The sequence below is a fragment of the Poecilia formosa genome, unplaced genomic scaffold (genome assembly GCF_000485575.1).
Source record: "Poecilia formosa unplaced genomic scaffold, Poecilia_formosa-5.1.2 Scaffold287, whole genome shotgun sequence".
Taxonomy (NCBI): domain Eukaryota; kingdom Metazoa; phylum Chordata; class Actinopteri; order Cyprinodontiformes; family Poeciliidae; genus Poecilia; species Poecilia formosa.
In genome coordinates, this window is record NW_006800226.1 from 496,158 (window position 1) to 622,106 (window position 125,949).

Sequence of the window (125,949 nt, forward strand, 5' to 3'; positions counted from 1 at the left end):
GCTCAAGCAGAAATCCGAACTTGTGGTGACAGCAATTACATGATTTGCTTGTGAAACAGAATCGTGGAGACACCTTATGCTCGCGAGAAGGAAAAAGGAACAAAAGATCCATCGAGGCATGCAGAAAATGTTAGAACACAGTAACATTAAATGATTGGACACGCTGTTCTGAAGTGCCAGGTGCTATTTGGAGCAGCATGTGTGGAAAATATGGTTTAGAGTCTCATCGTATTCATAATAGCTTTCATGTCAGCTAGAAATATCAAAAACAAAGACAAAAAGGGAAAGAAGTGTATGATTGCAAAATATATGCGGGTTTAAGAAAGTTCCTCCATTTTCTAAAACTTTCCAAAGTTTTCAGGTTACACTGCACATCATTAATCTACGAACTGACGGTGAAAGACGATAAGGTTAAGAAATGATTTCACATCATTACATAAGGATTGACCTGCAGCTAAAAAGTAAGGGGGCCTGAAGGAAGCGTGAGAGAATGTGTCCCTCTGTGCTAATACGTATGCAAGTAAGTGATTGCGAAAGAAAAAGCAAGAGACACCGAATGAAAACTGGTTTTCTCAAGCCTCAGGCTTCCTCCTTTCCTTCAATATATAAGAATCTAAGTCAAGAAAAGCGAGAAAACTGAAAGAAGTCAAAGTGATGAAACAACCATTAAAGAACAAATGACTTCTTACTTTTCAGTGATGCTCCTGCTGTGGTTTTCTTGATTGTATCAGTTTCTTTAAATCTGCCAATTTCTCAGTAAAAAAATAAAAGGTTATATTTATCCAAAATATGTTCCTAATCTGTCAGCTTGAAAAAAAACATGCTTTTGAATCACATTGAAAAGATTTTGTTTTTTAAAAAGACGGTTGAACAATGTGTGGAAACGTAACCCCATATTTCTAAATGCCAATTAGACAATTAGCTTATAATGTTTCATTGACCAGATAAAATGCAACAAAAACCTTGCTACTTCCAATCAGTAGATAAGTAACTGGTGCATCCCCATAACCATTTGTATCAATGGTGAAGAATGAAATGGCCACTTTGTGAATTATGCATGCAAGTCTACATCTAACCGACCAACATTAAATTTAATTTCACCATTTGCCACTGATTTATGGTTCTATTAAAAATCTTCTAAATGCCTCTGCCTAAAAGAAAGTAACTGTCGCACTCTCCCACACCAAATATAAGCAACCTGAGCAATTTATAAATATTAGTGTCTGAATTTTGTTGCATCATGTTGAGCTCAAAGCAGCCCATGCCTACTCGCAAGTAAAAACAACACTGATGTTTTCAGACTGACTTCTTGACAAACTAAAATATTCCCAAGACCTGCAATGCATGTCTTTTCCTAAAGAGTGATATTGCAGCTTCAACTATAAGCACATCTGCCTCTCAGTGCTTTAAAAGAAAAGGTGTGGGAGGGGCAACATACTACAAATTTATATATGTGCCACAATAACAAGTCACTGTTACTGTAGTGACAATGACTTGTTACTACAATAACAAGAGTGAAAGGTTAAAAATAACCTCACACCTAATGTGTTCTTCATTATTTGTCAAGTTGATAAAACTAGTAAGAACAAGAATGGAAAAATTGGGAGGGGCTGGGATGGTGACTTAGTGAATGAGTGTGTATGTCAGTGCAGCGTTATGTGCAGACATGTGCATGTGTATCGCTAGCTGCAGAATGCACAGAGTTCAAGGTCAGTTTACCAACACCACTGCTGCTGATCTTCCTCTTAGGGAACTTAATCACCATTACAAATAATTCAGGTTAAATACATTCCTAAATACCCTTGGGACTTTATAATGAAATTAGAGGAGCTGGCATTTATGATTGATCAAACAGGAAAGCCTAGAGTCACTGATCCAGCTAATCTTTATCGAGGTTTATCAAACAAGGCATTTGCAGCCTAACTCAAATAATGTGATGAAAAACTAGCACTAATTTCCATGGAAAGTGATCACGTGACGCAACCAGCGTAAACAGAATCGGCTTGGAGACACTGAATATTTCAGCATGATAACACTCAGATGTACGCACAGAGCATAAAACAGGTTGCAGGTCAACTGCATCAATGTCCAGAGTGATAAATCCCATAAATTCAATGTGGGAATTTATCAAAGGAATGCAGTTAAGCTGTGAACTGAAGCGACGGCTTCAGTTATCAACAGGGACACTTGGTGTTTGGGGATCTGTGATTAAGTTCGACTGTCACCAGAAACACCAAGCTATTGTTTGTCATGTGTTGAATGTAACTGATGTGACAATAGGGAGGTGACATTTTAAGGTGCAACATGCGAGTGGTTTACAGTATTATCAGCTGGGAGAACCTGGATAAATGCATAATTTGAAGGGCAAAGCCAGGGAACAGATTAACAATAACAATAGAGGATGGGGGACAAAACAAGAAAGGACCGCAACAGGAACAAACAAAAATAGGGACAATGAGGGATAGACAATGGGATAATAAGAGATCAAAATGGAGATGGCCGTCATAAAGAATTCAAAAACAAAACGACAGCTTAAGATTTTTTTTTTTCTAAAAAGAAAAAAGCAACGCTGAGCTCCTGCTTTTGTCAATCTAGATTCTAAAACTGTTAAACCCTAACAACAAGAAGAAACGGTCAAAAACGCCATTTCCCCCAACGCCTGCTAATGTGTTTGGATGGAGGTTTTATTAATGTTATTGTTGCTGTTGCACTGCCAGCTGGTTTACTGTGCGCTTTGTCTGTTCTAATAAAAGCCAAGCGATTGTGTTTGAGTGCCTTTTGCAGTTCCAAAGCCTGCACACAATTTAAAGAGGAAAACACATTCCAACAACATAAACACAAATCTGAACCTAATAGAACCCTTCCTCCCCCAAAACAGCAACAACAACAACAAAAACGATACCACGACTACCTTCATCCTATTCAGTCCATTTCAGCTGGTAGATTGGGACAAAGCAGGTCAGCACAGAAAGGACTGCACACAAAACAGACTGCCGCCCATCCCGGCACAATCATGACTGAACTCTTGCAAATACAGCATTTTTCTCAGGGTCAATGAGTCCATTATCATTCAAATCTGGCTGAAGAGTTCTAATTTTAAAAACGGACAGTTTTTACAAACAAAAACTCACAAAAAAAGCCCACACATGTTTGTATGGAGACTTTTATAAATCTCTCTCACACACAAGTGTTCTTTTGCTCCAGCCACCAACTAATGTTCTCAACATTTGGGCACCCTCAAAGCAAATTCAAATCATCAGCTCCCCTAAATACCCCTCACCCCATTCTGCAACACAGCTGCCCCTATGAAGCAGCAAGTCAGACCACCCCCCATCCTTCTTCAGCTTTACTGGGACTTCAAGGGCGCAGCCATACAAAAGACTCAGACATTCACACTCGTGTTTCCTGGAAATCTCAGTACCAAGCATTGACAGATTGACTAGCCATGGAGCTGAAACTGACCTCTCATCACCCACACACTCAAGCCCATCCCTCCACTACTGTCACAACTGTTCAGGTCTGTCCATCACCCTTTGCAATGCCATACCTCTGGGTCAGCCCAGTCTCTACGCTGAGTCGATTACAGAAAGTTGCTGTAAGTTGTTGTCAAAATGGCAAAACATCCACCTGAATGGAATAAATAGACGCTTGGTCAGTAGAAATGTCTTGTGGTGTACCCAAAAAGAATGTCAAATGTGGCAAAAAAGGTGACTGGACAAAATGTCCATCCATCATGAGTTTATTTTCTACAGTCCTATTTAAATGATTTGCGTCAATAGTTTGAAATTGTGATATTTTACCCTGAAGTAAACATGAGGATCACATCAGCCGATGCCTGCTCATGACTGATAGACTTCTGATGATTGTAGACTATTTTCTTGATGGAGTAAAATATCCTCAATATACTATTGAATGCATTTTCTAAAACAAACAAAAAAAAAAAAACAAGAGTGTTTTTAGTTATCCTTATGCGTTGCGGCCGTGAGAGAAAGAAAAAGTGTGGCAAAGTTGTATTTCTACTTCTGTCTCAAAATGCACTGCATAAAAGATCAGTCATTCATGGAAAGGCCCAAAAGACTCATTCATCCTCGCATTTCCCCAACATGGACAGATTGACAGACCATGGAGCTCAAACTGACCCTCCCATCACACACACAGTCACACTCATTCCTCCACAACTGTCACTACTCTTCAGGCTTATCCATCACCACCAGTGTTACCGGACAGCGTTTTCTGGGGGTGTTGCTGTAGGGAAATGGCAACATGAAGCATTGAGGAAAGTTAAATTGGAGTGAATTCAACTAAAATTCAATACGCCAGCAAAAATGTTCAACTAGATTAGATAAGAGGCTTACTGTGAAGGGCTGGAAATTAATCTAATTAACATATTCTTGAGGATTCAACTTTAAACATTTATGGGCTTACATTTAGCTCACATTAAATCTGCAGTGCAACCTCTTGACACTAGGTATGAACCACTTAAGAGCTTAAAGGCTTACCAAGATTTTTAAAAGTTACATTTCCAAACCACTAAAATTTGCAGTAGAACTGTTCCGAAAGAATAAAGTTATTTTAAGAAAGTCCAAGAAAAAGTGCCCCAGTGACTGGAGTTATTTTTTTTTTCTTTTTTAATTTCAGCTGAGTGCAGCAAAGAGTAATACACAGAATTATAAAAATGTACAAGTCTATGAAATAAGAATCAAATATTCAGAGACATTCTATATTTGTTAATGTCCATGTATCAAAAATAATAAATGCATGTTACATAAAATTAACATACCAAAATAATTAGATTTTTTAGCTATAGTAAGAATAACATTTTATGAGTTAAATTATCGCAAACATGACATTATTATACCACAAGAAACCCCATATTACGGAGTCCTTCTCAACACTAAAATCTACATTAAATGGGTGTACAACAACCAATAAATAAACAGTTTACTCCTAAAACAATTGGAAGATGTGTAAGTGTGAAGCAAAGAGTTCCACTTATTACTTTAATGCATTTCCAAGACCCATCGCACTCCACTCTGTAAAAATCCACCACTTCTTTTCAAACAAGCCCTTGTCTTTAATGTCAGTAATCCTAGACTTCCAAAGACTTTTGACCTCTACACTGGCAACCTCTCTCTCAATTTTCCAGTTCTGCATCGACTCACTCACTCACTCCATCACACACATACACACACAAACACATCTCACCGAGTGACACTTCCACTCAGCCCGTACCAGCGGGAAATCCTGGAGCAGCGTTTAAACGCTTGGTCAAACCCTGTCTTGAGTATGGTGCTATTGGCCTGACAGGAATCAACTTCACTGGAGCTCCATACTTTGGCAGCACACACAAACACCACTAACACCACCTTTAACTCCTACCATCCCCCCCTCCCTTACACAGGACATCGAGTGAGCACAAATTAAGGCCAAATTAAAATACAAAAACTGCACAGAAAAACACAAGAACATCTACTGTATGCCATTTAACAGATGTCACAATAAAACACCTCGCACGTCCGAAAAATATTAATGATATGATAAGAACCGGAACCTTGTCACACTTCAAAAAAAAAAAAAAAAAAAAACTGCTTTGATTACTGCGATTATTGCGACGCTCAGATCACTGATCAGTACGTGTCTTCAGTAATCCACTGTGGCGAGTTCAGAGCTTTTGCAGCCATGACCTAAACTGATACTCTGCAGCTCTGAGTTGTATTCACCGAGCCCTCACCCTTATCTCAGCCTTCCTAAGCACCACACTGATCCCTACTGCCTGGGGCCAAACTGTCCAAGTCTGTCTGTTGTGTGCATGTGTGTACACGCATGTGTATTTTTTTTGTCCATGTAACAGCCTCACGCATACATGTGTGTGTATCGCATGTGTATGCATATGTCAATCCCTTGGTGGGCTTGTACAACTGCTTAAGTGTGTGCCTGTGCATTAGCATTATGTCAGTTTGAGCAGCACTGAGGGACCACTCAGGACGAAGGGCCCAAGGCATGCTTGCCGGCCAACCTTAAAGAGGTGAGCTGCTCAGTCTGCAAGACTGAATCCAGCATCCACCAATCCAGAAGCCCTGGTTTACGCGCACACCGAGGTCATGCCTACGGTGCAATCAGCATGCTGATCAAAGCATTTAACTCTGGCTGAACCTTGCTCTGTCAGTGATGTATTAAACATAAATCCTTCTCGAAGTAGGGGGGAGGGAGGTGATGAATCTGGGGCCTCTGTCTTTTTGTACTTTAATCTTTTTTGCTTAACCCACTTATTCAAGATGAAACGTTACACTGACAAACCAGTTTTTTTGTTGTCGTTTTGTTTATTTTTTTTCCACAATTTACTTTTTGGGGTTAAATTATTAAAACATTAAGTTATTCATGTATTACAACATATGCAATATGCAATAAATGGATCAGATAGGTGTGATCCAAATAAAAATAATTAAATAGTATGTATTAAAATTCTACCATTCAATAAAACTAAATATTCTCTAGTAGAGTTAAACATGCATATTGATCTCTTTCCAAACTGTATTCAGAGGTAAAGAATTAAACAAGTATAAAATTAAAATAAAAAGGTTAATTTCAAGACATAAAATGGTGAATCATTGTCTCGCAGACATAACTTGTCATGATTTATTGTATATTTTTAGTAACTCAATTTTTGTGTTTTTTTCTCGTCATTTTTGATGCTTTAAGAAGGAGCAATTTCTGTAGGTGTAATAAAATTTGTCTGCCTTCATTTTTTAGTCAATTTGTGGAATTATGGAATGTAAAATCTGTTTACAGTACTCCTGATCTATACAGTCAGCTTTTAAACCAAACTTCCACACCTCAACAGCTTCCTCCTTTAACACACCCAAAAAGACACACGCACGCGCGCGCACACACACACACACACACACACACACACAGGTGAAGGGGAAGAAGTGAAAGGAAGCTTTCTTAGAAAGGCAAATGTATCCAGGTCCTTGTCGCCTCCAGACTGACAGAGCACCATGGGGGGCCAAATGAGGAAAGTGGGGGATGTGTCAGGGATTCACTAGCATCAGGAGAAGTGCACGGGGAAAAAAAAAAAAGAAATATAGGAGCACAGGTTGTGATGGTAGAGAACATAAAAAATGTGTATGAGAGAGTGCATGCTCTGACAGTAAGTGATTCAGAGGAACAGTGATGACAGTAATGACGGCTCTCAGAGAAAACGAGGGGATGCTACACCATTATCTCTGTCACAGAGGAAGCTCTGATGTGCTTGTGTCTGTAGTATGCAAGTATTTGTGGAAGACAGGTGTATGAAGGACAATGACTTCACTCAAACCTCAAACTCACAGCTGAGGTTTGACGACACCCACACTTCTCTCCATGGTTCCACAATGACCAACACAAGCGCCGATTAAAGGCTCAATTTGAAATGAATGTTGTCCTGTTGGCGCATCCAATTGCCACCAAAGTTTCAATCAACTTGGGTATGAAAGCCACTTTATGTGCCTTAGTTAGTGCTGAACTATCCAAATAACCATAGCGCTTAACCATAGCGTTGATACTTCCACAGCCATACTTGATCTGGAGAAATATTCTTGATTTGAAAATAAAAAGAAAGTGACAAAGAAAATACTAATAACTCTCCAAATACATTTCACGTCATTGTAGCTGAATACAGATGACCCTCGCAATATATACTGACCATATATTAAAGTATATTAGGGTATATTTTTGTTGCGTGAACTATTAAAATAGGGAGTTCCAGGTGTTTTTTGTGTCCCAATGACACATTTTTAAATGGATTAACTGGAGAGTGACTTTAGTTCCTTTGTGTTATGTTTGTGAAAATATTTAAATGAGTATGAAGTCATCCAGACCAAGTGGGCGTGGTTAAATAATCCCCAACCGTCTGCTTCCGTGATGTATTTAATGTATAATGAAATCCATTAAATTACTGCGGCTAATTAGATTCCTATGCTGTCTGCAGTTTTATTGAGGCAACAGACGGACTGAAAAATATAAGGAGGCAGTGTTTATTAGACTCTTAACTTACTTGCTGTTAATAATGACACACACACACACACACACACACAAAAGCAAAGTGACAGCAAGACAAAGGGAGACCAAGGGGATTCAACTAAGAATTTTATGAGGGAATAAGTCCTTATAAAGATATATTTAAGTGATTAAGGAAAGGACTATTTTGAATGTACTACAGAATACGTGTCATAAAACATTTCAGGACAACTGGAGATTCAGCCAAGGATGCTTCAAACTTGCAAATATGGAAGGAGAAATTGATAAGACTATTAGGGCTGACGATGTGAAATAGACTTCGAGACTTCTCTTTGCCCTTGAAAAATCTTTCAGTTGTCAAATTGGAATATTTACGTCAGGTAGGCATTGCAATCTTCTACTCACATCTCTTCCTTGACTCATTCATGGGAAAAAATAAAAATAAAACAGTTGTACCTCATTTTACTAAATAAAGCAAAACAAAACAAAAAAATCCTGAAGGGTAGGTTCTCACCTAATGGCCAATGAAATGTCAAATTAAACCGCCACACTGTTTTGAAAGCCTGTTTAAAGATGCATTAAGTTGAGCCAAGGTAAAAATAATTTATACAAATTACTAGGTCTAGTCTTTTTTTTTTATGGTAAATGTCACAGAAAAATACAGTGCCTATCTTTAAATAAAAGGGACTTATTTTACAGCCTGATTTGCACATTTCGGTCAGTCAAAGGGCAGCAGGTGGGACACTTCCTGGACAGGCTGCCAGCCAGCTCATAGGGCCAAAATATAAATGCACGAGTCAAACAATGTATGCTCACATTTACCCCAGGAAGCAATAATGCTCAGGAAAAAATAAATAAATAAAACATGCCAATGAACAGAATATGGAAACAGCACACAGATAGGGCTGCACGGTCACAATCCAGACCTTCTTGAGTTGAGCTGATAGATTTAACATCTACCCCACAATGTAGATCAATTAACAAACACTGGTGGAAGCATGTTTTATAAAGTCATCTGAAAAGTTTCTATGGTGACAATGCTTAATCGTGGATGACATCAACTCACTCACTCACTCACTTGGTTGCCTAGCAACAACCTGTTGAGTAACTTGCCCAGCAGTAGTTTCAGGTTTTGCCACCGAGCCTCATAATGGGTTAAAAACAAAAAACAGCATGGAGGGAAAACTGTGGATAAAACAGGTAAGGGCATGTACCCAGTATTTCAAACACCTAAAAACAAATAAAATCATCAATATTTCTCAATACTGACCGATACTAAATCCTTATAATTTCAGATATATTGTCCAGTACCAATTTAAAGTATCTTTAAAGCCTGTAATTAACACCTATGATTAAAAATGTACATGTAAATCTACTAAATAAAATTTCAAGTTCTAAATGAAATCGTATTGTGGTCGCTAAATTTTTGGACGTAATCCTTTCAGACTCTATATTGACAAAACACTCCCTGCAGTAACTTTATTAATGATGCAAACATGAATTCTAGAAGATTCAGTCCAACTAGCAAAATGAATTAAGATTTTACTGTGTATTCATCTGAATTAAACATGCATTATTACATAAACAATGTATTTTTATTTATTTATATGTTTATTTGATAAGTTTATTGGACACATACAGAATGACAAACTGTGTGAAACATGCCTGCATTATTACTAAAATCTGATATAATGAACTTGTTAAAATACTACAGTGATGAAATCAGATTAGCTTATGATGTAGTACCTTCAATAATTGTATTTGTATGATCAGCTATGTTTTTGGCATCTCAATTGAGATTTTTTTGGGGGGAGAGGGTTTAATTTAGAAGCAACCAGAGGAACCAAGACTGCATTTTTAAGATTACAACTTGCACTGCATTAATTCATGATTCACTGATCTCCCAAAACCTTTGTGTATTCTCTGCAAGAGCCATCAGATGTCCTTGTACATCTGTTTCAGAGAAGGCACACTTAATGGGTTTCTTGCCCTACAACCACCCCATATTGTACCATACAGACTTTCTCAATGTCAGCTTGTCAGCAAATACTCTGAGGGACAGACTCCATCTGACTTTCCAACACACTCAAGTCGTGCCATAACCAGCAGCACAAACACACGCAAACACACAGAAGCCTCAGGCCTTTCAGACTTGTCCCGCTAGTCCAGCGCCCTCCGACACTGATTGCTACGGTCACATCAGTCAGGTCCCCGTTGGCACTTTGACCCTCCTTTTGACCCTCCTATCACACATAGGCAGGTTACACCAAGCATCCTGTGTTTTGTGTGCATCAAATTTGCATGTGTATGTGAGCCTGTGTAACTGGCACTACACCAAACCTCTTGGCGCTCTGCCAGTAACCCGTTTCTACCTGATGCTCCATCTGTCTTGCTCCTTCTATATCCTTTTGGTCTAAATCAGAATTTTTTAAGGATTCCTTGCAGTTTTGATGGTGATACTTCGCAGAAAATATTGCATTTAACAGGAAGCCATAGAAGGTTGTGTCAGCACTATGTATGGGATGGTAACATATACTCTGTGTGCACAGTGTTTCTCAGTCAACTTACATAATAGCACAAAGACAAGCCATCTGCTCCACCTTAGTCCGTGGGTTAGCAACAAGACCTAATCCATTACACAGTGTATTTATGAGCATGCACAAGGTGTAGGTGGTGTGCATGAGCAAATGTGTGTATCTGTGTGGGCCTAATCTGCTTGTGTTTTCATAGCAATCAAGAGGGGAAGTTGGTAATCTCACTTGGCCAGAGAGAGATTTAATCCTTGCAGCATGACTCCATCTCCTTTAGAAATGCACCAATCTGGATTTCTCTGGCTTATATCTATTTGCAGTTTTATTTTAAAGGTCTGACCAACAAACTCGGAAATTGACCAGTTGAGATTCATTTTTCTTAACTGCAAAAAAAAAATAAACAAAAAGGGGAAAAACCTGAAATGTAGTGTATGTTGTGACACACTTTCAAATCCTACCGGAATTTAAGGAATTACAAGATTATCCATCCATCCATCCATTCATACACACATATATATAGCACATGTCCCTCGTCTTTAATGTATTTTTATTCAACTGAAAAAGTGCATCAACGCACATTTTGCCAAATAATATGCTCATAGACCAAAAATAGTGGATGATATTTGTTTTTATTGATTTAATGGAAGAAAAATTCTTCTTGGTATGGAAGAAAAATCCTGTTATTGATCTTGATCTCAGATCGATAGAAAAATGGCAGATTTTTCTATCGATAGGATATCCAATATCTTTCCTATAGGAAAATCTATCCTTCTACAGGCTGTGGGGCCTTTTTCCATAGCTTCTATTTTCCCCATTAATCTAAAAGTCTTTAGTCATTCAAGTTTTAGTTATGGAGTTTCCTTTTTGTGTTGAGACTTCTTGCCAGGCAGGCAGGAAACAATTGACTGCAGAAATATTAAAGAGGCTTGAACCACTTGGAATGGAACAGCTCTGATGGGAAGACAAAAACAAAAAAGAGAGAATTCTGACTGGTTGTCTCCAGTCAAGAGCATTTTAGCAATACTGGGACTTGCTAAATCTCAAACCTACTGGCTACAGTTTTTTGAAAAACACTGAATTGTAAAATCTTTACCCCCTAGAGAGTTCTTCTGTTTTACTTTTTTGTTATGCTAAAACATTTTAATGGTTTAGCTTCAAACAACTGGAGCTAAGCACCAGCAACCCTCGCAACCTCACAGAGGGTAAGTGTGTTGGATAATGGATGGATGGACAGCTTAAAGCATTTTTAATCAAAAAAAGATAACTCGAGTAAACATAAAACAGGAGCTTTAAAATGATTTCATGTCATTGGGTGAAAAGTCCTATCCAAACAAACTTGTCAGTATGAGGAAAATGCATCAGCTCCTCCTTAAAAACATGATTTAACTACAGTTAAGTGCTTCTGGAAAGCCAAGTACAATTTCACTAAGTACATCCAGGTCCTATTAACACCAAACTAGCAAAATAAAAAATGAGCACAATGGCCCATATCAAGCATTTTCTAAAACCATATCTTGATGAGTTTGGGGAAATTATTCTGTGTCCTATTGAGATAAAAGTGAATTTTGGTGGTGGGCACTCTTTTACATTTTGGGTAAAACTGATGATATTTCAGAAAAAGAAGACCATATCTATAAAACACGTTTGTGCTGATTTCTGGGACTGACACAGTCAAGCACACAAAGGTTATACAGGCAGCACAGTAAATTTCCACTGGTGCTTAGCTTCATTGCGTTGAACCAGTGCATTACACAGGTCACGGCCAAGCGTTACCAAATGGGTAAAATTTAAGACCTCAACAGACTCACTCCTCCAGGAAGTAATGGTTTCTCAATAGAGTCCAGACATTCTGTATGAAGCAAATAGCATAGGACAAGGGCATGGTCTTTACCAGGCAACAAGTGGACGAGTCAAAGTCTGGACTTTTGATCGATTGCTGTGGCATCTCTTTAAGCATGTTGTTCATAATAAAAAAAAAAAAAAAAAACTTTCTATTGTAGCCAAATTAAAAACAATTTTTTTCGGGAAGACAGTCACACAAATATAAGAGGCTCACTGCCAGTTATCACTAAACATTTTATGGCAGTTCTTACTGCGGCACAACTCATTAGATTTATGGCCAGGTTTAACCCCAATTTAAAAACTGCATTTCCCATTCATTTCCCTGAGGTTAATGGTCTTTTGATGATGTTAAACAATGAAGTTTGACAAAACCAGGAAAAAAGTTTAGAAAAACGCATACTTTTGAAAAAGCATTATATTGATAGGTGAAATAAATGTGAGGGGGAAAAAAGCACTGCAATTACATTTCATTTACATTAATGGCTACATGGGTAATACATATATATTTTAAAAAACAAGCTTTTTCTTCTAAAAAAAAAAAAAGCAGTAGGGGCATGGAAATAAAGTGTTTGGAGTAGAACAATGTGTGCCACTTTTTTAATCTGCGTGGTGATATACATATAAATATTTTCATCAGTTACCATGGTGAAAATCAAAACAACTATGTCCACCAATGAGGGTAGCCAGGTATCAAAGAAAAAATATGTGCATTTAATACATAAGAGATATGAGCAGTCGATACATAAAGAGATTCAACTTCCAATCTCAGTAGCATGAAGTGTTTTAATTATCAAAAGCGATCATTGCTCTATAGAAATGCAGATAATTTGAAGATGGGTTCGGTCACAGTAGAGCGACTGCACACAAGCAGCTGGGGGTCTGACTTTATATCTACAGACTCGATCATAACCAGTTGCATTGACATGCTGTCTGAACTCACCAGGTGCACCATTCCAGGTTCGCTGCTTTGGAGTTGAGGTGTGTGTGCGCGCGTGTGTGCGTGTGTGTGGGGAGGTGGTTGTGTGTCTATTCAGCATTAAAGTGTCTTCATGACATCATGTTTTATGCACGAATGAGTTTTACTTTTTGACACATAAGCAAAGCTGCAAGCAACATTTGCATATTGTAATGAGAAACCAGAAGCCACACAGTAAATGCTCTCACACACACACACACACACACACACTGCAAAACCCACCAACAAAGCTTCCTGCGTTGGTAACGTATGCAGGGCTTTTCTGACAGGTCTCCGACGACAGCCATATTCACACACAGAAATATAGACCTGTTTGCACTCTGTTCCTTACAACCTACGTATAAAAAACAGGCACCAATAAAAAACTTAATATTGCCTGAGAGAGGAAAAACAGAGCAAATAAAGCATCAAGACGGTCAGAAGACTGGGCAGGCAGTTGAAAACATATTTAGGAAGGATTTAAGAAGATAAAGGTGGCAAAAGGGAGGAAATGCATTTAAAATCTTGTTCATTGCATGTAAAGAATAAGATTAGATGTCCGAGACAGGGTACAGCCGTGTACAGAAAATATTTGGACGGACCTATGGCACATACTAGAGACACAAGGTCAGAAGAAAGAAATAAAGTTTTCAAGAACCATATTTTAGAAATGGAGGAGGCTGGTTTGAGAGGATAAGGAGGAAACTGCTCAAGAAAAGATGAAGAGGGTCATTCTTCCTCCCTATTTCATTAACTTCAGTGCAATAAGCGAGGTTATACTAGAGGCCAGAGCTAGAAAAGGAAACATGCTCACCGAAGATCCCATTAGGCTGAAAAAGGGTAATACAGAGAGACGGAGGAGGAAAGAAATGGCAGGGTGACGCTGAATGCCACGGGGAAAATGGTGAGGGGGTTTGAGGACAGGAAGGGAAAATTTGAAAGGCAGTAAAGATTGAAAGCTGAGGGAAAACGAAAGGAGGGGGAGGGGTGTTAGAAAGAAGTTGACAGAAAAAGTAAAGCCAAAGGGAGCAGATAAAAGCTCCCCGATTAAAAGAAAAAAAAGAGTCTTCACTCAGTTACTTGTTATTGTGGCTCAGAATGATAAAGCTTTAACTAATACTGCAAAGCTTGTGGAAATTTGAAGAAGCTCAGATGAGCGCAAAGCTGCAAGTGGTTTTTATATGTTGGGCGTCATTTGTGGCATGTTTGATTGGAAATTTGTGTGCAGTCAGGCATTTTTCAGGCTATTACATGTCCAAATAACATAATCATAGAGTAATGTGGCTTGACTTAATTAACTTGTTTCACTAAGTGCCTGTACCAATATAAATGTGGACCATTATTTGTGCTATTAAAATTGGATTAATCACTCATCCATAAGACTAATGTTCAAAATTCTTTAAAAGTATTCCTTTTGTCAAACAAAAGACAAGCATTGCCTTTCCCTTTACTGAACACTGTCTTCTTTTAGGTTTTCAGGGATTATGACATTTAAAATCCTATACACATAAAAAAAATTAAATAGGGCTTTCAATTTACCCAAGATTTATTTAAATAAGGATGAAAAAGACTAAGGCCAATCCAGCGCTTCCCACAAAGTACAGCTGAGCTAAATGAGACAATCAGTCACATAATACTTCTGCTAATAGAAAAAGATTCAACTCTTTGAATAACTGATGTCCAAGTTTAAAAATAATGAGCGCTATCCTTCAATAGAGCTGCAGGATCCCATCACAGAGTCCTACCAAACCTTCAAAACCCTAATGTGCGCACACGCGCACACACACCTTTCATTTTGGGTTTAACGTGGTTACATGTAGGTAATGTGGAACAAGCTCTAAAACAAATAAAATAAAATAAACTAAGCACTAGTTTACTTAGCCGTGCAGTCATAACAAACCATTCTTGATAATTATTCTGACACCTTTCCCAAATGAAAGACTTAAATTGGTTCTTCTCAGTACTGTTCTGCACTCATCATCTCTGCTAAGGTTACTGGTCTGGTTAGATGACAGCATGTTGAGGAGCAGAACTTGATGAAGGTTAAGCCCCCACCAACCCCAATCTTAATCACTGTCATTAGCTCCACAGGCACCTCCACTCTGACCCCAGAACCTCAGGCCCAAAGAGATTAATCACACTCACAATCCATCGCTGCTGTACACGTGCAAAGGCACCCACTCAAAAGAAACCATCTGGTATACGAGTGTATTTTTATGCAATGTACAGTCTGAAGTGACACTGAGTTATCCATTATTTGCTTGGCTGATCTGGGGACGAATAAACACCTTCTCATCCAATTTCTCAGGTCCCGTTTTAAATCAACTCAACTGCATTTATGCATTTCTTAAGCTGTCACTTTCCACAGTTTTCTCCAACAATTTGTAGATTTGAACAAAGTTCAAATATCACTTAAAACAAACTCTAGTAAGGCTTTTTGTTAATGATGGGCATTAAACCGCAGATGAAACTCCACAATACCTGTTGGTCTGCCTGATTTTGTCGAACAAGCCCCTAAGCTGTGTGGTTGCGTGCTGAACAGCTAAATTTTACATCAATCATCCTGTTTTCATTTTGCAAAGCTGTATTGGGTTGGGGTTGGCAGCAGACATCTGCACAGAGAACAAAAGCAGGCTTCACAAGGTCTGATTTTATTTCACTGCATTCAAAAAGGAAATTTTGGTGTTGCATAATTTTCTAAAAATAACACAATGTCAACCTAATAAAATGTCTGTCCTCTGGGTTTGATTACCTGTTCCTCTAATTAAAGCTGTAAACATTGAGGCAATGAACTTTAATGTCTGATATATGTCATTGCTGAGTCATGCTTTCATGCAGGGTTTAGCCTCAGTACAAAGCTTTAGTTTGCACAACACAAAAGAGGCTTTAATCTATCAAAGCCTCGGATTAAAACTCAAGACAAAAATTACACGTGACCAAGCACTCACTAAAGCTCTCCATCATCAGTTGATAGTTGTTTTCAGCAAACATTTACTCAGTTTTAGATACAGTACTAGGACATGTAATGTAATTTAACATATGTCCTTAATTGGCATCGTTTCCAGCGTTTCAATTTTATCGTTGTTTTAATGCTGTTCTGGTCAAGTTCACATTGTGCCACATCTTGGCTTGTATGTATGCAATTCTGTACACCTCACACTTTTCCTCAAAGAGTTGCAAAAAAATACAAAACCCCTCCAGAAGTCAATTGTGTTTAACTTGACTTCTTAGTGGAAAACTACACACAACAATGACTGAAAAACTGCAAATACAAACCTCCTTTTCAATTGATAAAATGCATTTAAAACCCAGTTAAGAAACATTAAAAATGTAACATGCCAGAAGCTATTTTGGAAGGAGCACCCTTCATTTGCATTGGCCAATAAACATTAAGAAGCCCCCCCACAGAGAGAACAACAACAGCAAGCGTGTTCAGACTTGCCTATGTTTCAACAAATAAAGAGGGCTCTCTAAACTGTCTTCTACCAATCAATATTAAATTCTTGAGGGATCAGCATGCGTGTAAGGGGTCATATCAAGCGAAGAGTCTCTCTGTGAACCAGAATAAGCTCGATGTGAGTTCTGGGACTTACTTAATGAAGCTCTCTGTAGTCTAGACACATTTCTAAGCCTCCAGAGAGGGTTCCAGTGAGCTCTTTGTGCTTGTCTTTCACCTCCTTGGCCTTATAGAAAGCACTCCACATACAAGACGCACAAACTGCGACAATATAATTCAACAAGAGAACGTCGTTAAAGTGATCCTCAAAGAGGAAGAGGGCAGTAGAGAGGGTCTTCTCCAAAAGTCCAGAGACTAGAGTGGGATGCCATCTATGTCCTTAAGACAAAAGAAAAAACTATGTAGGATAAGGTTTTGTTTGGTAAAACCTTTTCACAGTACTGATTTGAGATACCACTAGCAATCTATTATATGTGCTTATAAAGCACATATAAAGAGATGTCTATATTATATAAAGAGAAGGCAGTGGAGAGCTTTGTGATTGTATTGGTCTCGCAATGCATCCATCCATTCTCTTCCACTTATCTGAGGTTGTGTTGCAGGGTCAGCAGCCCAAGCAGAAAGGCCGAGACATCCTTTCCCCAGCCACTTGGGCCAGCTCCTCCAGGGGAATCTCAAAACGTTCACATGAGAAAACTCTTTTCGCCCACTTGTATCTGCAATCTCATTCTTTAGGTCACTACTCAGAGCTCATGACCATGAAAGATGGTACTAACGCAGATCAACTGGCTGAGCCAAGAGCCTCTGCTTTGGGTTTAGCTCTCTCTTCACTATAAAAGATCGGTACAGTGCCCATATCACTGCAGATCCACCTATCAATCTCCTGCTCCATTTCCCCCTCACTCGTGAACAAAACCCTGAGACACTAAAACTTAATTTGGGACAGGACTCCATTCCTGATGCAGAAAAGATACTCCACCTTTTTCCGGCTCATGGTCTCAAAGTTGGAGACACTGATCCTGTCCTCTTCACACTCCACTGCAGACTGGTGCAGCAAAAGCTGGAGATTATGATATGATGAAGCCAGTAGGACCACATTAACTGCAACCACCTTAGACATGATCCCAACACCACCACATATCCTCAACATCTTGGCTGCGCCTAGAAATTCTGTCCAGAAAGAATCGGTCACAAAGGGTAACCTTGGTGGAGTCCAACTCTAACTGGGAATGAGCCTGACTTCATGGCAGCGATGCAGACCAAGATCTTTCAGTGGTCATACAGGAATCTGTATCCATGGGCCTAGTACCAATACTCCCAAAGTAACACGCCACAGGACTTTAGGGATGTGATCAAACACCTTCCTCAAGTTCACAAAACGTATATATACTGTTTGGGTGAACTCCCATGCACCCTCCAGGACTCTGCTGAAAGTGTAGAGCCAGACCGGTGTTTCATGACCTGGACGAAAACCACACTGATCTTCCTGAATCTGACACTAGACTATCCGGCAGACCTTCCTCTCTAGAAACCCTGAACAGATCTAACCAAAGCGGTTTAGATGCATGACCCCACTGCAGTTGGAACTCACTCCGTGGTGCCCCTTTTTAAATATCGCGATCACCACCCCGGTCTGCCAATCCATGGAAAATGTTCCTAATGTTCCCGTAATATTGCAGAGTCAATTCAACTAACACATCCCCACAAAATCCAGAGCCTTAAGAACTCTGGGGAAATATCATCCACCCCCAGGGTCTTGCCACCCAGGAGCTTTTTTAATCACCTTGGCAACATCAGCACCAGATATTGGAAAGGTTCCTAGGATTTGCTTCCTCACTGGAAGACATGCTGATGAAAATGAGGAGGTCACTGTGGCATTCTGCCCACTGACCCACTACAGCCCAAATTGAGGTCATCAATTCACAGTCTCAGCATAAACAGTGTTGGTATTCCCGACAACCTTGTGCCCAGAGCTCCGGCAAGCCGCCTCCACAATGGAGCCATGGAACATGGCCCACTCAGACTCAATGTCCCCCACCTTTTACAGGATTTGTTAAAAGCTATACCAGAGGTGGGAGTTGAAGTTCAGTCTGACAGAAGATTCCACCACATGTTTCCAGCAGGCCGTCACAATACATTTGGGCTTCCCCAGCATTCAGTGGATACCTCCGACCCTCTCTTCAGCAGATGAGATATCCACATGCACCTCCCTTTTCATAGCATGTTTAAAGTCAAGTGATGTGCTTTTCAATTAAGAGGTCTGCCAGACTGCCAGGCTTGTGCGAGGAAAGACAGTCAAAGACAGAGAGAGCGAAAGCAGGAACCTAAAAGAGAAAAACCCAGAGTAAAGCCAACATGCTCCTAGCCAACAATCACGTGTCTTTAGGGTCTTAATAGGCATGATCAAGACTGGACCCCTTCAGCTAAAGCAGTAAATTTCGGAAAACCAAATCATGTACACAGACATGAATTTCACCGCTCTGCAGGTGCTCGGTAATGTCTGGCAGCATCTGTCTTTTGTCTTGTTGTATCTGTCTATGCTAAAAGAGCGATCAAAAAAAATGCAAATACCTGCTCAGGGGTGCGAATACGGGATAAAGAGCAGGGCACGTGTAGGAAGACAAATTCACAGGTACAATGAGCTCCCCCAGGTAAAGATCTGAATATTTCATAAAGCCTCATTAAGGCATGAAAATAAGAGGTTGAGATTTTTCACTGGAAGTGTCTTGGTAATAAATTCAGGTCACATGCCAGTCTTACAGAAACAGTTGTAAGCTTACAGGCATCAAACACTCTTCTTAATAACACCTAAAGTGTTCCTACTTATAGCACACAAGACATTCATTGAATCTGGTGTAAATCTTTAATTTTACTGTTCTGTTACCTAAAATAGAAACAAAATATCTACTTAGTCATGCCATACAATAGGATACTATTTGAGAACTTTGTCACACTCTAGTCCCGTCACTATCAATACCAAAATCTACATACTTTAAAAATAGCTAAATGTTTTTCCCTCTCTTTCATTTGTGTTATGGTAGATTTTTACTTCCTTACTGTGCAGAAGTCCTAAATTAAACCATTGACAAAAATCACAAAAAAACTATTCAATGAATAATTTTAGTAATGTCTATATTTCTCATTTAACTTATTTATGCACATAAATAAGGCATGAAATTTCCTATCCATTTATCCATTGCCTCACTCCTCCATTAATACAAGAAACATGCCAACTGCTTATGGCACCATAAACTCTTAGCATATGTTCTGAGTCTTAAAAAACCCCAGAGAGCCTTAATTACCGATAACAAAATGTTACACAGTAAAATTATGCACACATTTAAATCATTGTCCAATTACAATTACTGTACTCCCTTGTAGTTTGTTAAAATATGATGATATGTTCTGCTCAAAGCAATCTTTCCAAGCAATTACCAGTGTTAGCCCATGAAGCAACACAAAGTATAGCTCTTTCATTAAGATGTGCTATGTTTGTCGAATTAAAATATAAAAATGAAATATTAAGATAACAAAAGAGGAGGAGGCAATAATGAAAATTGTTTGCTATTCAGTGGTTTTACATGAAAACATGATTGGCTATAGATAAAGTGGTCAAATTAATATCTACTTTAGTGCATACATTTTTCCACACTTATCAGTAGTGAGTGTGATGACATTTATGTGCATCGTGTGTGTATGTGCAGAATGACAGGAATATACTGCAGCAGGAGTATATGTAAAGATTTAATTGAATTCCTTCAGCTAGGACGGCAGCCCACAGCACTCTGACTTATCCGGCCCCGAATTGCTTCCAGTGAGATCTAATCATGCTGCATGAAATGAGCCTTACCTGAGCAGAATAGCAGTGCGAGGTCTGGGGGCTGCAGGGGAATACCTCTATTAGGGACAAAGAGAGGAAACGATAGAGGAGAGGGAGAAAGGGGTCAAGAATGAAGGCAGAAGCAAGGCGTGAGAGAGAAGAGCTTAATGGAAATTTGAAAGAAATGGTTCGACTTCAATCTAAGTTAATTTGGCACGAGATGTACGCTATAATTTTCCATTAAGACCTACAGTAATCAGTTTAAATTGTTTATAGAAAGGAAGTTATTTCATCAATTTCATTCATTCACTGAAAAAAAATATCAATTAAATGCTGTTGCATTCATGTTTCAATATGGGTTTTGCAAAGTGGTACAACTTAAATATATTAGAGGATGGGTCAAGTAAAAAAAAAAAACAATTAAAAAGGGCACAAGAAAGCTATTATAGCATGAGATCTAAAGAGATTGAAATGACAATGTTTTCCTTCAGAGTTTCTCCATCGGGTAGCGCTAACCCCAACATCTGGTCAAGCAATTCCAAGTTATGAGCCATGGAAATGAACTTGAAATATGCATGATCTCAAGCTCAATATCTAAAATAGAGTCCCATCGCACTTCTACTGCATACCTTGCATTTCAATTATGGTGGAATATATGGCATCATACAAGCTTAGCGTTTTCACGTCTTTAACACTAACATACGCAATTTGATAACTAATTTGATAATATAAAGAAATGGATTTTTGGACATGTAAAAAAATAAAATAAAAATACGAGCAGTATGAGCACCCCAACTACATCTCATGCAACAGTATCCAAACACCGTTTGCCCTGACGAAGATCCAGGGCAAGCATCTATCATCTTCTCTCATGAGTTGAAAGTACTAGTAAACCCGTTTCGTTGGACCCGTTGATAAAGCAGCGAACCTGCTACTCTAACTCCAGCAAAGCAGACAGTCAAACATGCCACACAGACTGAAAGCCATAATGATCACCGTAATTCATGACTCATGCAGTGCTCCACAGATCTGCGTAGATGCATAGCCAAATGGACGAGTACTAATTTAAGCTCACTAGAATTATAATGTGTCAAAACAGCAGTGGGAGCAGACAGCCGACCAACCAAAATAACATGTTCAGAAACGGGCCACAGTACAATCCATACCTCATAAAAGCAGGTCACTGTGCTGATATTGCCACTCGTATGGAAGCACTGACAAGACAAAGTTCACCAATACATGTAACTTATACAGAATTAAAGGTAATTTAAAAAAAAAAAAACAAACTCACAATGTACCGTTAATGACAGGTAAGGCTTGACGATCTTTCCAAATGTCCCGCAAGGCATGAGGAATTATGTGTCAGTGTGTGTATGAGTGTGTGTCAAGCTTGCAGAGCTGCCTGGAGCAATTCTTCCTGCCATGGCTGAATCTCCTCCAGTGGCGATGTATGAGCTCCACAGCAGTCAGGCACAGACAGCACATTCACGTCTGTGTGTGTGTGTGTGTGTGTGTCTGTGTGTCTGTGTGTCAGTATGTGCATAATGTGCAACTGTGAATCAACATAGCTGGGTAAGCTGGCTTTGATTAATAGTAATAGCAGGCAATGACCCTGAGAGATGCCTTACTTCTGTGACTTATTTGTCTTCCCTCAGAAACACTTCTGAGGTGCGGTTGTCCCCCCTCACTCTGTTTCTTTTTTCGCCGTTTGCCTGTGTCTCAAGAGGTGCAGCTCTCAAATACAGCCTTTTGTTTCTACAGAGAGCCTGTTTAGCAACATGCAGCACAGACTTAAACCCTGACACTCAGCCACACGCACAAAGCAAAGCACCCAAAAATGCATTTTGAAAAAAAATAACTCTGTGAGGGGAAAAAAAAAAAATAGAGCATCCCTTACTTCAGCAATTTCTGATGCTTTACAAAATTAAACAAAAAATATATATATATGTTGCTGTATTGATAAAAGCCACAGAGTTACTGAACTAAAATTATTCCCACTTCTCTAAAGCCTTCATTACAGACTCTGATATCCAATAGTCAAATACTACATCTAGTAAGTCCAAATTTTGGGGGGTTATTTAGCAGAAAACAAAAATGTTCGTTTCCCATTGCAAAGGATTTAATAGTTTCCAGTGACATCAGAGCGCAGAGAGAAAGTTAAGTGCTGGCTGGTGGACTCTCAGCCAAAGTCAAATAAAAATCCAAATAGAGATTGTGCTTGATGCATTTAAAAAAAATAAATAAATAAAAAAGCACTCTGGACTCGCAGAATCAAAATGTCATTTCCAGTTATTACAATACGTGGACATGACAGCAGATGGGACTTGGCAGCATGCTCAAAGCACTTACCCTTTTTCTGATCAAGTGGCAGAAGACATTTTTATTTGCCACTCTGCTGCTCCATCAGCTATTATCTAGGTTGTCTGTGGTGGTCTTTCAATATAAGCTCCCAAATACTTATAAAAACTGAAAAATAAACATTTCACTGTTACCCTACGAAAACCAAAATACTCCCCAATTTTCAAATGTGCAATATAATAAGACCAGCTGGCCAACATGCTGAACACTGGCTTTATTATAGGCAAGTTTATCAGTCAGAGAGGATCATCCAGTTCACGTTTCTGGTTTGTGAAGAAGAGATAGCAAATTCTCTGAAAGACACACAGGCCCAATTTCTGCGGTGTTTCACGCAAAGGGCAATGTCAATTTTTTTTATCCACAAGAAGAGCCAAGACAAGTTGTTGCCATTGAAAACTTTGAAAGCATCACAATTGCCTAGCCCCAGCCATCCGTCATGCGCTGTACTCATTAAATGAGTTCACACAATTTCATTAATGTATGTTTTCCGGGAAAACAGCCCAAAGGGAGTTGCTGGTTCACTGGTTCATGCAATTTAGAAGTTATTCCATATGCATATTCACCCATATATACACAGGCGTCATAACTCACCTGACTTAACATTCAGAAGTGCGGTCTGAAACAACAACATGACCTAAAAAGTTTTTTAATTGAATTAATAACCTGTAAAACACAAAAGCATACAGTTTGGCATGCAGAATGTTAAAAATAATGAATAAATTATGCATGAAGGCGTCAGGTGTAACCCAGCTCAAAAAGATTTAATAATAGTGGTGCCTTAGCTAATTACAGCTTATACACACAGCACATCGAGCTTACAAACACTGGCACTTTGAAGGATCTCTCACTGTTGAACCTTGTTTATAGAGAGCTGATCCCCATAGATATGTAGCGGGGAAATAATGTATTGTGCCACCAGAAGGTAGTAGGCTAAGCTAATAAGCTTGTATTAATAGCTATGCATCCAAACACCTTAATGTCAATGAGCTGGAAAGTGATTAGCAACAGCACAACCAACTCGGGGTGATGTGAAAATTTCACAATATTTCTTGCCACACCAGCATGATTTCATCTAGTAAAAAATAAAATCAACTGTGTATTTATTTTTTACCAGATATAAAGGTGAATACTTTAGATTTGACACCATTCAGTATCAGTGTTTGAAATGCTTACTTTGAAGAGAGAAATGAAGTAGCTCTCAAGTTGCATCTGATTTAAACCTTTCTACCATGAGTAAGTTAAAAAGCGGTCACTGTTTTTTCAAAAATCTGGGCACCATTTGGTCAACTGGTCAAAAGTTGCTTTAACAAGTCAAACTGAAACTGGACAACTCTAGTAAATAAAGATTTAACAACATTTTGAGGTTTAGTATTGTGAAAAGAAATAATTTTCACATGGTGGCATTAAGACAACCATATTCAGAAAAACAAAGATCAAATCTCAACTTAATTATGATACACTGCTGACAGAGTCTCTCAGATTAAATTTAACGAGGTTCTTAGTTTTTTGGGGAAAAAAACTCATCCTCAAACCCAATATTCTGTATGGTCATGGGCCCATTTTTGGCATTAAGGTAGACCAATGTTTTAAGCAACCATTGTTTTTAAATTAAGAAGCAGAGAAACGAACCCTGCTTCTTATAGTTGGCTTTAAGAAGAAAAAACATATTTGATGGTTCAGAAACCTAAAAAAAAAAGAAAAATAATCAAATGTGAAAATATAACATCAGTAGTTAAGTTGAATTTTAGCAGTGCCAGGAATAATTGCTGTCTTTTTGTTTTAAATAAAAACAGCTAGATCATTTTTGTTTCATAGTTGTATGTGAATATTGAATGCCTTGTGACCATATCATTTTTACTTGGGGATGTAGCAATACACTGACAATATAAAGACTATGCAAATAGACTTTGGCCATGAGATAGTCTTTACAATAGTCTCATCACTCACAGTTGTAAAGAAGTTGTCTTCGTAAAATAAAATAAAAAGATTATAATTACAAAAATTGGAGGCTGAGCCTTACAATATTGGACCATTTTTTGTTTGTATTAATCCCCAGCAAATGACAAAGACGCCCTTATGACTTGCATGAATAAGAAATGGCAGAAAACTGCACCAAAGTCAAGGTCACCGGCCCACTCACATATCTGATGAAGGATAAGTTCAGAGGCACAGGCAGTGCTGGAGTGGTGGGGAGACTCATAAAGAACCCCCGCCCCTCATGCCTCCCCATTTCCGAGGAAAGCCTGCCAAGGCTAGCTGAGCTGATGGCAACTAACTCTGAGGCTCTCCACATGTGCTAATCTCCCAGATTTAAATGGGAACACAACACAGAGCACAGAGCAGGGCAAGCCGGTCTGATCCACCACCGTATGTCTGAGTACACACAGCCGCCATAGGCATGTGTACACATGCAGCGTGCATGTGAAAACAATTACACTCATATAATCGTCTATTATTATAATAAATCAAATACATAAATCCTGCAATCTGAATAAATGAAAAGCTTTAGGCACCCAAGATTGCTACGATGCAACCTTGAATGTCCACCCTTCAGATTTTTGTCTGAAGGGTGGACTGACAAAAATTGAGCCACAGATAGAGACGCTGTGATTTGACAGTAGTGAGAGCAGGAGGGAGTACCTCCTTTCTTCCTTCAGGGGGGAAGACTGGGAACCATCAAGAAGCAGGGAAACCATGACAACCAGGCAACCAACCTTGGCAACCAACCCAGCATTCTCACAGTCTGAGCCAGACAAGTGGCTAAGCAAGGGTTAATCTCAACTGGGTGAAAGAGGAGAGAGACAGTCTGATTAAGCCTACTGCTGTGTACATGCAACAGACATTTAATACTCTATGCTATATGTCTTAAATGCCAAACACATCCAGCTCGACTGGCTGAATAGCTGTCAGCAATAAACAAAAAAAAAAAAGACAACAAAAAAAACAAAACTGTGAAGCAACAGCTAAAATACATTCACTTAACCATGATGAGAATTTGCAGCAGCATGAAAAGCAAAATTGTGTTTTTCTGCTTGCATTCCCTTCTTTCCACTCTAGAAAACAAGTTGTGTGAAATTCTAAGTAACGCAAGAAAAATAAATCGCATTACAGAAATCAGGAGCCAAACAGAAGTGGGAACCTTGACAGATGGCAAAATGGACGAAGTGGAGTGTGCGAGTGTGGCGCGTTTCACTATGACATGGGGGAAATAGACCATAGCACTCTGATGTCCTAACCTCGTTCTCCATGGTACATAACATTGCAGAGAAGACACTGACTGCGCTGGGCTAGGTTAAGAATCAAATAGGAAGTGATGGAGTCTGTCCAAAAATAAAAAATAAAAAATGCACACAAAAACCCCTAAACGCACATCCATGATCACCCACTGAGATGTTTCTATTCACTGACCTCCCATCTAAAGATTGAGCTCCATCCCTTCCCCACCCAATATAAAGATGAAAAATCAGGGAGAAGCAGAGAGTCACGAAGATGATGATCAATACGTTTCCTTAATTAATAACCTCCAGAGTCAGAATGTTCAGGACCACTTCATCCTCTCAGACTTCAAGGCTTTTCTCGCCTCTATTCCCACTCCATTTCCCTCCCTTTGCCCCGCCTCGCTCCTCCCCCATTCTCCACCTCTTTCCTCATCATTAATCTCTGAAAATCATTGGCTACATACATTCCTCCAATCGATGCAATTCCACCGAGGTCTTGTCTGATTTACCACATGACTGAATTCCTGTATGAATCTGAACTGGCCAGAGGAAACGGAACTGAGAAAGAGAGACGGAGCACGGAGGACGAGGAAGACGAGCCTGCTTACATAACCTTCAGCAGAAGTCCCAAACGGCAACATTTGACACGAGAATCCAGATTTGATTTAAACAAAGGGGTGACCAGCCACCCCTGAAAATGACAATAACTGTGTGCACAGCATCCAAGCTTCACACACAGGAGTTGTTCATAAAAGTTTTTTTTTTTTTATTCAGTACAAAAACACCTAATTAGTCCCAAAAGGGGAGTTTAATGTTGTAAATCCTGTTGTGCAGCGCTCAAAACACAGAAGAAATAGACAGCATATGTAGCCAACACACAGGCACACCAGCATCCCACCATTTAGGATGCATTTCAGGGCTGAGGGAGTCGAGCTCTGGCTCTAACCAGACAGTGTAACAGCTGAGACCATGCTGGCTTGGCTTCCTGCTCTGCAGCTCTGATCCAGCCTGCTAACACAGTGAGCAACCCAGCTGGGAGTAACATGGAACAGCCTCTGGGTCAGGGCTTCTCTGACCTGAATGTTTGAACAAGCCCACGAACAACACAGGCCCATCATTGCAGATCTTTAGTTCTCCACTCCTCCCCCCCGCCCCAAGTTAGAGTAGCAACTTTTCACCTGCTTCACAATTATCTTAAACAGCACAAAAGCTAAGGGTCAACGAGAGCATGAGCACAGCCACAACTCATGCCTGACTGAAATGCAATACTTCACTGTAGATTTGCCGAGTAACTTTTTATTGACAGCATAAACTAAACGTTTCCTTCTCCCTCGTCCTCATGAGGAATACCCTGTGTCGAGTGTGAATTTCTTGCAACCGAGAAGAAATCTTTGAGAACAGCAACCGACCTAAACCTACCATACTGCTTTAACAGTTGTACAAATGCTGCACAATTTACCAGATAGCCAGACTCAAAATGAATGCATCCACTTGTTTGCATTAATGAACTAGGCCAAGTCAGAGGTTTTTCTACACCAATATACAAAAAACAAACAAACAAACAAACAAAAAATGCACAAGCAGACCCCAAAGCTGCAAAGAGTTAAGTCCAGTGAAGTCCACAGAAAGAGTTACAACTTGGCAAGTCTTTCTTCTGACATGAAGACAGCAAGAACAGCAGGATGCTGGTTTAAGTGCATTGTACCAGAGAACCCCCAAACAAAAAGTCCTCAGATCCCAACAGGGAGTGCTTAAGAGACAAAAAGATCAAAACAATGTCACAAACAGCTTTTTGTCAAATAAACGGTAAACTTGAAAGTCCCTGAAGCAGAAATGACTTTACTATCAAAACCTTCATGAAAAGTATAAAAAGATCCAGAACAATATTTTAAAAAAAGGGATTCACAAAGGATTAACATTTAATGTTTTTTTTTTTAAACAACAGGCTTTCTGTTCCTCTGTTAAACAACCCTCAGGAACAAAGTAATGGCAACTCAGCGTAGTATTTAACACTGAACAAAGCAGTTATTCAGCCAGTCTTAATGGTATTAAGCATTTTCCAGGCTCACAGTGCCCTTTCAAAGCATAATCAAGTAACTATGTTGCCTTCAGTCATTATAAAAATGATCTACTTTTCAAAAATAACTTAAAAAAATTTGACTTCAGAAGTTGATGCCTGGAAATTGGCCTCCATCTTTTTAGGGAGTTCCTGCTCTGGCACTCCATCAGCATGTTGCAAATTTTGAGATTTTTTTATTATTATTATTATTTTCACAAATGAAAATGTGTCTCTTTTTTTATAGATTAATAAGAAGCACAAAAATTAGCAATATATATAATCTAGTGTCTATTGAATTCTGCCTTGTTCTTAAAAATTTCCCCAAAAGCATTGCTACAATTTGGGCTCATCTTGTGCTCATGAGCCCAACATATGGGTTTATCATACGAGTCAAATTTAATCTTGCACTCCTACCAATAGATCTTTAAATCATGACCACCCACTTCATAATAACTAGTTCAAGCCCTTCACCAAAACAGCCCTGAATAGTCAGCTTTTACACAAACTCACAGATTCATAAAGTTTAGCATATATATAAGGTTTTTATACCACAATGCCAATAGATCTTCCCACTTACTTTTCTGGGACATTTGGAGAAAAATTCCTAAAGCCTAATTTTACAAGTTAGAGGTCATAAATGGTCTTTAAGAGTAGTCTGACACAAAGAAAGACAAAAAAAAAACAGGTCAAAGTTACATAATAAATAGCTAAATCCCCAACATGAAATTGTTCTACTCACAAAACTAAGCAATTGTTAAATCCTGGGCTTTAAATGTATTTATCAAAACAAATACACAGATTATTTTATGGACTACCAAATGTCTTCTCAATTTGAGGCGAGCACCACAGAGTAGAATGACGGCTTGAATGAGCTGGGTCAGATAGGTCAATAAAATGTTTAGGTCGGCAGCACATGTCAAGATAACATCCCTGTTCGCTTTGAATGTCAGTAGACAATATGTTTTGATGTTTGCCATATACAATAGAAAACCTGCACAACGTCCATCAAATGGAAACGCAGTATTGATCAGGTTCTACCAATCAAAAACAGAAACACAAGCCTTATTCTTTTATAGCTTAAGCGCCAATCAGCAGGCAGCCAGGCAGACACTCCATATCTGCAGACCTTTTCAGGGCTGAATGCACACCTGACAAAGGGGGAGTCATACAAACACTCTGCAGAAAACTAAAGGGTAATGGTGGTCTCCCCTTTAGAAAAAAAATACTTGCTCAAACCAGCAGGACAAGCATTTTGGAGAAGATCCTGGAATTCATACAATCCATTTATTAGTAATGAAACAATAGTAAATATCCGCTGTTGTATGCAGTGACAAAGAACTGCTAATGTGCTAAGCTAGGAGAGGACAGCCTATGCAACCTTTGTGCCACGTGAACGTTGTGAGAGAGAGCGCTGTGCGGATTTTAGCTGTGTAGGGGGATTAGATCAGGATCCAAATCAGAACCGCCATGGTGGCAGTGTGTGTGACTCAGGACATGCTCTAATCACTTAATGAAAAAAGGACCTGCACAACTCCTGAGTTGAAGAGCCAGATCAAGAAGACGTCTTCCGCTTTCCCTCCTGTGTCAACGCAAGCCAACCCTGGCCTGGGAACCCTCCCAAGGGGATTTAGCTCACTGGACAGTCCCTGCTGCCAGTCACAATCGAGCCAGGCCCATTGGGCACTATTAGTTGCCAGGCCAACCCTTTTCACGGAGGCCTGGGAAAAAGATCTGACAGATTAACAAATGGTTAACAGGCAAATGGATGTTCCACACCGACATTAATCTGAATAGATTTGGCATGGGTAAAAACCACAGCAGAAACAAAGAAGAAAGATTCAGATGCCATTGGCCAAATCATTTTTCCTCCCAACATAGTACAAGCAGACTTAGATAATGCTGTGTTTTCAGTTGGTTCAAAGGAGAAATGGAAAAATGTTACCAAAAAGCTCGTGAAAGTGAATTTTACCGTGTGTCCCTGAAACTCTTAATATGTTGAAGTCAAACATGTCTAGCTGACCTGTAGCTTGCATTCTTCCACCCACATGGAACCGACATCTGAAGTGAGCATGAAAAATCCATCAGAGTTGGCCCCGGCTCTCCCGTGAACAGAAACGATGATCTCAGTGACACCACATAATTAAACGTCTGTACCAAGCAGAAGATACCAGCTCGATACTAGCACAAACACCCATTAGGGAGGCTGCAGTGGGCAATGAGAAAGCAAGACGAGTCTGAGGAAAAGCTCCTCCTGCAAGCAAAATAAAATTGAGAGGGTTGCATTTATGGAAACAAAAAACAAAAAGCAACTTCAATACAGCCTGAAACATATCATAACCAGCGTTTTTGCTTTACTGACTTTTTTTTTTATTTGAAAAAGTATAATCAGAGCTAAAATAATTGTATTTTTTTAAATAAAACAGAAACTACTATTTCTACTGCCTATAAATTTTTTACTATTACCTTGATGTTAATGCAAACAAGCAGAACAAGACATAAAACTAAATGTTATATTAGCTCAGTCCTCCTTTGCATTTAAAATTAGCTCATTTTTTGATGGCATTGGTTCAACAAGGCATAAGGAATATTCTCTAAAGATTTTGATTAATGCTGCATGTCTGATTCCACTGCATATCAAACTTGCTCTACTGAGCTGAGATATGGTGAAGGCTATTAAAATACAGTGATTTTATTGTCATGTGGGGGAAAAAACAGCATGTCTATGGCAATATTTATAACAGCAAATGCATACAGTGTAGATGAGAACCACTGCTAAACAGCAAGTTGGTGGCCAGGTGAATTAAGAGACCAGGAGAATATTTGGAAGAAAGCATACTGTTTAGGAGTGCACAAAAAAAAAAACAAAAAAAAAAAACATTTACACACATGGCAACTCAGCGTGACCAGCTGGACTGAGCTGGAGAAAGTAACGCCTATTGTAGCCATTTTAGACAACAGATGGGAGGAAAATCTACCCATAGATAGACGCGCAGAGGAGAGGAAAAGTCCAACTCTCTCCCCTCATTTTAAAGGCTGGAGAGCTTTGAGAGAGGGAGCTGCAATCAGTCCTGCTATTTTCTGCCTACACACACACAGGCAGGCAGGGCTGTACCTGCCTCTCCTTTCACATGGCTCTGCTATTTGAGCCCACGGCGTTCTTGCTGTCCAGTCGCAAGCGCCGGGGCTGCACTGAAACACTCAAGCATCTCCTCAGGAGAGCATGAAACATCACCGGCTCCTGTTCCCAGGGCATCATCCTCTGACTGCACAGCACATGTGCTATATGCAACTTCAGAAAAATGCACCGTCACTGCTGTCCAGATCTAACAGAAAGCACGCGCTTCTCATTCGGGAAGCCCACACTTACATCCCCATGAGGGGTGCATGAATATAGATTAGTGTGGCTCTGCAAGCAGCTCGTGTTGTGTCAAGGTGGGATGTTCTGTTCCGAATTGCAGTCGCTGCCTGTAGGAGAAACGCCTGTCTCTCTTTCTCGCTCTCCGTGTGTGCCTGCGGACTAAGAATAGATCAATGTATCAGGCAAATCGGGATTAACCGCGTTGTGCTCCAATCACAGAACACTCAAAGGGTGCGCAAACAAGCAGGAGGAGCCGTCCCGGATAACAAACACGCACACATAACAAAAAAAAAAAAGTTGATTGTCACTGCCCTTCGCACTGTCATCATGTCTGTTGTTTGACGCTGTTCCACACGCAGATTCGATCCAACGCCAACGCACAAACGAGGAAAACCCATGTAAAGCGACACCAGACACAAATTCTTCCTCATCCTACTATGTGAACAATTATTATGTCAGACGACTGCTGACAAAATGACAAAACGCACCAGTGTCACACGAGGACTGGGCAGGTGTTTCGTAACTAAAGCATTTAGTTACCTCTCACCTGCGCACACCAAATTTCAACTCGCCTGCGGAGCGGCTTGAAAACAAATTGTGCAATTAAAGAGGGGGACTGAAAGGGGGGCGGGGGAGTGCGGACAGCAAGCTGTCCCAACTAACCTGTCTGTCCTTTCCCGAGCGTCTTCTCCAAACGATAAGGTCCCACGTAATTGGCGTGCTGGGCACCGCTGTTGTCTTTCCCGGACGATGACATGTCGAATCTCTTCAAATTAGACACTTTCTAATAAAGCGCACGCAATTAGACACTCCTCGCTGGAGCTCTGGAGCCGCCGCCGCCGCCGCCGCTGCCTCTCTTTTTTAACTCCACAGCCTCTTCTCTTCTCTTGCTCTCGCTTCTTCTGCCTCCTGGTCCCTACCTCACTCGTTGTTTGAGGAGGTGAGGTTCTCTCTTTTTTTCTGGGTGCTTTCCCCCCTCTCTACAGTCGCAGGCGAGTCGCAAGTGCCTTGAATATCATTGTGGGGGTTTAAAAAAAAGAAAAAAAGAAAAAAGAAAAGCAGCGCTGCCGCTGTGCGTCTGTGGGAGGTGCTGCCGAGCGGCCGTGAATGATCAGCAGTGGCTTCAGCCAATCGAAGAGGAGAAACCGTCTCCGCTGACCAGTTCCTCTGCCTCAGAACAGTTGTTTCTTTTCACATGACAGCTACAACTTGTGATTGTTAAAGTTTAATGTAATTAATGTCAATATACATCCGATAATACCTCTATAAAAGCGTTGTCCAGAGACCATTAGCTCTTGTTGGTTCAAACTTTGTGGAACTTGATAGCATGCTAGCAAGAAGGGACTCATCTAAAACACAAGGCACGTGAACGCGACAAAAACAAAAACAGGTTTTAATTTTATCGAAATTATCATAGAAAACATTTCATAATATTTTTAAGTTCCAAACAGTTATCTCTTTTTTTATTATTATTATCATTTAGACGCGACTCAATAACCTGACACTAACATGCTGTTTAGGAGAAGTGAATCCTGATAGCTGGGTTGTTTCAGAACAGCCATTGATACAGCTTTGTCTACTGTTGACTTTCTGTATTTCTTTTGTTTTTCTATAAAAAGTACACCTGTCCCAGAGCTGCATTGTTTAAATGTATCTCGTTCCAGAATTGAGCCACTCATTAATGCATTCCCACCATTATTTTTTGTATTCTCTTTTTGTTTTTATTTGACTACTACTTCTATCTTTAAAAGTATTTCCTTTGTCAAACCCTTTAATGGAGCTCTTGCTGCCATTTACTCTGCATTCCCTTCATTGTTCTGCCCCAAAGTCCTCTTGACTCGGTGCTGATGTGGTGTTCAGCCACTTCTGTTTGCTGGATAGAAAACGTTTATCATTATTCTTTTCACATCAAGTTTCTACAGTTCACATCACATCTGCATTTTAAGGTAGTTAATCCAGGACTTTAAGAAGGCTACAAAATGAGGCGTTTTTCCATGCTCAAATTAAAAACATTGTTAAACTGATTGTCGCATTTCTCACCCATTAGTTTTAAGCATCCTAGTGCAATGTTAATTTGGGTTGGAGCAAATATGTTAGGAATTAATGTTAGGGATCATTTAAAGTTGATGATGAATATGCATAATTAAATACTTTAGCGTGGGAGGTGATTTAGACAAATGTTTGGAGGTGAAAATGTCTGGATGAATAAATAATGCCAACAGTAACTGAAGCACAGCGAGCCTGCAGCTCTTAGGGCTGCGTTTGCTGTGGGCAGTGTTCTTCAGCTATGTGGCTCTTAAGGTCTTGAACCAAAGTGCATCCCTGAAACAAAACGACAATTACTCCAAACAGCACCGTGCCCAAGAAAGTGTTCCAGCCTTCATGAATATTTACACGAGCTCCATTTAGTGAAGGTGGTTTTAATGCTGCTGGAAAACCACAGTGCATGACAGTTTCTCATCCCTCCTCTTTCCTGTGTCCTTCCTCTGTGCTACCCTTTATTCCCCTCACTCTCACAGGGCCCACAAACATGGCCTTGCGGTGATTTCAAGTGTGTGCAGCAGGGGCAGAGTATGTTGGCTCTGCGATTCATTTCACACCCCACTGGTCTGAGACCTGTGACTGCAGCTCTGGCCTCTGTCTGTTCCTCACACCCTGAGAGAGTACAGGTGTCAGGGGGACACGTGCAGGAGAAACACGCACACACACACGAGCACACTAAGTGACCTCTAAAATATTCGCATTGAAGGGGGCTGCTGAAATATTAAACAGAGAAATATGTAGAAACAAAAGAGTAAGATACACACATATATACAAAAACCTATATGCGCGCCTGTGTATTCTTTCATATCGGAGTCAGTCTTTTTTAAGCTTTGATCTTGATCAGTGGTTTTGTGTTTGCATTTCTCTTTAGAATTGTGCTGCTTTTAAACTTATGTTCTTGTACTTAAAGCTGCAGTATGCAACTTTGATGAAAAATATACTTTTTACGAAAAATATACTTTCACATACTTGCTATGTTGAGGCTGTACGGTATGAGACAGATAATCTGTGAAAAAAATGTTCAGACAAGCTAGCATGAACGCCAATGACGGCGGATAAACAGTTTTTCTGTAGCAGTACGTTGTTTCTCCACCATTAGCACATTGAGCAACATCGATCGACAGCGCTAAGACCTTCCTCCTGGTTCTGGTCTGTTGTTTTTGGTTTCTTCAGACAGCAGTAGTAGCTCACGGAGGAGGTGGAGGAGATCAATCTTTTCACAGATTACCTGTCTCTTAGTATTCTGTTAGTTTTAACAAATATTTAAAAAATATATATATATATATTCTTTATAAAAGTTACATACTGCACCTTTAACAAGAAAAAGTGCATATTTTGCTAAAAAAGGAGAGAGGATGTCAATACTTTAAGAATCAGATATGTGCCAGATTAAATAAAATGTGTACGTCAAATTAAAAGTGTGTAAAAATAAATCAGATCTTTAAGAAAAACCTAATAAAAATATCCCTGGAGTTTGGGCATTGTTTTCATTCAGTTGATTTAAAAGTTTTAATAATGTGAAATGACCTTCAGAAAAATAAAACGACAGTAAAAAAATAAAACTCACAGAATCAACTTTTCAGATCAAATTAGAAATCTCTGTGTTGCATTTGATCGTAAGTGTTGCAGTTTATTCCGACTTTCTGATCTCACATTAAAAAACATTGCTAAGCGTATATTTTATCAACTGCAACACATTCCTATAAGGTTTGACTGTTTCTTTCTCAGCCCAGTGGAGAGACTTTAACATGCACTTTTTACACATGCAGAACATTTTAACACCAACACTTTCTTTTTCTCCTTTTCCTAAAAAGAAAGTACCGTACTGCAAAAGTCAAATACTGACAAAGAGCATACGAGAGTTTGCTCTACTTTTGAAGTCTGTTCATTTTAGAACTGAATTGACTTTTAAAAGTCATTTGAAGAGTGCCTCCAATGACTTTCAAAATCTTCCTTGATCCGCGTTCCACATACTTATCAGATTTACGTTTGTTGTACAAGCTATCCAGGTCAGATCTGGATCGGTCTCTTGTAAAGTCTTTGTATAATGTTCAAATAAAGAAGAAAGAATCACAAAAAGACAAACTTTTCCTATCTTGGCTCTTGCATGTGGAAAAGCTTCCTGAAGACCTTGAGGGCCATTGACATTTTAAAAAAGCAAACAAAGAATTTATCTCTTTTGCTTGCCTTTAATAAATTTTTAGTAAATAACATCATCAATTCCTAATTTAACTTTGATATCATTTTATTTGTAGTTTTATTGCATTTTCAGTTAGAATTAGTACAGATTTTGGATTATTTTACCATTTACACTTACTGGTAATTTTTTGTTGTTTTTTGTTTTTTGCTGTGGTTAATTAGCATTTATGGCAATTGTTCGACATAAATTATTCTTTTTAATTCTTCTTTTATTATTTTCCTCAGTCCTTAGCTTTTCCTTTGTTCTTACACATCTCTTTGTTTCCCAGGTTTAGCCCATATTTTGTTTTCTTTTCTGTTTTTCTTTGTCATATTTTACATTGCATCCTGTTTGTACATCATGTAAATAACTATTTGCTGACCTCTTCATGCATAAAATATGACGCATAAAGATTTTTTAAAGTCCTAATGTTTTTGATGCTAGGTTAAAAAGACAAAACAATAGAATACATAGTCTACAGAAATATTTTCTGCATAATTTTGAAGATTTCAGAGTTTAAATAAACGAGATACAATTCAAAACTTTCCCGTTTTGCTTTGTGCACTCATTAGACTTAATCTTCGTGATTCTTCCCCTATATATAAATATATATTCTGTCTATATTTAACTGAAACAAGCAAACACAACGCAAATAAAAAATTAAAACTCCATTTGTTTTATAAATAATGCACGCAAGCAAGAACATGTTCCCATCTAGCAAAGCTTTCCCCCCAACCCACACTCTTCACTTTCTTGCGTGACACCAAGTTTACATGCCCCAGTTTAGTGCCTTTGAGGTCTGCCCTAGGAATGTGCGCCGTATCCCCCAGATGCCCTTCATCGCGCCGAGAGCCAGCTTCCTGTAAAGTGTGACCCAAAATGCCACTCCTGTGCATGCCGCCGAGCCAGGTGGACAGGGCGTGTGATGTCAGAGCCAGGTGCCAGGTGGGCACCATCTCAATAATGCATCACGCTCAGCACTGGCGCTGGCAGGTGTTACACTTTGAAGTGTTCCAGAAACATCTGCAGCCTGAGCTTTTAATCACCTTCTCTGTTACCCCAAACCGCTTCTCATCAATCCGTCTCCTCTGCTCCGTGGCCTCCTGCATCCTACAGCCGCCTCCTAAGCAAACGAACGGGAAGACTAAGCTGTGTGCGCGGATTTGCTTTTTAAATATGTATTTATGCTTGTTGACCAACGTGGACATAAAACTGCTAAATTTAAACAGGAGTAAAATACAAAAATGCCTTTTGTCTTCAGGACGTTTATTAAACATTAAGCAGGGTAGAAATTACCGAGCAATTGCATTTTAGCGAGCAGTGCAGTGTCAGCGAAAGTGGAAGGTAAATGAATACTCATATTTTTCTACCAACCTATCAGATTCAACAATTGTGCAAGAAAAACATTGTGTAAATATTGAAAAGGGATTTCATCTGTGAGCGGTCTATACAATGAGTAATTGTTTGCATTTCAGATCATTTCACCTTTCTGTATTTGCTTGAAACAAAGAAATGAAAAGGAGACTTACCAGAGGGGGGTGGGGGGGAAAGACAGTCAGATGTTGACACAGTGAGGTTTACGTCAGCAAACACTGCTGCGAAAAAAAAAGTATTTTCACATTTCATGCGTCCCGTTTCCTGTCATAAATATTTCAGATCATTAATCAATAACAATAACAAACAAAGTAAACATAAAGTTGGGTTTTTAAATGATGGTTTTCTTTAATTAAGAAGAAAAACTCACCTGGCCCCATGAGAGAAAATATTTTCACCAAAATATTAGTAAAGTTTTACCACCATTGGTAAAGGAATTTTACCCCAATCATTTTTCCAAAATTGTTTCAATTAAAAGGCACTGGAAGGACTTCAGCATAAATGGCCCACTTAAGTTCCTATCCTGACAAAGCCACACCTAAGCCTTAACTTTGTTTTTATGAGCCGCTCCGAGGACCTGTGGCTATAATGTCGACCTAAGCTCTCAAAAAGAGAGATTTTTCATCACAATTTTCAGCTGTAGAGCAAAATTTAAGAGATGTCATCCAGACCCAGTAGCAGCATAGCAGACGCAGCCCATCACACCACCAGCATCGTTTTTGACTGTCTGTACGGTGTCCTTTTGCTGAAATGCTGTGCTAGCTTTACATCATAATACGACAGGATCGACACTTTCCAAAAAAGTTCCACTTTTGTCTAGTCAGCCTACAGAGTATTTCTGGATCATCGAGATGCTTTTGACATATGTAAGATGTGGCTTTGTGTTCTGTTTGGACAGCAATGTTTTTTTTGTTGTGTTTTGTTTTTTTACCAAGAAACTCTCATAGATTACGTTTGCCCAGTTGAATCATGAACATTGACCTCCACAGAGGCAAATGAGGCCAGCAGTGCTTTAGATATTGTTCAATGTTCTTCTGTGAGCTCCTGGATGAGTTACTGATATGGAATAATGTTTTGATAGGCTGTTCCAGGTCTCCCTCCATTTGTCAATAATACCTCTTGACTGCAATGGATTAAAGTCCCAAGCCCTTAGAAATGATATCTTTAGATTGGGGCATGATGTTCAGGTTTTTGAGAATTTTTATCCTACATCCTGTTGTCAGACAGGCTCTCTATAAGCAATTTTAACTGCACTTATTTACTCTGGGGGTTTTTATTATTATTATTCGTGTGTGTTTTTTTTTTGTTTGTTTGTTTGTTTTTTGTTTTGTTTTTTTGTCTTATATTGAAAATGCATTTGATGAAAACACAGACAACCCGTAAGAGAGCAAATACTTTTTCACTGGCTTGTATTTGGTAAGTGGCACAAAATTATGAGCTTAACCACTGCCAAGGGATGTAGAGCTTTATTTCACAGCCTAACCAGTTCAACAAAGAGTCAAAAACACATTCTTGCATTACATTTCTGCACATAAACCATTCATCTTGTAGTATTGCATTTTTTTTTTCTTTTCCTGAGCTGCAGCAAATGTTACACATACAGCAACATCCACCACAGGTGAACTCAAAGCCCTTCAGACTTGTACAAATGGGTTATTGCTGGCAAGCGGCTTGCTGGAAGCTGCTGGCTGAACTGGGCAGCTCCAGTGTTTGACAAATTAGCTTGTCATCGACATACAGAGGAGACTATCGGTGTTCATCTGCAAATATTTACAAATACAAGAGAGCAGCATAAGGGAGAACGAATGAAATGGGAATGAGTGTTTGTTTCAGGGGGGATTTGCGGTTTCAAATATGCAAAAACATTCTGCCGTACCATACCTGTGACTTAACCATCTCCCTTTAGATGCTTGAGAAAAAAAAAATGGTAGAGCGAAATTATTTTTCTACTCTATGCAAAGTTTTGCAGCTCCACCCTTTGCACCACATTAGATGACTTGTCAGCTGACTGGAAGCAGGCTGCTATACTTTTATTTCTACTACAAGGAAGAGAGCTGCAAATGTTTGGAAATATTTTCAGTTGAACAAATAAGCACCACTGCTTCTGAAGAAGGCTAGAAGAAGGTATTGTGGATTAATTTAAATGAACAGTCGTTCAAAAAAAATCCATCGTTTTACACTTACTAATTTTTAAGAAATCATCCTCAGGTAACACAAATGTTAACTATTACCTACAAACTTTTTGTCATAAGGCAACTTAACTACAATTTTGCAGTGTGTGTGTGTGTGTGTGTGTGTCTTTTTTGATGACAAGCTTCAAATGAAACATGTCCCACACTGCCCCCCCCCCCCATCCAGACTGTTACATGCAGTTTCTTGAAGGCAGTGTTGACTACTTGGATGATATCCTGCATCCAAGGAGTATGTGTATTCTGCTGCGCACCTCCCCTGCCTGTTCTCCATCTCACTCAGTGGAATTGTGAAAGAGGAGCTTGCATGCAAAGAAAAACTGCAAAGAAAAGAAACAGCTTGCAACTGTAATTCGGTTCCAATTATGTGTGCTAAAGAGCAGGACAGTAGATTCAGTTTGTTCATGAACATCACAACGCTATAGTTTACTATGAAGCTAAAGTTGACATTCTGTGAGACAGGTAAGAAATCCAACTACAGACTGGCTATAGCAGCAGATAGCCTGAGTAACTGATATCAACTTTTTCAAATACCAGTGTCACTCTAGGTCCAAACTGTTTTTTTCTCTTTTTTTTTTGCTGGCATATTTTATCACTTTTGCAAAAGAAGGTAAAACTGTTGCCATGCCATTTCCTTTTTAACTTAAATCAGTTAGTTCATATGTTAGCTATACTTTGGTTTGTTGTATTCGTACAACAAAAATTTGCAAATCAGGATATTATTACTTGTTGGCTTTTTCAGATTTACAACATCAGAAAGCAAAGGTTTTGAGAAACTAAAACAAAACAAAGACGTGCTTTCACTCTAAAATGTAACAGAAAATGTAGCAAAGCACCACGACCTACGCAGTCACAGTATGCCGTTGTGACATAGATAAGATGCCCTTTTATTGTAAACCAAAACATCTTGCAGGGGCCACGAGGTAAGAATGCAGGGTAGACAATATTTCAGGATTTTTGTTTTCTCACAAAACCCTTTCCCTCAGGCCATAACACATATGTATATGCTATCATGTTCATCCGTGATGTGCAGGATAATGCAGGAGTAAATACAGGTTTTCCTGCTGAGGTTCAGGTAGGATAAAAGGTGAAGGGTAACCAAACCTACGTAGTGTCAACAGATACCGCTCCAAAAGGTAAAACTGAAAGGAATAACACATGAAAACTTTAACTGAAACATTTACAAAGATGCTTATGAATTCATATATGTTTTGGAGGATGTTGAAAAATGGGACACTTGCTCTCTCATCATGCCACATGCATGTTAACGTGTAAGTTCTGGAACAAACTATCATCAAGACACAGAAGTGGACTTCACCCACCCGTGTTCATGTAGCATGATCAGTGGCCAGCTGGTGTTCATTTTAAATGTCACTACTGAATGGTAGCTGTACACTGACATGCCCATAAGTGAGGCTGTGGAAGAAAAATTCACTGCAGGGAGTAAGCCTCTCCCCCCCACCCCCTCCCTACCATGCACAGGGAGTGCACACTGGCACCCGCAGCTGCAGGGACACTCCTCTGCAGCTGCACTGCCCCCTGCTGACTGGTGAAAACCACATTCTCACACTCCTAAAAACTGCCAACAGGGACTTCTTTCACCCTTTCACAGCATTCATAAAAACAGTAAATTCTCTCTCATATTTAGGACGGCATGAACTATCATTCAGTCCTGTCAGACAGAACATCAGGGCAATGCCAGGGAAAAATAAATAAATAAAAATCTAGCTTCAGAATTTCTTGCATCACACAACTCCTCATTGTGAAATCCCAACCACAGTCATTTGACCCAGTTTGCTTCCGTTTCTCCTCTGCGCGCTGCAGCTTTTAAGTGTCGAAAAACCCCGGCAACAGCAAAACATGCTCAAGAACACCGGTGGAAATCCAATAACCTGGATTCTATTACGGCTAATGCTGGAAGAGGATTCACAAAGGTGCTATGAATTAGTGCTGATAAAAACACAAAACATGTTTATTGCTTAATATCCACAGACGCATCCACCAAGATTCTTCTACATCCACAATACGCACATACACACTCATTCAAATCAAGCATTTCCTCTTTAATCATAGCCTTTTTGCAATTACGAAGAACCTTAATTGCAGTATAAGGAGCAGACTGTTGGTAATCATGTAAAGGGTTTGGCTGAGGCACTGGATAATTAGGTTTGCTGTGTGCGCCTCACTAATCACATGGACATTTAATGGGAGCGTAGAGCGAAGGACTAAAACAACTGCATTTAGCCGTGATAAATTCACTGATCACTCAGTCAGCATGCACGGTCCCTATTGGCCTGATCACTCATTATCAAGTTTGAGCTCAGAGAAACACAACACATATGGACATCGAGAATATAACAATCCCTTCGCTGTGAGCGCGCCAGGGTTTATTAGGAGAAATCAGCGATAAAGGCTGCTGTGATTAGCAATAATCACCAGGTGTTCATTACATGTTTCTGCTTAGGCTTCCACAAATGTGCCATTTCTTCATTTGAAAGAATCTCAAGAGTATTTACCGATTTGTTCAGACCCCTTGACATTTACGGCACATAGTTTTCAACCACAGTCTTCAATGTATTAAATGAAGATCTTATGGGACGAACATATGGAAATATTATGGAAATTATCAATGTCTTTAATAAATGTTAAATGAGAAAAAAATATATATATATTGTGCATTTGTGACCTTCTCCCATTAATCTGATGTTCCTGATCAGCCTGTTTGATGCCGCAAAACCTAGACAAGGGTCTGCAGTTCCAGTCCTCGAGAGCTATGACCTGGGGCATTTAGACTCTCCCTGCCCCAACATACCTGGCTTGTTACCAGGCCTCTGCCAAACGCGATGGCATGCTGGGGATTCAGTCAACTGAATCAGCTGTGTGGGAGTCAGGATGTTCCTAAAAGTTGAAGGGCAGTGGCTCTCTAGAACTGGAGTTGGAGACCCCTGATTTAGATAAAGGTTCCAGTTAGACATCAACCCTAAACACACAGCCAGGGATTCAATGGGGGTTTCAAGCAGATTAATGTGCTAGGATGGCCCAGTCCATGTTCAGAACTAAACCCGATTAAGAATCAGTGGTAAGATTTGAAATGGATGGCTTGCATCCAGTTCTAATGAGCCTAGCATCTTTTGGGAAAAAAAGACTGGGCAAAATGTCATTTTATTGCTGTGCAGCAGGTAGAGACACAACTCAAAAGTGTTGCAGATGTAATCGCGCCAAAAGGTGGCGCCACATGATGTGGAGCGTTAAGAACATAACCTTTGGGATTTTTAATTCAAATAATTCTAAAGAACTATGCATGATTGTTCTTCCAATTCACAACTATCAACCATTTTGTGTTGGTTTATCAAATAAATTCCCAACAAAATACACCGAGGCGTGTGGCTGTAACGAAACAAAAAGCAAAAAGTGAAATGGGTATGAATACTTTTCACTTGTTATGCAGAATTGACTTCATTTTGTGCTATTAAGAGCATTTGTTTCAGAACTGGTTGCACAGGTGACCTTTTCCCTGTTGTACATTGCCGTTGTACCCTTGAAAAGGACTCAGTTACACACTGGAACAAGCTTTCGTCTCCTGCCAATTTGGAATCTGCTCCTGGCAATGTCACCACTGCTTTTAAAACCTGATTACAGCATATGTGCCAGCTACATGATCTAATGGGCTTATTTAAAGCGAACACATAAACTACATCATGTATCATGTACATTGTGGTGGCGTGACACCTGATTATTCATCACTCCCCAAGCGCAACCACTAACCTTTCCACAGTCAACTCCCTTCACGGTCCCCCATGAGTTTTCTGTCCTATTTTTGAGGAATAATTACCAGCAACGCACATATCAAAGAAGTGGGGTAATGTATGAGACAGTGAAGTGCTTTTTTTTGTTGCTACATTTAAATGTAATATTTTAAGATTACTTTTAAGTAGATAATTGGGGAAGAATTAGTCCAAAGATATTAAAAGAAAAATGGCAGAATTTGCAAGTATCACAAAAATGTTAACCAAAGAATGAACAGGAAAGTAGAGAAGAAAAATTTTGAGAGCTGATTCAAAATGTTTCCCAGGACCCATCTAGGAAAACAGCTTCAGGAAAAGGCAGCTGGTACTGGATTCTGATGAGCAGCCTGCTGACTACAGTGGTGCTACAACTTATTCCCCAGCAGTGTCACAATGTAATGATGTTGGCAGCGATTTCCATTCTGCTCTGCCAGGTTTAGCACCAATCTATTTGTTTTAAACCTCAAACTTTTACGCAGAAAGTTGCATTATGTTAGCTGAAGATAGAATACAAGGATTATAAGATGATCAGCTTTAAGTTTTCCATGGCACCTGAATGTTATAGTCGAACATTGTAAGAAAAAAAAAATATTTCAAGAAACAGTAAACGTCCTTATCTTTTTGTATAGATTGTTTAATAATTATTACAAAACAAAAATGGCTGTAAAATGTATTTTTGCGTAAACAAGCACATTTTTGAAGATCTGCAAGTTAGGTGTTAGTAGTAAGGGTCAAATAAAAATCCTGTTCATGGCCTAAGTCACATTGCTGTTTTATGGCATCAGCAGTAAAAAAAAAAAAAAAAGGTGATTACTAATATTGATCTCAATTGCCTGCTGAGTTTAAGATGTCAAATTCTACACAGACTTAAGAAATTCATCCATATACTGAGAGTGCATGCAGCAGAGGGGAATTTCCTATATGTCACGAGAGGCGAGGTGCACCCTTGACAAGGTTCCAGCTCATCTTCAAGGTTATGACACAAACATTTACTGTACATTCATACCTTGGGTTATTTTTGGGGTCTCTAATTAATCAAACTTACAAGTTTGTTGACAATGGGATAGAATCAGAGCACCTAGATAAATGCATCTAATGAGCTAGGAAACCCATCCATAAACTTAGCTAAGATTCTTTTCCAGAAAACTTCCTGTTGTGAAAAACTGTGCTCATCACCCCCACCAAATGTATCAGCAGGGCATCAAGGAATAAGAAGTGGAATTTATCAAACAACTCGCAGCTTCTTTAGTAACGATGTGCTAAAAAGCCTTTCAATAGATTTATTTGATGTTGCAGCACCACCAAAATGTCACACTGTAAAATGTTTTTTTTTTTTTTTTTAAATCCTGTCTTTAATTTATATACACGTTGAACACAAGTTCAGAGAAATTGTTTTCAAATGTGGCACAGATATTAATATAGCAGCTATTAATAGTTTGTACACCTCCCTTTTACCAACAGGACAGTGCACTGTTTAGTCATCTTCCATAGCTAGCCTAAGGCAAAGGCAAAGTAAGCTACTGCTAAGGCACACCAGGCCAGGGTGAGCCCCAAACAGCAATGAACTTCACATGGAAAGTAAATGTCTAAAGACGTTCATATTTGCAGTCGGATTCGTAAAGAATGAGTTTTTGCTTTTCCTTAATAGCAAGTTGAATCCAATTAATTTAAAACAAAAAAAAAAGGTTTTGAATTTAAAATTTATAGGTTCACTATTATGCTTCCTTGAAAAAACTACATAGGATAGATCTGTGGGCTACACAAAATATGGTCATTACATTTAATACACAAAATTATTCTGATATTGAGATTTCACCCGATCAGTTCTGCCAGTTTTGAGCTTATTAAAGAATACACAGTTTAGGGGCTACGTCACGATTATGCAAATGAGCTTAACATACATTGTGGAAGTTTTTTTTCTCTCAACAAGCAAAGAAAAAAGAAAGAAAGAAAGAAAGAAATCTGACAATGTCGGTGCCGTGCGAGTGTCGGGCGTGTTTTCACGAACACCCCATCTTCTCAATGCTACTTTCAGTTCCGAGTGTAAATGCGCTGATATTGTGAGTAATGTGACGTCAGACACAGGACTAGCAGAGGCTCTCGTTCAGCGTTAGCTGATGCTAACTGACAAACAAATCATGGTCATGCCGAAAAACACACAAGATATAAACATGTACTTACATCGTCATCATCTGCAGATTTGTGATGGACAGTAACAGAACCTTCCTTCAGTCCTAGTCTTTTGGTAAATCCTGCCGTGTGTTGCTAGTTTTCACATGACTCTTTCCAAAAATGATTTGTGCAAACTACAACTTTCTTCGGCAACATCGCAGGGACATCGCAAGCAAAAAGAAAATGAAGCCACGCAACTCTGTTCTATGTGACTGGGAGAAAATGAACGGACACATGCTCTGTACTGCAGCCGACAGCAAAATATTTTCAATTTCCAACAGTCATTACGCAGCAAATCCAGCGGAATAAATTTAGCGTCTCCTGTAATGGAGAGGGTGGAGCTCAACTTGGGTTGCCAGGTGAAGGTGCTGGGCTTGGCCTTCGGTTACTAGGTAAAATGAATAAATAAATGAATAAATAAATAAATTGCGACAACAATTTGGAAACAGAACATTTTGTAGACACCAGCAGAGCATTTACTTTTTCCCCAAAAAAATTGCTGGGTGTTTTTTTTTATTTTTTTATTTTATTTTATTTATTTTTTTACTTTTTATATAACCTAGATATGTTAATACTGAAACATGCAAAAAGTGAATTTTGCATAGTAGTGGATTTTTTTTAAGAGAATTTGCATTTTACAAAAAGGTTGAAGAGTAGCTTATCACAAGATATGCAACAGTTGTTGGCTTTGTCCAGAGAATGTCTCTGTGTGGAGATCCTTGAAGCACTATTGGAGCTTTGCAACAATACTCAAGGCTATCATTGTTCTTGTGTGCCCTTTTTTCTTCCACTCAACTTTCAATTACTATGCTTGCGTACAGCATCCTGTGAACAGCCAGCATGTTTGGGAATTACCTTTGTGGTTTACACTTCTTTTGAACAGTTTCAAAGATAGTCAGCAGAACATCTGTCAAGTCAGCATCATTGCTTGGCTCATTATAAAACAAACGATTTTAAGTTGACATATAGTCAAAAGCCGTAGTTATCAAAATGAATGTAAATAAAACTTAAAAATACCACTCGATGCGAATATAAGTGTGTTTCCCTTTTTGATTTTTTGATTTACTGAAATAAATGAACTTTATAAAAGCTAACCTACCTTCACAGTTTGAGTTTTAGGAGAAAAACCCCAACACAAAAATGCCCCAAACGTAACAAAAGGCTGGAGACAACTTGGAGAAAGTTTACAGTAACGACTACAGCTTCAAAATTGCACTTGTGTATGGTCACTCTTAGTGCTCTTTGTCTCTGTCTCCGTGGGAGGGATGGCGTGAGGTTGAGGGTCGTGGATGGAGGTGGGGAGCAGCGAGTGAGATGGATGGAGAAGAGGAGGGAGGCGACAGACGTGGACCGTGCAGGGGTGGCTCAAGCTGTTGGGAGCGGGCAGCACTGGCAGATGAATTACCGGCGACATCTCCATCCCTGCTGACAACGGACTCTCTCTGCCTCACACAGACACGCACACACACGCACGCACACACACACACACACACAAAATAACATGTGTCTCAGTTGATTGAAGCCAGCGGCTCGGCTCCACACCAGGCACAGCAAGAATTGACTGTCACCCTTTTTCTCCATCTCCCCCCTACCTTAAACCACACACACACACACACACACACACACACACACACACGCACACATTCATAGAGTTACATATATGTATGTATACACTCTAGGTTCTTTTCTCCTTCTGTGGCCTCCGCTCCTCTCTGAAATGTCAGGCTGGCAGGGGGTTGTATGAGGTTCCTCTGGAGAGCAATAAAAGCTGATTGGAGTTAAAACAGTTGGTCAGGCCTCCCCGCCCCGGCATCTGTTGGATTACAGTCAGCCAACCTGTCATCTGTGAAATGAAGGCCAGCACGGGAGCAGAGAAGAGAGACCACAGCAGGCTACGGGACAGACAGAACGAGAGATAGGAAGGTGATGAGGTAGAGAGTAAAAGGAGGGAAGGTGTGGATTTAGTTTAGTTTGCTGTGTAAACTTTTTAAGAAAAACCCGGTTTGCTCATATTTAACAGAGGAAAAAAAAAGAGAGAGAGAGACAAGGAGATTAAAGACAAAAGATGGAAGATCTTAGGGGTTCACATAGCGGGACAGACAGTCACATGTGACCTTTACATGAACCATTTCGTCTTTTTGCCCTCGTGTATCGCTACCTCTAAGCACAGGACAGCAGAAACAATCCCGTAGATCAACCTTCCACCCTTCGCTGTACGCTTCGCCGTCCTCGCTTCTCCCTTATCTCACTCTCTCTTTTCCTACACCCGTTGCTGCACCCCACACGCTGTCTCCACCTGCTACGTCCCCTGAGGGAATAATTTTCACTCTAACAATTTCAATTAACCTTACCCTTTCATACACACACATCCATGGGCACAGGTCGGCACACCGACACGCACATGTGCAATGTGCAGACGATGCGTTCATGGCCCACAACGCTCCTCCCATATCAATCACTGGCGTTAAGGTCACTGGGCTGGGAGACCGAAGCCTCTGGTTGCTCCTCTACTGACATGGGGGAAAAAATGGCGAGGCTACATACAGCAATGCAATATACATGAGCATGCAGTGCCCTTAAACAAATAGCCATGTTAGGGAGATAAATCCTCTAAAGTAATTAGAGCTGGGAGAGAAAAGGTGTTTAATTTTGTGGCCAATTGAAATGCTGAATTTGGGTTTTATTTTCTGCTGCAGGATTAATGTTTGGATGACGTGGGACGAGATACTGTATCTCCAGGCAGGGATAGATGGTCAGAAATTTACATCTGGTCGTTATGGCTATTAACATCGTTCTCGTTTTTTTTTTTTTTTTTTATGATTTATTTAAAAGTTTCGATTCCGAAAAATCTAATATATTTTGTCCTCCACTCAACAACACTCTTTAAAGAGCCAGATCAAAAATAAAGTTATACTAGTTTCACTGGGGAAATGACATAAATAAAAGTAACCCAATCAGTTCGTGAACCCTCTTGCTGCTCCAGCATGCATCCCAGAAGAAGCTGCTGGTTCCAGTGTTTTGTTGTGTTTTTGTATTGTCTATGCTCATGTGTGTATTCATCCATGTACACAAGACTTTGTGGATGCAAAAGCAACATGGGAGGGGAGAGGGTAAATTCATACAGCTGTTCTTGAAATCACACTTGGCTGGTGCGTGAATGCCTGCAGGCGGGAAAACTATGACTCCCCTCGTTTTCATTATCATGTAGCTGCACAGTAGGAATGCCAGCCAGTTGGCTGTTTTAGGTTTGATGTGCAACAATGTAGCAAACGCCAAGACTTCATGCATTTTTTTTATTTTTTATGTGCTGTAACGACGGGAAATTGGTCTTATACCAGATTTTGTTAATCTGGCTCACAGCCGTCGCAATCATGTTTACACTCAACTCAAAGTTTTCCTTCAGAGTATCTCAACTCATCTCACTTCAGAGCATGATAGCCTGCATTATGAGAAGATTAAGACTTTGGCACAAACGTAAGTAGGCCTAATTGAATGTACTTGTGTGACACATGTAAACGCATACACAAACACACATCACATCATTTTTTTTTTGTTTTTTTTTTGTTGCTGTACTAAAATGCTTCCAATCATCATACAAATGCAGGATCCTGTAGAGATCTCCCTGGGCTTATCAGTGTGTAATTGCTGTTGATTGGTGTATTATTGCTCTGGTTAATCTGCCTGTGGGTGGCTAATAAAGGAACTCCATCAGGGATGTTATCAGTCTTCAACAGAAGGTGTCCATGGAACGACGTTCCAAGAAAAGAGAGGACAAAAGGGAAAAAAAACCATGATCTTCAAGTGATTTTTATATGTTTTTTTTAAGATAGGAGAAGAAGGAAAATGTTTGTTAAGCGCTAAAAGAAAAACACAGATCAGAGCATAAGACGCGACAGAAATCTGGCACGATGCCAGCTAAGTTGCTCATGTTCAGGTTGTTTCTGTTTGAGCAGGAAAATGAGGACAGTTCAGCGAGCTGGATGTTGTTCTGTCAGAGTTGCGAGCATGATTTTCATCCCAGGAGAATCCCTCGGTGATTGATGAGGCCTTGTTCCTCTGCCACGGTTCTATTTCTAAACACGGGCTGCGGGAGGAAGAGGTGGCTGCAACAAGGTGATTAGATTGCTCTCTATTACCATGGCGGCTTGAAACAGGTATCACCCAAAGCAGGAAACCCCTCGGTCCCAATGCCCTGCGCAATAACAACATGTTGGAAACTGACCCCTGTGGTGTAAGAAGGTGAGCTAACATGGCAAACTGATGTTTCTTTATTCCACTGGGCTGTTCGCAGTGATTGTGTTGGCAGACGCTCCAGAGACTACACTGGAAGCAAACTGGAGACAAAGGCAAGCCAGACAACAGTAAGGACACCGAGAAGCTGTTTGGGTGAATCTCAGTGGGCTAAATGAGAACATTAAACAGCAGGACACAGAGTTTGATCCCAAACAGGTCTAATGAAACTTCATCTATCTTCTGCTGCACCTTATACTGACACACCACAGCGCCTAAGTCTTTCTTTATTGCAGAGGAGACTTTTAGGTCTTGCCGAAAAGGAACCCGATGAGGTTTAATCTAAGAGCATGCCCTGGAGATGTTCTTTCGACTGCAGAATCAGAACATTTCTCCTGAGTACTAAAGTACTACCTAATGTGTGAAATACATCTTGAGGGGGGTAAGTAGCCATTTTATTGAAACCGTAAACACATTAAAAAAAAAAAAATAAATAAAGTATAGTCCATGTGTTTGCTACATGATTTTGGCAATTACAAAATCTACTTTTGTAATTTTATCTTGAATTGTAAAAAAAAAAAAAAAAAAAAAAAAAAAGAAAAGAAAAAAGGATGCCGTTATCCTATACTGTCTGTTTCCACAATATTGGAGACTTCATGTTTCATGGTTCCTGGAAGCCATACAGTTTCCTGTATAACAGCACCCCCTGCTGGAGGACAGTGGGTAACGATGACTAAAAACAAGGACTTCTAAAAGGCAGCGTTTTTGTTATGGGGAAAGCAAATGTGGCAAAACCTGTAAAAAACTGGTTTGAAAGTGAAACAGATAAAAAACTTAACATCATGAGTACATGAGCCACTAACTTTTCATTTGGACTGAGCATTTTTTTTTATTATCTTTCAGAAATATATCTTCACATATGAAGACATATTTGTTTTCACATATATCTTTACATATGTGAAGACATATTTCTTCCATGTGAAGACCAATCTATTAATTGGTGCCATCATTTAATTGATTAATAACAAGAAGCAGGTTCCACCAATTAATCTAGGTGTATTTAATGCAAAAAAAACAAACAAAAAGACTAATAGATAAATCCTATATTCACCTTCCAGGGCAAACAGAAAAAAAGACTGATCACAAAAAGACTGATATATTGAAACGTCATAGGATGTGTTGTATTTTCAAGAAATAACATTTACTAGTGAACATGCTTTTTTTATATTAAATAATGAGCACCAGTTTAAATTTTTCTTTTTCAGCTTTGCTTTCATAGAACCAGACTTTCATGTAATCATTTTGAAGTGGCCTTTAATCTGCAACTCTTTGGGTATTTTTTAATAGTCTTCGAATTTCAAAGACCTGCCAATTAAAGTCTGGTATGTTATCTTTAGAAGAGAATGAAAAAGAATCTCAAGTCACATTCAAAATACTATAAAACTTTTTGTTAAGAAGAATAAATTTAAAAAGTCTAACTTTTGGGAATCCTACGATAAGTCCAGACAACAGAACAGTACATTATAATGTAGCTAGAATGTTTTTTTTGTTACATACATAAAAATTATACCAAATACACAAGGGGATACTATATTGTGCAGTATAATACAAATCAATACAGTACAAGCCTATTTGACATGACTAATCAATTAATAAATTAAATATTCAGAAAATTTAAACAGTATCAACATAATTTATAACTAACATACATAAAACTATTCCCAACAAACATAAAAGGGAACAACATTACACAACCCTAATTACAGTACGAGAAATATATTGTGCCATAAAACAATAAAACACAGTAGGGAGGAGCCAAACAGGTGAAAAAAACAAAATAGTTTACTTTTAAAAAAATTACAAAAACTGAACTCTGTAGTAGTCCAAACTAACACAGTATGAGAGAACCACAAGGACACAGGTTTGTGGCATTAAAGGAGAAAACCAACAGAATGGGAAAACCAAGTAGTACTTAGACTGGACAGATTGATTACTGGAATGCCACACAGATGGGAGAGCAAGCAGCTGAGACACTGAGGGAAGCTTTGAGATAGATCTGGAACACAGACGCTGACACAAGCAAACAATACTCAGAGACTTGAATGTCATAGAATATGAACCAAGAGCTAACAAAGAACAAACAGAAGAAAACATATTTATGTATTATAAAAACAAACAAACAACAACAACAACAAAAACCCTGCAAGGAATCTTAAACCTGAACTGAATATGAAAAGGCTGACAAATCACGAAGTAATGCAAAACACAAGACCAAAGTCCCAGCGTTCATGACATGTAACGCAGCCCAGACAGCCTCTGGATATGCTGTTCATTTGTTTTATTGAAGGAGGTAAATCGTTGAATCCAAAGGTGGATGTTTTATAATTTGCTGTTAAAAATCGCAACTGCATGTATTATAATCCCAACTTTAAAAATATGTGAAATTTGGAACAGTCTATTGTGGTCAGGCAACATTTTTTTTATTTATTTATTTTTTTTATTTTATTTTATCTTTGTTGAGTGTTGAGCTGAATTGTGTGAAATCACAAATCACTATCCTCTTACTCTCTCTCTCTCTCTCTCTCTCTCTCTCTCTCTCTCATATATATATATATTACAATTATATATAATATATATTACAATGATTTTGTAATTACAAATTACAAAATCAAATGTGGTATTACTCGGGCTGACTTTCTTTTGAGACGTAAAGTTGAATGTATACTGAAGAGGTTGAATAAAGCTCTTCTTGGCTACAAAAAAAATTAAACATGGTCTTGCATTAATTTCGAATGGACACAAGATGGCGCAAAAATGCTGTTATTACAAGAAAAACAATCTAAACATGCTTAAATTGGCTTCATATCAACTTTGAATAAATGTTAATTCACATGCAATTTAAAGACGTTTATAAGAGTTTTTTTTTCTGCATAGCTAAAATACATACACAAAATATTACAAAATTGTGCCCGTACCCAAGCGGAATGAGTCACAAACTCGTGGCAGGAAATTCACGTCATGTTCACCAGCTCAGTGTTTCCGCCAAATACATAGGCTACGTGAGAAAGGTGTAATTTGCTTTTTTTCTTTTCAATTTTAGTCTTTTCATGAATCAAATCATGATATAATTGCAAATGTTTTTTTTTTCTTTCCTTTTTTTCCAAAACGACCATCTTTCCATAGTTGCCCCGATCTGTGGCGCATCCTGCAGCAAACGTGACTCTCCACACGCCAGACGGCCGCAGCATCATCATCCTACCCGACGTCCTCTTAATCATCATCATCAGCGCGCCTGCCACCGCCCCCAAACGGTGGCTGCCTTTAAATACTCACAGCCTTACCGTAAGAGCAGCTGCACTTGTGCGGAAAGAGAGAAGGAGCCGTGACATTCCACCTCGTGTTCTCACCTGATTAACTTAAACCGTAAAGGTAAGGCGATTTAAAATTGACAAACGATTCAGAGAAACATACTGTTTATTATTCACTGCCAATTTGGGTATCATTTGTTGCAATTTATTTATTTTTTTTAACAACCTGATGATCGGAAGGTTTGGGCGTCATTTTGCTGATGCCGCAGCTCCACTATTTCCCGGTGCTTCTCCTACAAATGAAACCACTATAAGACGATATAGTGGTTTTGTCATGTCTTGATGGCTGCAGCTGGCTGTTGTGATTTACGCAGTGGGTACGCCCTCTGTGTTCATATAGAGGTGACTACAGCATCCTGGCATGATTCTTGGTCATATTAGACTGATTCTTCTAAAAAGAAAAGCTTGACTAAAATTGCTCCTGGATGTGAATTTTCTCCATTACAACGAAGACGGACCTTCACAGTTGCTTCGGTTTGTGTGAAAACCTGAAGAGCTCAACATGTACTAATCATCAAGCAGCTTGATGAGGGAGACATGTCTGCAGGTGTGATGCTAAATATCCATCAAGATCACCATACTTAAAAGGACTTAATGAAATGTACATAAAACATACATTGACTATCTTTTTTTCTTTTATTTTCTTTTTTGGCATTTTTTCCTAATTTTCTTACCATCTAACTAATTCTCATTTAAATGCTGCCCCCTGCAGGGTAAATTCGAGCCATTCTGACCTCCACCCAGTATGGCACATGCAGAGTAATCCTGTAACCCCCAAAGAGTCTCCTCCTGAGGGGCAAGACCTCTCATTTGAGGAAACACTGATAGAATAATAATTAAAATGCATCCATGATGCTTATTGCAGCGTTCAGTAATGTGAAGAGTCACAACACCTAGAACTAAAAACCCTCAGCAGGAGGGGAGCCTGTCAGGAGCCCCCACTACGCGCTTGCCTTCATACTACAGCGGAAAACCAGCCTTGTCACGACGGTGACGTAAACGTCTGCCAGTGGCAACGCTCAGCCATGCCTGCCCAACCAGGAAGCAAGAGGCCGTGTGTGACGTGGGGAGGGGATGGTCCCTGCTGCAGTAGGTTCCCTGGGCATTGGCGATCACTGAGGAGAACAGAGGCTCTGAAGAGCCCCATCTGCATCATTGTGTGGGGATGAGACACGAGGGGGTTTGTGGTTACAGAAATGGCAGTTGTGATGACCTAATAATGAAATCCTGGTTTCACTCAGCCTGCTGGGGAGGGGATGTGAAATAAGTCACGTATTCTGTGGTGTAACTCCACCAGACTCTAACACTAGTGGTTTGGCTGCTTTTCATCTGCCAACTTCCTTCCCCATGTGTAATTTATTTCCACAGATGTCCACTCAGGAAAAGCTCATCAGCCATGTGATGAAGGAGGAGCCAATTGGCTGCCGGAACAAGGTGACGGTGGTCGGAGTCGGCATGGTGGGCATGGCATCCGCCATCAGCATACTGCTCAAGGTGTGTATGAGCGGCTCCAGATCAAGTTTTATAGGAGTTTTGCAAACGCAGAGAGTTAGAAACAAACCAAGAATATAGCAGCTTGGACTGTAAAGAAAATACTGTCATAAATTGGTGCAGGCTGAAAACTAGAACTGGTGTGGTACAACATTTTGTGGCATTTGTAGCTGCAGAGGCATTTCATTTCATCAGTATTCTCTTACAACAGAGCACACAGCGAGGAGATGGTGGATGACAGAAAAAGCCTGTCATTAGTCCTCCATTTCAATGTAATTTGAAAATCTGAAAAGTGTGGTGTGCATTTCTATTTAGTCCCCTTTGTCTTGATAATACTAAATACATGTGTATTTTGTACGTAACGCTGCAGACATCCACAGCTTATGTAGTGTAAATATGAAATGGACGACAGGAGAACTATTGATTGCATGGTCTTTGAAGCTGGTAGAGTGACAATAGGAAAGCTAAAATTAGGTTTCAGTGAGGATCGTGACTGTAGCGTAGCTAGATGTGGAAAAATATCTGAAGTTTATGAACAACACACAAACAATGATACTGGCTGTCACGAATTGGTCAATTTGAGCAAGCTCTTTGCAAGCTGTGACAGAACAAAAGTTTGACCCGCATGTGTAAACTCAGGATCTGTGTGATGAGCTGGCCCTGGTTGACGTGATGGAGGACAAGTTGAAGGGTGAAGCCATGGACCTGCAGCACGGCGCCCTCTTCCTCAAGACGCACAAGATTGTGGCCGACAAAGGTGTGAGACGTTAACATTAAGTCTGCCAGGAGAGCTCTTAACAAACCACGTCATGCCCTTTCTGTCATTTTGTCAGACTACAGCGTGACCGCCAACTCCAAGGTGGTGGTGGTGACTGCCGGGGCCCGCCAGCAGGAGGGCGAGAGCCGCCTTAATCTGGTGCAGCGCAACGTTAACATTTTCAAATTCATCATCCCCAACATTGTGAAATACAGCCCCAACTGCATCCTGCTGGTGGTCTCAAACCCAGGTTAGTCAGATGATCATGAGATTAGGTGTATATCCTCTCTGGGGGGGGTGGGGAAAAAATACTGGCTTATGTGCTTATCACGCATTTTGTACTTTTGCAGTCGACATCCTGACCTACGTGGCATGGAAGCTGAGTGGTTTCCCACGTCACCGCGTCATTGGCTCTGGCACCAACCTGGACAGCGCCCGTTTCCGCCACCTCATGGGAGAGAAGTTCCACCTTCACCCTGCAAGCTGCCACGGCTGGATCATCGGAGAGCATGGAGACTCGAGTGGTATGCAAGTCTTTCTAAAAATAAATCATCTTCTAAGTCACCTCTAGTTTTTTTTTTTGTTGTTTTTTTTTTTTAACACATCCATCTTGAGGTCAGACATTGACATACACACTAACAGCGCCTATTGAACAATTTTACATTTTAACAGCTTTATGTCATCAACAACCAGTGTGATCGGATCTTATGTTGTAGAAAACAAACCTGGGGCACATAATTATAAAGTGGAAGGAAAGGGACGCATGGTTTTCACAATTTAGGAGAAATGCAAATTTGAACTGTGCATTACAGTTTCAAGTATTTTGGAGTATCTCTACCAGATTTTCAGGTTAAGACTGAAATTTTGCCAGGCCTTTTTCAAGAATATAGCTCAAGATCAGTCATATTGACTGAAGAGTGTCTGTGCAATTTTTCAAGTCTTGTTAGTCAATTGCATTTAGGTCTGTACTTTGACTGGGCCTTTCTTCAAGAATTCTTCTGCATTTAGCTTCATCCATTTTCTCATCAACTCAGTCCATTAAAGTCACGAGTACTTTGAAGAACAGCTGTAGTTACACCAATCTTCAATTAGACCCGATTACTAATTGGGTGTCTTGTGAAGGCAACGGCATTGGATTTAATTGGGATATCAGAAATGGGATGGAAGTGAACAAAGATGTAAAGTGTACAAATGAAAACAAATGTTTTCATTTGTACAAATGAAAACAAATGTTTTCATTTGTACAAATGAAAACAAATGTTTTCATTTGTACAAATGAAAACAAATGTTTTCATTTGTACAAAAAATGTTTATCCTTTCTGAAAAGGCCACAATAAGTTGCGTTCAAGCTTGTAATTGTAGTGTTGGACTGTGAGACAGTTTAAGGCGCATTGACCCTTTTGTCTTTATACATCTTTACTGTGTGTTAGGACATATCTGCCAGAATGTAACAATCTAAATGTTGCTTCCACAGTGGCTGTGTGGAGTGGTGTGAATATTGCTGGAGTTTCTCTGCAAAACCTCAACCCAAATATGGGTGCAGATGGTGACGGCGAGAACTGGAAGGACGTGCATAAGAAGGTGGTTGATGGGTAAGTGTGATGCAGTCCTACTCACTGACTGTTATTCATTGGATTGAAATTGTTTTTGCATAATGTAATGGTAAAGATTGGTGCCAGCTTAAACCTTTAAATTAAAAGTAGCTAATAAATCAATTTAACCAAACTATGAAGGCCCAACAATCTATATTGCGTTTCATGACTTTGCAGTGCTACTTTTCTGGCTGCTCCATGATGCAAAAGTTTACTCAATAGCTCTATTTGACATTGTGCCATTATTTTGTCAGCCACCGAATGTGACTTATCTTGGAGTAGCCATGTAGAACACAATAGGTTACCTTAGCATAAATGTCAAGGTATCAGATGTATTGAAAGACTCAAGTCTTGAACAAAGAAGGGTAAACTTTCCCAATGTGTCTCAACAAGAGGTACCAATTGGGAAAGACCAGCCAGCATGTGGTATTAATAATTCCTGTATTTTTAAAACTGGGTTTCTGTGATAATGCAGGGATTTATTTTCCATGAGAAGAAGGTGGAAGATGAGAGTGCCTGAATCTTGATCAGTTCAGGATGTTTGAAGTTGTTGTCATAATGATCTTCTCTGAACATTGCAGGGCCTATGAGGTCATCAAGCTGAAGGGCTACACCTCCTGGGCTATTGGCATGTCTGTGGCTGATTTAGTGGAGAGCATTATGAAGAACCTGCACAAAGTTCACCCCGTGTCCACACTTGTCCAGGTACGAATAAAACCAAGAAGTGCATTTCCATTGTCTGTAAAATGGAGTTGTTCTAACGGCCGATTTCCTTCTACTTTCCCTTGGATAGGGAATGCATGGTGTGAAGGATGAGGTTTTCCTGAGCATCCCGTGTGTTCTGGGCAACAGTGGCCTGACCGATGTCATTCACATGACGCTGAAACCCGAGGAGGAGACGCAGCTGGTGAAGAGCGCCGAGACCCTGTGGGGCGTGCAGAAGGAGCTCACTCTGTGAAGAGCTCTCCTTTAAAACCTTAAACACTCCTGAAAAATCCCAGCAAATACTCTGCGGTTGATCCCCCTCCTACTTTACCTCTCGTTTCTTTCCCAGAGCAACAAGACTTCTGAATATAATAAAAGTCAAAGTGTCTATAGCTAAGTCATTCAAAGATGGGTGTAACACTTATATGCTCGCACACTGTCATTTTGCTTTTCCAACCCCTGCCCCCCCCCACCTGTCCTCGTCCATCTGTGGCCAAGAAACGTTTACCCCCTGTATTTAAGGTCAATCTGTTTTGAGTAGAGTGGATATCTGTTTACTACTCTCTACTACAAGAACTTCAGACCATTGGATGTAATTTGTGTACTGTCGGTTGGTGTTTTTTGCTGCGTTCTCTGTGCACTGTATTTGTTAATTCTGTGGTTGTAACTAGTCAAATTTTTCCACTTGGTAATCTCTGTTTTGTAAGCGTAACAGAGACATTCCATTCTCTATAAGGAGTGACCATTACCAACTTATTGTCATGACAACACTGCCACATATTGTTTATCACGGGGCCAAAATCCTGTGATACCAAAGAACCTTTATTATTTAAAAAAATATGCAGTCCACTGAAGCAAACCTAACCACAAATGCACTGACATGTAGGTGAGATTACTGGTGGAACAGAGCTAATTTACCCAGAGAGCCAGTGGAGACTAGTCAGCCAGCATATTTACCTTTAGATGAGGTAAAAAAAAAATATCTACAGTTCTGAGATTGTTTGCCCACAGAAATGCCCAGAGGTTTTATATTTAACTCCAAATATAGACTATATTATTATCCAAGGCTGTAATGCAGAAAATACATTAAATGCTGCTGCGTTCAGATATACTGTATCACTTAAAGAGAAACTGTTTCTGTCATGGCAGCTGGATATTTTTATTTGCTGCAACATCAAGTAAACATGCCAGAATATTAACAGATGTCTGTCTTTTATTTATTTCCAGCTGGTGACGCATCACTATGTGGCATATTTAAATGTCAAAGGATGCTGACAAATGGGATCAGGTCCTTTTTGTCTGTTCATATTATTTAAAGTCACAAAATCAGTGGTGCCAAACCAGACCCAACTAGCAAACTCAAAGCACTGGACCTTGTTTGTGTAAAACGGTTTTGTGGATGTTTAAGGGAAGAGCTATGTCTTCCATAACTACCGCTTTCCAGTACTTTTCACGTTTCTTTTATCTATGAATAAGAACCGACTTCCAAAAGTTTGTTAGTTTATAAACGTTACTGCATAATAAATTCAGACAATTCATTAAATCAACTTTAATTTTTAATGCTTTACATAAATCTACAGATATAAAAGAACAGGTGGTCTATGGTTGAATTGAAAACAAGAAAAATAAGATTCTATGATACAATTCAAAGTGCATTTAGTAAAAGGCTAATTTAAAAGACAAAACTTTACATAACTTAATATATTGATTAGTTTAATAGTTCTTTTTGTACCCTTTAGCCCTCAATGTTATTCACAACATTTTAGTGAAAACCAAATGCTCTCAGCAGGTCTGAGCATAAGTGGAAAGCAAACATAAAGAGAATACCTTAATATTACAAATGCCAAGGCTGTACAAGGTGAAACAACTACTTAACTTAAATGACTTTTCAATGCACTCAAACTGATGTGTAAGCCTGGGTTTGTGAGACATAATCTAAAACCTTTGGACTATCAGAAGGGGAAAATGTAGAGGATCAGAGTGAAGCAAAAACTGAAGCTCAGTAACTGACCCATATGTGACAGAAAGTCCATGTAGGTTACGATCTTCACTGTGTAAAAAATGATCTCTATAATTCCAAGATTACAAAATATAACCCACAACTTCCATAGCATAAAACCTGAGGCCAGGCCCATGTCATTTAGGGGATCCTCTGTGGGTGTTTCTGGTTTAGGACAAATATTCATGTGGGAAAAGGAACAGAACTCTAAAACCTGTTCAAGCAGGTTTTTCCCCCAATATTACTGATGCTAACCAGACAAAATATCTAGTTGACCAAATTTATTAATGGATGGAGTGCAGGATGCTGTATGCAAATCACCAGCCTTAGTGGAAACCAATGGCAACTGCAGCATCGACATTGCTGTCAAGGAAGCTGCATGCACTGTACACACAGGCTTCAACTCATATTACACCAGTCTCTCATGTGTGTCAAGCAGCTTCCTAAATCAACCACACAATGAAATTCACAAAAATACCAGGTTTTTTTTTTTTTTTATGAAATCAAAGTAATTGCTGATCATCTGGATTGTGTTTGTGACCTACCATGGTGCCAAATATAAAAGAGGCCACAGTCAGACATTACAGAATTCTTCATAAATGCTTTTTCTCATTTTTTTTGTTAAAAAGAGGCAGCTGGTTGGTATACAAGAAGACTGTAGAAAGGAAATAAACAGCAGGAAGAAGAGTAGGAGTGTGAATATACGCATGTTTCCGAGCGGTCATTGTGGGTCAGTACAGGTCACTTAGGCCAGCAGTCTTACGAGCTTTCTGCATTAGAGCTCGAAGCTGGAACTGTTTCCTGGACAGAAGGCGTACATGCTGCAAGAGAAGAAAACAATAGTGAATGTGGAAACCACTGCAGAGAACAAAGGTCAGCAGATACCAGGGATGCTCTTCACTGAGCTACCTTGAGGAAAACCTCCAGATCTATGACACCTCTGCGCAGGGCCTCTCCCAGGTAGAAGATTGTATCTTCAATTGCATTTTCTTCTGCATACAGATTCAGAATCTGCTTGTACAGAGGAGCTGTGGGCACAATGACATCATCTATATCATTGTTCTCTGATTGGTTCTCCATTTTCTCCAAGGCTTCGGTTAATTCCTCATCCTTCTTCTTCAGCAGCTCAATGTTCCTGTCAACATCAGTCTGTTGGAAGCAACAAAATTGGAGGACAATAAAACCTTAAAGGAGGAATAAAAGAGAAGAAGTACAACAGACAAAGTATCTTACCACTTCCTGGTCAAGTCTGGAGATCATCTCCTCCAGCTTCTGATGCCCTTTCTTTAGATCTTCCTCTGTTCGCTTCAGGGCATCCAGCTCTGCTTGAGCTCTGTCCATTTCTTCTTTCATTCTCCAGCGAAGTTTGTCACTTACGGCTGAAATCAGAGACGCGCGAATGGTGTCTTCGCCAATGGTGCCGTCCCTGGTTGGCCCTTAGGAAACACGGATTGAAAATACTCTGTGATACAGTGTGGTAAAACATAACTGCACCATACCAGCATGTTAAGCTTGGACCTCTCCACTTTGAAATTGGTAGTTATTGTAGTGTTTTAATAAGACTGAAAGAATGTATATTTAACACCATTATGAGTATAATATTTATATATGTTTTATCTTTTCCATTATTATATTAACATTACTTGGACAGACTAGTTTAGAAGTAAACAAATCTGTTGTAAATGTAACAGATTTCTCTAAAGCCAAGAGACACTTAGGTCTGAAGTCAGCATCATTAATGTCTGTTGACTTTTATGGCAGGCAAAACCAGCTTTTTCCATCACTAAAGGAGTTGCCTAAAGTTCTTCCTGCATGCTGCTGAAGGAGCAGAATTCACCACTGTAGAACCGTCTTTGTTTAAGATATTCTGTGTGTGTTGAGACAGTCTGTTGGGGGGCAGGGAGAGACCATCCAGCACTTTGGCCTTTAATACGCTCCACTCCAGTTACAGCTGTGGCCTTTCAGAAGCCACTCGGCATACCACTGAAGTCACCAGGAGGGTGAGAGAGTGTAAGTAAAAAGGTCAAGGGTCCTCATTTAGGGTTGGATGAGGAACATGGAGATTTAAAGAACTTTATGGATAAATTTAAGATATTCCATGACTTGAGATGCTGTGTTTTAAAGTAAATTAAGAACCAGATGAAGTGCAGATGATTACGGTTTGTGAATCTGCATATTTCCCCCAATATTAGCACAAATTTTGGAAAAACTCTGTTCAAGCTATCATAGATGCACGTACAAGAAGAGATTTACCTGAAGCATAAAAAGGCTACATCTAATACATACCCACTGTGGAGACTGGAGTCTGAGTTGGATAGTGTCCAGGTCCAGCTGTGGCTGGATAAGAGTTCCCAGGAGGGTACTGGTAAGCTGGGTAACCTCTGAAAAGAGTTGCATTATTAAAATGACAGTTCTTTATATTTTTCCATTTAAAAACAAAACTTTAAAGATAAAAACACAAGAAGCAAACTCTAGCTTATTTTTATTTTATTCTTTTGCTCACATGTTTTATTTTAAACTGTTTTGCCATAATAATGCTCTACTGTGTCCTTCTAAGATAAAAAAATAAGGTCATTTCTGTTTAACATAATGACTAATCAGTTGACAGTGCTCCAAACTCCCTTATTCCAGAACCAGAGATCCAGAGTAACTTTTGATCTAGGTTACCAAGTCAACTGAAAAGGATCAACTTGGATCAAAATCTCCATGAGTAATTTGGGTGAGCATAGACTAAGTTAACAAAATAATTAACCCATTAACCCTTGGTACACTTGGACTGAACTTTCTTGATCCAGAACTTGGTAACCATAAGAACCCTTGACCTAGTTAAACCAGATCACTGGGTCACTAGGACCAGCGTCCTGCTCCTTCAGAACTGGGTAACTAGGGAGATTCTGGACCAAGTTTACCCAAGATGAGCTCTACTGTCCCTGTGTAAACTTGAACCCTGGTCTTATTAGGTCTTCATGTGAGTATTTATCTAGAGGTATGTATTGGTTACAAACGTAACCAATAATAAAAACACCTGTCTGACAATCCGATGAATAAAAACAACACAAAGTAAACACCATGACACTTAGTTGTCAGAAAACACATTATGCAGGCTTTGACAATGTAGAAACATCTTACCCTGGATTGGGGTTTTGCCCATAGGGTGAGACTGCAGGCATTCCAGGCATATATGACGCTGAGGAAGACAAAAGGTATTTCAGAGTAATTAAAAAATATATTTTTGAGGATGAAATAGTTAAAAAACTGTAACTCCAGGGAAGATTTAGCTTAAGTCCTGAAGAGCTACCATGGTATGTGAGCACCCCCTGGTGCTCAAGGTAATAAATGCATTGCATGAAATATGATGGCAGGAAAGAGAAAGACAAAAGATGACTAGAAATTTTGATGCAAAGCCAACTTAATTAGAAGGACTGCTAAAAATAACCTTTTACCAGCTGTAAATTATAAGACTTTGTACGTTTTGGACTTTGAATAGTATTTGAACAATATTCTTACAACTTTCTTAAACCAGACTTAAATAAATAAGTGATGTATTTAATAGCATATATCCTCTAAAAATCACGTATTATTTCATCTTTGTTACCATAAAGAATATTTACTATGTGGTCCCAAAAAGTAATCCTTCTTATAACAAAATGTGTCTAAAATAAATCATATTGTCACTGACATAATTGATGTGGCAAAAATATAAAAAAAACCTTTTAGTTATACTGATAGTTACTACGATGAAACTTTAGTTCACTTACAGTTCGGGGGTCCAGCTGCTTGAAAGCTTGGGAAGGGGGGTTGTGTGGTGGGACGGGAAAACACAGGCGGCTCCTCTCCAAACACGACAATCATCACCTGAATCAGGCCATACAGGTCTGACTGAGGCTGTAAAGCACACAGAGATTAGTTTTATGAACTAGGACAAAAACAAGTTAGAATTTTGTTTTAGTTTTCTTTCTAATCTGGATGTGGTGGAGAAAACCCTAAAATACTACAATTAAGTGGTTCACAACAGGGCTCTTTGCACTGCAGGGCCTGGCTGCCAAGTTTGAAATTCCTGATTTCAAACTTTGGCTGAAGTGGTGCTTGTAATTTCAGTCTCCGGTGTGGCAGGAGAGCATGTGCAGTGATATCGGTCCATCCAGGGCCTACCATATTCTTTTGCAAACATGTGTTACGTCTTGTAATGTTTGTAATAAATGCAATTCATTATTTTGACTTTGAATTCAGGCCAACTCCCAGAGGAGACTATTGACATAAATTATTGAAAATATTTTCAATCAATTAAAACTGGAAATCAGATTTGGTGTAAAAATGTAGTAGATTTCACTTTTAAGTCACATCACCCAGCCCTACTAGCTACTAATATGTTATGTGGTTTGAGCATTCAGCCCTAAATATTCTCAAAGCTTTCACACACGCCTCTTCAGGTCAGGTACAAACAGAACCAGAACTACAGATATCTAAAAAATATAATTGTAATTGTTTTATTATATTGACCGTTAACACCATACTTACATGTTTCCACTCATGTAGATAAGGGAGGTAAATTTTGCCATTGGCATCAATGTGCTTGCCCGTCTTAATCATCATGGTACTAGTTGGTTTTACAAAACATATAGGAGGGTTATATGGATATGTGTCCAGCAGCCACAAACACACTGGGATGTTGTAGACATTGCCTAGAGAAAAGTAAAACAAAGTGTACCATTAAATTAAAGGGGTTAGTTCGTGGATATTGTCCTCTCGCCTACAACCAGCGACTTTGTGCTGTTTATTAATTGCAGGTGGAATGTTGTGTAAACTTAATGTACAATTATGCTGCATATTCTTTTGCAGTTTTTTTTTATCATCATCATCAAGCGAGGAAAAATTATTTTACCTCTATAACTCACAGGGACAGTCCCAGTCAAGCTCATTAGGTCTCTCGATGAACCGTCATTAAACACTAGAACACAAGAAGATGCAAATCCTCATATGAGCATGCAGGGTAAAAATCGACCAAGCTGATAAAAATAGAGAAGTAGGTATAAGTTAATGTACCATAAGCATCCATAACCGGCTTCAGGTCCTTGTATTGGGAGATGACGTTGGTAATCTCCCGAACAGTCAGATCTCTGTATTTATATTGCTGAACAACAAAAAGAAAGGCGGTGAAATGAACGTGAAGAATACGAGTACGGCTTAGTTCAGTTAAAATTTCTGCCCATTGACAAAATTGAGTCTAAGAATTATCGTGTTGCTTTGCTGATGGCTGATAAAAGACAATATCTGGTTATCTTTAATTTTGTTCAATAGCATATGAGATACAACTCACTGTGAAAACTACAGCGAAACTGTAGATTAAGATTTATACATACCAATTTAAAATTGTGATTATATTTTTACCTCTACATAAAAGTAGATGACACTCATGACGAAGCTGAAACATTTATGCAATGATCAAAATGCGAGATTATTTGTTCATTTTGTGATGGCAAAACAATACACTGCCTTAAAGTTATTAGCACCTATATCAAAGCTATGAAACATCAAGCAAACTATGTTGGATTAGTTCAACATTGTAGATTTTCCTCAAGCATTACTTAGAGACATATTTTTATTTTTATTATTAAAGGTACCAAAGTTCATTCTGTAAGGTGGGACGTTAATAAATAAAGAATATGATCATGTCACAATCTGAAAATTGCAGTTGACGTATAACGTGCGGCTAAATATATTTTTAGAAGTACAACTCGCATTAGCGTGAGATATCTCGACAAAATGGATCACATCATTGTACCTGTAAAGTAAAACCTTACATTGTAACAAAAAAAAGGTGTTTCCTGGACCGTAATTCCGCGGAATATTAGCCTATTTACATTAGGTCATGGTCATATCTAGCTAACGTAACCCATAGCCGTTGAGGGCAAAGCCTACCTTCAGCATTTTCTTCAGAGCGCTTTCGTTGACAACCGCCATATTTCTTGACGTGTATTTAAATCGCTCTTAATAATAATTGGAGTCTGAACAGTTGATATTTTATCCCAGCTGCTCTGACAAGCAACATAAACTGAAGTTATTAGCTAGCAAGAGTTAAATGCTAGGCTAATAGTAGCCTAGCCCAGAGACGACTACAGACAGCCCTCGCGTTTCCTTAAAAATATTCCAGGTCAGTTTAAGCAATATTTCTGAGTTACAGCTTTAATAATAGTCCACTTAATAACCAGTATGAAAAGCTGAAACAGCAAATTGGGAGTTCTAGAAAATTATACAAAACTAGATTCCGACGGTGTACAAAAGAAATGTCCGGGTGTCTTCTCAACTATTTCCGGTCTGTGACGTAAGGTGTTGTCGTTAATGGTGACGTCTTTTTTCCGTAATTAGCTTGCCGTAGGTTAACTTCAATACAAAAAAAGGTTAACTTCAATACAAATTTTTCACTCTAAATTTTGACTGTGTAAAAATACCTATTAAGTTGCTAGAATTAAAAGAAAATGAAATAAAATAAAAATGATTTTCATTCATAAAATGAAATGAAATTTAGTTGACTGTAAATAAGTGATCAGCAAAACCAAAAACAAGTCTGAATTTCAAAATCCAAGTAACATGCTGGCCAAAATATAGGGTTATAAGTGGTAAAATGTATCACAAAGAAAATATTTGTAGAAATAAAAATAACAAAAATAAAAATGTGCATGTTATAAAAAAAAGAGCACAAACAATAAGAAATGCCATACCTAGTTTTTCTCCATACTCACTAAAATGAATAGTTTTAAGAATTATTAAATGAGTGTAGTCTAAATCCCTGTGAAAATGGTGATCATTTCAGAATGTCTTCCACTTTTAATATGATGTATCCTAATCCAGTAGCTTGCCATCATTAGCGTATGAATGTGTGAGTGAATGGAAATAACAGATTTCATTGTAAAGTGTCTTTGAAGGTCCCAAAAAGCTCTTTACAAGTCTGATTTCATTTCATGAATTCAGTGAAAAATAATTAGTTCAGTCTTGGGAACTAAAAGAAAACTGTGATAAGTGAGTTGAGGGTACACACCCTTAAACCAAAGCACCTCTGATCATTTATTCATTCCAACTTCCTTGGTAGAACCCATATTTTAACTTGGCAATGTTTATCCTCTTTTCCATTTAAAGTTTTTTTCAAGTTTAGAAATCTAAATTAATGAAGATATTTGAGGTTACCTAGGCAGCCAAGCTAACACAACCTTTCTTTGGATATTTCTCCTCTAGATTTGTTGTTGTTGATATACCAACCTGATCAAAAATTAAAAGACCAGTAAATGAAGTATTTGTATTTTGCGTTGTTAAATCAGAACCCGGGTTTTATCAGGCATTTTCACAATAAATGTCGTTATTGTTTTCCATTATTCCATCTCTGAAATAATGGAAAATCAAACTGTTCCATAAATTCTCTCTGACTGTTTTTTTAATAAGCTTCCTGTTTTTAACATTTTGTCTCAAGTAACAATTCTTCATTGAACTATGTCCCATATTATCTGACACACATGTAACAACAGTGATTTCTTTGTAAAAGTATTTTATTTACACCAAGAAAAGAAATAATTCTTATTATGTCTTTAAAAAGTTGTGGTTAAAAGTTACAAACATTTCAAGCAAAGTAACTTCAATATAAAAGATGAAAAAAAAAAACTTATCAGCTTGAACAGTTCTATTTTTTTATTCTCTCAAAACATATTTGCAATTAAAATAAGAATATTTACATGCGTGAGCTGTATCTGGTTGTATATGACTTCTGTGTTCAAAGGTCCATGTAAAATCACCAGTCAGTGCAAACAAGGTTTTTTTATAGGCTGGTTGTAAAGTAATTCAAGGCAGTGTGAAAATGGTGGATAGAAGAAACTAGAAGACTGACAGACAAGTCATTTCCACAAAACCTAGCTAAAGACTGTCCTAATGTTTATATGTAAACTTTTAGCAGACAACAATGTACATTGTGCTGTTTTGGTTTTGATTTTCAGTTAGTGGGCGGTTTATGCGTTTTAAGCCTATCTTTTCATAGAGTAAAACACCATGTTTTTTTTTTTTTAGACAAATTGTAAAAATATACACAAAAACACTAACAATTGGTTTCATTTTCATGCTGGAAAGGTTGGCCATCTCCTCTGGGTAAAGACATGCAATATCTCCCATCTGCTTCTTTGTGGAACTGCAGCCAACCTAAATAAAACAACAGCTTACAGTAAATAACATGTCAAACACACAGTTATGATTTCAAAGAGGAAAGATCATTGTTGGCCAGTGCCAGAATCGGAAAGACAGCTGGTATTTAACTCAAAGCTATTGGTGTGTTACTTACATGAGGCTTGCTCAGGTTCTGGATTGGGACGCATTGCTAATGGAGGAACCTCTCCAAACAAGATAGCCATTACCTGCAGTAGGCTAGATAAGTCACATTGACCCTGGCAGAGGAAAGAAAAACATCTTGGTGAAGTGTGAATTTCACTACCCAGAAACAATAACCTAAAAATATAGATTTGCTTAACTGAAGTCATAGTTTAGTCAATTAAAAATAACTTCTTTTTTTTTTTACCTTCCTCCAATCTTTCAAGTAAGGTATTGTGACCTCGCCATCACTGGATATGTACTTTCCTTTGACAATAATCATTTCACGTGTGGGCTTCACATAACACATTGGTGGAGAATTGGGGTAGTTTGGCTCAAACCAAACACATATGGGGATGTTGTAGGTCTTGCCTTACATAAAAACAGAGGAAATGTTATAAATATAACTCAGGCAACAGAAAAGTGCACTTCTTTATGGTCTTTCACTGTTGGTCAAGCAACAATAATAAGGTTATCTGTTTCACATGGTTCAAAGTACAAACTGAGTTACCTGAAAACACCACAGGAATGGTTCCCGTAAGGCTCATCAAGCTTTTTGTGGTTCCATCTTTGTACACTGTACAAAGTAAACCAAATATCAGATAAACGTAATATCAGATGAAATTATAATATCTTCTGTTGTATAGATTCATAGTGTTAAGACTGACAAAACAATTTGAGTCGCTATTTTGTCGCATACCGTACTCATCCACCACAGGCATGAGGTTTTTGAAGTAAGACATGGAGACGTAAATTTGATGAGCCACATGTTTTCGCAGATATGCCTTTAAAATAGATACAACAGAGCAAAGCTATGACAATGGTTTTAAAACTGAAAAAAAAAATTGCTCATGGCTATTAGTTAAACTGAAAAAGAACTTACCCTAGGGAGCATTTTCCTTATCATTTCCTCATTGAATAACATGATAAATTTAGATTTCTCTTCGAAAAGCCTTCAAAAAAGAACAAAAGAATGAGAAAGGGCCTCTCTTTGCAATCAACTTTCAACCCTACTACCTTGAGGACAACCTCCTGTCTTTTATAACCCTGGACAGCCAGGAAGTGAACAGACCCACAATTATGCAAATGACTAGATATACAAAGAATGATTGGTCCCATGTGGCTTTGAAAAACAAGAAAATGTGTTTTTCTTTTTAGATCAGTTTTGCAATGCAGCAGCCATGAATGATTTTGCTTTTTAAAGAAAAAAAATCTAAGGTAAGTAATTCAGCGCTGCCGTTAAGGTTGCAACATAACAGTCAGATATAGCTAGAGATAGCAATAAAATGCTGCTACCAGAACAAAATTTCCTATTAAAAAGCCTACGACAAATTTTACTTACAACTAAGATTATCTTTTTCAAGACTCTTACAAGAGTAATATTGTATAAATGTTGTCTCCAGTTGAGGTGGAGCAATAAAATAAAACACAATAACAAAGATGACCTATTTTAAGGTCAACGGCATAGCTTCCTTTAAGATTTACTGATAAGGGAATATGCACTTAAAATGATCTTTCTTTAGGTTTTAAGTTTATATTAAAAACTATGGTGTGTGCATTTAAGAACAATTTTTGCAGATTGTACATGTGACAAACTCTTTGTTTTAACTGTATTTAAATGTTCTTGACCCACTTTGCTTCACTATGTTATCACATTTTGCAATCCTAATCAGGCATAACAGTAAGATGACCTGCCCAATACTTGTGCTGATTCTCTTCTTGTTCCCAAAACAGTCCTAACCAGTTAATAGACTAATTAGAACTCTGAGGGTGTGCTGTAGAATCTGTTACCATGATGTTAGCAGCAAACCTGTTTAAGTCATGTCTAGTTTATTTAGCATCCAGATTTAGCTATAGCAACACAGCTATTCTTACAGTGGTCCACACCTCACATGATTCATATATTTTCAAATAAATTCACAGGTGTTCTAGTTTAAACAATACATTTGAAAAACTCAAGTAGTGAGGAGCTTAATCTTAGCTGAAAGCTGTCCTAATGTCACGCATTGATTGGATGCGTTTGTTTAGCACATCCAGCATATGACCTTGTTGGGGGTTTTTTTTTAACTCTCAAACCGGTCTGGTCCTGAAACTTTATTTTTTTTATTTTATTTTTTACCTTTTGTCAGGAATCTTTATATTGCTGAAAGAGCCAAAAGCCATGCCCCCCGTCATTGGATCACCATCCTTGGATACGTTTGATGCAAACAAAACCAGCAGTCATAGAGATGCTTTGACCTAGATTTCTGGGTATCCCAATGCGGACCTGGTCAAACTTTCTGTCTGAACCTCTGTGATCACAGAAAGGTTATTTATGCTTTCTCTGAACCCAGTTGGGTTTCGTCTCTGGGTTCCTATATGGCTCCCACAGGTATCCTGTCTGTCCAACAATGTCACTGTGAGGCTGGGGCACTGCTGGATCTTTAGTGTGCTGTAGTCCAGACATTGTTGTGGTTCCTCACTCGAGAATCCAGAACCGAATTGCGAAACGATGGTATTGCTAAATAAGATGTCTCGTCTCAACCACAGGCAGACCAAGGCAAATAAAATAATCATGCAGGAACTTTAGAGATCAGGTTGTAAATAACAAATAATGCAACTTAACCCAAGTTGCCCAACAATCCGTGTATCTATAAATGAATGTGTGCGCGTTTGTAAGTGTAATTAGATGAATGTGGATTTAGAGTAAAGCACTGGAGTCAGAACCAGAAAAGCTCTTTGTGAGTTCAGCCTATTTGACATTTTTTTTTAAGTGTCTTTTAAGAATTTACATTTAAGCAGATATTACATGTGCCTGTTGTTAAGGGCACACTTTTTTTTCTTATAACAAATCTTTCTTTTTAAAATTGGTCTGATGTAATATTCTAATTTTAAATGTCATGCTTTTCCTCTCAATTAACAGAAATAAAGGCCATCTTTGTGAATATGTTTCACAAAGTGATACAATTCTTTAAATAAATGAACCTTTCAATAATATTCAAATCTATTGAATGACTTTGCAGTGTTCTTTACATCACCTTTTCACAATGCTATGACCAGCAAACAGATCTATATCTATATCAGCCATTTATCTTGCTCTATAGTTTGGTGGGATGAATACAGTCCACAGCCTTTAATTTATTCATTTCACGCAATACACGCATCGGCCCGTAGGTGGCAGCAGAAAAAAAGAAAATTAAAAGTGGGAAAGATTCATCTTGACATCTTTATTCTTGTCCTGCAATACATTTGCCACATTTTTTTTTAAAGAGTAAATACATTTTAAATAGCTACACAGCTGACATTTTCACAAAATTCTTTCACGCCTCTATTCCACGGTTTGCAAAGGGAGAAACGAGCCTTTGAACTCGTTACATTTGTGCAAACCATCACCTGCCCCATCTCAATGGTCCATACAGTCTTTGTCATGCTTCCCAAAGTTTTAAACAAGTCCGTATGATGTAGGTGATTTGGTGGCCGAGTTTTGCAACAACATGCTGCTGCTTTTTCTAATGTGATGGAGGGTTGTGGGGAGGTTGTGTGCATAGATTTGTGAGACTATGATTATACTATGGGTGAACTGTTGTAAAAATAAAAAATAAAAATAAAGGGGGGAGAGGTCTTACCACCACAACTGTAACTCCATGTTACAAACTCCAGTTTTTTCACCCCTCCCCCCCAGTTAAAGGTGGGGTCAATGATAATCCCCTACATCATCTCCATAATCTTAACACAAAGTGTCTTTCGAACGAAATCTAAAAGACCCAAGCACATTCACAGTTTGTGTCTTTTCTCTGGAGGAGAAACGAACAAGTAATTAAAAACAAACTGGCCACCAGAATCCACGTGATAACCAGACTGGTCAATATTTCTGGTTTTTGACTGTACAACAATCAGCTAAGACCAGACGTAATATAAAATGCAGCCAAGTAAAAATTGAAATCATTCACTGAAACCTGAAAATATGCCCAAGATCCACAAGTGAAGCAAATTTCAAAACCTGCTAAAGACATTTCCACATCTGATAAATCAATCCGGTAGATTTTCATAGAATGTAATTTTTTTTTTAAACTAGTTCCATTTTGGCAACAGGTTTTATACCAGTTCATTTCTCACTTGACATGCATGTCATGTATTTTAACAAGTAAATATCCAATCCAGAAAGATGCTATTACAGAAGAGCAAAAACATAATAATAACCTGTAGTGTTTTTTGTTTTTGTATGATTTTGTTTAACACAATCATATATTTTCAGATCAATCAACAAAGAAAATAGCAAACATCACCTCTGGTAGAGCTTGCTGCTAAGCATGAGGTAAAAACTAGATAAAAGATAAGGCAAAAATAAACACATAAGTCTCATTTAGGCAGCAAACGAATTAGTTATGGAGAGCGCAAGCCTAGAAGCATTAAAAAAAAAGTACAAGCAACACACTCCTGTAAACCACCATCAATCATCTGTTTCATACATTAGTCCCACATGTACAGTAAATATGGTTTCATAAAATAAGCACCTGACTTGCTGTCGCCCCCTTAAAAGAGCTGTAGGTGGCAGAGAAAGAGGAACTTGAGGATAGAACGGTGTGTGTGTGTGTGTGTGTGTGTGTGTGTGTGTGTGGGGCAAAAAAAAAAAAAAAAAATAAAAATAAAACTGACGGACTCTGAGGCAGGACTTGTGCGCTACAACAGTCTGCAACACCAACTTCTGACACACCTTACTTTGGCTGCCAGGACAAGTTAGATGAGCCCTTCCTGGACCTTGGTTCCTGAGCCTTTATGATTTAAACAAGCAAATCTTGCAGTCTGAGAAGAGGAATCATTCACGAGTAAGCGCTGTAAACACTAGTTACAGAAATGAAATGTTGACGTTTTGCACGCGCCGCAACTTTCCTTGTGAAACCAAACTGAAATGGAGAAGAAGTCTAAGGAGGTGTATTTCCAACACTTGAAGTTTGGAGGGTGGAGTTCTATTGCACCAGAACGTACGTACGCTAGCCGTCACAATTATTATTTTGCAAAGACATTTCACAATGAGACATTTGTAATTAGTGAATGCAGCTGCATCCTTGAAATGAGCCCATTTTAGTAATCTCCCTTCAACACGTCTATCCCAAAAGAACCTTCTACCATTTCAAAGAGAAGTCAATAAAAATACCACAGCAGGTGGCGTGTGAAATAAGCACTGTTCCAGTGGCTTTCAAATCTACCAATCACAACAAAAATCCACACTTTTCCTTTACAGTTTACACTAATTAGTAAGAAAAAAATACGTTTTTTCTCTTTTTTCTCTTTTTTTCCCCCAGTAGAACAGTCCAGTAACAGGAGCCGCCCAAGGAAACCCAGCACAGGTAGAGTGAGTGCATGGAGGCTGATTATTTATGCAGTGTGACAAGAAAAAGTAAAAGTTCTTTCCAGTTGTTTTCCCAAATGAAAGTCAGTCAGTACTTCCAGAGGCTCTGTAGGGAGAGGGGGATTAGGTTTCAAGGCAAGAGGGAGGGAGTAGGAAACACCCCCTCTTCACAACCAGTGTCGAGACTGAAAACAATAAGTTAGCAAGAGAAACGTGGAGCAACACAGCTTGTTCCAAGTCGTTAGTGGTGTTGCTCACAGGTCGATGCAGACCAAAACAAAACAAAACAAAAAAAGGGGTAAGAAATTAGGAGATGGGACCAATCCAGTTCAGCTAGCCACTCGGGCAACAGTCCAAAAAAAATCCTCTTTTTCATAAGAGTCTATGGTTCAGTCAGCCGTGTTGGTTTCCTTTATGAGCTTTCACTTCAGTCATCATCCCTTAGTTAAAGTCCATGTGTCATCTTTAGGTTGTTTAATCCATCACTTCTCGACTTTATGCCGCAGCATTTCTCCTCAACATGTGAATGGAGAGCTGAAACACAAAACAACAGAAGACGGCACTGAAATGGTATCATTTCGGGGAAAAAAACGAACAGAATTCTGTATTCAGTCACATGCAGGACCGCTGAACGGTTTATACACACGCAACATGGGTATGAAAGTTATGGTCATTTTGGAATTTAAATGATGCAATTGAAATTTTTTTTTTTTTTTGATTTTCAGTCTTGAAAAGCAATATACCCTATCGTGCTGGATTCCATATTTAGAAACTTGTGGAGGGACACTGAACCAAATTGGGTGTGCGTAATTTTGACCACATGTGGAATAGAGGGAAAATCCCAGACAAACTAGAGAAGTCAAGCTCTGTCCTAAAAAAACATTGTTTGTTGTATTATTAGAGAATTAATGTAATGCAACAATTATTTGCTGAATCCTTGATTATATGGAGTTTGAGTATTGGGCTAATTACCCAGGGTGCACTCTGGCTCTTGCTCGCCGACTGCTGGAGATAGACACTAATCCCCACAACTATGCACAAGATGAATGGATGGATACTTTAATATGAATTGTTAAAAAAAAAAAAAAACACACACACACAGTTTCCATACCCATTCATACCCATGGTGTATGCAAACCTTTTACCGGACCAATGGAGGGACAGTTACTGAGTTCATAATGTTTTACCTGCATCACGATACCACACATCTGCAACTCATACAGTCCTGGCCGCTCTCATCAGGTGGGTTCAGCTTCCTCAGCTTGTGCTGTCTTATTTCCCTCACCAGTGTGTAGAAGGCATCCTCCACTCCCTGCCAAGCACACACAAACAGGGTTACAGAAGAAATGGAGGCTCTTACCACGAGAAAAACCAAAGGACCACATATGTATCTTTTATAACTAGCAGCAGGTGTGCACATCAGCTGATAAAACTACCATGGCAACCCCATTCACCGCTTTATGGCAAAACCGTGATCTACATGCTAAATCTTTGGGTTGAAAATGCGAGTGACAAAGAATCAACAGGTTCCAGCCTGAATGCGAGTGTATAAGTGCCTACAAAATAATGTGTGACAGTGAGTCACAGACAGTGGGAGCTTTGCTGCAACTGTTCCTAAGAAGGCTTTATAAATGATGTAGCTCTACTCTAGGCCAAGGTAAGCTAGCCATGACTCACCGCCTGAAGCATAATAAAAATGTTCTCGGCTACAAAAATTACATCACACCACAGGCCGTGCACCGCTTTGTGTGCTTGAATATGTGAAAAGTAAAATGCTGAGACCAAATTTAGAGTGCTGCCGGCTGTAATGGATCCGATTTCAACGCATAATGCAAATGGATATTTGCCCAATTAATACATAATACAAAATATGACTTGAAGGTTTGCGGAGATGGGGGGGAAAAAAAATGCGAATCATCAAAAACAGAAACAGAAAAATAGAAAAACAGATTCTGAACACCTACCTGTCGTGTCTTAGCCGAGGTCTCAATGTAAGGGATCCCGTAGGAGCGAGCAAGCTCCTGGGCTTGCCTTGTGTCCACTGTGCGTGCTGGGAGGTCACATTTGTTTCCCACAAGCACCATGGGTACATCATCAGAGTCTTTCACGCGCTTGATCTGTTCTCTGTGAATTGAAAGATTGCAGAATTTGAGATTACATTTTACATAAAACAAAAAATAAAAAATAAAACTGTTTCTCCCAACAGGTGATCTAAGGATTGATGAAGCTAAGGATTAATTGGGGCTGGACAATACTGGCAAATCATGTGATTACAATATCAGCTGTGAAAAAATACAACAACAAAAAACAAACAAACATATTTTCTGTACCCTGCATTGTGTTGCATCTGTTATAGCGAAAACGAAAGCATTGTTGATATGCAAAGCACAAAATCCTAAAACTTTGAATACAAAATGCCACCAATTATTACATTCAAAACAGTCTGTGGTGATGTTCACATTGCACACAATACATGCCAGTGATACACTTGTGACATATTGCGCAGTCCTTTGTAGTAGGCAGTAATCCACAATAACATGTCCACTACGTCTGTGGAATCCTCCTGACTCCGTAAACAAGCACAGCCCGGCACCTCCACAGGAGAAGCAACCCATCACCCAGGGAACTTTAGGACCCAGAGGTAGAGCCGTGGCAAGGTCTACGCTGGGCTGTGCTGCACTGCTGAAGGAGGACGGTGGGGAGAAACAGAGGAGGGGGGAGGTGGAGGGATAGACAACAGGCAGGCGGCAAACAGCATTACCTCATCACTACAGCAGCAAGTGCCAAACGTTGTGCAGCCTGGGGGCGGAGGGGGGCGAGGGGGGCGACTGAGTGAGAGCAGTGGGTCACATCAGATCAACTCATGTACAGCAGGAAGCTTCTGCCACTGTCAGCTCAGTCAATTTTCATCCTAATGCAACACTATAACCCCACATATATGATCCTCTCCAGCAGACAGTCAGCACTGCTATTTTAATGCACCGTCATGAGCTACCAGTAGGACTCGAGTGAAAAACTCGACCGTCGCCTATAAAAAAAAAAAAAAAAAAAACAGACGAGGGCTATTTTAATAGCTCGAAAGCTCAAACTCTTCCTAAATCTGTTCTAGCGCCGATTCTACGCATTCTGCTTTCAACTGAGCTGTGTTAAAAGCTCTGAAATCACAGCCTAATGCGATGAGAAAGACAACATTTGGCGAAGATAAAGAGCCCTGTCATCTCTAGCAGAAACTCTCCCCCACTTCCCGCTGGCTTTCTCCTTTCCCTGTCCTTGGGAGCGTTACCTCTGCCTGCTCCTCTAATTGAGTCAGGATCAATTTCATTGGCATCACACTGTAAGCCTCCAGTTGGGGGCTAAGCTTTCTTTAGCTTGTGTTAAACGCTACAGCATGACATCACCCTACTACTGCAGAGAGCTGGCACACTCACACATTGACACAAAGCCCTCTGAATCCAGACCCCACAGGAGCCCTCGCAACATATTCATATATACGTGTGGACACGTACAAAAAGGCTAAGAAGCAGACTAAACAATGTTCTTGTGTGTCAGACATACTAACAATGTGTGTATACGGATGTCTTCAACAAACCTGTACTGGTGAATGTCCTCAAAAGACTTGGTGTTGTTGATTGCAAAGACGCAGAGGAAGCCCTCTCCTGTTCTCATATACTGATCCCTCATGGCGCTGTACTCCTCCTGACCTGCAGTGTCCAGGATGTCCAGCAAGCATGTCTCCCCGTCGATCACCACTTGCTTCCGGTAGGAGTCCTTCAGAAAAAAGGAGACACTCAAATGTTTCAATTCATGCACCAAAAACAACAACAACAAAAAAAAAAGCATAGTACTCCAACAGTCCTGAGGAGGACGGTGAGGGGAATCATCTCTGAGTTGTTGCAGAAACTGAACAGTTGAACATTTAGAGAGTCTTTGTAGTTCGGGAACTGCAACATCAAAAGCAGAACCGTCACACTGGTACTTATAGCTTTCTGCAACACATACCGTACTTAAAATGCTGAACTGCTGCAATGACTAAGAAGACACGGATGGAATGTGCGCATTTAAACAGAAAAAGTCCTTTTTCTGACCACAGTTATAGATTTAGTCAAATTTAATAAGTCAGGCGGCAGACTGGGATGTTCAAAACATGAGGACGCTCGAGTGTTGTTATCACAGTGCAAAAACAAAATGTGAAGGTTAATCTTTGAAGACACTGAACAAACAGATTTATAAAGATTAATTTCATTTTGTTAATAAAAGAAAAGTTCCACCACCACAAAACCAGGAAATTAGCTGATCGCCTGTTCCTTTAGTACGGCCCTGCCAAATGTTGTTTGTCCACATTGTACACAGGCTTAGTAATTAACCTGCGTGAAGTTAGATTGAAATTGTTGTTAGATTACAGGTTTCTGTTTATTCCCTCTGTTGGCAAACCAGTTCTGTTGTAACCCATCATTGTGACTATCCAAACATCCAGTGTCTATGCTGGAAGGAACAGAACCGCCAGCCAGCATTGGGAGTTTCCCCAGAGCGATTAATCACCTGTTGTGTTGACATTGGACTCATCCAACCCGAGAGACGGATGCTGGAACTGGGTCACCGCAGACCCAGGCCAAGTTTAAAAAGTAATCAGTCGAACCTCGAGTAAGGCGTTCCATGTTTTACTAAAAGCCTCTATCCGGTGTTGGTGAAGTTTACTCATCAGCTTAGGCCATGAAATCCTTTTTCTTTTCACTCCTGAGAAATGACTAAACTCAGAATTTTGTGAGATTTTTTTTTTTTTTTTTTATAGATAAGTGTGGCAGTGAAAGGCTAGCAAGCTATTCAGACATTTGATGACTTTGGCAACTTAAGTCAACTCAAAATGAAAGTGTTTGTATGAAAGGGCTACAAGCCTCAGCGGATCTACAATTTCACAACGGTCACTCGGTACCTCTTTTTCCAGCCAAACAAAGGCCATGGAGTTACATAAACTGCGCCTGGCAGTGTCACCAATCCGCTACGTAGGCTGTAATATTCCGGTGTGTTTTAGCTTTTGCAAAAAAAAAAAAAAACAGAGTAAACCTTTAGATTCTGTCAGCTGTGCTACAACATCAAACAGAATGTTTTCTGATCCTCTTTGCCTTCAAGGGCTTCTAGCTGTTGCTGAAAATGAACCCTAAGGAATCATGTTTGGCTGATTCACCAAATCAGCTGATGAGGGAGATTTATACAGCATGCACCTGACCAACCTGTTAGCTTCCAAGACCTTCGTGAATGTTATCATTTTCCCCCACAAGAAGTCCATATTAAAGAGATTTTTTTTTTAAATAAATAATAAACTGTATCACAAGTGGAGGAAAATTAAATGACAATACATAGAAACATTGCCTAAATATGTGAATTACAAACAAATAGTTCAAGGGGGATCTGATGCAGGCTGCTACATATCCCAGCTGACATTGTCTTGCTGTTGGGTCACCGAGTTGTGAGGAAGGATGTCCAGCAGAAAGATGGACGTGGCTGGATTTTGGTCATCCATCTCAACTTCCCATTAAATCTTGGCAGATTTTCAGATCACATGAAAAATGAGGGGATCAGAGGAGCAGCGTTATCGGAGCCAATGTTTAGCCTTCCAACATGCAGTCACACACAAAAAAACATGGAATGCTCTCCCTTTGTTTGTTCGAGCACAGGGGCCAGGAATGCAAATACACAAAAAGGACATTGTCTGGCCAGAGGCAGGCGTGGTGAGAAAGTGAGGGAGAGAGGGGAGACTGACAGAAAAAGAGAGAAAAGAGAGGAGGAAAATATTCTCCCTGGCTGCCTTCTTGATACAAGCATTGCAACCTCTCCCTCCATGTTAGATCCACGATGATGTAAAATGTAAGGGTCGCGCAAACTTCCTCAAAGTCTGACCAGTTTGGAGAATCGACAGGAGATCCGGTGCATTTAGTGAGAGAAACGTGGCTCAGATCAAGCCTTCATGTCAGCGAGGTTCACAGTATGCTCTGTGCTTCTGCCATCCAAGCCGCTAAAATGTCATGTCAAAGCATTTCCACAGCTTAGAGTGCATTTAATGACACGCCAGACGAAGATCCTGAGCGACCTGAGCTTTCTCACTCAGGAAGAACCAAAGATTAATGCAGCTTGCTGCTGTAATTTGCCCACGAATAAAGGCAATTACATGAAATTGATACATTAGACGTTTTTCTGTTTAATTATTTTGATAATATGGAATATTAGGCTACCATACTGTGAAAATCTGATTCGAGCCTCTATGCCCAATCTTTCCATAGTATAAAGATAGATTCTAAAACTAGAGATAAATCATCCACCATTGAAAAAACCCAGAACAAATACCAAAATACAACAGTTCAAGAGGGAATAATTATCATTATTATTTCTTTTTAGCATTACGATCTACTCTGTGCCACTTCAAGCTCTGGGTGACATATCCACAGGAATAACAGAACGTGCAGTGCAGTCATACCTCTATGGTAGGGTCATATTCATCCACAAAGTGGTTCTGGATGAGCTGGATGGTGAGCGCACTCTTGCCCACGCCTCCAGCTCCCACCACCACCAGCTTATACTCCGTCATGTTTGCCGCTGCCGTCCACAACGCGACGCTGACGGAGAGAGGAAAGAGGGCGTTAAAAACGAGCATGCTAGGAAAAGACTAAAAGTTAAAAAAAACAAAAAACAACAATGTTTAAATTAAGAACCAAGCCGTGAAAAGTTTTCGAGTCATTAGGTCATTCATGACATGAGGTACAGAAAAAACATCCGATGGCGGCCTTACTGGCCGTTGGCGAGAAAAAGTAGCGTTTTACATGTGTTTGAGTAGGTTTTCAGTGGGGGGAGTGGGAGGGGGTTGAAGTTGAACCTCTCAAAAAAGGGGAATGTGAAAAATGTGCCGACGGTACTCAGTGTTCCCATCCTTGACCACAGTAAAGAGAGAGCATGAGAGTGGGAGCAGCGAAGGAAGGAGAAAAGAAGGAAGAACACAATGACACTGGCAGACGATGGATCCTCATCACTCAGGCTTCAGATTACTAAAATCTGTCTTTTGACCTTGATAGACGGAGGCCACAGACACATACAGGGGATCCAGTAAGACACAAATTCAATGAAACAGAATCTTTCCTTGTTTTTACCTTAAATTTTCTCCACAGTCAACATCAGCAGGAATAAAAATTAGGAGATTTTAATGGGGAGTATGGTTTAAATTTGTTTTTCCCTTTAAATTCACGCATCGTTGAAATAATACATTCTCTTAAATAAGCATATACCCGTCACTAATATTTGAATAAATGTTCTATACCTAGCTGGAGAGTTTTGCAACAACCAATATTCTTCAGACAAAATATGTTCTTGATCTTCGACCACTATTTATTTTTTTCATCAGAAAAGGTAAAGTTTATTTGATTAATTGGTTTTCTGGCACATACCTGGCTTTCAAGCATAGTTCAGACATTTCTGAAGACTTGAGGTCAGTGGACATTCCAGAGGCTAAGAGTTAGCCCACTGTATCATTTCCAAAGTCTGCTTTGACATGAAGAACCAGAAAAGGCCTCAACACCATTGTTCCTTTAGCAGTGGCGTAAGTTTAACATACCCACGGACTCAGAGGTAACCGACAAGAAAGGCACCTGCTCCAAAAATGGACGCCACCCATCTTGACTGAAATTTGCTCCTCTCCACAAGGAGAAGCCAAATGCCTTCTGGAGAAAACTTTAGAAGTCAAGGGTTGAGGTATTTGACCACAATTACAAGAAGAATGTTTGGAGGAGTAAATGTGTGACTTTCAGATAGATACAAGATCGTTGAAACAACTTTCAGGAAAGGTGGTGGCACATCAAGTTGAGGGTATGTTCCTCTGCTAGACGGTGCATTTACGATTGGCTGGCGTATACGAAAAACATAAAAGGACCACATCTAAATTCTTTAGTTTAATAAATTATATAAAGTTGTAAGTCTACGAAGTGCAAAAAGGAAAAAACAAAATTGTGACTAACTGTCACTATGCGCCAAAGACTGACTTCATAACCAAATCAACATTATCAACAGTGAAATACTTATCCAATAACTGGGAGAATTTAAAACTCAAACACTGACATGCATGAAAAAATCTGGTTTTATCTAAAAAATAAATAAATAAAAAGAGCTAAAAAAAAAACAACCCTTATCTGTCATAAGGACAACGGCGTTCTCACGGATCCATTGACTTACAGTTAAGGGGTATAAGAATTTCCTTGCTTCTTGTTGAATAGCATAAAGTACGAAAGATGTTGATTAACAAACCTATAGTTTGTTTTTATATATAGTTTAAATCATACCATTGGTATATTTCTCTATATAGAAAACAAAAGCTAATAGAAAGAAGAGATAGTCGCACAGATCCAATGACATCAACAAACTGCTGCACTGCTCACCTGTAAAATTCCAGGTGTCGGCAAGTGGAAAGAGTAGACATGGATGTTTTACACAATGTTCTGAAGTAGAGTGTGACTCAGTTTATGAAAAAATTACAAAAAGGTTTCTAAACCTATGACCTGAGAATGACACCTCTACCCCCACCCATAAAGGAAAAAAAACAAAAAAAACAAAACCCTAACTTATTCACGGGCCCATAAAAAAAAAAAGGAAAAGAGCATAACCTCAGATGAGGATTTTGTCAGAAACAGGTTCATGACTAATGCCTGTGCGACCAGCTTCAGACAGTCCCCGATTGACCAGGTGATGCCATCATGATGTCACCTCTCATTACATCAATTAGGAAAATAACGGGGATTTCTATTGACGTCAAGACGTTATCGATATTAATCAAGTTATATTTATATCAATTGTGTGTTTGTGTCAGATTTCCTGTTTGGCAAATTGGACTGATTGATATTTAATCATAGTTTTAAATGTGCGACATTTGTAAATGCTACTTTTTAATGCACATTTAAAAAAAAAAATAAAATCAACATCTATATCACATTAATCCTTCATCCTAAGTGTACGTTTCTCTCATTTCTTGCTGTTTTGATGAAACACTCAAAGAAATAAAAATAAAAACTAGCTGGGACTAACATGCATATAAGGTGTCCTTGCCTAATGTTTTGTAAAAGGTTTAAAAAAGAAAATCATTAACCCACACCACCTGTTACAGTGTGTATCCAGTGCATTAAGGTATCATTACAGGCAAGGGTCACATATGCCACTGAACCTTGTGTGGGCAAAGAAAAGTCTTCTGCCATTTGAAATTCACTGTTCTGTCCATTAGACAAACTCTTCGCTTACCAATGATTTTAGCTAAAATTCAGTTCTATTGTAAGAGCAGAAATACACGAAACGTCGTCCCCGGAGTGTAGTTTCAGAAAGAAGAGCAGCAATTCTCTGAAACGGAGCAACATGTCAGAGGAACAAAAAGAAAGCGAATAACTACAAAAACCGCCTTCATGTGGCAAATCAAGTGGAAAGTGAAAAACAACTGGCAACTTGTCACATTTGGTGTTATCTTTGGGTGTGGTGTTGTATTATTAGAATCTCAGAGCAAAAAGGCTGTGTTATTTGCATACAAACTGTGTCAGTGTGCTGTGTGGGCAGACTAATATTAGCCAACAGAACGACCAGAATGATGTTAATGATTGACAGGAAAGCAGGGCTCCATACTAAAAACGGGCATTAACTGCTCTCGTTTAATCGCAATGATACACTTTATGTTCCAGCGCAACATCCCCAATATGCGAACCTGGGTGGAACGCGTGGCACGTAATGCTCCTTTTTGTAAAAACACCTAGAAACCTTCTAACTTCATTGTGGACTGCAAAATCAACTAAAGTAGCTTATTCTGAGTTGATCGCAAAGATCTGAGCAAGTATCGAAGTACAATCTTGTCATCAAGGTATATCAAAGTTTAAATAAATAAGTAAAAAGCAATAAAAAAAGCAACATTTTTCTATTATGTTACTTGTTTAGTGCTGCTCCTTCACCACATGTGCTATGCACTGTTGTTCATAGGAATACTAAACCTTTCCTGTGCTTAGAGTATTTTGTTCTTCTACTTTATGTATATATATATAAAAAAAATACCAGTTTCAAACTTCTTTAATTAATGTGTTTTATTTGAGCAACATAAGGTATAACTGATGCTTTTCTGTTCTGAAATTACAGTATGATCACCATGGGAATCTCATGCTGGTCCATGTCTGCACGTAACTGGTTGAAATTTGGACACCTGCACTTTAATAATATACAGTAAAGTCTTTTAACAGTTTTCAATTTATTGGGTTTTAAAAATAATAATAAAAAAATACCAGCCAAAATATATATTATATATATATATATATATATATACACACACACTTATTAGCAACATAAAAGGTAATTGATAAATACACTTACATATATAGTTAGTTGTATTACACATTCAACTTCAATTATCTCTAGTCTTTTCAGCTTAATCTGTTTATAACAAACCACACTTGACTTAATCTAATTGGATAACCTGACCACTTCAGTCATTTTTATCTAACCACCATGCTCAATGGTTCAGGTCCTGTTAGTAGCTTATTTACAAGCACTACTATTAATCAGTTTGGGACTTTTGTGTGTGTGGAGAACTGAATTACTCGGTAACATACGATGAGGAAACCAAGCTCACCAGAGTTTGGCATGGCTGCTTGATATAATCACATTTTTATGACAACTTTAACATCTGAAAACCTGAAACAAATTAAGAAGTCAGTCATTCAAAGGAAAACTCTACTGTGGATTTTTATACTGCGTCACTTTTAGGTTCGAGCAATTTGATTTGTTTTGCAATACTGCAATCTGTTGAATTGGACCACACACCATTTTGAAACGTATGTCGATCAGGGTAAGTAACAAAAAAAAAAAAAGTAATTAAGGCAGAGCAAATATACACAACCCCACTTCTTTGTGAGGTCCAAAACTCCTAATACTGTATATAAAGACATTTTTAATGTTTTCCCCTACTAGGCAAAAATAATTATTCAATAAACATTAATTTATTGTTACAAGTGCAAGAAGTAGCATGAAAATTAAAGATATTAAAGAATTCAGTAGAAAGGGAAAACGTAGCTCAGAATCCTGCATTGTCAATAATAATTGAAAAACAATCGACATAAAAAACAAGAAGTATAAAATTCTAAAAAAATAATGAATGCGACAACTGTGGCTAAGGCTGCCCAATATTAGCAAATGTGATAAATTTGATGAGTGGTGTGAAAATGATATGAGTTGTGGTAAATAAATAAATAAACAGTACTAATGTGTTCCCGCTTTGGGTTCATAACAAACATATGGTACTATGCAGCTACTGAGAAAAAAACAAAAACAAAACAATACATTAAATGTTTCCATCTCAACAACATTTTATTTTAAAAGTTTTTTTCCCTGGCCGATATTGCCGTTTTGGCAGTAAAACAGCTGAGTTGCAGCATCTTAATGACTCGGCCACTTACATTTTCATGCTGCATTAAATAACAAGTGTCACCAAATATATTGCAGACACAGAGAGGCTGAATGCACGGCACTTAAAAAATTAGCTAACACTTACTTTACCTCAGACACTTCTTCACAACACACACGCTGTATAGAGTGATACTACAATAACAATAAATTAGTGATATATTGTGATGGCCAAGTCGTCACTCCTGTCCTACATACATCTGTGTATAAGAGCTGCTGAAGCACAGACTAAAGCCGTAGCCTAAGTTATGTGAATCTCACCCAAAGTTTGGAATGAGTTTGGCTTCACAATGCTCTCAGCTCTGTGTTTGTTTATGCTCATGCGTCTTCTCATACCATGCTTTTATCTTCCACTAAACTTTTCACTAAAATGCTTGCACACAGAACCCTACAGAAAGGACAGCTTCAAATCTTCAGCTTGCACCATCAAATGATTGAAGTGGAAATTGAGATGTCTACAAGAATACAAGATATTGTATATATATGTTTTGTTTTTTTTACCTTTTTTATTTAGGCATAGTTTCATTTGTTTCCTTAGGTTTGGTAGCATTTTATTAAATACACTCTTCCCTCTTCAAGTCCATTGCATGGCAGATGCACTCCTGTTATTTAAGCCTGAATTTATTTATTTATTTATTTTACAAAATATTCCACTCCTTTCCTTGAGACACATATTTGTTCATTCTGCTCAGATATTTGTAATTTCAGCAATAGCCCATCAATTTCCCATAAAGGTCATATTTGTGCAAGTCCATTTTTACATACCCGCAGAAAAACAACAATTTGAGTTTAGATGGCGGTTTTCTGGGTGAACAAGACCCAAAACGTCCCTACAAAGTAGCCAATTCTTAATTAAATCTGTATCTTAGGCACATATCTTATTACTAATAAGCTATGTGTACTCTCTGAATTGTGTGAGAATCAAATATATTTATATTTTGTTGCGATGCAGCTTCACATATATGCTAAATGTCAAGTGTTGGAATATTTCCGAAGCTCAAAAATGTGCAATCCTGTGGCCTTGTCCAGTTATGACCAAACCCAATCCACCAAACATCTGACCAATAGGGAGGGGGCATCTGGTTTAACAAACACAGACCGCTACTGTGACCAAATATGTTTTTACATCTCATGGATTAAAACTTACATTTTTCCCCTCTATTTGTTCATGCTTATAATAGAATATAAAATTAAAAATATTTTTATTTTCTATTTTTAAAAAAAGCCAACACAACACAATTAGTACAAAGAGAAGGCTAAAATTTCACACAGCGAGACTAGTTTGTGGCATGACATAGCTAGAACTCAACAAATGATCAAAATCTAGAGTCTTAGGATGCTAATTCAACCTGCCTGCGTCTGCTGCTGGGAGACTAGAGGAAGCAAAGCAGACACTCATGCCATCTTCCCACAAACTAGGCCATGGGAGCATCTGATTAATAATCCACACATACATATGGAGATGAAGAGCAAAATGAATCATTGATGGATGCTGTCTGGTTCCTGGAGCCACTTGTTGTCACTGGGGGCTTAAACCGAGCTGGTCTTCGTGCAGATGGAAAGGAGGCATGAAAACACGGTCCTCTGTGTTTGCAGAAACCTCATCCACTTTACTACCACACAGACGGAGGAAGCAGTTGAGCTCTTTGTTAGAGATGCTGGAAATTGTAAAATTTACAAACCTGTAATTTCATCATTGTCTTTGCTAATTTCAGCTTCATTAGTACAGTAGTTGCGGTCTTTTATGTGAACACAGATTGGTAAAGTTGCAGTCCAACATCTCCATGTGTTTTTTTTTTTTTCCTTCTTCATAAAGCAATCAATGTGATATGCAAAGTGTAAAGTATTAACATTTGCAGTTGTATTTGGCCTTTTCTATAGGTATAGGTAGAGTAGTGTTTGTTTTTTGTAGCTAAATACGCAGATGCATATTTAGCTACAAACGATAAAGTGTACCCTAAAGGAATGCTGTTATTGCATTTTAAACAAAATGTTTATTGTCTTATTTTAAAAAAACCCAAATTGAATTAATTGGTGCATCTATTAATGTATTTCTAATATTATATTTAAAAAAGCCTTAAGTGGTTAAATAAATTAAAAAAAAAAATCTGACAGAATGTGCCAATTTTCTATCCAATTAATCAAATATAATAACTAAAATAATCATTAGTTACAGCCCTACATGACTATGAAAAGATAAAATGATGTAGTTAACACAACCGTGCAGCTTGGGTGCAATACTGAAGCAGTAACAGTGTGCTGAGAAAGGGTAACTTCGTCTCTGCAGCAACCAAACATGCCAAGTGGCGTCGATTTCTGTTCCAAAGTCCCCAAAAACCTTTGCAGAGACGCTCCCCATCCGATGAGGGAACACTACCCCAGCATCTATGCGTTCAAAGGTATTTATAGCACACCACCTCCAGCATGGGAAATTAACATTTCGTTTTGAAACCCTAGAGCATCGCCTGGACCAAGAGGATAACCTTACATGACAGCTTACGGAGGGTGCAAGCGCGGAGAAGCAACGGGTCGGTGGGAGGGGAGATCCGCTCTCACTGCATGTCAAGAGCACAACTACCACACACAAGAAGGGTCAACGTGGAAAAGAGAAAATGTGTAGATACCACCAGCAGTATGCTAGGTCAGAAAGAAAATAAATAAATAAATAAACAAACTTTAGTTTACACAAACCTCAACGTCATCACGATCTATTCAATTGCACAAGAAGCAAGACAACTGAATCCGTTATATCCTCTATAAACATACGTTCCCTCCATTAAAGTGCTTAATTGGTTATAGAATCCATACAAGCAGAACCACAGCAGAGATAATAGATTTTTAATGGCGTAATGATGGTAAGGAGACCCTCTCCTGGGAAGTATCAGTCAGATAGTGAGACTCCGAGAGCCGGACTAAAAACCTCGACAGTCCGCCACACCCTCCCGCTGTTTTCCAATGACATCATCATCATCATCATCCTAAACAGGACTGAAACAAGTGCTGACCGGCAAGTAAGAAATGACGAGTTGTCTTTCTGAGAAAAACATAACAAAAGCACACGAGGATGTGAATTTAAGGAGCACGCTAGAACGAGGAGGCAGATCTGCTCATTTAAAGAGATGAGCAGATAATTTTCATTTTCTTATTCGACATCACACCTACATGTGTGAGTGTGCACAGGCCAAAACGCTCTGCTCTTGAAAGGCCCTCGAGTCCAAGTGACCTTTTCCCTACTGGGTCATCCTTTCAGCTTGTCGGGCTGGGTGGGACGACACAGGCGGCAGGCTAGAGATGAAAAGACTAGCTGACCCCCCCTCCCCATATCACACACAGACACAAAAAAAAAAACCCAGCCAGTTCGAGGCTTATCAGACCGCAAACATCCCAAAACTTTGAAGTTACGTTGTTGTTTTCTTTTTTTCCTTCTTCTTCTTCTTGCAGCTGGAGGACTTGGTGAATCCTGAACCCAGACGTTTTAGAGAAACAGAAACCTACACTAGTAATTATCAGTCATATTTCAGAAGAATTACACTTTTTCAGAATTACTAATCTACAGTAGAAGGCAGACAATATATATATATAAAAATCTGTGGTATGACTGGGCTTAAAATAACTCCAGAGTTTCAAATCTGCTATTTGAAAAGGGTAGTAAGCTTACATTGTTTGACAAGGTTATTTTTTTGTTAAAAAACTATAACTCGGGAAAAGTCTCGCTTCTTTTGGAACGCAGTTTGGTAATATCAAGGCCACATCTGATCCCAGAACAGGACAGCAAATTATATTCACACCTTTATCTCTGGCCTTTTTCCAGCTGGCTCCTTCCTTGGCTTTCAAGGAAAACTGGAAAACTGTAGAAATTTAGAAGCAACCCCAATATAAACGACTCTATGACTACCTGATGTTCACATTAAGGCAGTACAATATTAGGAAAACTCATAATTGTGCTGTTGTTGCCGAATATGGCAATGAGGACAATGGTTTGGAGTAAACCACATCTTCTCTTCCTCACTCTTTGGGTATTTTGTCAACCAAAAGCTTTAGCATCTCAGATGCAAAAAATCTATATTAGTCATGTGCGTCAAAGGCAGAGAAAGTCAGTCCAGCTATCCAAATATATTACTTGGTTACAGAGCTTGGATGCATAACACTTGAAATATAATACCATAGCAAACAATGCACCCAAACAGTCCATTGCAACGGCTATAGCGTTCATGCTGATGCTACCATAATTACTGTGATTGGATACATTTCATTTCGCATTTCAGCTTCGTTTTTATTGTTGCAGCTAAAAGTAGCTTTAATAGTATTGGATATCTTACTTCTGGAGAGATTGTGAATTTTGCTCCAATCACTTGATTAGAGATTCAACTACTGGCTAAGTCCCTGAAAAAAACCTTTGTGTTTGTTGTTTTGAGTTGTAGTTTTTTTTTGTTTTTTTTTTTAGAATTTTCTATAACCGATTTGTGAGAGAACACCCGCAAATCACTCGCAATTTTTGAATCAATCAATATCGTAATTTCAAATATCCGTGTTGCTTTATCTGAAGAAGTATGTGAACTGAATTGTTCTTTTTTTGTTTCCAGGCAGAATAGATAAAAGGAAAGAAAATTGATCAGGATGCTGCCATCATCATGTTTCGTTGTGGGGATGCTATTTTTCTGATGTACAATTCTGTCCCTAGTTTGTATTTTCTACATTTTCTGCAGTGACTTGTTGCTGAATATCAAAGTTTGATTTGCCTTGAGACGAGTCAAATGAAAAAAACAACAAAAACATTAAAAAAACCCACAAAAAAACACCCTTATTGTTAGTTTATATATTCAAGTATCTTTATACTAAAAGTTAAGAAATTTGGTGCATGATTACATAAGCTGGGCAAAGTAATATTGAAAGCAAGAAAACTGTAAGAGATCAGCAGTTGAGTACACATCAGCTTCCAGGTTTTAGAATCTAGTTCACATAAAAATAGCTTTTCTCCCCTCTTCAAAAAAAATATTTGCATGTTTGCTCTCAACAGTAAATCACTCCAAATGTAACAGAAGTCAGCCTGTATCATTTTCCCTCCTAAATAGTTGTGCATTGATTATCCACACAATTATACTTCATCTTACACGGACTAATAAGCTTTCCTAGGGCAACAGTCTGTCCCCATATGTCTGGTCCAGAAACTGAATGTGTTTATCTGCCATATTCAGAATACTCTATCACTGTTTTTAAATGGTGAAATTGCATTTTATATTATGCAATATGACCTTCAGACTGAATAAAGACACCGTTTCAAGTCAGTTAGTTGACATTTATTCAAATTATTATGTAGCTCATTCATAAGGAGTTGAATGTTTCAGAACATCTAAAAACCTTTTTTTTATTAAGCCATTTTTGAGTCATACCTTTTGACAGGATACAATAAGCATTAAAATATAGATTAATCCCAAATTAAATCTTTTAAAACACTACGTTTACATTTTTATGTTACCCACTTATCTTTGTGTGATTTGAAAATAAATTAGTTCAAGTGCATTTGAAAACCATACTTATTAGGACAGCTGAAAAGACATTACTGATCGATCGATTTTCTGTCCAACTTTAGTTCTAACACATTTTCGGAAAATGGATTGTTGCATGCCGTTTCTATAAATTCCTTGTAGAAACATTTTGACTTCCGCAGTGATACGTTCAATTCTTACGGAGTGAGATGGGGCGTCACCCTATTTGTCTGTGTTGCCAATATCTGCAAATACTAAGGATTCTCTCAACATTACTGAACATTTACAAAAAGAACGTTCACTTTTTTTCTAGATGTAAATAGCCTCCACTTTCTCTTTCAGAGTCGGATAAAAGGGGACACCCAGTGACCATCATATCACTTAATTTCCAAGTTCTAACACCACAACTATTTTGTGTGTTTTAGCAAAACTCGACACAACCCGGCGTCTAATTATTCAGGCACAAATAAAAGAAAATATCAGTTATGAGCTGTGTAGAAAAGGTTTAGGCTTGCCGTGGGCAAGTAAAAAGATGTTATGATAGCTAGCTAACACGTTTTAACTGTGGACCGCAATCTTATGCGGTGTGCAAAACACCGAAAGCGTGTAAAAAGACGACACATACCAGAGAAAGAAAAAAATCCCCTTTGAACACATTTCTAACCCAGGAATGTGAAGTATATACTCACAACGAGCAGGGGTCTAATTACCGACAAAAGCGATGTTTCGTCAGTCGCAGAGGAAGAAAGAAATCTTTCAATTCCGTTGCCACAGTTAGATGGAAAAACAAAATGTTCCTGAGATCTGTCCAAACGTCTCTTCGGGTTACCAATATCCTTTATTTGCCAATTTAGTAGCTGATTTATTTTTCAGTAGGTAATACGCAGGGAAAAGAATCACTGGTTTTCAGTATGATGAGCCCGCGTAGAACAATGTGCTTCCACAGTGAGAGCGGAGCAAAGGAGATGAGGAGTACAGAGCCCACGCCCAGCTCTATCAAACATAGAACCGCCCAGGTTACTGGTCTGTTACAGATGCGTTCAGGGACTGTAAGAAACATGGCCACTCCATGAAAACGCCCAAGTACTACAAAAACAAATTCAAGTTTACAAATAGGCATTTGAGTTTTAAAGACAACGAATGCCTAATTTGATCCGAAATGAGTGATGGAGGTTGCGTTTTTGTCCTCTCAAGGCAACCATAGAATGGCCTGTAACACAAACTCACAAACATATACAGTTGTAACTAGAAAGCACACCGTCAAATATTTATGGTAATTAAAAACTGTCACATTTTCAGGATACATAACGTTTGCTATGCTCACATTTTAAAACACGATACATTTTTTAATAAATATTTAACTTAATAGTGGATACTTTTCTGTTTCCCCGACTGGTAGCCTGAACACTTCATATGGCTGTCGAGAACTACATATCCCAATGAGCCACGGGCCCGTTTCCAGGAAGTTGACCCCGGTTGCCAAGTAAACTTTTGTCTGTTTAGATGATCTGTAAAATGTATTGACAAGACTATTCCTTGCGTCAGGTAAAATATCTAACTTTGTATAATTTACGTACTGCGCACTGTTACTTTGTTTACAGCGAAATGTTAGTTAAACTGTTCCATAAACGATAGCTTCATAATTGTTGTTCATGGCTTCTTTCTTCAGATTGTCGTGAGAAATGAGTGTGTGTCATGACTCTGTGGTCCAAGAGGTCCGGCCTGGTACAGCACGGGTTCAAGTGACTGAGCTGAGCGGTTCAGGGAGCATCAACCCAACTCCTGCCCGTAAAGCAAACCAAGACCAAGACAAAGCAGTGGAACCATACCTTTCTCCAAAAAGACTGGTACGCTGTCTGTCAAAAAAACACCTTAAAATCAATCATTTTATATCTTAATGGACAAACATTCATGTTACTCGTGTGCAGTGTATAAAACACATCTTCTTTTAAGGATTTGTTGCATAGAATTAGAGTGCCTTGCAAAGACATTGATACCCCTTGAACTTGTCCATATTTTGTCACAAGGATTTCATGTCATAGACCCAAACAAAGTACAATTCTGAAGTTGAATCTCTGACAAGTCACTGAAATGCACTTTTTTTTTATTTCTTGTTAAAAATGTTTTTAAAAACCATGTATCATTTTCTGGAACTTCACTTTTATGTACTATTTTGTGCTGGTTTATCACATAAAGTCTTCCCACAGCGCAGTTCAGTTTGTGGCTTTAATCTGACAAATGTGAGAAAGTTCAAGGGGTGTGAATACTTATTGCAAGGCACTATTATGAAAGGACTGCTGGTGGTGTTTAAAGTTGATGTGGCCAGACAAAAAAACCTTCACACCACATTTATGGTTCCATTTAGAGAATTAAGATTTTTGGAGACATATAATTTAGCTGCATTGTTATGGTATGGCACGCCTACTATTTTTGTCCATCTACAGGAACTGTTGTGCGGTACTCATGACCTCTCTCGTGTGAACCATCTGGAGATCTGCGTAGACACCCAAGAAAATACACTGGGTGACTTTGGTGAGAAACAACTTACATTCAAGCCATATTAAAGGTCTTTTATTCAAACCTTTTTGGAAACAACAACGCCTCTACTTGTTCTAGCTGTTTGCTTTAGAAAAAGACAGTTGCGTCAGGCAGATTTAGATGTCTACAGTGGCAATTGGAAAGGAAAATGTTTACTGCGTTCATCATTGTTCTCTCAAAATCCTAGATTTCATCATGAGTTCATGATTGATGGAAACTGTATGTACAGTTCACAAATGCATCATGTTTTAGTCATGTTTCCTTTAACATAGTGGGCAGGGAGGACTAAACATTTGAAGATATGAACTGGAAATGAGGGAACTCTCTGTATTGAAATACAATAGGTCTGTCATTAAAAGTGATAGAAATATGGCTTTGCTTATCAGTTTTTCTTGCAGGTGCTTACTTGCCCAGATTAGAGCAGCTGAAAATGAACAACAGCTTCGTCATGTCATTGAGGTAGGTACTAAAACGCTGATGTTATCTTCTTTTTTTTGCGTAATATGTGAAGGAAATCAATTACAGTAAATCATCACTACAGCTTCCATACTATTCAAGAAGGATTTCATCCTTTAGCCAAAAGTAAAACCCACTGCTTGACTTTTTCACATTTATATCTTTCTCTTAAAAACATCTATGACTTAATCAAGAGAAGGGGGAAACGATTGGGGATTCGCTCCTAAGCTTCACATGTTGAGCTATGAGAAATGGTCCTCTGAGTTAGACAATGCATCGAGAAGGTTGGTGTTCACTGGAATGGTGCGCTGTTGTGCAGCTGTTATAATCTGTTGTACTTTACTCCGACATTTCCACCATTTCTCCCACAATACAGGATGTAGAGTCTGCAGCTTGTAAACCAGACTACCAGAGGTGTGACGTTTCCTGCAATCTTGGAGATACTACCGACACACGTGTTTAAGCTTCACCACCTGTTTCACAATGACACAATAGAGGGGGGTTTTGTTTCGTATCACATTTCAAATGTATTCATTTCACACTCTATGTGGCAGGACAGTCTTTTTTTTTTAGACTGTCCTGCCACATCAGAAGGCCACATCTGGGCCATTGAACTCTCTGGTTATAATTTGAGAAATGTCTGGAAGGTGAAAAAGAGCAAACGAAAAGTTAAAGATTTGTCTGCTCCACCCTGAGACCAGTGGAGCAGAGCCAGTTGGACATGTGCTGCCTCTGACAGCGCTTCCTGCTCAGGGCTAAGAGAGCTGTAGTAGAGAGCATGATCCAGGGTTAGATATATTTTAAAGCTGACTTGTTTTAAAATGTGCAGTAGGGGTAGATTTGTAGAAGAGAAGCAACATAGAATTTCCAATGGAAAATAAAATTGTTTCAATTTCTAAAAGGAAACTTAGCTGGCCTTTCTCATTATTGACAGCATTATCATCTCCTTGCGCTGCCTGTCCCTCTACTTTGTGCTACTCTGTCTCTCTAGAGACCTGGGAACCACCCTGTCCCACCTGCAGGTGCTGTGGATGTCTCACTGCTGCCTTCAAGACTTAAGTGGCATTTCTACATTTGATTCTCTTAAGGTAGACTATAACAGTCATAGAAGATTGCTTAAAAACTCATACTATGATCATCGTGTATCCTTGTTAGTAAAGATCCTTGCAAAAGTATCTGTACCTCAGAAACTTCTCTTCAGTTTATCCTGTTACAACAACAACAACAACAACAAATGTCAATGTGATAGAACAACTCAAAGTAAAATTTGCAGAAAACAGCAGAGGTTTGTGAGCGGTAACCAACTGTATGTGACTCAGGTATGATGAGGCAGAGACACACCTAAATCCTGCAGAACACCAGCCCTCGAGGCCTGGATTTGAGGATTCTTGGTCTAGTGGAGAGTCTCTGAAAAGACTTGAAGGCAGAAGTTCCCAGATGCTCTCCATCAACTCTGACTGAGCTTCAGCTGTTTTGAACAGAAGAAAGAGGGAACATCTCTAGATATGCAGAACTGGTGGAGAGAGACCGCCCAAAGGGCTTTCACTTGTGGTTGCAGTGAATTGCAGTGAATGGTGATTTTACAAAGTGTTAACTCAGGAGGGTTGAATAAATGGCACAGTTTTCACATTTCAATTTGTAGAAAATATCAACTATTATTCAACCTTTTTTTGCTTAACTTCAGGATTTTGCTCTGCTTTGCGTTGGTCTATCACATAAAATTCTAATAAAATACATTGAAATTGTAATGTGACACAAATGTACAAAAAAAAACGTTTAAGAAATGTGAATATATGTTTTTTCACATATTTCCAAGGTTCTGTATTTAAACTTGCTCAATGTGTTTCTTTCTGTTCACTTTCTGTGATCCTTTGTTCCTGCTTCAGGAGCTCTACCTGCCCTATAACAATGTGTCCGACCTAAGTCAGGTTGCCATGCTGGAGAACCTGCGGCTTTTAGATTTGGAAGGGAACTGTGTGGACGACCTTATCCAGATTCAGTATCTGGGTTTGTGTCCCAATCTCCAAACTCTCACCCTGGAGGGGAACCCTGTGAGCAAACGCCCTAACCCTGCTTCCCCTCAGGTAGGGAATTTCTTTTGGCACACAACTGAATCAGTCTGTATATATTTAACTTAGCATTTTTCCATATGACAAGAATTGTCCTGGCTATGTTACATACACTGTAATGTTGTTCGTTCAACATTTGCTTCTCTGGTTGGGTTTTCGCTAGGATCAGTAACATGTAAAGGACCAAAAGTCCAAATGATTTGTTTTGTGCATCCACCAATTCATACGGAACAACTTGAAAATATACTCTCTGGGTATCTTTACTGTATCTTAGGGTTTCTCAAGGTAAATTTCCCCCCGAGAGGGTGAAGCTATCAAAGTGGCAGAAGTCTGGCAAAATCTAAAAGAAGCCTGTGAACGGTTGGAGTTGAATAAATCTTGTGCAAGGAGCTGGGCAGAGCTCCTAAACAGGAAGTGTTGTATTCAGTTGGTGTTGTAAAAGCCTGCTTGCAAATGCAGCTCGTGCCTGTGATCATCCACCAGTGTCTCCTGTGCGCGCAGTGCTGCCGGTGTGCTGGCACATGAAAGTATGTTTGTGGCGATCTGCTCTGGTCGCACAAAAAGATATCAAAAACCCAAAACTTAACAGTTGAATAGCTGACAGGGTTTTACAGCGATGCGTCATAGCAAACAACAGGTTTTGTCGTGATGTTGCAGAACAAAGTCTGACTGGAAACAGGCCAATGCACTGTTAAATTAATGTAAACGTCATGTAGGTGAATCAACTCTCTATGCCTCTGTTATTTTCCTGGATGCACGATACCAAGCTGCATTTAGCTGCGAGTTTTTTGGGCCTCTGTGAATGTGTTTATTTACACCCACCAGTGGAGCATTAATTAGGAAACTAGGGCAATGAGTAGAGATGCTGAGCTGAATATGCATTAGGCATGTGCTTTGTAGTAATTGTGGGATTCTTGGGTTTGCTCTCTCCCCCCAAACCAACACTTCTCTCTCTGTCTCTCTTTCCATCACACACAAATGCACACATCCGCTCACTTCCTCTCTGTTAGACGATCTTTCTCTTCCCTCTTTCTTTTTGGTTTTGTCCTTGCCTGTCTCTTGTCTTTCTCTTTTTTTATTCACGGCATCTGTGGGATTTAGTAAAAGCCAGGAGTGACGAGCCCTAGTTTGATTTCTCGGTAGCTAAGAAATTGGCTGGTGTGCCTTTGCAGATCAACATTAAGTGCAGTACTTAATTTGCATCTGGTAGTAACCTGTTCCAGACATTAGATTCAGATACTTTTAGTCTAAACACAGGAAATGTTCGAAAATATTCATCAGACCAAAAAACAGAAACACTTGTAATACAGAAAAGTGGGCCTAGTTGAAACTACATTTGATACCTGCTTAAAGTTTGTTATTTGCAATAGGTACTTTTAGTCTGACAAAGGATTCTCATTGGAAATCATATACTATTTAATTAACTATGACTTTGCATAAAAAATAGCCATTGATCTTTCTGTCTATTCAGGGATTTTCTGTGTCAGACCAACACAATGTCATTGAAAATTGTGAGCCAGCAAGGAAATGATACTGGACATATAGATTTAACTTTGACTGGACCCTTTGGAAACATAATTGTGTGTCGTCCTTTAAATATTTTCCTCTTAAAAACTTTGAGGTGGAACACACATGTGTCCTCTGCATTTACATCGTCTCTCCTCGTCATTGTTTTGTCTCCTTTGCTTAGGCTGAAGAGTATAATTACAGAGCAGCAGTGAGGGAGTTGGTCCCTCAGTTGCGTTACCTAGATGATGTGAAGGTGGAGGAGGACAAGTTGACCTGCTGTAGCACCACGCAGGAAGACTGGGACATTCTCAGAATGTCTTTTCAAGAGTCCAACTCCTTCGAGGTTGCTGGTAAAATAAATAAATAAATAAATAAATAAATAAATGTTTGAATGCGTGTCTTTATGCAATATATTTGATTGCAATTGTCTCTATTTAATTGACATCTAACTTCTCAATTTGTAGAAAAGATAGCAAGGCATCTTCGTCATGGTGCACACATTACCGGTCCTTCGGGTGCCAGACCTGCGTCGTCTGCAAGCATGAGGCCCATTTTGGCGACTGGGCGCAAACTTCTTTCCCCTCCTGGATCAAGACCAGCGTCTTCAGAGTCTGATGTAGCATCAGTGGAAGCAGAAACCAGCACCCTTACGCACGGTGTGGCTCAGCTTTGGTTAATCCTGACATGTACATTTAGGTTTAGTGATACCTGCTGTTCTGTTTTGAAACGCATAAACAGTAAGCAATCCAAACAGCGACCACCCTGGCCTAACAGTGCCACCAAGAGGCTCCAGTTGTTTCGTCTTGCCAGATGTCTTTGTAATTTACTGCTGTCTCTCTCATCTGCTGGATGTGGAGGAGCTGGCAAGATCCTGTTCTGTGGGAATCCTGTGCAGGCCGTTCGGGCAAGGAGAGAAAAGTTAAACGTGAGAAACAATGCATCTATCTGACTCCCCAAATCAATACACTCTATCACTGATCAAAACAGTACAGATGAAAATCGCTACTGGTCTGATACAGTACAAAAAGTAAGCTCACAGTAAAAAAAAAATAATAATAATAATAACCTGTTATCTCTCTCTCTGTTGCCTCTTAGACGGCACCAACCAGATCCTCTTTGGTCCTTCGCGACCTTCCCATCCATGTGCCAGAACACACGTATGACCTAAATGAGCCTGATCCTGAGGAGCGTGTCAATGTGTTTGCAGAGTTGCGGGCCTGGAGGGAACAACACAGCAAGTAAAAATTGATTGCAAGCCTCACTTTTATTTATGCTCATAGCTAAATATTGTAAAAGCCTTTTTTTTTTTTGTTACTCTTTTGGCTCACGTCTCATTTCAGATGTGGTTGAATCACATTTTTAGCCTTTAACCATATCTTTACAAGGGGCAGGGTGTTTTATCCATGAGGTATAGAAAGCTCTAAAGAAGAAGAAAACAGAGATCTTTCTGGGGCACACTTGGAAACCCAGGGATAGGAGCTGAATGTGCTTGTAAATACACTCAGATGTGAATTTATTGGTTCATAAAATATGTTATTTATCTTATCTTTTGGGGTGATTCTGCAGGCAAGTCAGATGCAATTTCACCTACCTTGCCTGCAGGTGGCGGTCAGAAGGCCCAGTGGCACCAGTGCATAGCAGCTTTACTTCTGTCAGACTGTCCCAGAACAACTGTGGCTACAGTGTAGTAGCTTTCCACCATCAATGTGTGAATGACTGAATGTAGTGCGAAGCACTGTGGGCTCCTCTGGACTTGATAAAGTGCTGTACAAGTAAAAGCCATTTACCATTTATCCATATGAAATCTGGCAATAAATGTCTGAACGGTAAATAATTTTCCTTAATGTGGGAGCACTTTTATTGCAAGATACTTTTTTTAAAAAAAGGAATGAGATTTGTACTATTATGAGATCTGGAAACATATCATATGATAATATTATATCATATTACAATTACATTCTTTCTTATTATATCATGCATCCCCTTTGCATAACTCAAATAAATGTAGCTGTGCTCACTGATTGTGTTATTTTGTGTAAGAGATCATGAAAAGTTTGGGAACTACTGCTGTATTTTTTTTCTAACTTGTTTTCCAGACAGCTAGCAATTATAGAGAAAGAGCGGTTGCCACAGGTCCTGGTTATTCACCATTCTGATGAAGAAGAAGCCGAAAGAGAGGAGGAGGAGGAGGAAGAAGGCTTTGGTGGTATGAAGAGCGACAGTAGTGACGAAGATCAAGAAGAAGACGAACTCTGTGACGGCTTAGCTACTGGCTCACCAGACTCATCGTTTCAGTCTCTTTCCCCAGGTGAAATATTGAATGCATAAAGTAACTACATTCTCCATTTCTATACATGATTACTCAAACTATAACAGTTAAGAAGGGTTTTTCTTTCTTATTGTTGTCAGACCTGAATCAACAAGAAACATCTTTCCCCAACATGGTCCCACTGTCCCTGTCTACAGACACCACACCTTGTCCTTCCCCTCCTGTTCATGTCACTGCAGCTCCTGTGAACACGAAGCTGCCAGGCATTCGTGCCCGCAAGCTTCGTCTCCCTCTGTCCCATCCAGAGCAGCTCAGCAGAAAAGACTTGGCCCCTCAAACTCTGTCAGCTGCAGCAGAAACACAACTCATGTCCAAGAGACATGTGGCAAGGCCCACTTACTCACCCCACCCACCTCCGAAACGTTATCCATGTGAAGGACCAGTGATTTCAAGGTATGGCAATAATAAACAGTTACTTTTTGGGCTGATTTTTATTATTTTGTTTTGTTTAAATTGTTAAACTCCAATTTAAGCAAGGATACCATTTATTTCATTTTTATCTGTTGAAAACTTTGTTAATTGTGAAAATCCAGACACTATTGCAAATGGAGAATTGTTTTTCAATTGGCATCAACTTATTTAGGGGTACAGAATCATTGCATCAACCCCTGCAGTTGGTCATCAGCTCAGATTTCTTTGAATTTACTATTCAGATTCCAGGAAATCTGTCTATTTCTTTCATTTTTCCTTATTTGTGTATGAAGTTTTGTGCTTTAAATCCTTCCGTTTTAGGTATTCCATTAATTTAAAATTAATCTTAATCATATTATTAGATGTTAGTGTGTTTTACTTATATATTCTTTAAAAGAAAGTCAAATTTGATTTTTGTTCCAAAAATAAAAGATGAGCTGTCTTTCGAATAAATAATGCTCAGACATGTGTTTTTGTACTGATGCTGTGCTTATTTAACACCAGTGAATATTTGATAATCTTTCATTTCTTTGTCCAGAAATTAAATTGTGCAACTTCTCAAATACAAAATCACAGCTTTTAGGTCTTCAGCTGAGGAGGTGTAATTACAACAACTGCCGGTTAAAAAGCATATTTTTACGTATGATTCTTTAGCAAATAAATTGTCAATATAATTTAACAAGACAAAAACTTTTGTAAATCATAAATGTTTCAATTTTACATGCATATTTTTTTTAGATCAGATTTTTTTTTTTTTTATTATTATTAGAACTTTTACTTGTATTATCTTTCAGTGCGGGTATGGAGAGGGCCAGTCTACCTTTGACCTCCAAGCAAAAGATGTCAAAAGTCCTCCAGAGACCAGTGATATCCCGCCCTCACACTGCTAGAGCAGTTCTGCAGAAACATCCCCAGCAACATCTACTCCAGCCGTCCAGAGGGAGCTCAGACCTGGACTGACACCGTGCTGGCCTGCCTTCCAGGCGTTAGGCCTTGTCATTTCTGTTCAGCTTGTACATCCTTTATTCAGCTCTGGTTCATTTCTAGTTGCTCACACTGCAGATGGGAGCAAAGCAGAAAACTAAACCCCAGAATGGAGGTGTTGAGGAAACACACTGAAAAATATGACACATCCTTGCGTCTAAGTGGAAACCAATGTTGGAGAATCGCTTATACAGATGCCCAATGTTTTATAGTTGCTTCCATATCGTGTCTGGTATCTCCATAAAACCACACTGAGGGCCGTTATGGACATTTAATTGTAGTTTAACGCTAAATACAGGCATAAATCTCACCAATAGACCTTCATACTTATCCAATAGTTTTCTCTTTTTTTCCACTCTTCCTTTGGGGAGTGCTGTAGGAATTCAGACATACGTTTGGATGTGGTGTTGACACTGGTCTTTGGGTCACAGCCAGAGGAAGTGGGGAAGAGTGGACCTAAAGAGACACACACACAGGCCCCTTTTCTCTCCCCCTCCTGAAAAAGGTAACCCTCATGTGAAATATCCCAGAATGGGACGCATCCCTCTATTTGATCCATTGATTATAATTGTTTATATCATGTTTTGAGAAAGCAGGGAATCTTTATATTTTAAGATGTGTACCCTTGATTTGTTTGAAATAATTTATTTATCAAACAGTTTTGAGTTCTTGCAGGACACCAATGTTGAGGGAAGCCATTGTTGGAAAATAAGCACGATTAAAGGTTTATAAACTTCAACTTTAAGAACTCTTTTTTTTTTCTTTCTCAAAACCCTCATATTTTATTCAGTTAAAGTAGTAAATTAATCTATTCAGTTACATGTGAAAGTGTAACTAAAAGGCAAAACTTGAAGAAAGATTTTCCCAAATGTCATCCGGAATTATAGGAGCCATTGTGACTAATCTAACTGATGTAGGAATCTGATACAGCCTCTAGAGGGCATAAGCTCCACACTTTTTTAAGAACAACATTGCTTTCACAACCTTTTGAAAATCCATGAAATATACTGTAAAACTCAAGTCCTTTTTTTCCCCCTATCTTTTCACCCCCATCAGATTAGTCAGAGTGAGTGTAATGTATCGTAAACGTTTGAAAGAGCTTATTTTAAACACACACACTAATGAAATTTAAAGGGAAAAAGAAATGTACTGAATCATGATAAGCAATGGAGTGGAACAAATGAAGTTCAAATGAAGTTCAGATTTTGTTATTGTGACTTATTGCAGACTGTTTTCCTGCAGTAATTGGAAATCACCTCTCTGCTCAACTGTGAAGGACAATCTGAGACTAACGTGTCGCAAGAACTCACCGAAAACCACCGGCTAGATGAGGACAAGACACACTCAATATCTTTGCTTTACCCGAGGGTATATAATGTTGAGACGAGTTTGTTTCGAAGATGTCACAAACATCATTATGTCTAGTTTCATCTCAGGGGAACTGCTTTAACCGGGAAGTTGATATTACTATGCTTGCCCAGGCTATCTGTGTCTTGGTTTGCAAATGCTCATTTCAGACATCATAAGCACTCAGCATATTATGGTCTTTCTTGCATAAGTTTTCATTTCGGATTAAGAAGTAATGGCATGCTTATAGGAATGCATTAACTGTGCAAACATGCCCATGGGTACAGAACTGGTAGACGGTGGTTATGTAATCTGTTTTTCCATGTCTTATCTTCGAAGAATTTCCATAACTGTACCATCTCCCTTGGTTCATTGAGTTTTTTTCATAATGAGGATTACTGCACTCCCTTGGATCCTGTCAGGTGTTTTAAGTCTTGGGATCACATCTCAACACATAGATAGAGAAGAACCGAAGTGAAACTAGCGGTGCTTTTCACCCTACCCCAGTGTTTCTCAACCCTGGTCCTCAGCGCCCCCCTGCTCTGCATGTTTTAGATGTGCCTCTATTCCAGAACAGCTGATTCAAATGATTGCATGACCATCAAGTACTGCAAGAAGCCTGTCAATCACCCAGAGATACAATTCAGGTGTGTGGCAGAAGGGAAATACCTAAAACATGCAGGACAGGGGGGCGGTGAGGACCAGGGTTGCGAAACACTGCCCTACCCAGTTCAAGTAATCTTCTAATTTCTCTGACAGATATTATTCGCACATCTGGCCCTAGAGAAGCTTTGCAAAACTCCATTTATTAGAGATAATGAGACAAACCAGAAATGTTTTTTTTTCTGGCTGAATAAAAGGTGATTGTAAAAAAAAAAAAAAATTCCTTATTCATCTGATACAAAGAAAAACAAAGGTGGCACTGAAGTGAGTGACTAATTTTATTTGGTGACTGTGACAGATAATATCATTGGGACTGGGAGGCTACACCAGTGGGAGCTTGTACATCCAAGCTCAATGTTTCTGCAGGTGGTGGGTCCATGTTGATAGAGTCTCCTTCCTTATGCTGATCCCCAGCAGCCAAGGCTCAACCAGTGGGAATCTCAGTTTGCTCCCCTAAGACTCCAATCCACGGAGTCAGGTCTTGGGGAAAAGGCCTACCATCAGTGAGACTGTAGAATTGCTCTCAGTCTGACCCACCTGCAATTACGATCATACATTTCAGATCATGATTTAAAAAGAACAAGATCCTGGGTACAAGGTGCTGAAACTGGATTTCAGAGAAGAGTGACAGGACTCAGCTTTTAGAGACAGGGCAAGGAGCTCCATCACCTTAGGGGAACTTATAGGCAACTGCATCAAAAGGTTTAAGTTTAGACGGTCTGGTCGTCTTATAAGAGATAAAGGGGAAGACCCAGAACCTGCTGGAGGGACTTTATATGTGTTTTGGACTGGGATCTCCGAGGATGAGTTACAGAGTGTCACTGTGGAGAGGAATCTTTGGGATTCCTTCCTTGACCTTTTTGCTCCCACAACCTAATCTTGGACAAGAGGGAAAAGATGGAGGAATGGATAGATAATGTTTTACACAACAGAAACAAAGCTCCCCCTATGGCAACTACTACATCTGTTATTTTCAAAGAAAGACAAGATGTCAGCATGTACTGTGAGTACTCCAAATGTAATTACCAAATGACATTAAGTGGAATCAATTATGTTCATGTTCATTGAAGGTCTAGTTGTATTCCTCTAAATAATAAAAATGCTACACATTCTTGTAACTGCAGCCAAGGGGATATGGGTGTGAACAATTAGGAGAGATGAACTCATTCTAGTCCAATTAGATTATCATTATTTTGTTTTGACTTGCAGTGATTCCTTCTTTTTTCACTCGGGCGTTACAAATGAAAATACTTTTAGTGTGAGTTCAGACAGGCCCAGGAAAAGGTGTTTATGCATTACTGCAAGATTCTGCCGGAAGAAAGATTCCATTCTCCGTGAGGAATTTAAGCCTCGTAACTCACTTTCTGTTGACACCTTTACAATCAAGTGGAGACATGGAGTACTTAATAGCAAATGAAAGGTATAAATACAGTGTAATTTACTGCTGTACACTCACTTGAGTCGGAATTCTTCTTCCTGTCTGATCACATCATCCATCTGCATGCCAAACCAATATTTGTACTGCTTTTGCCACACAAGTTTTAAGGAACAACTCTTGTGGCGATGTTAATTATCCACTACCAACTAAGAGTACAGTTATATTTAAGATCAAATGCCAACGTTTTCATGCAATCATGCAACGTTTCAATGCAGTAAAATATGCAATAAAGATGTAAATCTCATTCTGGAAACCAACAGATGAGAAACAATGTGTGAAACACATTTTAATGATTATTTTACTATACCTAATCAAGATACTGGAAAAAATGAAGTATTATGATTCTCTTTCAGGGTTATTTGTCTCAGTTGAAGAGAGTGGCAAGGAGAACAAGAGGTTATCTTCTTTTCAAGCGAGTGAGGCAAAATCTTTTGGAGTGGGGCAGAAATCGGATAGCTGAACCCAAATTACATTATTTATATTGCACATGTTTATAGACCCACATCAGCCTGTACACGTTTTAATAACCCAGACAGAATGAAAGTCAGCACAAGAAAATAGAGTAACATTGTACTCAAGCAAGCATGATACTTCATAAAAAATATAACACTAGTTAAAGTAAAGTTCAACGCAACAAAACTCCTAAAAGTATTTTTTGAGGTAAATGTGACTTCACTACTCATGTGCTCTAGACACGTGCAATATTTGCCACCTCATGGCTCGTGGGAGAAATATCAGCTGGCACAACCTCAGATAAAATCGAATTTAGTCAGGACAGGGGAATTTCAAAAGCCATCCAAGTGGAACACAAACTGCAGTGCAATCTGCTGTCATCTAGCACAACCTTCCAGCCAGGTTGATTGTTTTCATATTTCTGAATGAGATTACGTCAGAACGCCATGGCATCGTTCAGCTGCTTACATCAAGTGATGCGCTGGACAAGCATTTTATCACTAAGTAGATCAAAACATTGTCAATACAAAGGCAGTAGAGTATTTGCTGTTTGCCATGGCAACAGGGTGCTCCCGGGGCAAGTCCTGTAAAAGAAATGTTGAGATAAGCACACAAGTTGGCATGTTTTATCACCACTGATTCCATCCTGTCACTATTTATTGAACAAAAAGCAGTTTTTGTAAATAAATAAATAGGTACATTCCCCTAAACCCTAAGAATGCGTTAAAAACATAAAATAGTTACTTTCACTGTGAAAGCAATGCTGGAATATGCACTTTAGCCTTTGTACCTTTAACTGTTACTGTAAACATCAACAAAAGATCTTTATGACATGTCTTATCTGTTGGGGGAACTTATTTGTTTCCTCCTATTCATATTTTACTGAACTTCTTCTGTCGGTTTTTACCTTTTCGGTCCAACTTCCTTAATCTCACCCTTATAGGTTCCCTTTTTATTTTTCTTGACATCATAACAAATTATTGTTGTTCTCCTCCATAACTTTACATTTTTTAATTTTTGCATTTATACCTCTTAAAGTTAAACATGTTAACAGTTTTTAAAAAAAGTCATGGCGGGATTGTTCTTAGGCAGTGAAGTCTAACATGACTGAGGAAAAAAAAATAATTTGACTGGATAAGTGATAAGTTAAGTTTGAAATAGATTTAGAACTTGCACAGCATGAAAACTACAATGTGTCCACTCAGAAAGCAGCAGAGCTTTCGTCATGAGACTGGAATCAAAAGAGAAAAGCCACAAAGAGTTTGACTGCATCATTGTACCGTCCACAGAACAAATACCTCTTGTTTTGACCTATTTATTCAGCCACTTGAAAATAAAAGACATTTTTATTGTATCACTTAGAAAACAAATTCTTTATTTGGTATATGTTAAATATCTCTTACCTTCCTTGTCCATCACTGCCACTGACGTATTGACTTTCACTGGTTTAAAGTTGAAACCAGTTATACACATATACTATAAAAAGATACTAATTTATTGATATTAGATTATGGTAAATCTGACTAAATTTATGTTTCTTTTTTCAGGATTACCAAACATATTTGCTTAATGTAACAATGATTTTTTTTTTCAAATTCAGATGTTTACATTTCATTAGTATTTGGTAGAAATGCCAAACCTGGTGACTTGAGTCAAACATTTAGGAATCCTTATAATAGTTTACAGGAATTTTGGCCCATTCATCCAGACAGACATTTCAATAAAATAAATTTAAAATTTCGGCACTTAGGAAAATAAAATAATTCCAGTATTCCTTATCAGCCTAAAACAACAACAAAATTAGAAAGTGAGAAAAAAAAAAAAGATTATATGTTTCTTACACATAAAAATTTTGTAAATATCTAGTTTCTTTGCATCTGCAAAGAAACTAGATGTGTGCTAGACTGTCGTAAAAGGGAACTATACTTATGCAGCATTTTGCCTTGTGATTAAATTTAAATGCTGTGTTCTGATTTGGCTTCACTGAAGTGCAAGTTCACCACACAATCACCCTTGAGTTTCCTTTTTTGTTTATTAGTGCTGTGCCGTTTTAAGAGAAATAAATTGGCAGGCCATGTTTTGTGAACAAGCCTATAGTTAGTTATGAAACTTTCGTCTCGTCTTAGAAGCAGACCCAATCTCCAGGTTGAAGTGCATCCCAAGATTTATCTGTAAGCCTGGAGCAAAAACATACCTATTATCCAGTGGCAGGCGTATATAGGTTTGTTAATCCTTAGGTGTTTTTCTGAATCACCTTTAAGAAAGAAAAAAGGAAAGTGGCAGAGGTTAGAGCTTCATCTACTGGTAACACCGTTATGTACTGTTCTTGTCACGTTTGCTGGCAATTGGACCCCTAATTGCTTTTTCTGAAAAGTAGACCTGGCCGCCACTGGTGAGGAAGGGTATAATTTACTAGCTCTCAGGCAATGTATTACAAGAAAAATCATTGTGTTCAAGTGCAGAGTATATTGCCAAGAAAGTGAGACGTGTGATTTCAGCCTGAGCAATAAAGCCAGCCTCTAAAGCTTCTAGACTGCACTGTCTCTTAGTTATGATGGGAATTTACATGAGAAAGTTTTACTATATAACTACCACACAGGCACATGCCAGACTGAACTATAAAGCTCAAGGAACTGTACTTTGTAAGGATTTCATCATCCAGTATATGTTTATTTATTTATCTATTCAACAAACTTAAAAAGAAATTAAAATGGTAGCAGCTGAGAGCTCCTTCTCCTGTACGGTGGAAACGTTTTGTGCAATTTTAAAGAAAGTTATTCCCCCCCTCCCCCCTTTTTTTGTCAGAATGCAAGTAAAACCAAATATGTTAACTTTGAAGATAAGATTTAATACCGAGCTAAAAACAAACATCTTAGAAGGTGAAGCTTAAAGAGAAAAGAAGATCGGAAATTAATGTATTCCCTGTCTTTAGTTTTCTCCTGAGATTGTATTTCTGCATCACTGGCTTTTCCAGGTGATTTGTGTCCATTGGCCTTTTTTTTCCCCTGGCATCTGCTTTGCTTTAGGGTTGTCAGTCGTGAAGCTTTTGGGTCTAAGGTCAGCTTCAGCATCAGCTTTTCAGCTAAGAATGTGCCTTTTTCTACCCCTTATTTGTTCACGCTGGATCTCATGGTGCTGATCCAAGTGATTAAATGTAATTGACAGTCACAGAAAACACAACCTGACTCACTCTGAAAGCATTGTTTTTTTCTAACAATGGTAACATTGAAAGGCAGTTCAAAGCCACCTGAGTTGTGCATTATTCAAAAAAGGCAGTTTGCTTATTTCACAAATAAATGTTGTTTAAGCAGAGAGCTGCCTTCATGAGCAGCTTGCTCAACTGCTCATGGAGTTGACATCAGCTCATTTTGGTTATTTTAACCTACAGGAAGAGAACAACAAAGGGTTTAATTTTGTGTAGCTATCCATTCATTTTACGCCAAAGGAAAAAAAAAGTTTTACCTTTGCTTTAAGTAAAGAAAAGTAGATCAAGTAGACGTAATTATTATTGAATAATGACTTTTTAGTATTTTCTCGAGATTGTCATACAATAAGAATCTTATCACATGTCTACCCACCAGATGAAGACTGCATTTTATTAGGAAACACAGACACACTTGTGTTTATTCAGTATCATAGTTGAAATAGTAATGTCTGTTTATTCTTTAACACATGAAAGCTAACAATGAATTTAAAATGTTATTGCCTTTTGAATAAATATATAGGAACTGTATTACTTTGTAATTGTACTTTGATTTGGTTAAAGAATTGATATATTTAAATCTGTAAATCTTTAGAAATACCAAGCCTTCTGATTCAAGAAATAAATGCAGGGATTTGATAAATCACAAACTAGCAAAAGCACTGAACTTTTACATTAGTTATATATGCGTAAAAAGGAATGATAAAATAAAAAATGGTTTTCCTTCCATTTTCATCTTTCCTATTGAAGCGCACCAAGTTTTCGCTTATTTTTTTATTTTTCATTTTTCTCTTTCTTTCTCTCTTAGGAGCATGAAGGGAGTGGTATTTGGGCAGTCATGTGACTTTTTGTCCGAAAACACAATTGCCGGTGTTTGCCATTGGCCGGTTTTCTTTGAAAGAGCGTTGGTTTCCAGGGTGACGGGAGGGAATGGCGGCACCGCTTTGCTTTTCTCTACAGCTGCCCCCCCCCCTCCCCTCTGCATTGCTCAGAGCCAGTCGCCCTGACACTGCAGCCTGTGGTGGTGGATCAGGTAGCATGTGAGAACAACACAGACAGTCACAGAGTTGTCTGGCTCGCTCTTCCTCCTCTTACTCTTCCCGTATTCTCATCGGACAGGCGCTTATGAAGACTATTAGACTACAGGAGGTAAGTTAGGACAAACCTGTTTTGCTGGATTTATTTTTGGAGTTTTTTTTCTTCTTTTTTTCAACTTCTCTTGCTGAACATGTGGCTGAAGTTATTTTCAGTGTCAAAACTACAACAAATGGATATTAGAGTTAATGGTTTTAAACAGTCAGAACAGCAATTTCAAACTGTCTTTCTTTCTGTTGTCATTGTTACCACATCATTTAACTGTCATAACTCGGACCTTGTTTTGTGAAAACGTAGATTGTTTTTTTCGTGGCAGAACATATGGAGATATTCTATAATTTGACACATGAGACGATAATTTAGAAAGTATTGATAAATTATAATTGTTGTGGAATCAGTTTTGTGTATTATGGTTGTTTTGTTGTTCTGAAACATTCATGCTTTGTTATTTCCCATAAGCCTCATTGACGCGATGGGAGCATCACCTCTATGAAGTGAGTGGTGAGCAAACTAACCATTGCTGCTATATTTAGGGGGAAAGGGACAAGACACTAGAGAAAATAACATTTGACATCAAGCGGTTTAATTAGAACAGGCGTATACTGATAAAATAATATAGTTATTTATTTTTATTAGAACTATAATTTAATTTAGAAAATAGTCAAATTATCTTTTAATGTGTTTTCTGAGTTCTGTTTGTCTCATTGTTCATCCACGGTGGTTTAATTAGTAGACACTTTATACCTTAGCAGTAGTGGCATGCATTCAAAGTGACAGAGAGCAGACAAAATGTCAGACACCATTTCAAGAAGCTTAAACATCTTCGCTGTTGATTATTTTTTTATGTACCGTATTTTCCGCACTATAAGGCGCACCTAAAAAAACCTTCAATTTCCTCAAAAGCCGACAGTGCGCCTTATAATCCTGTGCACCTTATATATGGACCAATATTGAGCCATCACAGATCTAGCAACTACGGTTAGCAGCCGCCGACTTCCTTTTCGCCCTTAGAAGAAGAAGCGCGCGGTGCATGCTGGGATAGTTGTCAGAACGCTGGTTTGTTAATAAAGTTTGACTGACCTATCTACCCATAGACATAAATACGTATCTACCTACCGTCTATAATCAGGTCATCTGCAGGTCATTTAGCACCACGTTCTCCACGAATATGCTTTGCGCGAACGGAGAAGGGTGCAAATAAATAGTGAACTTTTGCAACGTTCAGTGTTTGTTATGTGCAGCATCCATATTGAATTTGACCTGGGGTTGAGCTACAAATTTCCAATTTGGAAATCCGTCCTCAAGCTGGCTTATAAGTAATCTTTCCAACTTGAATCTCTGGAAGAGGATGCTTGGTGTTAGGACTGCTGCCTTGCAGCAAGAAGTTCCTGGGTTCAAGTTCTGACCAAGATTTTTTTCTCTCAGTGCACTCATACGTTTTCTATGTGTGATCTGGCTTCCTCCCACAGTCTGAAAACATGCGTGCTAACTGAAATGGTTTCTAAATTGCTCTTGGGAGTGAACAGGTTCATGCATGGTTGTTTTTCCTTTGAGTCTCTGAGATGTCCTCTGTTGTACTGGTGACTGGTCCAGGGTGTATACTTGCCTCTCGCCCAGTGATTTCTGGCGATAGGAAACAGCTCCCCAGCGAAAACTAACAAGGAAAAATTGGGTATAGACAACAAATGGATGTTTTGTTCCATTTGTCCTCTCTGTACAAATGGAACAAAATAAATCTTAGTCAACATCTTGTCAAGGTTTTATCATTTTATGTCATTAACTAAGTTTCTTGTCTAGAAGAAATCTATTTTATTTTTAAACAAGTTATCTGTGACAAGTTGCATTCAGATGGTGGAAAGAGCAGCAGCCAAACCCTCAAACTTATTGACACATATTTGCATAATTTCTGACAGCGTCTTGACTAAATGTAATACATTTGACTCTGCAATTGATTAACTTTAATTTTTCACAGGATACATTGATGCTTTTCACAAAATTTTCAGTCTGTTGCAAACATAAATTTTCCAGCAAATGAGTTTGGTTAGCTTTGGTTAGCGTTCAGCATTTGTTAAAAAAATGTCCAACCAATCACTAAATATACACTAAGAAATCCAGAGGTGAAATTGGCTGAAGTAATTTTGTCTTAAATGAGATCTGAATAGTGTATTCATTTATTTATGAAAGATTCAACAGCTGGCCATGATCCCTGCTCCACTCATCATGACATGGACACAATGAGGCTTCTGTTTTGGATCTGTGTTGCTTCAAGAGGATTTTCTGGCACAGTTACCCTCCTGAAGTAGGTATTCTCCCAGTCTTGTTCCAACCAACCAGGTGGCTGTTACTATGTTTGGTTGCCTTGGCAACGATAGAAGCTGACTCCCTACACCACCTTCAGGTGCACTTTATCAGATGACCTGCAGACTTCTTTGAACTTAGATGCTGGACACAAGCCATCATCAGTCTCTTGGCGCTTTACGGTTACAGTTATTTAACTGAGGAGACACCAGAAGAATACGACATGTGCATTGGTGAACATGCATGGAAAACGACCAAATGAAAAGCCTCAAACTCCATCCATCCATCCATTTTCTGAACACCCTTGTCCCTCAGTGGGGTCGGGAGGGGTGCTGGTGCCTATCTCCAGCTAACGTTCCGGGCGAGAGGCGGGGTCACTCTGGACAGGTCGCCAGTCTGTCGCAGAAAAGCCTCAAACAGAAAACCTTAAATAGTTTCATGTTGTGGAGATAATCATTAGCCTTATCACTGATTGATTCAGCCGCAGCTTTACTCTACCATCCATAATGGCTTATGACTCTGATGATTCAGACTCATACTGGACTGCTCTTAGCAAGAACTATTCCTCTGTTGGTGTTGTATTCTTCAAGCTAAAAGCCTGTCTGAATTGATTAATATTTTTCAGAATCTTGCTAATCCACGGTATTGTTGACTGTGTCAGTAAATGATTATAAAACTCAGATCTTATCAGCTCTTGTTTGTCGGTATACTGGTCATACAGTCTACCTTTACAACCCACTTTACCATTGGGTGACTTGGATATTTACCACACAGAAAGGTTGGGGTATGTTTTGTGCACATTTTAAGGCTTTGCATTTTAGCAAAGTTATGCTTTAAAATGTTGTAGTTTTTTGAAGATTCCCTACTTTACATAATAATTGTGGAAGTAATTATTGAACATGAAGTGCAGCTTTGGTTTTATATTTTAAGATAGTTTCAGTTAAGATGTAGGGTTTGGAAAGAACAAAGCTTAGGATTTAATTATATGAATTTTCAGTTTATGTTAAGTTTATATTAAATGTTTAAAGAGTCAGGGTGAGCAGGAAGTTGGGTTGGAGCTTGTGAAATTGATCTACAGCTTAGTATTGTATTACTGATGCAACCAGGTGGAAACTGGCGCTGGGGCCTTGCCTCTGACGGACTGCCATGATGTCAGTGCTGCTGACCTGACAATCCTAACATTCTTGCTGGCTGTGTTTTATACCAGCGTGGAGCAGAATATGCAAGAGACATGTGGGAGAGATGCACTGACTTGCACACATATGGCCTTTGTCTAAGCGCTGATTAATAATCCGGCATATCCGTCGACAAACACACACGTCATTAATTCAGTCTCATGCGCATACCCCCTCAAGCGCACACTCAAGCACACTTGAACCTGAATAGAGACGGTAATGGCAGTCTCACCGGCCTAGTTAAAATTCAACCCATCTTCAAGTGCCTTTGCTTGAAACTTTGGCAAATCGGTTATGCATTCATCCAGCACTTTCAACTAAAATGTCTGTTATTAGAATGCCGTGATTAAAGAGATCCATCTCTGTTATGTGCCAGCATCACCATGCGTTTGTGTGTGCAAGCACTCATTTTTCCTGTTTTTGTGTGTGTGCTTAGAGTGCATGATTGTAAGTACAAAAGACAGCTTTGCTTTGATCCAGTAAAGCCACTGAAGGAAAGAGATGACAGGCCTGCTGCAGTGAAAGCTTTTAAAGGTTGTTGTTCCTGCAGGTGTTTACATTGGATGGATTGTTCTGTCCCATAGACATTCAGCATGGACGAGGAACAGATTAGTACGGTAAACTGCAGTAGAAAGTGGAAGGACAACAGTAAACATGGAGGATACTTGGAAGTCTCTAAGGAAATATGTTGAGCAACAAAGCAGAACTGGTTAATTTTGGATCGGCAGGGTGTCAGTGACTGTGTGTCCAGGGTGGGCTTGTGTAGATCTTTTTTTCGCCTCTCACCTTTGACCCCCACCCACATGATTGCTCTTCTCTTAATAAAGCAGGATTTTCTTTCCATACAGAGCCCCACTTCTCTAAGCTTTTGTTCTTGGGATCGTCGTTTATTTATTGGTTCTTACCCATCTGGCAGGTCCTAAGTCATTTTTATGTCTATGCTTCATTTGTCTCTCAGTGGACATACGCTGGTTTGTTCAGACAAAGATTATATATTTATCCTCCTCCTTGTTCTAAGAAAGCCTGTGTTTGGACATGGGACATGTCCCAAGACGCTCAGGGCAGTCTTAATGACTCCACTTCCTTTTGTTCTTGGAGAAATGGCACCTCTTTCATGAAACAGAGGAGTTGAAGAAGTGAACGAGACTCTTTGACCTGTCATCAGCATCCCATCATTGACCGAAAAGTTTAGGTCTCTCTCACAGTCCCAGCTTTCTACTTAAGCTCTTTTTATCCTATTTCCATTTACAGATAGCAACAGCACAGTGTGACACTAATGGTGCCGCGTTATCTCAAGAGACCGCGGATTCTCACAGAAAGTGACTTTAACATCCACGAGGTGGATGGAAAAAGCGTGGGTTTAGGTAAAGAAATGGAAAGAATGACGTCGGATGTGTTTTCTTATGTTCAAAATGTAAAGAAGTTCAAGAAATGTCCAGAATTTCTTAGAACTATGCATAGTCACTCCACCATTTCCACTAAAATAATGGTGGCGTGGTTTGCTGTCAAACCATGAATTTTCTCTTGAGCCAGGTTTCTGAGAGGAAAACAGAACTCAGCCAGGTCTTAATTTGTGTTTTGCTATAACTACGTCCTAACACGGCAATTACCTTAGCTGGTAAACACCATCCTATCATCATCATGATATACGACACAGCTAAACTTCTGAAGCAACAACCATGGCCTGACCATAATGAGACATCAGTGCTTTATTTAGGCTTGTTTGGCACGACCATTTGCCGCTTGAAACCCAGTGTCAACAAAAGTTTACGATTTTGAAATGCCTTTCTGAATAGTGCTGCTGTTTCAAGTGTATATTTTGTTCACTGTCCTTGTTCTAGCCTTTCCGTCCTTGTTACCCACCTGCTGACGATTGTTCTTAGTATAAGCCTTCAACAATTAAAAATTGAGTCATCTTGGTTCCACTCAGCACTCCCATTCTCAAGGAGACTATTTCTCTGTCCCAGAGCCATCTATTTCATCACTCACCATCAATCATCAGGCACTTCTGACATATTTACTTTGTATTCGAATTAAAACAGACCTTTAAGCTGTTTTGGTAAAAACAGATTGTAGATTTCGTTTTTGTGAAATTGAATATATTATGAAGAAGTTTAGGCTTAAATTATTTTCATTGTTCTCTTTAGCTTCTAGCCTGAATGCAGAGGGAGGGTTGGAGGAGGGGAAGAAAAGGGTTTGTGTTTCAAAAAAAAAAAAAGAGAGAGAAGATATGTGGAGTTTTACAAGGGAGGGTTTGAGTGGGGGGCGCAGCAGTGGGAGGTGCCCTGAGGAATGCCTGGAAGGTGTCAGCAAAATCTGGGAGGCTTTGGACTGATAATCCACTGGATCATAATACCCCTCCCTCAACTTTAAATGAACTGAATGTGACGTAGGACAACCATATAAGCCTGTCAGGGCCCGTAAAGTGTAGTTACTTCCCCAATACCTGCTGTCAAAATGTCGCTTCTGCTTGGCACCTTAGAGTTTTCTCACAATGGCCTTTGGTACTTAAACCCTGCCTCAGGAGGTTCTTCCTCCGCGTATGATTTGAGAGAGTTGTTTAAGGGATTTGTCTGACAACACAGCTCTTATACGTGCCAAAAGCTTTGCTTTATAGACAGAACAGTGAAGGAGTTCATGTAACTGTGAACTGGCTCTCAATGGGCCTCTGACTCAGCCTTGCTAGAAGCTGCTGCAGTCTTTGGTGTGGTCTTTTGTTTGGATGATTTAGCTCGTCTAATTAATGCAATTAATGCCGGCCATCTATTTTTGGAAAACTTCTGCTTTGTGCAATGTGCACACTGGTTATCAGGTGCTGTGACTGCTGGGCTCATTAGTTTGCTGAGAATAAAATCTGACGTCTGATAGAGGTGAAGAAAAGGGAGAATGACTAATTAGTCTTAATGGCCCTCTGGTGCTTAATTATTGTATTGTGAATCCAGAAACATAGTGTATGGTTTTACAGAGTAGTTCGAAAATAACATTGGGATTTATTTGGTATACATTTTCCAAGTACTTGTTACTCACATGTTAATATGTGGCAGGCTGTTAATTTTGTCTTTTCTTATCTCTTTGACTTCACCATGGAAACAGAGTAAATAAATAAAAGAACCAGTTTGATGTTAACCTTAAAGGGATCTCTCAGAGCAAATTCATTTGTCTCAATCCAACTGATGTTGCAGATCTCGTAGAAGATTCTCCATTTGTTTGGTTTTTTTGTTTTGTTTTTTTGGTCATAAGTCACATCTTTATTGATGCAAAAATGAACTCGGTCCCATAGTTGTGTGTAATTTTACAAAGAGATAAACTTCTGGAGAAGAAAATACACTTCCCTTTGACAGAACAGAAATGAAGACCTCGTAATATTTGAGACACTAAATTCAGCAGACACCCAGCTCTTGCCTTAAAGGGTAAATGTCACCACTCTTTTCTGCATAAAGAAGCTAACCTTTTGTTTATCATGTACAAAACCACATACCTAAGAGTTGTCCAAAACATTAATGCCACCACGATTTAAATATATTCATGCATCAAAATTACATGATAAGTAGATTATAGAATTGTCCTTTAAATTATGGGTTTCAAAGCTTGTCCAAAACATCCCAAGGCAGTCAACTGATGTGTGGTTAAAAAAAAAAACACATCTTATAGATAGATGGCTCGTTACCTATGAATAAAAGCTGGATATGAAAAGACCAAAGCTCCAAAAGTGCAAAATTGTGAAAGAACCAAATGACTGTCAAGAACAAAGTGTTATTCCTTTATCACAGGCTTTTGTTAAGGCAGAATACATACATCACATTACTTGTTATCTAACTGCTTATTATTTATTAACTATACTGAAATAATTTATTCATCAGGGTTGCTTTTGAAAAATCTCTATTTGTTGAGCTGGAACTGTTTAATAAAGCATGTAGTAGCTATTAAACCTGTCTCTTACAGTTTGTTTCAACAACAATAGCTGGTGTTGGCTAAGATCAGCTCAATTTGTAGGTCAGAGTTTTTGAAGATTTTATTTGAAGGTTCTCATTTCTTTGCCAGTTCCCATGTTAAATAGTTTTAGTTACAAGTTTTGGAGTCATTTAACTAAAATGACTAAGAGTGTACCTTTGATTGTAAGATTGGAAGAAACTTTGTGAATTAAAAAAAAAAAAAATCTCCTATAAAGTAAATCAAATTACATTGTGTATGAATAAAGCTGCACAAATAAACTTGCCTTGGAAAACGAGAGTTGTTAATAAATAGCAGGGTCTGTCTCTCCATGCGGGGCTTCTTGCACAATCTGCCCGGCACATTGGTCACACATTTCTCAGCTCTGCATGCAGAGTGTGTTTGTGTATGGGACGGGGCAGCCATCACAGGGTCACAGTTCAGGAATTTCTTTGAATTTATTGTTGAACACTTTCTACTTGTTTTNAAATAAATGTTTGAATGCGTGTCTTTATGCAATATATTTGATTGCAATTGTCTCTATTTAATTGACATCTAACTTCTCAATTTGTAGAAAAGATAGCAAGGCATCTTCGTCATGGTGCACACATTACCGGTCCTTTGGGTGCCAGACCTGCGTCGTCTGCAAGCATGAGGCCCATTTTGGCGACTGGGCGCAAACTTCGTTCCCCTCCTGGATCAAGACCAGCGTCTTCAGAGTCTGATGTAGCATCAGTGGAAGCAGAAACCAGCACCCTTACGCACGGTGTGGCTCAGCTTTGGTTAATCCTGACATGTCCATTTAGGTTTAGTGATACCTGCTGTTCTGTTTTGAAACGCATAAACAGTAAGCAATCCAAACAGCGACCACCCTGGCCTAACAGTGCCACCAAGAGGCTCCAGTTGTTTCGTCTTGCCAGATGTCTTTGTAATTTACTGCTGTCTCTCTCATCTGCTGGATGTGGAGGAGCTGGCAAGATCCTGTTCTGTGGGAATCCTGTGCAGGCCGTTCGGGCAAGGAGAGAAAAGTTAAACGTGAGAAACAATGCATCTATCTGACTCCCCAAATCAATACACTCTATCACTGATCAAAACAGTACAGATGAAAATCGCTACTGGTCTGATACAGTACAAAAAGTAAGCTCACAGTAAAAAAAAAATAATAATAATAATAACCTGTTATCTCTCTCTCTGTTGCCTCTTAGACGGCACCAACCAGATCCTCTTTGGTCCTTCGCGACCTTCCCATCCATGTGCCAGAACACACGTATGACCTAAATGAGCCTGATCCTGAGGAGCGTGTCAATGTGTTTGCAGAGTTGCGGGCCTGGAGGGAACAACACAGCAAGTAAAAATTGATTGCAAGCCTCACTTTTATTTATGCTCATAGCTAAATATTGTAAAAGCCTTTTTTTTTTTTGTTACTCTTTTGGCTCACGTCTCATTTCAGATGTGGTTGAATCACATTTTTAGCCTTTAACCATATCTCTACAAGGGGAAGGGTGTTTTATCCATGAGGTATAGAAAGCTCTAAAGAAGAAGAAAACAGAGATCTTTCTGGGGCACACTTGGAAACCCAGGGATAGGAGCTGAATGTGCTTGTAAATACACCCAGATGTGAATATTTTCTCACTTGGTTCATAAAATATGTTATTTATCTTATCTTTTGGGGTGATTCTGCAGGCAAGTCAGATGCAATTTCACCTACCTTGCCTGCAGGTGGCGGTCAGAAGGCCCAGTGACACCAGTGCATAGCAGCTTTACTTCTGTCAGACTGTCCCAGAACAACTGTGGCTACAGTGTAGTAGCTTTCCACCATCAATGTGTGAATGACTGAATGTAGTGTGAAGCACTGTGGGCTCCTCTGGACTTGATAAAGTGCTGTACAAGTAAAAGCCATTTACCATTTATCCATATGAAATCTGGCAATAAATGTCTGAGCGGTAAATAATTTTCCTTAATGTGGGAGCACTTTTATTGCAAGATACTTTAAAAAAAAAGGAATGAGATTTGTACTATTATGAGATCTGGAAACATATCATATGATAATATTATATCATATTACAATTACATTCTTTCTTATTATATCATGCATCCCCTTTGCATAACTCAAATAAATGTAGCTGTGCTCACTGATTGTGTTATTTTGTGTAAGAGATCATGAAAAGTTTGGGAACTACTGCTGTATTTTTTTTCTAACTTGTTTTCCAGACAGCTAGCAATTATAGAGAAAGAGCGGTTGCCACAGGTCCTGGTTATTCACCATTCTGATGAAGAAGAAGCCGAAAGAGAGGAGGAGGAGGAGGAAGAAGGCTTTGGTGGTATGAAGAGCGACAGTAGTGACGAAGATCAAGAAGAAGACGAACTCTGTGACAGCTTAGCTACTGGCTCACCAGACTCATCGTTTCAGTCTCTTTCCCCAGGTGAAATATTGAATGCATAAAGTAACTACATCCTCCATTTCTATACATGATTACTCAAACTATAACAGTTAAGAAGGGTTTTTCTTTCTTATTGTTGTCAGACCTGAATCAACAAGAAACATCTTTCCCCAACATGGTCCCACTGTCCCTGTCTACAGACACCACACCTTGTCCTTCCCCTCCTGTTCATGTCACTGCAGCTCCTGTGAACACGAAGCTGCCAGGCATTCGTGCCCGCAAGCTTCGTCTCCCTCTGTCCCATCCAGAGCAGCTCAGCAGAAAAGACTTGGCCCCTCAAACTCTGTCAGCTGCAGCAGAAACACAACTCATGTCCAAGAGACATGTGGCAAGGCCCACTTACTCACCCCACCCACCTCCGAAACGTTATCCATGTGAAGGACCAGTGATTTCAAGGTATGGCAATAATAAACAGTTACTTTTTGGGCTGATTTTTATTATTTTGTTTTGTTTAAATTGTTAAACTCCAATTTAAGCAAGGATACCATTTATTTCATTTTTATCTGTTGAAAACTTTGTTAATTGTGAAAATCCAGACACTATTGCAAATGGAGAATTGTTTTTCAATTGGCATCAACTTATTTAGGGGTACAGAATCATTGCATCAACCCCTGCAGTTGGTCATCAGCTCAGATTTCTTTGAATTTACTATTCAGATTCCAGGAAATCTGTCTATTTCTTTCATTTTTCCTTATTTGTGTATGAAGTTTTGTGCTTTAAATCCTTCCGTTTTAGGTATTCCATTAATTTAAAATTAATCTTAATCATATTATTAGATGTTAGTGTGTTTTACTTATATATTCTTTAAAAGAAAGTCAAATTTGATTTTTGTTCCAAAAATAAAAGATGAGCTGTCTTTCGAATAAATAATGCTCAGACATGTGTTTTTGTACTGATGCTGTGCTTATTTAACACCAGTGAATATTTGATAATCTTTCATTTCTTTGTCCAGAAATTAAATTGTGCAACTTCTCAAATACAAAATCACAGCTTTTAGGTCTTCAGCTGAGGAGGTGTAATTACAACAACTGCCGGTTAAAAAGCATATTTTTACGTATGATTCTTTAGCAAATAAATTGTCAATATAATTTAACAAGACAAAAACTTTTGTAAATCATAAATGTTTCAATTTTACATGCATATTTTTTTTAGATCAGATTTTTTTTTTTTTTATTATTATTAGAACTTTTACTTGTATTATCTTTCAGTGCGGGTATGGAGAGGGCCAGTCTACCTTTGACCTCCAAGCAAAAGATGTCAAAAGTCCTCCAGAGACCAGTGATATCCCGCCCTCACACTGCTAGAGCAGTTCTGCAGAAACATCCCCAGCAACATCTACTCCAGCCGTCCAGAGGGAGCTCAGACCTGGACTGACACCGTGCTGGCCTGCCTTCCAGGCGTTAGGCCTTGTCATTTCTGTTCAGCTTGTACATCCTTTATTCAGCTCTGGTTCATTTCTAGTTGCTCACACTGCAGATGGGAGCAAAGCAGAAAACTAAACCCCAGAATGGAGGTGTTGAGGAAACACACTGAAAAATATGACACATCCTTGCGTCTAAGTGGAAACCAATGTTGGAGAATCGCTTATACAGATGCCCAATGTTTTATAGTTGCTTCCATATCGTGTCTGGTATCTCCATAAAACCACACTGAGGGCCGTTATGGACATTTAATTGTAGTTTAACGCTAAATACAGGCATAAATCTCACCAATAGACCTTCATACTTATCCAATAGTTTTCTCTTTTTTTCCACTCTTCCTTTGGGGAGTGCTGTAGGAATTCAGACATACGTTTGGATGTGGTGTTGACACTGGTCTTTGGGTCACAGCCAGAGGAAGTGGGGAAGAGTGGACCTAAAGAGACACACACACAGGCCCCTTTTCTCTCCCCCTCCTGAAAAAGGTAACCCTCATGTGAAATATCCCAGAATGGGACGCATCCCTCTATTTGATCCATTGATTATAATTGTTTATATCATGTTTTGAGAAAGCAGGGAATCTTTATATTTTAAGATGTGTACCCTTGATTTGTTTGAAATAATTTATTTATCAAACAGTTTTGAGTTCTTGCAGGACACCAATGTTGAGGGAAGCCATTGTTGGAAAATAAGCACGATTAAAGGTTTATAAACTTCAACTTTAAGAACTCTTTTTTTTTTCTTTCTCAAAACCCTCATATTTTATTCAGTTAAAGTAGTAAATTAATCTATTCAGTTACATGTGAAAGTGTAACTAAAAGGCAAAACTTGAAGAAAGATTTTCCCAAATGTCATCCGGAATTATAGGAGCCATTGTGACTAATCTAACTGATGTAGGAATCTGATACAGCCTCTAGAGGGCATAAGCTCCACACTTTTTTAAGAACAACATTGCTTTCACAACCTTTTGAAAATCCATGAAATATACTGTAAAACTCAAGTCCTTTTTTTCCCCCTATCTTTTCACCCCCATCAGATTAGTCAGAGTGAGTGTAATGTATCGTAAACGTTTGAAAGAGCTTATTTTAAACACACACACTAATGAAATTTAAAGGGAAAAAGAAATGTACTGAATCATGATAAGCAATGGAGTGGAACAAATGAAGTTCAAATGAAGTTCAGATTTTGTTATTGTGACTTATTGCAGACTGTTTTCCTGCAGTAATTGGAAATCACCTCTCTGCTCAACTGTGAAGGACAATCTGAGACTAACGTGTCGCAAGAACTCACCGAAAACCACCGGCTAGATGAGGACAAGACACACTCAATATCTTTGCTTTACCCGAGGGTATATAATGTTGAGACGAGTTTGTTTCGAAGATGTCACAAACATCATTATGTCTAGTTTCATCTCAGGGGAACTGCTTTAACTGGGAAGTTGATATTACTATGCTTGCCCAGGCTATCTGTGTCTTGGTTTGCAAATGCTCATTTCAGACATCATAAGCACTCAGCATATTATGGTCTTTCTTGCATAAGTTTTCATTTCGGATTAAGAAGTAATGGCATGCTTATAGGAATGCATTAACTGTGCAAACATGCCCATGGGTACAGAACTGGTAGACGGTGGTTATGTAATCTGTTTTTCCATGTCTTATCTTCGAAGAATTTCCATAACTGTACCATCTCCCTTGGTTCATTGAGTTTTTTTCATAATGAGGATTACTGCACTCCCTTGGATCCTGTCAGGTGTTTTAAGTCTTGGGATCACATCTCAACACATAGATAGAGAAGAACCGAAGTGAAACTAGCGGTGCTTTTCACCCTACCCCAGTGTTTCTCAACCCTGGTCCTCAGCGCCCCCCTGCTCTGCATGTTTTAGATGTGCCTCTATTCCAGAACAGCTGATTCAAATGATTGCATGACCATCAGGTACTGCAAGAAGCCTGTTAATCTCCCAGAGATACAATTCAGGTGTGTGGCAGAAGGGAAATACCTAAAACATGCAGGACAGGGGGGCGGTGAGGACCAGGGTTGCGAAACACTGCCCTACCCAGTTCAAGTAATCTTCTAATTTCTCTGACAGATATTATTCGCACATCTGGCCCTAGAGAAGCTTTGCAAAACTCCATTTATTAGAGATAATGAGACAAACCAGAAATGTTTTTTTTTCTGGCTGAATAAAAGGTGATTGTAAAAAAAAAAAAAAATTCCTTATTCATCTGATACAAAGAAAAACAAAGGTGGCACTGAAGTGAGTGACTAATTTTATTTGGTGACTGTGACAGATAATATCATTGGGACTGGGAGGCTACACCAGTGGGAGCTTGTACATCCAAGCTCAATGTTTCTGCAGGTGGTGGGTCCATGTTGATAGAGTCTCCTTCCTTATGCTGATCCCCAGCAGCCAAGGCTCAACCAGTGGGAATCTCAGTTTGCTCCCCTAAGACTCCAATCCACGGAGTCAGGTCTTGGGGAAAAGGCCTACCATCAGTGAGACTGTAGAATTGCTCTCAGTCTGACCCACCTGCAATTACGATCATACATTTCAGATCATGATTTAAAAAGAACAAGATCCTGGGTACAAGGTGCTGAAACTGGATTTCAGAGAAGAGTGACAGGACTCAGCTTTTAGAGACAGGGCAAGGAGCTCCATCACCTTAGGGGAACTTATAGGCAACTGCATCAAAAGGTTTAAGTTTAGACGGTCTGGTCGTCTTATAAGAGATAAAGGGGAAGACCCAGAACCTGCTGGAGGGACTTTATATTTGTTTTGGACTGGGATCTCCGAGGATGAGTTACAGAGTGTCACTGTGGAGAGGAATCTTTGGGATTCCTTCCTTGACCTTTTTGCCCCCACAACCTAATCTTGGACAAGAGGGAAAAGATGGAGGAATGGATAGATAATGTTTTACACAACAGAAACAAAGCTCCCCCTATGGCAACTACTACATCTGTTATTTTCAAAGAAAGACAAGATGTCAGCATGTACTGTGAGTACTCCAAATGTAATTACCAAATGACATTAAGTGGAATCAATTATGTTCATGTTCATTGAAGGTCTAGTTGTATTCCTCTAAATAATAAAAATGCTACACATTCTTGTAACTGCAGCCAAGGGGATATGGGTGTGAACAATTAGGAGAGATGAACTCATTCTAGTCCAATTAGATTATCATTATTTTGTTCTGACTTGCAGTGATTCCTTCTTTTTTCACTCGGGCTTTATAAATGAAAATACTTTTAGTGTGAGTTCAGACAGGCCCAGGAAAAGGTGTTTATGCATTACTGCAAGATTCTGCCGGAAGAAAGATTCCATTCTCCGTGAGGAATTTAAGCCTCGTAACTCACTTTCTGTTGACACCTTTACAATCAAGTGGAGACATGGAGTACTTAATAGCAAATGAAAGGTATAAATACAGTGTAATTTACTGCTGTACACTCACTTGAGTCGGAATTCTTCTTCCTGTCTGATCACATCATCCATCTGCATGCCAAACCAATATTTGTACTGCTTTTGCCACACAAGTTTTAAGGAACAACTCTTGTGGCGATGTTAATTATCCACTACCAACTAAGAGTACAGTTATATTTAAGATCAAATGCCAACGTTTTCATGCAATCATGCAACGTTTCAATGCAGTAAAATATGCAATAAAGATGTAAATCTCATTCTGGAAACCAACAGATGAGAAACAATGTGTGAAACACATTTTAATGATTATTTTACTATACCTAATCAAGATACTGGAAAAAATGAAGTATTATGATTCTCTTTCAGGGTTATTTGTCTCAGTTGAAGAGAGTGGCAAGGAGAACAAGAGGTTATCTTCTTTTCAAGCGAGTGAGGCAAAATCTTTTGGAGTGGGGCAGAAATCGGATAGCTGAACCCAAATTACATTATTTATATTGCACATGTTTATAGACCCACATCAGCCTGTACACGTTTTAATAACCCAGACAGAATGAAAGTCAGCACAAGAAAATAGAGTAACATTGTACTCAAGCAAGCATGATACTTCATAAAAAATATAACACTAGTTAAAGTAAAGTTCAACGCAACAAAACTCCTAAAAGTATTTTTTGAGGTAAATGTGACTTCACTACTCATGTGCTCTAGACACGTGCAATATTTGCCACCTCATGGCTCGTGGGAGAAATATCAGCTGGCACAACCTCAGATAAAATCGAATTTAGTCAGGACAGGGGAATTTCAAAAGCCATCCAAGTGGAACACAAACTGCAGTGCAATCTGCTGTCATCTAGCACAACCTTCCAGCCAGGTTGATTGTTTTCATATTTCTGAATGAGATTACGTCAGAACGCCATGGCATCGTTCAGCTGCTTACATCAAGTGATGCGCTGGACAAGCATTTTATCACTAAGTAGATCAAAACATTGTCAATACAAAGGCAGTAGAGTATTTGCTGTTTGCCATGGCAACAGGGTGCTCCCGGGGCAAGTCCTGTAAAAGAAATGTTGAGATAAGCACACAAGTTGGCATGTTTTATCACCACTGATTCCATCCTGTCACTATTTATTGAACAAAAAGCAGTTTTTGTAAATAAATAAATAGGTACATTCCCCTAAACCCTAAGAATGCGTTAAAAACATAAAATAGTTACTTTCACTGTGAAAGCAATGCTGGAATATGCACTTTAGCCTTTGTACCTTTAACTGTTACTGTAAACATCAACAAAAGATCTTTATGACATGTCTTATCTGTTGGGGGAACTTATTTGTTTCCTCCTATTCATATTTTACTGAACTTCTTCTGTCGGTTTTTACCTTTTCGGTCCAACTTCCTTAATCTCACCCTTATAGGTTCCCTTTTTATTTTTCTTGACATCATAACAAATTATTGTTGTTCTCCTCCATAACTTTACATTTTTTAATTTTTGCATTTATACCTCTTAAAGTTAAACATGTTAACAGTTTTTTTAAAAAGTCATGGCGGGATTGTTCTTAGGCAGCGAAGTCTAACATGACTGAGGAAAAAAAAATAATTTGACTGGATAAGTGATAAGTTAAGTTTGAAATAGATTTAGAACTTGCACAGCATGAAAACTACAATGTGTCCACTCAGAAAGCAGCAGAGCTTTCGTCATGAGACTGGAATCAAAAGAGAAAAGCCACAAAGAGTTTGACTGCATCATTGTACCGTCCACAGAACAAATACCTCTTGTTTTGACCTATTTATTCAGCCACTTGAAAATAAAAGACATTTTTATTGTATCACTTAGAAAACAAATTCTTTATTTGGTATATGTTAAATATCTCTTACCTTCCTTGTCCATCACTGCCACTGACGTATTGACTTTCACTGGTTTAAAGTTGAAACCAGTTATACACATATACTATAAAAAGATACTAATTTATTGATATTAGATTATGGTAAATCTGACTAAATTTATGTTTCTTTTTTCAGGATTACCAAACATATTTGCTTAATGTAACAATGATTTTTTTTTTCAAATTCAGATGTTTACATTTCATTAGTATTTGGTAGAAATGCCAAACCTGGTGACTTGAGTCAAACATTTAGGAATCCTTATAATAGTTTACAGGAATTTTGGCCCATTCATCCAGACAGACATTTCAATAAAATAAATTTAAAATTTCGGCACTTAGGAAAATAAAATAATTCCAGTATTCCTTATCAGCCTAAAACAACAACAAAATTAGAAAGTGAGAAAAAAAAAAGATTATATGTTTCTTACACATAAAAATTTTGTAAATATCTAGTTTCTTTGCATCTGCAAAGAAACTAGATGTGTGCTAGACTGTCGTAAAAGGGAACTATACTTATGCAGCATTTTGCCTTGTGATTAAATTTAAATGCTGTGTTCTGATTTGGCTTCATTGAAGTGCAAGTTCACCACACAATCACCCTTGAGTTTCCTTTTTTGTTAATTAGTGCTGTGCCGTTTTAAGAGAAATAAATTGGCAGGCCATGTTTTGTGAACAAGCCTATAGTTAGTTATGAAACTTTCGTCTCGTCTTAGAAGCAGACCCAATCTCCAGGTTGAAGTGCATCCCAAGATTTATCTGTAAGCCTGGAGCAAAAACATACCTATTATCCAGTGGCAGGCGTA

The 125,949-nt window shown here is 38.9% G+C and overlaps 6 protein-coding genes across 7 annotated transcripts; 3 read left to right on the top strand and 3 right to left on the bottom strand.

The window, feature by feature from the left end:
* Positions 1-52,878: 52,878 nt before the first annotated feature.
* LOC103151609 (L-lactate dehydrogenase A chain-like) lies at positions 52,879-58,483 on the top strand. The gene is made up of 8 exons (XM_007571770.2): positions 52,879-52,997; positions 54,305-54,430; positions 55,067-55,184; positions 55,261-55,434; positions 55,535-55,708; positions 56,659-56,776; positions 57,358-57,481; positions 57,570-58,483. Exons 2-8 carry the CDS (start codon positions 54,305-54,307, stop codon positions 57,732-57,734), a joined length of 999 nt encoding a protein of 332 aa, XP_007571832.1. The 5' UTR covers positions 52,879-52,997; the 3' UTR covers positions 57,735-58,483.
* On the bottom strand, positions 58,093-65,809 carry LOC103151610 (tumor susceptibility gene 101 protein-like). The gene is made up of 10 exons (XM_007571771.2): positions 65,400-65,809; positions 64,524-64,611; positions 64,363-64,428; positions 63,999-64,162; positions 63,239-63,365; positions 62,610-62,667; positions 61,767-61,861; positions 60,714-60,916; positions 60,390-60,629; positions 58,093-60,301 (listed from the first exon to the last, which is right to left on the bottom strand). Exons 1-10 carry the CDS (start codon positions 65,439-65,441, stop codon positions 60,212-60,214), a joined length of 1,173 nt encoding a protein of 390 aa, XP_007571833.1. The 5' UTR covers positions 65,442-65,809; the 3' UTR covers positions 58,093-60,211.
* Positions 65,810-67,141: 1,332 nt separating this feature from the next.
* LOC103151611 (tumor susceptibility gene 101 protein-like) lies at positions 67,142-68,881 on the bottom strand. Its single transcript, XM_007571773.1, has 6 exons — positions 68,707-68,881; positions 68,524-68,608; positions 68,335-68,400; positions 68,032-68,195; positions 67,798-67,900; positions 67,142-67,658 (listed from the first exon to the last, which is right to left on the bottom strand). The coding sequence occupies exons 1-6, from the start codon at positions 68,746-68,748 to the stop codon at positions 67,558-67,560; spliced, it is 561 nt and encodes a 186-aa protein (XP_007571835.1). The 5' UTR covers positions 68,749-68,881; the 3' UTR covers positions 67,142-67,557.
* A 2,129-nt stretch (positions 68,882-71,010) lies between these two features.
* Positions 71,011-91,094, bottom strand: hrasb (HRas proto-oncogene, GTPase b). The gene is made up of 6 exons (XM_007571774.2): positions 90,788-91,094; positions 79,622-79,760; positions 76,742-76,920; positions 75,117-75,276; positions 74,340-74,464; positions 71,011-73,686 (listed from the first exon to the last, which is right to left on the bottom strand). The coding sequence occupies exons 2-5, from the start codon at positions 79,730-79,732 to the stop codon at positions 74,345-74,347; spliced, it is 570 nt and encodes a 189-aa protein (XP_007571836.1). The 5' UTR covers positions 79,733-79,760; positions 90,788-91,094; the 3' UTR covers positions 71,011-73,686; positions 74,340-74,344.
* A 463-nt stretch (positions 91,095-91,557) lies between these two features.
* On the top strand, positions 91,558-100,531 carry lrrc56 (leucine rich repeat containing 56). 2 transcript variants are annotated; one of them, XM_007571775.2, is made up of 13 exons: positions 91,558-91,643; positions 91,768-91,945; positions 92,543-92,630; positions 93,023-93,095; positions 94,084-94,180; positions 94,979-95,176; positions 96,852-97,020; positions 97,135-97,326; positions 97,528-97,595; positions 97,766-97,908; positions 98,767-98,978; positions 99,080-99,392; positions 100,205-100,531. In XM_007571775.2, exons 2-13 carry the CDS (start codon positions 91,781-91,783, stop codon positions 100,368-100,370), a joined length of 1,884 nt encoding a protein of 627 aa, XP_007571837.1. In that variant the 5' UTR covers positions 91,558-91,643; positions 91,768-91,780; the 3' UTR covers positions 100,371-100,531. The 2 variants fall into 2 exon arrangements, with proteins under 2 accessions (XP_007571837.1, XP_007571838.1); XM_007571776.2 differs by having other exon boundaries at positions 93,035-93,095.
* A 12,810-nt stretch (positions 100,532-113,341) lies between these two features.
* On the top strand, positions 113,342-119,971 carry LOC103151614 (uncharacterized). The gene is made up of 7 exons (XM_007571777.2): positions 113,342-113,429; positions 116,570-116,761; positions 116,963-117,030; positions 117,201-117,343; positions 118,207-118,418; positions 118,520-118,832; positions 119,645-119,971. The coding sequence occupies exons 1-7, from the start codon at positions 113,342-113,344 to the stop codon at positions 119,808-119,810; spliced, it is 1,182 nt and encodes a 393-aa protein (XP_007571839.2). The 3' UTR covers positions 119,811-119,971.
* Positions 119,972-125,949: the final 5,978 nt, after the last annotated feature.

What these genes read in the sequence shown, in the direction of transcription:
- LOC103151609 (XM_007571770.2), top strand. Translation starts at nt 54,305, where the DNA reads ATGTCCACTCAGGAAAAGCTCATCAGCCATGTGATGAAGGAGGAGCCA. An exon ending in CCATCAGCATACTGCTCAAG is followed by an intron (nt 54,431 to 55,066) that starts GTGTGTATGAGC and finishes GTGTAAACTCAG; the next exon opens with GATCTGTGTGATGAGCTGGC. An exon ending in GCTGGTGGTCTCAAACCCAG is followed by an intron (nt 55,435 to 55,534) that starts GTTAGTCAGATG and finishes GTACTTTTGCAG; the next exon opens with TCGACATCCTGACCTACGTG.
- LOC103151610 (XM_007571771.2), bottom strand. Translation starts at nt 65,441, where the DNA reads ATGGCGGTTGTCAACGAAAGCGCTCTGAAGAAAATGCTGAAG. An exon ending in CTCTGAAGAAAATGCTGAAG is followed by an intron (nt 64,612 to 65,399) that starts GTAGGCTTTGCC and finishes TTTGTTGTTCAG; the next exon opens with CAATATAAATACAGAGATCT. An exon ending in AGCAGCTGGACCCCCGAACT is followed by an intron (nt 62,668 to 63,238) that starts GTAAGTGAACTA and finishes TGTCTTCCTCAG; the next exon opens with CGTCATATATGCCTGGAATG.
- LOC103151611 (XM_007571773.1), bottom strand. Translation starts at nt 68,748, where the DNA reads ATGTTATTCAATGAGGAAATGATAAGGAAAATGCTCCCTAGG. An exon ending in GCCTGTGGTGGATGAGTACG is followed by an intron (nt 68,401 to 68,523) that starts GTATGCGACAAA and finishes TACTTTGTACAG; the next exon opens with TGTACAAAGATGGAACCACA. An exon ending in CATTCCTGTGGTGTTTTCAG is followed by an intron (nt 68,196 to 68,334) that starts GTAACTCAGTTT and finishes TTTTTATGTAAG; the next exon opens with GCAAGACCTACAACATCCCC.
- hrasb (XM_007571774.2), bottom strand. Translation starts at nt 79,732, where the DNA reads ATGACGGAGTATAAGCTGGTGGTGGTGGGAGCTGGAGGCGTGGGCAAG. An exon ending in AATATGACCCTACCATAGAG is followed by an intron (nt 76,921 to 79,621) that starts GTATGACTGCAC and finishes TTTTTTCTGAAG; the next exon opens with GACTCCTACCGGAAGCAAGT. An exon ending in GAGGACATTCACCAGTACAG is followed by an intron (nt 75,277 to 76,741) that starts GTTTGTTGAAGA and finishes TTCAATTCACAG; the next exon opens with AGAACAGATCAAGCGCGTGA.
- lrrc56 (XM_007571775.2), top strand. Translation starts at nt 91,781, where the DNA reads ATGAGTGTGTGTCATGACTCTGTGGTCCAAGAGGTCCGGCCTGGTACA. An exon ending in ACCTTTCTCCAAAAAGACTG is followed by an intron (nt 91,946 to 92,542) that starts GTACGCTGTCTG and finishes GTCCATCTACAG; the next exon opens with GAACTGTTGTGCGGTACTCA. An exon ending in AAATACACTGGGTGACTTTG is followed by an intron (nt 92,631 to 93,022) that starts GTGAGAAACAAC and finishes TTTGCTTATCAG; the next exon opens with TTTTTCTTGCAGGTGCTTAC.
- LOC103151614 (XM_007571777.2), top strand. Translation starts at nt 113,342, where the DNA reads ATGGTGCCGCGTTATCTCAAGAGACCGCGGATTCTCACAGAAAGTGAC. An exon ending in TGGAGGGAACAACACAGCAA is followed by an intron (nt 117,344 to 118,206) that starts GTAAAAATTGAT and finishes CTTGTTTTCCAG; the next exon opens with ACAGCTAGCAATTATAGAGA. An exon ending in GAAGGACCAGTGATTTCAAG is followed by an intron (nt 118,833 to 119,644) that starts GTATGGCAATAA and finishes ATTATCTTTCAG; the next exon opens with TGCGGGTATGGAGAGGGCCA.